The sequence below is a fragment of the Odocoileus virginianus genome, chromosome 1 (genome assembly GCF_023699985.2).
Source record: "Odocoileus virginianus isolate 20LAN1187 ecotype Illinois chromosome 1, Ovbor_1.2, whole genome shotgun sequence".
Lineage (NCBI taxonomy): Eukaryota > Metazoa > Chordata > Mammalia > Artiodactyla > Cervidae > Odocoileus > Odocoileus virginianus.
In genome coordinates, this window is record NC_069674.1 from 35,865,239 (window position 1) to 35,980,264 (window position 115,026).

At 40.4% G+C, this 115,026-nt stretch overlaps 1 protein-coding gene and 2 pseudogenes across 1 annotated transcript; all 3 read left to right on the top strand.

Moving 5' to 3' along the window:
* The first annotated feature begins 11,834 nt into the window (after positions 1 to 11,834).
* On the top strand, positions 11,835 to 82,211 carry RALA (RAS like proto-oncogene A). Its single transcript, XM_020885357.2, has 5 exons — positions 11,835 to 12,027; positions 68,899 to 69,051; positions 71,215 to 71,423; positions 76,577 to 76,751; positions 80,244 to 82,211. Exons 2-5 carry the CDS (start codon positions 68,938 to 68,940, stop codon positions 80,364 to 80,366), a joined length of 621 nt encoding a protein of 206 aa, XP_020741016.1. The 5' UTR covers positions 11,835 to 12,027; positions 68,899 to 68,937; the 3' UTR covers positions 80,367 to 82,211.
* LOC139034801 (probable N-acetyltransferase 14 pseudogene) lies at positions 72,922 to 76,601 on the top strand (annotated as a pseudogene).
* Positions 82,212 to 94,470: 12,259 nt separating the features above from the next.
* LOC110132189 (proteasome subunit alpha type-7 pseudogene) lies at positions 94,471 to 95,272 on the top strand (annotated as a pseudogene).
* Positions 95,273 to 115,026: the final 19,754 nt, after the last annotated feature.

Genomic DNA, 115,026 nt, shown 5'->3' on the forward strand with positions numbered 1-115,026 from the left:
TCTTGTCATTGGTTTATTTAGATTTTCTCCTGAACTCCATGAAGAGACAGAGATCTAGTGTCTAATAAGAGACAAACGTGGAGTTAATTGTCTGCTTATTGTTTGGATGGTTTTGAGAAAAAGAATCAGTGCAGATATATTTGTTGGTGTGTAGCTAACACTATCCTGGGGAGGGCGGGGAAGCTTCCTTTAGCTGAACACTCAATTAGGCTCAGAAACAGCTGTACAATTCATGGATTTTAACTTCCACTGCCTTTCAATTTTTGCCTAGGCTGTAAGAATACCCTCTTACTTCCCATTGCTCCCCTGTCCTCCATAGCATTGCCAGAAAGGTCTTTCTAAAACACAAGTTTGATCTTATTGTTCTCTTGCATGTCTCCTCATGACTGAAACAACTGGTCCTAGCCTTCATTTCCAATGTCATCATCTGTCAGATGACCTCACACATCAGTGATAATAACAAATGCTGTTTCCTAAAGCTCCATGTGCTTGTAAATTTGTTGCTGTGGCTGGAATGAATGTTTTCCACTGTCTCCTCCTTTAAATTCAACTAAAGTATCATCACTAGGAAAACCATTACTCATTCTCCCAAGGCTGAGATAATAACTTTGTGTTTCCCTGGTACCCACCACAAAGCATGTTACAGGTACTCCTCAGTGTTGCCTCATTAGCTTGTGAGCTCTTTGAATGGTTGAATAGATATTACTAAAATCTGACTCCTCAGCATTTAGTAAAGTGCTGGACATATATTGAGTAAATGCTCAATCAGTTCAGTTCAGTCGCTCAGTCATGTCGGACTCTTTGCAACTGCATGAACTGCAGTACGCCAGGCCTCCCTGTCCATTACCGACTCCTGGAGTTTATTCAAACTCATGTCCATTGAGTCTGTGATGCCCTCCAATCTCAACAGACATGTATTAAATGAACAGCATTCCACAGGATAATTCTTTTTGTTTTCCCACAGTCTTAAGGAGACTTCCTTAAATTCGTTGAAGTGCCTTTTTTTCTGGGAAGGTTGTCTTGAATGTCTAGGAGGATTCTGTCCTCTGTAAAGGTATTAACAAATAAAGTGACACAATCAGTCTGGCTTGTTTATGTCTCTTGAATTTAGTTTATATGACTCAATTTGCCAGAGCATGATTCCTCTGAATGAAGAAACAGAATTCCTGAACACACAGTAGGGGTATAACAGGTATCCAAGGGAACCCACCAGACATGTGAGAATATTCAGTAACAGTTACATTTTTCTCTTAACTTTTATTTGGTTCTATTCCTGGAATCTTATCTTATTGGAACAGATAATAGATTGGGATTGCTTGTTGGCATGTGGTTTAAAAGTTTTTAAATAGACACCATTCTTTGACTGTTCTGTTCAATTATTGCCTTAGTGGTTTTCTTAGTATTTGTAATGTGTGGTTGTTTCTCTTTTTATTTTTTTGGTTTTTGGTAAATTATTTTCCAAGTTGAAAATAATTAAGCTATCACTGACCATCATCGAGGGTTTAATTGATTGTTTCTTTGACATTTGCAGACATAAGGCATTGTTTCTTGGTCATTACTCTTTCATAATTTTTTCTGAATGTGTTATTGACATTTCTTTCAAATGTAAGGGTGGTAATTTTTTCTTTCTTTTTTAGTGTATTTTAGTTGTGATTATAATACTTAGAGTAGTGCTTGGTAGTATTTACTGTTTAATAAATATCTGTTCAATGAATGAATGAACATAAAATCAAATTCTTTTTTTTTTTGGCTGTGCCATGGCATGTGATCTTAGTTCCCCATTGAACCTGTGTCTCCTACAGTGGAAGCTCAGAGTCTTAACCACTGGACTGCCAATCCTTCCTTTGGAGGAAGTCCCTCCAATCCTTCCTTTTTTAATTTTCCAATTCCTACTACCAGTTATAAACATAAATTGATTTTATCTTTTGTTGAAATCATTAAACTCATCTTTAATAAAAATAAAACTATTTAAAAATGTGCTCTCAACAGGCCCTTAATAAAATTTTGAAGTAAATTGGGTTTTTCAGTCTTAGTTATATGATCTGAATATTTTTAATGTGAAGATAAAATTTCTGTATTTAAAATTTTATCCCTCTTTACTGCTAATAAAAAATTAATCTATTTTGATCACTAATTCTGAGTCTTTGTGTTTTTCATAATTAAAGGTAATTTGCTTGAGTACCTGACATCTCTGTTATAAAATATTTTCCTGTTTGCCAGGAGGTCTATCAAGGGTAATTCCAGGAATGTGACAGCGTCTACAGCAATAACAAAACCACTGCAACCAGTCACCATTTAGGGAACTGTAGCCTTATTTCAGGAAGCCATGCTTGGAGGCAGTAGGCAGACAATAAGGTCACCTGTCACCACAAGACACCAAGATGATGACTCACCAAAAGTCCCCTTCCAAACCTTGGCACTTAGAGGAAGAAACACCTGACAAGCATCACTGATACAATATGTATCTATTATACTTTACAGAATATGATTGTAGCAGCAGGATACTCAGAACACAGAGAAATATAATTTCAGTATGGCTCAGCTCCACTGACATGATAATCATGCATATATAAATGAATTATTATTGAATATAATAAAGTATTTAATATGCTGAATATTTACTAAGACACTGTACCAAACACTATAAGTCAATCATAATACTGTTCAGATTCCCAACATAACTTAAATTTTAATGATTTTTAATTACTGTAAATACTTTAAAGAAATTATCCAAAATAAAAAAATTATCCCATATACTAATCTCACAGTGTTGTCATGGAATCAAATAATAAAATAATGATACTAATTGAGCACATAAAATATATCAAATACTAGCTAAAGGTTTTAAGTGGACTGTGTTATTTTATTCTCATTAAGTGGTGATATCCTTATTTTACAGATGAATAAAGAAGTGAGATTGAATCTATATCTGCCGGACTCCAAAAGCTTGTCCCCTTAATTACTTTGATCTTTAGCACCATTCCCTCAGACCTTTACGAAGGAGTGCCCACAGAGCTTAATAATATACCTTTTACTGGATGCCTTTCTCTTCCATCTCTACTTCTCTACCATGTTTCCTAGTATTCCCTAATGTATTAGTTTGCTAAGGTTGCCATAATAAAATATAATACAACCATCTGGATGGCTTAAACCACATGAATTTATTTTTCATGGTTCTGGAGAATAAAAACCTGAGGTCAACGTGTCAGCGGGTTTAGTTCCTTCTAAGGCCTCTCTCCTTGGCTTGTAGATGGCCTCCTCCTTTATGTGTCCTTATGTGGTCACTCCTGTGCACACACATTCCTGCTGTCTTTCCACATGCCTAAATGTCCTCATCTTATAAGGACATCCATCATTTTGGATTAGGGCCTACCCTGAAGACCTAATTTTTACTTAATCAACACTGTAAAGCCCTTACCTCCAAATAGGTTACATTCTGAGGTGCTGGGGATTAGGACTTCAACATATAAATCTGGCAGGGGCAGGGGATATGGCACATAATTCAGCATATAATATTACCCAATAAACTACTTCAATTGAAACTTTGTTCCAGGTTTGACTCTTGGCAAACACAAACTACTACTTAAAATATGAAGGTTTCTGTTTGGTATGTAGTATTAAATATTTCTTTAGCATTTTTGGTAGTGCTAGCTTACTGGCCATTAATTCTCTTAGTTTTCATTCATATTAAAATGCCTTTATTTCACTTTCATTCTTAAAGAGTATTTTTTGCTAGGTATAAAATTCTAGATACTTCTACTAGGTATAAAATAGGTATAGAGTTCTAATGTCTTCTTTCTTTTGGAACTTTATACCATTCAGTTACCTTCTGACTTCTGATTAAAAGTCAGCTGTCATTACATATCATTGTTGCCTTGTTCACAATGTACTGACTTTCTCTGGTTGCTTTAAATATGTTGTCTTTCATTTTTAATTTCAGTAGTTTCAGTATGATGTGCCTTCATTATCCTGGTTGGTGTTTGCCAAGTATCTTAGATATTTCACCAAATTTGTAAATATTATGGCCATTGATTCTTCAAATTTTTGATCATTTATTCTCTTTCTCTCTCTCTCTCTCACCTTAGGACACTCCAGTTATACAGAGTCTGCTTGATGTTGTTCAAAAACTCACTGGGGCTCTGCTCATTTTTTTCCCAAGCTTTCTACTGTTTTTTTCAGATTGGATAATTTCTATTGACCTGTATTTAAGGGTACTAATTCTTTCTTCTGCTATCGCCATCTGCAGTTAAACCCATCCTGTCAGTTTTTTATATCAGGTATTTTAACACCTTATTCTAGAATTTTCATTTGGTTGTTTCTTTTTACTTTCTATTTCTGCTGAGATTTCCTATATATTCGCCCATTAAAATTAAATTTTCTTTTACATCCTTAAGTGCAGTCATAATAATTGCCTTAAAATCCTTGTTAGCTAACTACAGCATGTGAGGCATCCTGGGATTGATCTCGATTGTCTTTTCCTTTGAGCACTGGTCATATTTTCCTGTTTCTTCTTTTGTGTGGTAATTTTGGATTGCATCCCAGACATGGTGAATAATACATTGCAGAGCCTGTAAACTCTGTTATGTTCTTCTCAAGAATATTGATTTTTGTTTTAGTTGACAGCTTCGCAGAACTCAAACTCTAAACTACCTGTCCATGTTGGGCAGCAGCTGAAAACTCTTGTCAGTTCTTTTAGCCTTGTACAAGCTGCTTGGATTCTGCCCTGCACATACATAGAACAGAGTTGAGCCAGATTTCAGCCAGAGTTTGTAGTCCTAAGTGGGGCCTTTCTGTGGCTCTCTCCTTACTGGAATATTCTCCGTAACATTTCAGCTGTGGTTGCTCCAAGCATTAACTTTGAATACCCCAGATTACAAGTTTCTGAGCCTTAGCTCTCTGTATGATGCTGCCTGGAGCCTGCCCTGAGGTAAAGAGTTATAAAGAGGGAAGAATTCATCCAATGGCCTTCCTTTCTTCCAACTGTTGACTCCCATCCAATTTCTGCCTGCTTTGATCACTTTTCAGTGCCTACATATAGTTGCTTTCTTCTATTTTGTCCAGACTTTATTAAATGTTACCTATGGAATGGTTGATGTGATACAAGCTACTCACCATTAATGGAAGTAGAACCTCATTTTTTCTTTACTCAAGAAAAAATCTGCTCCATATCTAGACATCTGTATTGTATTTATTTATACCAACCCTATTACTCCCCATCAAAACATGCTTTTAAATTTTTTTACCTTTTAGAGATAAACCTTTTTAGAAAAAGGACTGCCTCCCTTCTCCTCTTCTGGTGCTCCTGTCTCAATTCTCTGTTGAAAAGAAGCTGCCACACTACTTTTTCTCCAGACCTCCCTACCAGTAGGACTTTTATACTTGTCTTGACTAACCAGAGGTATATTTTCACAGACTTTTGTCAAAATGTAATCAAGAGCTCTTTAAAATATCAAAATGGATTCTTCATTTACTGGTGAGAAAAATGCACAATTTTATTTATAGTTAAAAAGTATAAAAACTTATTCAAGGTTGAAAGATTATGAAAGAAACCTGAAGAGAAGTAAGGACATTAAATAGAACCAAGCATATCTATTCCCTAATTCAAGGGAAATATTTCATTTCCAAGATCAATCCAAGCAGACAATGGCTTCTAAAAAATGAATACTTGATTTCACAATAGTAAAAATCAATTTTAGAGCTAATTCAGTGATAGGAGGACAGTATAACATGCATCATGCTGTGCTGTGCTGTGCTTAGTCACTTAGTTGTGTCCGAGTCTTTGTAACCCCATGGACTGTATCCCGCCAGGCTCCTCTGTCCCTGGGGATTCTCCAGGCAAGAATACTAAAGTGGGTTGCCATGCCCTGCTCCGGGGGATCTTTCCAACCCAGGTCTCCCACATTGCAGGTAGAATCTTTACTATCTGAGCCACCAGGGAAGCCCAAAATACATCATCCAATGCACTTTAACTGTAATTACATCTTAAATAAAAGAATATAAAAATACTACATAGCTGCAAATCCAAAACTTCATTTAATAAGTATTATTCCTAACATTTCTCTTAATGTGTCAAAAAAGATGAAAAGAAGCAGTATAGAGATATTTTCAACTATAACAATTCAGGGCTTCCAAAATACACATACAGAAAAGCCGAGGATGCCACTGTTATTTGTACACCTTTTTTTTCCAAATAGAAAAGGTTTATATCTAATTCAATTTTACCTCATTAACCCTCAGCAAAGTAAATGCTCTAATTAGACAACAGCATTCATTTAACATTTAACCTACTCATTTAACATTTCACCTACATGTACTAGACATGTGCCAGATACTGTTCTAAGTACTCTACAGATACTAACTCATTTAATCCAAAAACTATGCAACAGAATATGGTAGAAAAAAAATTTTCAACTGAATTGCTATTTTTCCTTCACTTTCCCATCCTACCCCATCATACATAGTCAGTGAAAGGACAGCAAAAGTCCAGTGAAAAGTGCTTAACTCAGATTCATAAAATTTGAGTCCATTTCTGGCTCTATTTAGGGTTCTGGGTGATATTGGGTAAGTTAGTAAACCAGAAATTCCCAAACCTAACTGATTAGAATTTGAAGAAAGATGCTATAGCTGAACTATTTCTATTTGTTATATATTTAAATTTATATAAATATACATATAAGGTTTTACCCAAGACTTACTTTGTTTAGAATGGGACTCAAGAATCTGAATTTCCTTTAAAGCTATACATATCTTCCTCAACTTATGATGGAGTTATAAATTATGGGGTTATAAAAAAATGGGGTCAATAAATCTATCATAAATTGAAAATAACATAAGTCAAAAATCTAACCTAGTGAACATCATAACTGAGCTTAGTCTACTATAAATGTGCTCAGAACACTTACATTAGCCTACAGTTGGGAAAAATCAGCTAACATGAATACTTATTTTATAATAAATCTATTTTATAAATTTCATGTAATTTATTGACTACAGTAGTCAAGATGAAAAACTAAATTGTTGTCTGGGCACAGGATGGTTGGAGATAGAGCAGTTATTTACCCTTGTGTTCACGCGGCTGACTGGAAGCTGCCTCATGAGAGAAAGTATCGTACCCATATGGCTAGCTCAGGAAAAGTTCAAACTTCGAAACTCCAAGTATGGTTTCCACTGAACATGTGTTGCTTTCACACCATCATAAAATCAAGGACTGTCTGTACAGGTGGTTCTGAAGGTGAGCAGTCACACTTGGGAACCATTGATCTAGTGGTCTTAGCCTTTAATCCCAACAGAACAAGTGTAGAAATACGTGGTCCACAAAAGTGGAAATGAAGGGCAGGATTATAAAGTCTAAATGTCAGACCTCCATTCTTTATGCATTCTCACTACAGTGGCCACAACATTAGGGCAGAAACATCAGAAATATTATTATACAAGTGACTGTCATAGCACCTATGTAAACCTACCCCTTTAGGCCTAATGTCAGTACGAGTGATGCAGGAAACAGAGTCTCATAAACTAAAAAACAAATCAAAACAAAATTTTACCTAAATGTGCTGAAAATGGACACACACACCTAAAAGTTTCTAAGGTGATCATATATTTTTCCTTATTCAACCAATCATCAAAATATACTTTTTATTTTTATCCCTAAAATATTTTGATGTCTTACGCTTGACACCATGAAGACGAATAAAACAAAATGTCTGTCTTCAAGGTGGTAAAGACATCGCCATAAACATAAGAATACCAGGTTAAGTTTTAAAAATTTAAGTTTGGCTGGATTTCTGAGATTCTAACAGGCAATCAATCATAAGCCAGAAATGCACATAATTGCCATATCAAGCTGGTAGCAATCTATGAAGTCCTAGAAAGAAGGCTAATTTGAGAGTCTCAGGATAAGAGATTGAGTTTGACTTGGCTACTTGACAATTTGTTGCAAGTCTTACAGCCCTTAGGCAAATTTTCAAACCCTCTGAGCCTGTTTTTTTTTTAACAATGCATGTCTTACAAAGTTGTTATGAAAACAAAATCAAATACAAATATTAATATGCCATGGGTATTACAGACAATATTTACAACTCTACTAATAATAAAACATGTATTTTGAGTTCTTTTTCCACCAATAGGGATAAACTGCTAGTAACCAACTACTTTCTCACCTTACTCCCAATACATCTAGGAGGGTTTTATTATTACTATATATATCTATTGTTCATTAATATATTTTTTAGAAATTGATATATAAGCAGGTATCTAAAAATAAATATGCACATTATATAGCCATGAATATATTTACATTTATGTTTATATACACATACACCTTTCAAAAGAGAAATACTGAAGGCAGCAATCTAAGAGGCAAAATTTCATCTATTTTGGAGATAGATGCTGGACAAGACCTCAGAGGACTATGTATTATATAATTTTGATTAAACAATGATGAAAATGACAGATTTACAGGAATGCACTTACTGTCATACCTCAAACATGTAACTACATGTAAATTACTATTCTATGGGGATGTGAGTAATGCTTTAATAGAAAATTCCAGTTAAATGACTGCAGTAGACTGATCGTTAATTCTAAAACATGATTCTGACAAAAGCATATATACCTTATACTTCTCCCAAAAGCATAATTAGCTACAAGCAAATGTAAGAATTATAGTTACTAAAACTTCTTACCTTTTCTCCTCATACATAAGGTAGGTTTATAAACAAGAAAAATTAAATCAACAAGTCAAGAAGAAATCCAAGTATATTTTAAAACAGAATCCTTCATGTTCTTTGAGTTGTCCAGGAAGCAAATTTCGAAATGCTCATGCATTCTACTGGATATTAGTGCTGATTATTAATAACATATACTTACCATTATGCCCTTTCATCCAAGCACCTCAAAGAGCTTTTAAAACAATATATAATATGTCCTTTCTTGTAATATCTCTGAGAGGCAGACTGGTAGAAAGTTATTATTAACTCTATTTTATAGTCAAAGAAACTAGGGCACTGAGAGGTTAAATGACTTTGCTGGGGTCATATGGTGAAAAGAACTTTGGACCTCAAGATCATTGTTCTCATTTCGAGTTCAGTATATTATCCATTACATGGTTGTTTACTACACCTAAATGTAATTCTATTCCAGGAAAATTGAGAATAATGTATTTGAATAATCTAAGAACTAAAGGTGAGAGTTTATTTTTTTGTGTATTTAAAAAATGCTGTTAATTAGTCTTTGGTTTGTTGCTGTAGCTACTATTTATAGGGCTTTTGCTACATGTGACTTTCTGAAGCCTCTGCTCAAAAATGATCCATTCTATTTCTGACTGTTTTAAGGTAGGTTAGCATAGCTGTAAACAACCAAGAAGCAGCTGAGACAGGCTAACTAATTAACTTGAAGTTATCTTTCATTGTGTTTCCATTGTTCACTCTTCTGAAAGTCATCATCCTTCTAGTTCTCCATTCAACAGATATCTGTGCAGTCTACCATCCTCAATCCTCCATCTATGGCCAGTTTAACTAATGCCTTGTCAATTATTAAATTTTTTCAATTTAATTAAAGTAACAAAGATAGGGATTTCCCTGGCAGTTCAGTGGTTAAGACTCTGTACTACTAAAGCAGAGGACATAGGTTTGATCCCTGGTCAGGGAACTATGATCCCCAATGGTGTACCACGGGGCCAAGTAAATAAATACTCATCTGCTTTTAATAAATATCAAAAAAAGACTCTTAAAAAATATTATGCTATACTAGTTCTAATTGTCATATTCAGCTTTTGCAAGCCTAACTTTTATAGGCTTCCCAGATGGCTCAGTGCTAAAGAATCTGCCTGCAATGCAAGAGACACAGGAGATGTGGGTTCGATCCTGGGTCAGAAAGATCCCCTGGAGAATGTCAACCCACTCCAATAGTCTTGCCTGGAGACTCCCACCGACAGAGGAGCCTGGTGGGCTACAGTTCGTGGGATCACAAAGAGTAATGACTGAATCGACTTAGCACTTGGCCCAAGCCTAACTTTTATTGTCCTCGGAAGATCATTAAGTATGTATCACCACATGGGGATTTTTTTTTAATATAATATTTCACCATTTTTCCCAAGAAAAAGTAGGAAGAAAGGAGAAGTGGTTTTAAATCTGTGCTTAATGAAGTGAGACTGCACAGTTGGCTTGAATGTGGTAATACAAGCCTGTGGTGTTTGTTACTTCATACCACATCCTACCCAGAGCTCTAGATATATATATAGCAACTGCCATTAGACAGCACCATCCACAGTTAAAATCCACCAGGTCCAAAATGGCACTTATTTTCTACACCCCACCCCATCCCAATCCTTCCCTATTTGTAAAATACACCTTTATCCTCCCCCCAAAAGCAGGACAAGGCAGAATTACAGTCATTTCCATTCTTTTACCCAGCAGACACCTGCCCCCCACGAATCAATTGTCATAACCAGTTCATTTGGCATTCTGTACTTTAGGAATTCATCTTTGTTCACTGCCACTCACATTATGATTCTTTTCTCTAGATTTCTATAATGCCCCCTGGTCTACAAGCTCTCTGCCTGCCCTGATCCTCCCCTCAGCTAATCTATCCCCCACCAATTTAAATTGTATTATCAATCTGTCCAAGGTCATTCCTCTAATCATTGCCTCAGCACAGCATAAGACGGTTCATGTTTGGCTCCTGTCTGCTACTTCAGATTCATCTTTTTCAGCAGCCCAGGCTTGAACTTTTAAGTCCTGTAATTACTACTCAGACTTTTCAATACTATTTGTTCCTTTGCTGCACGTCCTTTTTTGTCAGGATCTGGATTTGCCAACCCACCCCTTTTTGGTGCTGTAAAATCCCCTTTAAAAGCTTAAGGCAGTTTCAGTAAACTCATCCATTCTTTTCTCTCTATACCTTGATATACTACACTTCCAACCATAGTTACTTGTTTTCATTAGAGTGGGCATCCTTTGAATGGACTGTGTCAAGAGCTGAGTTGATACTCAGTTGGAGGGTGGGGAGGCTGGAGGAGAAGGGAGTTAGATATCAAGAGACAAGACTAACGGATATTAGTCTAACGCTCTTATTTCGAACCTGTGGATGGATTAAATAAAGCAAACGATTTAGTGGAACTACTTCCAATTTAGCTTCCCAAATTACACGATGGGGCTGCGGGTTGATCTCAATGCCACACCAGACATCAGAGCCGCAGTGTCGTAGGAGGCTCGGGAATCCTCAGCAAAGGATCCGACTATCCGCCGATGCCAGTTCTCTAGGGATCAGCAGGAGGATAGGAGGCCCAGGGCGGCCACCAGACCTTCCAGCCAGGGCAGGCGACTGACTCATCTCCCGGGATTCGGCCCGCGACGAGCCACGTCGCCGGCTCCACTCGGGAAACCCCGGTCACAGAAGAGTTGCCTCCACCCTAGGACGCCTCGGGAGAAGGGGCTGCCCTCTAGAAGCAAGATGGCGGCCTCCGCTCTCCCCCCTCCTTCCAAAAACCCCCTCCTGGTCCCCAGAAGAGAGACAAGGACGTCGTGGCGCCGAGATCCGGGAAACTCTGCTAGGCCCGCGGCCACTCCCGGGCCCCCGGGAGGTGACTTCACCTCGCTGGCGCAGAGAGCCGGGGGTGGAGCCGCCCTAAAGGCCGTGAAGCCCGCCTTCAACACTCAGACTGGACACGGGAGAGCCCGCGACCTCCGGCCATTGTTCTCCAGACCCGGTCCCCCACCCTCCTCTCCGCTCGCAGACAGGAAGTTGCTTCCCAGCCGGCCCCGCCCCACTCCCCAGCGCCCCGGAAGTGATCGGCGGCAGCTGCTGCAGAGCGGCCAGGAGGAGGGTGGATCTCCCGAGAGCCGAGCGCCCGGAGTCCTCCTCCACCTCCTCCTGCCGCCCAGGCTCCACCGCCGCCTGTCGGACTCCTCTTTTTGCCGCTCCCGGCGCGGAGCCTCCTAGACTACAAGAGCGGAGCACTATCCGGCTGGAGCCAGCTCAGCCGCGGCTTCCGGAGCCCACGGGGCGGCTGACCGGCTTGCGGTGCAGGTGAGCGGTGCCCACCAGGGCCGACCCGGGAGGGATTGGGGCCGTCCGGGCGGCGGCGGGGGTGTGTCTGGGCGGCGGCGATCCGAGGCCCAGGCGCAGGGCCCGGACGCCGAGATTGCACCTCCCGCGTTCTGCCCAGGAACCAGCTGCGGGACGAGCCCGAGCTGGAATCCGAGGCGCCGTGTTCGCTGCTGTGCGGGCTAGTGCACTTCCCGAGAGCGGGCGGTTGCGGCGGGGTCCCCCGAGCCCGGCACCCCGTTGAGTTGGCCTCGTCGGAAGGTCACCCTGTATCTCTTGCTCGCCGCGCCGAGGTCCCCGCCTGGGCGGTGCCCACGACCTGGGGGACCCGTCGCCGCAGTCCCCGCGCCTCACTCCGCCCCTCTCCCCTCCTTCCCTTTCTTTCACTCCTTGTCTGTTTGCGGGCAGTTGCTTTTTAAGCATCTCTGGTGGGGTTTTGTGCCAGTTAAAGGAATGGGTTTTACAGGTTGAAGTCATTAGATGGTCCGCACTGAACTAAATAACTGGTCCTGGGCTCTTGTACAGGTTTAGCCACTGGTCAAGAATCAAGCCTCTGAAACGAGGACGCGATAAGGGTGTTTTGAGCAAGGGGGTGTTTCCTCGGTGGTTCGTTCTAAAGGTTTTCCAAAAGTGAAAGATGTGATATGTGTGCTCCAGGCTGGGTATCTGTGTGTAAGTGGGCGGAGGTGACGGCGCAGAGAGGTGGCAGTGTTGTTTCAAGGTTTAGGGAGAATCAGGGAGTTGACTGGCCTTTTCTCGGGAGCCTGCATGTCCAGACTTGTGAGAGCTCATCCAAGTGTCGTTGACGTTGTTTGAGAACTCCGGGACCACGCCCTACCTGTCCAGCTCAAAAGCACCTAATTTACCAGTTGTGTCGGGAGCGGGGGGGCGGGGAGAGGATCGTTGTAAAATATGTGTCATGAGTTAATTCTTGCCCTGGAAATAAATTCCGATTTTAATCATGCTCCACATATTGAATAACACATTTCATTAGTAAATTCATTTCCACTGAAGGAAAGGTATTCCTCTCAGCTTATGTTTATTAGTATATTTCAATGTGTCTTATTAGCTTACGTTTTTGTCTATATTAATGCGATATTATAAAATGACTTGTGATTCTTAAAACACTATTTTTAGTTTTTTAATTTCTTAAGGGTCAGAGTCATGTCTTTCTCATCCCTGTGCTTACATGGCATGTGCCCAGAATATAGAAGTTATTCACACAGTTCTTCACCGAGTGAATGAATGTATAAGTGACCTCACAGTTGCCTTCTAGTAGTCATTTATTTTGTTGGGCTAAGGTTTTTTGTTTGTGTTTTTGTTTCAGTTTTTGGGCACATGCAAATTTTGCTTTGTCTTTCCGTTCTTCAGTATGGTCAAAGGACAAATCAAGAAGAATCGTTTGCCCATCCTTCCAAACTCTCCTCCTCTGAAAGATTAAAATTATATTTGGGATGTTGTGATTGGTCATTATAATAACTTGTATTCAGTGGGAAATGTTTACCACTTGAGCTTTTTTGCCCAGGATTATCAGGATTTCCTGGTGATAGTAAATTGTGTTTGGAGTTTGTAACCATACCCTATCTAATCAAACTGAGAAAATCAGGAGTTACCACTGTTGGGATAGTGTGGTACATCGCAAAATTGCTTATAAGGCTCATTTTTTCCCCATGGGTACATGAAGTCTGACATAATAAGTCCTCTTGTTACGACCTTGACATGACTTACCAATAGCCACTTTCACACGATTTTTCAGCGATCCAGATGCTGTTCACCCGTGTGTCTGCTGAGTGTGCAGTCATCTGTGTCGATTATTTTGAAGTAATTCTTCATACAACACTTTCTTTGCAGGGCTTTCAGGGACAAGGGGCTAATTGTAGGAAAGAATATTGTCTACCATTTGAGCAGGGAGATAATTTTTGCCTGTGGATCGTTGGGTTATTTTCACTGTAGTGAGGCTGAGATAAAAAAGCGCTGATGCCTTCTTTTCTCTCCAAAGGTCTGGTCCTGCACTGGTTTTCCAAGCTTTGCTTCTGCAGAACAGAAATAAATGTAGCAGTATCACTTCTTGTATCTGTGTACCACTGTAATATGCACATGTACATGGATTGCAAAGACAGTTACTTTTAAAATATTGGATTAAGAGGCTGTGAGTATTCATGGGGAAAAGATTGTGACTTTGAAGAAGTAGGGAAATGGTTCATGGTTTTCATTGTTTTATGAAATTTTTCATTTTAGACACTGAGACCGAAGCCTGCAGTTTCTTATCTCAGTGACGTAACCACTATACAGAGGTCAGATTTCCCTTATTTTAACAACCCTCTTGGTAATAGCATTGATTGCCTGCCAAGCACTGTGATAAGAACTTGTATTATTTTTAATCTCCACACTACAGGAGGTAACTTTTCCATAGTTTACCAAGGCTAAGTGAAGTTAATTGCTGGAAGCTGGGCACTAGTGAGTAACGTTGTCAGGATTTTGAAGTAATAATTGCTTAGAGCATGGGCTATTGCAATTAATCCTTAAAAGACTGAGAAAAAAATTCAATTTTTGATTTAGCTGAGCTTTAAGATAGCAAAGATATTGATCTCCTCAGTATTTTTGGCCATCAAATGGGGCCTGGGGTAACCACTGACCCTGGCCAGGTGGCTTCAGACAGCAGCCAGTCTTCTGTTTATGACCTTTCATATGTTATCCTCTTCTGCGCGTGCCGTGAGGAAAAAATGGTGGGGCACTGTTCGTGTAAGTGTCCTGGGAGAGTAGGCCATCAGGAACTCAGCTTTGGTGTTTGATGATTACTTTTTACCTTTCAAGTAGCTGAATAGTCCCTATTTAAGAAGGCTGTTGGAGGAGGCTTGTTTGTAGTGACCTTTCCTGAAATCTTGTTTTTTAGCTCTTTCTTGGACCGAAGGAGATACAGGAAATTATCCTCCAGCCCCCATTAGTAACAGTTTTTTTTTTTTTTTTTTTAGCTCTAAAACATCTTTCTTACTACTTTATTGCACTCATAGGGATTTGGTTACAATATAGGAAAAGCAAAATTAAAGCTCTTGAGTTCTTAAAGATGTTTGAATAAATTATAGAAAAGAATTTGCATCTTTGACTTAGTACATCTGCAGGTGAAAACTTAATTTCTCAACATCAGAGGGTATACTCTCTGACCCAAAAAGCAGGCTTCCACAAAATACATTAGTATTCTTAAATATGCCACAGCTAGAGTCCTGTATCAGATTCAGTAGACAGACATACTGCTTGACACACATAATCTCTTTGAAGCCTGGGATCCAGTTTCATTGCAGAATTCACTTATTGAAACTAAATACCAGCGTTTGTCAATGTCATCTTGGAGAATAAAACACAGCAAGGTTATGAAGTGACTTCTACCCCCAAATACATTGTGAAGGTGGCGCAAAGATCCCCAGTTTCTAAATAGATCATGATTGTATTTTTTTAAACCTCAGGATCTCTGCTTTCTTGCGCAGTTGAGAAGCTAGCATAGTAATCCATTGAAAATGAGGCTGCCCCGCTACTGAGTGATTGCAGATGCTTTAGTTCTGCTGCCCTGTCTGGATCTATTCTGGATTGTTGTAGCAGCCTTTCAGCCTCTGATTGGGGTCTCCCTGCCCAGTCTTTTCTCCACACTTTGGGGGTTAGAGCATTCTTGATACTCCCATGCTTAAAACCCTTTCACACCTCCTTCTTGATAATTAATAAAATCCAAATTCCCTTTATCCTTAATTTCATATATAAGTTTAGCTTATACCTCTCCAAAAATTGTATCTTGTTTCTATTTTTTTTTCTCTCAACCCCATCTCTCAAAACAACAACACACAAAAAAACAGCTTTCAAGACTGGGCTAGTTGCTCCCCTTGTGATCTGCCATAAAATCTACCTTATACTACTATGGACAGTGCCTTCATTAGCCTATTATAAATTTTGTTGACCACAGTCTATAGTAACCTCGTAACTACAGGTACCCATGCATTCTTAAAAGCCTACACAGGACTTTGTCAGAAGTTCCCAAACTTCCTCAGTTCTTAATGACATCCTTATTCCTGGTGGCTCAGATGGTAAAGAATCTACCTGCAATGCAGGAGACCAGGGCTTGATCCCAGGGTTGGGGAGATCGCCCGGAGAAGGGAATGGCAACCCACTCCAGTATCCTTACCTGGAGAATTCCATGGACAGAGGAGCCTGGGGAGCTACAGTCCATTGGGTCGCAGAGATTTGGACAGGACTGAGCGACTAACATACTACACTACAAGTGATATCCAGTATCTTTCAATTACAGATGATATTATAATGCTAACCTATGTTTCTTTGTATTGTTGAAAGCATATCTTCAGGGTAAATGTATATGTAAGATTTGTTAGATTTGCCAAATTTCTCTCCTGTAGGATTGTAGTGTTTTGAATTCCCACCTGTGGTATGCGAGTACCGCAGCTTCTGCTAATCTGAAGGATGAGAAGTGGTGTCTCAGTGTAGTTTTAATTTGTATTTCTCATATTAGAAGTGAACTGTAATTTTTCCATATGTTTAAGGGCCATTTTTTTGTATATTTAAAATTGTTTGTGTTATTTGCTCACTTTCTAAATAAATTTTGGTCTTTTCTCCTCAGAGTTTAAAACTCCTTTATATTTAAGAATATTAATATATTAATATATACTTTGCCATATATTGCAGATACTTTGCCCAGTTATCTTTTGGCATTGCTAGTGGTACATGTGTTTTTTTTTTCTTTTGACTTGCAATAATTTGTTTCTGTGTAATAAAATATATTAAATTTATTGCATCTAGATTTTTAGTCATAGAGAGCCTTTTTGCTACCCACAGGTTAGAGAGAAATTTAGCCATGCTTTCTTCAGTACTAATATAATTTTATTTATAATACAGAGAGCATTCAGTTCTGTGATCCATTTGGAGTTTATTTCTGTTTGATGTAAGGAATGGATCTAATTTTATCTTTTCCACATGACTTTCCAGTTGTTCTAATGCCACTTTTAAGAAAAAACTTTGCCCCCTTTATCATGTACTAGATTTTCATATGCAATTGGGTGTGTTTCATTCTTTTGTATGTCTGACTATTCATGTACCAGTAAGTACTACACTGTTTTAATCATAAAGGCTTTGTATATGATTCAATATCTGGTAGGGCTAGTTCCCCACTATTGCTCCTTCTTCAGTGTTCCTTACTAGTCTTGCATGTCTTATTTTTTTATTTGAACTCTAGTATCAGTTTGTCCAAGTCCATTGAAAAGCTCACTATTTTATTGAGATCACATTAAACTTACTATATAACTTAGAACACCTTAATCTTAAATAAGCGAAATCTTTTCATTTTCTTAAATCCACTTTTTTGTCTCTGCAGAATCATTTATACTTACTTTGTATAAGTTTTGAACATTTCTGGTTCATTCCTAGGTATTTTGTATTTTGTCTTTTGTTGTTACTATTATAAACAGAATTTTCTTATCCATTGTATTTTATCATTGCTTCTCTTTGGCCCAGCTATACAGTTACTTGTTGTTCAATAACTCAGTCGTGTCTGACTCTTTGCGATATATAGTTATATCACCTGTAAATAAAGATTTTATCCTTTTCTTTTCCAGTGTTTATATGTCTGTCTGTCATATCTAATTGCATTGATTACTATCTCCAGAACAATGTTAAATAGTGGTGTTAAGTGTCTTTGACAGAGATGCTGATTGTTTTATTGTATTATCTCTTCTGTGCATGTACAAAGATAAAGATTACACTAGATATTAATTTAACTATGGAAATTGCTTGCCACGACTGCAGTCCTTCACTATTTCTGTGATACTTAATAGATAAAAGAGGCAGGAAGCTTGTCTTACCTAGTGGGCAACAGCAAAGTGTAATGATAATCAAGGTGAGGTACTGATCCTTAGCTTCCCAGTTCATACCTAAGTTCATTCATACCCAGTTCATCCCTAAGTTCTGTCCCTGCCTCTCCATATAATTCTTCCGAACCTCATTGTAATCTTCACTCAGCAAGTCATGGGTGCCACAGGTTAAAAGCAGCCATAGGTCTATGAAAATCTAAGCGTTTCCTTCTAGGCTTTCATGGTCTTTAAGTGGTTTCTGTGCCTAGCAGATTAGGCTCACCTTGTATTGATGTGATTATGGCTTAAGTCCTTAGTCAATAAGGCAAGTCAGACTTGTAATTAGATGAGTTTATCCATGGGGTGGCCCATGGTACACAGATGTGGGGTAATTGTAGGCAAGTTTGTAGGGCTTGGGTCCATTTGGCCTCCAGAATTCATTTATAAATGATCTAGGCCTCTGGCTGGAGGTGTATGTTGGTGTGGAATCAGATGCTGATGTCCTGGGCACATTCCATTCGCATGGCAGTTATGGACACACACCAGTGCTCAGTCTCCCATGTTCTGGAGAATGTTTTCATTTCACTGCCATCTGCTTCACCCAGAAAGCTCAAGTAGCATATTTTCTGTAGATTCTTATAATTTCAAGATTATCTAGGTCCATTTTGTGAACTTGCAGTCCACATCTCATTTTCTGTCTCAGTCATTCTATTTCCTTTCCCAGGAGTGCAGGGTGATGGGATATTTATTAATTTCTTGTCCCTTGTGCCAAGAACTCCTCCCTAGAAGTCCCTTCAAATCCCAGTGTGTGACCTATAAGTCCATCTTCGTTGTCCCAGAAATGCTGGCAGGTCTCTAGGTTGAGGAGCTCTCACCCCACAGGTGAGTGCTCTTGGTCTGTGGCCAGTTGTCTGTCTCCAGTTTTTGCTGGGATCTGTCTTGCCTTTTTCTCTGTGGGTCTTGCTGCCTCCTTAGTCCACAGTCCAGCCTTGGGCAGGTGGTGGCTGGGGGCTCTCCTGCCTTGAAGAGCCTCAGGTCTCATCCTCTGCTACATGCTGCTACCTTGATATCTGGGCTTGCAGTTGGCTGATCTTTTCTGTTCCCTGTTTTTTGCCTTATTTCCCCTGCCCCCATCTTTTTAGTTTGAGGACATTTCGTCTTCATCTTTCTGCCTAAAACAGTTTGCTGTGACAGAAAATCCCCGTCCTCTGAGATCTTAACTTTCTGGGACACCAGCCTTAGTCTCTTAGTGCTTGGACTATCGGTAACTTTATAACTACCCTGTCAGTCTTTGAGACCTCAGTATTTGAGATGTCTACGTTACAACTAAAATAATTCTCTATGTCTATTACTTCATGTATTCTTATTTGCTGAGCTTTCTTGATCCCTCAGAATAAAATAAAACTTGGTTATTTGCTCTATCTTTTCTTTTCTTTTTTTGCTCTATCTTTTCTTGTCCTTTGCTTTGGCCCAAATCATTAAACCCACCCTTGATTTTGTTTTGTTAAAGTTTGTGTGTATATATTTGGTTTTGTTTTGTTAAAGTTTGTGTATATATATTTGGTTACAACTGTTTGAACTTTTTGCACATTCGTTAGTCATTGATTTTTTTTATCCTGTCAACTGTCTTTTTATGTCGTTTGCTTATTGGGGTGGGGATGGGGAGGTTGGTTTTTTTTAATGATGAATTTGTCAATTTATAATTCACATAAATTTACTTTTTAAACGTTTAATTCAGTGCTTTTTGTTTGAACTTCCAGGTAAACGGTCCTTTTGATTCATAATAGGATTCCTGTCTTAAATTACTGTGTCTGAATTTAAGCCATTAAAACTCTAAATTGTTAAAAAGTACACTGTTAACAGATTGTGGTGTAGTAAGTAGAAAGACAAAATACCCAAATTAGAGTGGTGAAAGGGAATTATTCATATTGAACACTGACAGTGCTTTGAAGAATTGTTCGTACATTGTTGACTACAAAATTGAGGAACTCCAGTTTTAGACAGGAGTAATCAGATATGATGCTAGATTTAATTCTGTGTTTCTGTTCTAGGAAGGTACAAAGTGTAAGTGACTAAATTCTTTTAAATTGACACCTAGCACTTTTGTGTATATGATTTCATTTGATCTTTGTATCAGCCAAAGAGATGATAGTATACCTCATCTCTGTGCCTCTTTCTAAAAATGCACAGAGAACTACATCAGTGAGTCCTATTACATTTGCATTTTAAAATGAGAGTGCTCCATGAAAAGATGTTCAGTGTCACCCGTTAGGGACATGCAAATCAAAACCACAGTGAGATATCACCTCACACCTGTTAGAATGACTTTTATCAAAAAGGCAATAAACCACAGCGTTGGCAAGGATGCGGAAAAAAGGGCATCCTTAGATATTGTTGGTTGTTGTTTAGTCAGTAAATCAAGTCTGACTCTTTGCGACCCGTGGACTGCAGCACTCCAGGCTTCCCTGTTCTTCACCATCTCCTGGAGTTTGCTCAAATTCATGTGCATCGAGTCAGTGATGCCATACAACCATCTCATCACCTGTCGTCCCCTTCTCCTCCTTCCTTCAATCTTTACCAGTGTCAGGATCTTTTCCAATGAGTTGACCCTTTGCATGGGGTGTCCAAAGTATTGGAGCTTCAGCATCAGTCCTTCCAATGAGTATTCAAGGTTGATTTCCTTTAGGATCGACTGGTTTGATCTCCTTGCTGTCCAAGGGACCCTCAAGAGTCTTTTCCAGCACCACAGCTCGAAAGCATCAATTCTTTGGCTCTCAGCCTTCTTTATGGTCCAAGTCTCACATCTAAACATGACTACTGGAAAAACCATATCTTTGACTATATGGACCTTTGTTAACAAAGGTTTGTTGGCAACAGGTTTCTGTTTTTTAATACACTGTCTAGGTTTGTCAAAGCTTTTCTTCTAAGGAACAAGTGTCTTTGGTGCAGCCACTATCGAAAATAGTGTGGAGACTCCTCAAAAAGTCTAGAATAGAGCTACCATATAATCTAGGTGTTCCACTTCTGGGTCTTTATCCAAAGAATGTGAAAACATGAATTCAAAAACATGTATGCACTGCTAGGTTCACATAGCCTTATTTATGATTGTCAAGATTTAGAAACAACTTTCGTGCCCGTCAGCAGATGAATGGGTAAAGAAGATGTGGTGTACACAGACACACACATACCACAGGATACTACTCAGCCATGAAAAAGATGAAAGCTTGCCATTTGTGACAACATGTACCTTGAGGGTATTATGCTAAGTGAAATAGGTCAGAGAAAGATAAATACCTTTTGATTTTACTCATTTAGAATAGAAAAAGAAAACAAAAAGTGGAAAAATCAAGCTAAAGCAAATACAGAGAACAGAGTACTAGTTATCAGAAGGGAAGGGGCAGGGGTGAGGGCAAAACAAGAGAAAGGGGATCAGCTGTATGGTGACAGATGAAAAGTAAATTCTTGGTGAGCACTTTGTAGGATATGGGAGTAGAAACATATGTTGTACAGATGAAATTTATATAATGTCGTAAGCCAGTATCACCTCAATAAAAACAATGTTTAAAGAGAGAATATAAAATGAGTATTCTTTTCCCCCAACTTTGTGCTTTGAAAGATTTTTTTTAATTAAAGTATAGTTGATTTACAATGTTGTATTAATTTCTGCTGTACAGAAAAATACTTCAGATGTATATATGGACACACACATTCTTTTTTTTATTATGGTTTATCCCAGGACAATGACTGTAGCTCCCTGTGCTATACAATAGGTCTTTGCTGCCTTGAAAAGTTTACAGAAAAGTTAATAAGAGTACTCTGTTGAAAGCCAGTAGTTACTAATCACTTTATATTCACCAATTATTGTTTTGCTACATTTGCTTTACCTTTCTAAGTGTAGATGCTTTTATTTTTCTGAGTTATTTGAAAGAAGGTTGGAGACATGAAATTTCACCTCTACGTACTTGAGTTTACATCTTCTGAGGGTGAAGATTCTCCTGTATTACCATACTACTACTGGAATATCTAAGAAAATTGGCAGAAATTTCATTACATCACCTAATATCTAGTCCAAGTTCAGATTTTGTTAATTGCCTCCTATCGTCCTTAACAGCTGTTTTTTTCCTCCTGATCCAGGACCAGTCAAGGTTCATAATTTCTGCTTGCTTGTTTTGACTTCTGTAGCCTCTTCTCACTTTTTCTAAGTAACTTTTTGAGATGTAATTTATATACCATAAATTCACTCATTTTAGATTTATAGTGATTTTTAGTAACTTTACTGAGTTGTGTAAATCATTACCATAATCCAGTTTTAAAACATATTCATCACTTCAGTGTAAAATCTCTTATACTCCTTTGCAGTTAATTCCCATTCTATGAATATACTACATTTTGCTTATCCTTTTACTGGTTGATGGACATTTGGATTGTTTCCCCTTTTTGGTTATATGAATAATCCTGCTATCAACATTCATGTAGAAGTCTTTAGTGGACATGTGTTTTCATTTCTCATTGGTAATGTAAAGTGAAATCTCTAGGTTGTGTGATAGGTTGATGTTTAATACATTATTTTGCATTCCCACTGGTGGCTCAGACGGTAAAGCGTCTGCCTGCAATGCGGGAGGCCTGTGTTCGATCCCTGGGTCAGGAAGATCCACTGGAGAAGGAAATGGCAACCCACTCCAGTACTCTTGCCTGGAAAATTCCATGGATGGAGGAGGCTGATGGGCTACAGTCCATGGGGTCACAAAGAGCCGGACACGACTGATCGACTTCACTTCACTTTTGCATTCCCACCAGCAATATTTGAGGATTCTTGTGTCTCTGCATCTTTATGAACAATTATTAATCATATTTAAAAAAATTTCATTGCCGTTCTGTTGGGTATAAATAAGTATCTTGAGAATTTAATTTGCGTTTCTCTAATGACTGATAGCGTATCTTTGCATGTGCTTATTGTTAGTCTTCCACCTGTTTTCTTTAGTGAAGTGTCTACTGAAATCTTTTGCCCAGTTTTTAAAAATTGAATTATTTTCCTTACTGTGTCTTAAGAGTTCTTTGAGTTCTGGATACAGGTCCTTAAGATCTGTAATTTTTAAAGATTTTCTCCTAGAGTGTAATGAAGTTAGCCACAAGCCTTGCTTAATTTTTCTAATTTGCCATGGGGCTTTTTGGAGAGTTGGAATAAGAGCTAAGTCTTCTGTTTGTAATTCTTCCACATGTCTAGTACTGAAGTACTAGATTAATTAAAGACTAACTAATCAAAGACAGTGTAGACCCCTTTATGTTCTTTCTGCCATTAAGCAGTGAGAAACTCTTCCTTTCTAAGCTGTAAGAAACGAATAGAGACCCTGTAGACCGTTAGCATTCTTTGAGTTGTAAGAGTCAGAAATCCAGTTTAGGCTACCTTAAGCACAACAGAAATGTGCTGGCTTTCTCTCCTTCCCCAGCTCTGCTGCTGCTTTTTTTGTCCTGGCAGACTGTGTGGTAGCCACATTCATCTCCAGATTCATCAAAGAGCCTGTCTCTCTCTCTCCTTTAAGGAGTAGAGTACTCTGGCCAGCCTGTGTCTCTCGTCCTGCCTTGTCGTCCTGCCCCCGTATATGGTCCCATTGTAACTGCGGTAGGAGAGAGTAGTTCCCACTAGAAGAGGGCGAGCTGGCAGACAAACCATGTTTATGCCTCTTTAGGGGCAGCGGGTCATTTTCTGCTCACTTTTATGAAATTAAACCAAAAGTAATGAATAGGATATTAATATCTGAAGTTTAAGGGGGAAATCACATTTGTTAGCTGATTAAAGTAGCATTTACTAGTAGCACTTTTTCTTACCTAACCAAATACAGGTGATATTTGGCTTAAGCTAAAACATTCCAGGTATCTCTGCCATGGAAGTGAGGGGAGGACCTACATTAACAATGATAACAACTTGATAACTGTGGCTGATTTTTCTGTACTTCTCTTGCGTGTTTTTTGTGTAGTTTTCTTTAGCTCTCTGAGTGGGGGTTATAGCCAACTCTCTTGGAGTTCCTGCATTCCTACAGATTGCTGAAACGCATTTTTATAATTAGTTTCCTTCCTCTCTTCTTTCATTTACTTGGATTCTCAAGCTCTGTCTGTGTCCATATGTTACATGATTCATCTTCAAAGCGGTTTGTTTTTCCCCTAAAGTAAGGCTTATTCCCAGTTCCTTTTCATGACATTGAGTGTATGGTGATGGTGACGATGCTATTGATGCAGTTGTGATTTTCCTGCTCAAAAAAGAAAATATTTTCCATCACTCGGAGCATTTACAATCTAAACTCTTGAGTAGTCATATAACTGATACGTAAGTACTATCATGAAGTCAAACAAATAATTTTGGATACTGTGGCTCTTGTGTTGCATCTATACTTTTCCAGTATTCTTTAGGATTTATTTTTAGTGTGAAAATAAATGCAGAAACAAGAGCTTCTGATTTTGGACTGTGTATAAAATATATCATCTTTTACAGAGTTTTAACAGGTCTTCAAAGGGCAGCTAATACATTCTTCCACTGTTTACAAAAATCTCCTCAAAAACTCCTCGGCCACTAGCCCTTGCTTAAACACTTGTAGTGGTATTGTGGAAATTATGTGTTATTTCTGGATGTCTTAATTTTAAAATCCATCCTTGTTTTAAACTGTTGTCTGTTATCTTTTTTTTTGTTGTTGTTGTTGTCTGTTATCTTGTGGCTTCTCTTTATTCCTGTTTTCTCTAGAGAAGCACTTAGCACACAAATATGTTTTTGAGCCCTTGTTAAACAGTGCATCTGTTGACAGAATCAAGAATAGTCATTCTCACATGTACCTTTCTTCAAATAATTGAATATGGCAGCCATACAACTCCCTTGCCAGCTTCCCAAGCGTCTGCCTATTCAGACACATCCTTCATGTAGTTAGTTCCCTAACCATCTTGGTCATAAGCTTCTAAAAATAATACAGCAACAGTCACTTATTTGGAGGTCAGACTTTACAACTTGAAATATGAAATGTGCTTAGGGAGAAGGAAATGACTAGAATTTGGAGCTTTCCTTCCATGGCCAGACCCCGACCCAAACATTTCAGATTCATTATTTCCATTAAATCATCCAGACACAACCCTATGAGGTAGAAGATGTTCCCCATTGAGAATTAGAAAGTAAAGTTTCAAAACAAACGGGGGGAGGGGGGGAAGATACCTTTGAACATCCAAAGTAGGAAGGTAAGATCCTAACACTAAAGGCTATTATGTGTCCAGTGCTCAAGAGAATAGTAATAAGTCTTTCAGAACCTACTTACTGTTGTTTTACATCTAGCTGCAATAAGGCTGGTAATTTGCTTCCAGGCAGTTTTTCGGGATGGAGGGGTGCTCTGAAGGCTCATAGGCAGTTAGTGATCAGTGAGGGACAGCTGTGAAAGGAAGGGATGAGGCAGAAAGACTATAGCATGACAGTGGAATTGAGAGTTTCATCTTCTAGAGCTATTGAATCTAGGGAAAGCTGCCCTAAATTCATAGTCGCCTCTGAGAACAGGGTGATAGTTGACCATTATGATTCTGGGTTATCAAGAAAAAAATTGTAAACTGCTCAGTTAAGGTGAAGAATCTGTGAGACATGAAATTCTGAACTCAATTTTTGTCAAATACAACTCAGAAATTAAAATATCATCCTATCCAAATACTGCTTCTGATGGCTAAGTTGCCTATTTTGATTATTGGCTTGTTGAAAAATTCTCATGATTATTATTTTTTGATGTGTGTATGTGTATGTGTGTGCATGCTTATTCATATCCGACTCTTTGCAACCCTGTGGACTGGCTCCTTTCTCCATGGGATTTTCCAGGCAAGAATACTGGAGTGGGTTGCCATTTTCCTATTCCAGGGGATCTTGCCAACCCAGGGCCTGAGCCCATGTCTCTTGCATCTCCTGCATTGGCAGATAGGTTCTTTACCACTGCACCAGATGTGTGTATATTGAGGGTTAAGTATACCTGGTAAACAGGCGGTGCCACTCTTTGATGATTTGGGGAGCTAAACTTTACCTTTTATAGCTTTGATTGAATTCCCAGGGTTTTCCCATCTTGGACGTGTTAAAGTTTATCACAACTTGACTGGTCCATGTCCCTTGCTGTCAATTACGAAGTATTTAGAGAATGCTGTTATTAAACTAAGTGAAACATAATTTAAATTTTTAGGTAAAAATATATGTGAATACTTTTAAGATTATCTAGTTAACAGTTGCTTGCTTTTTTCTTAAATCAGGAAGTAAAGGGAGAAGATTATATTACTCCAGAAATACTTTAGTTTCAGCCTTCATCTCATTTTCCTCCAAATCCCAGCTGTTGATTTGGTTGTTCTTTCAATGTAAGTAGTGAAATAACTACTGTTCGTTATTCTTATGAGTTTAAACTGTATCTAATTTTATTACATCTTTAAAGCTTTCATACAAATATTGACAATTTGTTCTTCAATCAAAAGAGACTAGTTAAAATGTACAGTCCAGAATACTTACAGGGTCTTTTTTTGGTTGTTTAAAACTCAGGAGTAATTCTTTTCAGAGCATTACTGCTGTAGAGAACTGTAAGATAGTAAGCTTATCTGTGTTCTTAGTGAAATTTTAGTAACTTCTTAAGAACAGTGTTGTCATGCAGTGTAGAATGCATATCATCATCTGACAGATTTATGCAAAATGTAGGAAACTGTTTCTGCTTATGGATTGCCTTTTGCTGTTTCTTTACTGATAAATCAAGAAGTATGATATGACCAGGTTTCCTTAACTCTTAAATCTTAAAAACATGAAGTGCTCTTTTGATTATAATTGTTAACACCATTTGGGTCAAAATTTGTTTTCAACTTAATGTCAGTATAAAGTATTATCAGTTACAATAAAGCTCTTGGGCCAAGGATTAACGGCAGCAAATTTCCTTTTTGTAGGTTATTTTTGTTATATTAGTCAATAAACCTCTGTTTGAAATCTGTGTCACAGTGTCACAATCGGGCAGATGGGTTCAAAAAGAAACAATCCCTTTTAAGGCAGTCATATGAAAGTAATTTTGAGATGAAAGTTGTTACTAATGTGTGTTTTCTTCATTCCAAAACTGGGACATGATGACAAAAATGGTCTCATAAATGAAGTGAAAATGGGAAGAAAGACAGTAACTGAGAGGTTTTTTTTCTTTAGCAATTATAGTGTTTTGTTTTGTTTTTCTTTTAGTATTTGAAGCTGATAAACATACATTTATTCTTGGTACAGTGTAAAGTTTTGAATAGAAGTACAGAACATTTTGGGAGAGACAGTAGGCACGGTGAATATTGAACAGAAGTTATGTTTAATGTTTATTGAGTGAATAAGCACTGTTGTGTGCCAGGCGCTGTGCTAGACACACATGAGGGAAGGTACTTAACCCCCACTTAGGCAACAGGGAGCACTCCCTAGAAGTGACCACAGGAGGATGAATAGGAGTTTGATAAAGGAGATGAATCACGTTGAGTTGGACTTCAAGTGTTCAGAACTAGGGAATAGAATTCATGCCATGCCCTTTAGAGGGAGTGTGGCGTATGCCTGAGGGGTGAGGTAGGGAAGCAGAAAGGGCGCAGGGGAGAGGACTGGGAGAGTTGCGGGCAGATATTAAAGCCCCTCATCCCAGGCCTCTTGGAGCCACTGGAAAAGTTCAGGAAGCATCACGATCAAGTTTGCCTCTGAGTGTTCTCTGCAGCAGTGCTTCTGAAATAATCTCTGATAAAGGTCTGTTTTTTAAGTTTTCTGTACATAGCAGACTGATACTTTTGTAAAATATAGAAAAAAATACTAGAAAAATGAAAATTTAAGAAGACAGGAAACAAGCCCATTTTAAAAATTAAGTTGGACAAACATAAAATTACTGTCAAGTTCCTCTTTGAGTTTCTAAATGTATACTCTAAAATTGGTTCTTTCCTATTCTTGAACTAGTTATGCTTTGAGTACCTCTCCTGCAGAGGAGTAATCTCCTTTTGATCATGTACCCCATCAGTACAGAATTCTGGAAACTCTCATGTGTATATTTACTTTCAAATCATGTCCATGGGCTACTGTGCAATTATACGATATGTGCCATAAACTGTAAATACAAATTGAAAAATAACAAGAGATTGTATTAGCTATTTTAAATGAAAATGTTTTATTCTTAGTAGTTAAAAAAAATACTTTGCACTAAAATATTGTTTAGTGAGAGCAGTGTAATTGAATGCTTCATTACAGCTTTTGAAAGACTTGGTTCATTCATAAAATAATCAGTGTATTAAATCATCATATTGTGTACTTTGTATATAATTCTACTGTCAATTATATTTCAATAAAGCTGGAAAAATTAAGTAAGAAATAAATTGTCTCGGCTCTCTTCCAGATGATGCCAGACCATAATATATACAAGAACCCCTGCACAGGTGGGGTCTTCTTTATAGTGGATGTTATTAACACTGCGTGACTCGAAGGCCTGGTTTTAGAGTTGAGTTTGTTTTGTATTTGTTGTAATGACTGTCATAGTTTAAATAAATGCTTTATAAAGTATATAGATCAAAATGGGAGAACTGTGTTGTTGGTTGTGTTTCCTTAGTAATGGGCCTCAGTTTTCAGTTTGATCCAGCGGTTAATGGCAAATTTTTAATGAAGTTTGTCTTGTTTATTTTCTTTTCCCCTGATGTCAGTCAGTTCTTACAAACTCATCAGAATGTCTTCCATTTGCGTGTGTGTGTGTGTATTTTTAATCAGTGTTTTCAAAATGCAGTGAAATTATAGATTTAAACAGGTTAGGAATTTTCAAATTGGTATTCAGGTGAGATGTAAAGTGGGCATATTACATTTATAAGGGTACAAGCTTGTCAACTCTTTATTGAGTTGAGTTCTCTGTATCCATTCACTAATACCACAACTGTCTTTATAGCTTTCTAATAAGTCTTCTTAGTCAGTATAGTAAGAGTCAGCAAATATTTTCTTAAGGGGCCAAATGTTAAATGTTGTAGGCTTTACAGGCCAAATGGTCTGTTATAGTACACACCTCAGCCACTGTAAATAGAAGGCAGCCATAGATAATGAATACATAAATAATTTGGAATTACTATGTCCCAGTAAAAGTTTATGTACAAAGAAGCATTTTGCTGTGAACCTGAACTGCTCTTAAAAAATGAAACCTATTAAAAAGATGAGGGCAGAAAAAAAAACAGCGTCACTTTTTTGTTCTTCCTGCCAGAGATACATAACCTGAATCTGATCATCATACAATTCACTTAAGGGACATTCTATGAAATAATTGGTCAGTAATCTTTAAAATTCCCAACTTCATGAAAGTCAAAGAAAATATTAGGAATTCTTCTAAACTGAAGATGACCAAAGAGATCTGACTACTAAGTGCAGTGCACGATTCTAATCCAGTGCAGAATCTTGGATAAGGTCTGAGGATTCTCTGGTAGAAATGTGTTCATGCTGATTTCCCAGTGATGGTGGCTGCATTATGGTTTGTAGATGCTTGTCCTCTTTTGTTGGAAATAAATGCAGAGGTGTTCAAGTGAGATAGAGTGAGCAACTTACTATCAAATAGCACAGGGAAAAAATCTTTTTGGGTTATACTTGCAACTTTTCTATAAATTTGAGATTATTTTAACATCTTAAATGTATATATCATTAAAAGTAAAATAGATTTGTTGGCAGGACAGTCTAGTTTGACAACCTCCTACATACTTTGATGCTGTTTTGGGTATTCTTGATGTTACTGTTTCCATACAAATTTTAAAATCAGTTTATCAGTTTCCACCAAAAAAAACCCTGCCAGGATTTTTATTGAGATTGAGTTGAGCCTGTAGATGAATTTGGGGAGGGTTGATAGTTTTGCAGTAATGTGAGTTTCAGTCCATAAACATGACTTAAAGCAGTATTTAGATGGTCTTTACATTTTCTTAGCAGTGTTTTATAGTTTTCCATGTAAAGTTTTTTGTGGTTGCCATCCTCTAAAATACCACCAGAGATTTTTGCCTCTTGGTATTCATACATACTGTTTTGCAAGTGATTCTCTTTCACATTGAATAAGGGAGTAAGATTGACCGAATGACATTGTATGACTTCCAAGGCTAGATCATAAAAGACATTTCAGCTCAGCCTTGCTGTCTTGGATCAGTTACCTGAAGTTATGAGGACATTCAAGCAGCCCAGTGAAGAGGCCCAGATGGTGAGCAACTCTGAGGTCTCCCGCCAACAGTCATGTGAGTGAGCCATCTTGGAAGCAGCGTGTCCAGTTCTGTTTAAGCCTTCGGATGACTGCAGTCTGCCAGCATCCTGACTGCAACCTCATGAGAGTCCCTGGACTACTAGCACCACCTAGCTAAGCATCTCAAACTCTAAGATAGTAAGTGTTTGTTATTCTAAGCCACTAAGTTTTAGATTAATTTATGATGGAGCAGTAGATAACTAGTAGTGTATTTGTTTTTTAATTTTTAAATTCTGTGTAATTATTTTTTGTTTCCACCTTTTTGTAGTAAAATACAGTAGCATAACATTTACCATCTTAACTATTTTTAAGTGTACAGTTTCATGGTATTAATACAGTCATATTGTTCTACAACCATCACCACCATTCATCCCCATAACTCTTCATTGTAAAACTGAAATTCTGTATTCATTAAACAGTAACTCTCCAGTCTTCCCTCCCTGTAGCCCATGGTAGCCACCATTCTACCTTTTGCCTATGATTTTGACTATGCTAAGTACCGTAGCTAAATGGCGTCATACACTATTTTTCTTTTTTGTGATTGTCTCATTTCACTTAGCCCAGTGTCCCAGGACTCATCCATGTTGTAGCAGACTGCAGAATTTCCTTGCTTTTCATGTTGAGTATTATTCCATTGTATGTTTATACCACATTTTGCTTATCTCTTTATCCATTGAACTTGAGTTCCTTACATTAGCTATTATGACGAATGCTCCATGAATGAGTGTACAGATATCTCTTTGAGACCCTACTTTCTTTCTTCTCTTTTTTTTATGGAGGTTTCGATTCTTTGGGGTATATATACTCCAGAAGTAGAATTGCTGTATCATATGGTAATTGTTTTTAACTTTTTGAGGAACCACCATATGGTTTTCCACAGTAGCTGTACCATTTTGTGTTCCCAGTAAGAGTGCAGAAGGGTTCCAGTCTTTCCACATCTTCACCAGCACTTGTTATTTTCTGTTTTGTGTTTGTTCTGTTTGGTTTGTAGTAGCAGCCATCCTAATAGCCATTAAGGTAGTTATTCTTGAGCCCAAGTGAGTGATGATTTCATTCATTGAAATGAGGAACATAGGAGAAAGAACAGGCTATTTTAATCATTTTCAGTTTGAGTTCTCTGTGAATATCCATGTCGTTATAAGCAGTAGCAGTTGGAAGCATCAGATGGACTCTGTTCAGTTCTCCGTTAATTAATATTGAAGATGCATAATCCCTTGTACAGTCTTGTCTTGTTTTTTATTCATCTGTTTGATGCCTACCTTATAGAATCATTTTGACAAATATCATAAAATGTTAGAATATTGTAAGCATTCATCCACAAATTTTGGCATCTTTTCCTTTAAAAATAAGCAGGAATAACTATTAGTTTATGTTGAAATATAACTGAGTATATTCCTATTAGCTTATAAGCAGGTTGTTTTGGGTACTAAATCTGCATAGCCTCTGCTCTTATGGGACTTAGCCATGAATTTTGGAAATACCTTCATAATGACCTGTAACCCAGCTATAAAGATGATTTTTGTAAATATACTAGAGGTAGAATCCAACTAATTGTCTGTCTGATCAGAATTCCATCAGTGTGTGCAGCTGTCTTAGACATAGTATATCCTTGAACTTAATCTTATGGTATATAGTACATTGGAAATAGTGTAGATTTGGGGTTTCATAGGTCTATATTTGATTCTTGCACAGCCATTTATTAGCTGTGTGACCTCGCACATCTTATGTAACTTTAGGGACTTATTTACATGATCTTCTACTGAAATTTTAAAAAAGGATGAAAATTTCTACCAACTTGCCATTGTTATTGTTGGAGACCAGAAGACAGTTTTTTCCATATCTAACCTATAACACCTTGGACATTTTAAGCCCTTAAGTAAGTGTTAAGTAAATTCTTATTGTTGTACAACCATCACCACCATACATCCCCACTGCTCTTTTCATCTTGTAAAAGTGAAACTTGTTTCACTTCTGTGTCACCAGGTTGTATCAGCTGGTATGATACTTCTCCTACATAGCATGTCACTTTTTCCAGGAAGTCAGAATTGTACTTCCCTATCAACACACCTTTACAGAAGCTGTGGTCTGCTCCCTGTGGGTTTGGAAGCATCTGCCATCACACAATCCTGAAGTTGTATGTCAACTTTTGGAAGTTTGTGGATTTTAAAGGGGTCCAGGGCTCCTAGGTTAGTCATCATTTTACAGATCTAAAAACCATGGTCATCAGAAGTTAGGTAAGTGTCAGAAAAACTAGTCTTTAGAGGCTAGTGTGTGGCAAAATCTCAGTGTGTTGACTCATATTCCATCCTTTTTGCTATAAGTTATCAGGAGCTCTGGTTATGTTTTACAAACACTATGAGAATGTAAATTGAGGACAAAGTTAATATATACAGTTTATTTTGCTAGTAGGTTTTCCATCAACTTTGTAAGCGATCTGGGTTTTGGTTTGGGGGATTTTTTTGTGGTGAGTCTCTTTTCACAGTTAACTTATTCAACAAATATTTCTTAAGGACTTAGTATGTGTCAGGTACTACAGAGGTAATGGAGATGCAACAATAAACAAAAACTCTCTGCACTCATGGATCTTACATTCTACAGACCGGAATCCTGAAGGCTATGAGTAAGTGGGCCATATGTTTATCTTCTAGTAGAAGGAATGGCAAGAAAAGTTAGAACCATAGTAAGGATTTTATTCTGAGTATCATGGGAGGTCTTCTGAGGAGTGGATATAGTCTCAGGATGGAGCCTTTAAATTTGCCAACAGATCAGGTGTGGCCTATGAAAGAGGAGTCAAAAATGATTCCAGTAGTTTTGGTCTGAGAAACTCAAAGAATGAATTGCCATTTACTGATAAAGAGAAAACTAAGAGAGGCAGTTTGGGGTAGGTAAATTAGATAGGAGTAGAGTCTGGACAGTTTGGAGTTTGGGCAGTTGAGTTTGGACTGCCTGTTAAGACAACCAGTTGAAGATGTTGAATTGGTAGTTGAATATGAGCCAGGTGTTCAGGGGAGAAATGAAATCTGAAGGTATAAATTTGTGTGTCTTTCCATGTAAAAAAGTATTGAGAGCATGAAAGGAAAGACTATAGCTAGTCAAAAGGGGTCCAAGATGAACCCTAAGATAACATCAGAATTTAAAATGATGGTGATGGAAGAGTAATAGCTGAAGAGATTCGGGGGGGTGGGGAATAATGTGATTAAAGTATCTTGGAAGTCAAAGAAAAAAATGTATTTTAAGAAAGAGAGTGGTTATCTCAGTTGCTGCTGCTAGGCAACGTGTGTTGAAGACTGAGAATTTCTGGTTGGGTTTGGGCTTCCCTGGTGGCTGAGACACTGAAGAATCTGCCTGCAATGGGGGATACCTGGGTTCAATCCCTGGGTTGGGAAAAAACCCTGGAGAAGGGAATGGTATCCACTCCAGTATTCTTGCTGGGAGAATTCGTGGACAGGAGAAACCTGGCGGGCGACAGTCCATGTTGTCACAGAGTCGAAACATGACTGAGTGACTAATACTTTCACCTTTTCACTTAGTGATTTGGGTGAGAGCAGGCTTAGGGAGAGGAAAGAAGCAGAATTCGATACAGTGAGTTTAAGAAATGGAAGTAGGGTTGAGAATTTTTTTTTTAAGATAGGAAAATAACATGTTTGCATACAGTACAGAGGAACAAATTAAGAGGGTGGGGGATTTCTGGAACAGTATCTGTTGAATCAACAGAGGAAATGGGATGTGCTGCATGAGCGGAAGCATTAGTCTTATAGGATCTTGATCAGTTTCATTTATAGCAAGGGTTGGCAAGCCACAATTTTGCAGCCAAATCCCATCTACTGCCTGCTTTTGAAATAAAGTTTTATTGGAACAAGGCCAGACCCAATTATTTAGATATTGTCCATGGTTACTTTCCAACTACGGCAGCAGGCTTGAGTAGTTGCTCCAGAGAAGCCTAAAATATATACTATCTGGCTCTTTACAGGAGTCTGGTGACCCTAGATTTATAGTAACTAAAAGAGAAGATGTGATGAAATAGGAGTGGGGGACGGAAGGAAGTAGAAGTCAAATCTAAGGAACTGAACCTTTTGCAAAGGTATTCAAATATCTTTTCTGATTTGGGTCAGACCAAGAGAAGAATCAGAACCATGAATTTGAGCAAAATGAGCTATAGCCTAGGTGCTTTTTCCTGAGATGAATTTTTAGGGCTCTATAGTCTCCAAAACCGTAAGCTAACTGTATATAGTCAGCTCTTCCTGTGTTACAAATGACTGCAATCTTATCAGCTTAAAACAACAAACTCCTACATCTCTCTCAGTTTCTGTGGGGGAAGAGTCGGAAGTAGCTTTAGCTGTATAGTTCTGACTCAGTCTCTCAGGAGGCTGTAATCAAAGTGGCAGCCAGGACTGCGAGCACCTAGGCTTGTCTAAGTCCAGAGGGTCGGCTTCCTATCCTGCTCACATGGTTGTTGGCAGGAGACCTCCATTCCTTGCCACTTGGGCTTCTCACATATGACTGCTCACAGCAAACATGGTTTCCCATGAAGAGAATTACAAGAGAGTCCAGGATGGAGGCCTCAGTCTTCTATTACCAGTTCTAGGAAGTGACGTGCCTTCATTTCTGCTGATCACACAGATCAAGGCTGGTATCGTATAGAAAGAGACTACATGAGGGTGTGAATGCCAGGAAGCGGGAGTTGTTGGGACTCCTCCTGGAGGCTGACTACCACAGACCCACTTGACTGTCTGCAGAGTTCAATGCATTGTGTACTTGCAGCTTTGCCGTGTGTGTCCACTGTCTTCACAGTTGCCCAAGGCAGCTTGTGACAGTTTGATTCTCTTAAAGCCCAATCACAGACACTGTTTTAAATATTTTTTCTTTTTTTTAAATAAGCTTTTTTTTTTCCTGGTTGTAAAAGCAGTATTCATGGTATTAAAAAAAAATGGTGTAGAAATAAATGAAAAGCTCTGGAAATTAAACATTTTTCATGTTCCCCCTGTTAGATTATTCTTGCATGCTTGTTCAGTCGCTCAGTCATGTCTGACTCTTTGCGACCCCATGGACTGGAATCTGCCAGGCTCCTCTGTCCATGAAATTTTCCAGACAAGAAAACTGGAGCGAGTTGCCATTTCCTCCTGCAGAGGATCTTCCAACCCAGGGATCGAACCCTCATCTTGATTGCATTGCAGGCGGATTCTTAGCTGCTGACCCACTGGGGAAGCTCTTAGATTACTCGTACCAGATATTTGTTTTGCTATCTAATATTTTTCCTGTCTGTACTAGTACATATCTGTTTTAAAAGTTTATACATAGATCCTGTTTGTAAGCTACTTTCACATGTTCTGTGAATATTTTTCAGTGTCACTTTTTAGTAATTGTTTTATAATTCTATTTTACAGCTAGTCTTCATTTTTTATTACACATAATATTACAGTAAATATCCTCATTATCAGTTCTCTATGCTAGCCATATATTTTTTTAAAGCAGTTATTGCTGATAATCCACTAAAAATTAAGCAAAAGCAGTAACTAGGTATAAGCTTTATAGCATTTAGATTAATTTTTAACGAAAACCATGGTGGGTCTTCTGTGTTGAGGTTCCATGAACTTTATTGGATTCTCAAAGGGGAATGGGATATTTACATGTTAAGCTAATTTGTGAAAATAATTCAGTTACTGTAAACATAGCTTTCATAAGTAAAACTATTGGATTGGATATAGGAGCAGAATATGGGTCTAATCCATATATAACCTTGTAATACATGTATAAGGTAAGAAGCAAAAAAGTTTTGTAGAGATTTGCAATTTGCTATAGTGATTTTAGTAAATGACTGTCATTAGAAGACTGAATTTCTTTGTAATCAAATGTTATATAACATTGACATGGTTGTATTTATTAAGAAAATTGCATGACAGATCAGCTCAGCTCAGCAGAATTATCTATGACAGTTCCATTTTCTTTTTTTCAGGGTTTCTTTTTCAACATTAGTCTCATAAAAGCTAACTTAGCCTCTGAGACCAGTGTTCACTTTGTCCATCCTGCATAATGCATTGTAATTCCAGGTAGTACAACAAGGCGTTATCAGATATGGGAGCAGTCTGCCTTTCTCTGTGGCTGGTTTCTCCATCACCTCAGTCAGTTCTTTACTAGTGCCAGCCTTCTAAGGGAAATGAATGTCTCAGAATTTTACCAGTACTGATTACCTGTTCTCCAAGGTCATTTTCAAGAATTTAATTTCTTTTTCAACTGTATATATACTAGTTATTTGCTAGATACTGTGCTAAATTTGAGATTACAAAATTGGAGGTGGGGAGCTCTTTGCTGTCGAAAAACTCCCAATAATTAATGTGGTGGGAAGCAGTGGAAGAAGTTTTGTCCAAAATGCTTTGGACTACTGAGGAGTGAGGAGTTAGCCACCTAGGCCTGGAGAGAAGGCCAGGAATGCTTCACTAAGAGGTCCTGTTTAGATAGAACCTCTGAGGGATCCCCTGGTGGCTCAGGTGGTAAAGAATCTTTATCTTTACTTACACATTTATTTACATCACCCTATTAGGCAAAAAAATGTTTTAACTGAAAACATTTTTATCATGTTTTATGGATCAAGAACTTCTTTCGCCATTGATTTAATATGATATCAAATATGCATTAAGTTGGTCATCTTATAAATAGCTAAAATGTGTATTTCTAGAGTAAGAAGGAATTTAAATTTAATCAGCTCAGTCTCCTCTATTTCCCTTTCTTTCTCTGCTTGAATCCTTTGATGGTAGCTTACATACAGTTCATTTCATTTTTGAGTTCCTGCCGATAAGCCAAAATCTGCCTGTGTCTTTACCCAGTAATTTTAGTTTTAAATTCTAAGAATTTTCTCCTGGTCTGTGGCTTACCTTCCCTTTTTTGTTGTTGTTGGACAGGGAATTTTTTTTTTTTAATTAGCTTAATCCATTTGATATATTTCAGAAGGTGCAGTACTGTCCTTTGTTTATCAATGAAAGAAGTTAGAAATTTTAAAAAGATCGTCCAATGGCAAACAGATATCCTTGAAAGTCAGATATATAGCGCATCCTAGAAAAGAGGCACGTCAAGTTTCACTAACTTTAATGAGATTCATCAAATACTGGACATACTCGGGGGTGGGGGAAAGAGGCAGCTTTCACAAAGGACAGAGTTACATACAGTGTTTCCTGCACTCCTTCCTAGCAGCACCAGGTGGGGAACCTATTTTCTAAACTAGATCCAGGAATTGGAATACAGTATCAATCTGCCTTCCTGTTAAAGATTGTTCAGTATTTTGTTTTGTTTTGTTTTCAATAAAATGACTGATAACAAAAATCCTCCCTCCTCAAAAAAAAAAAAAAGAAAAGGAGAAGAAACACCACTGTTCTCAAGAGTGGAATCAGCTTCAGGAATCCAGATTAGTCTGTATAGTCATTACAAACGTGCCTGCTTCTAAACACAAGAAAAAGAATTTAAAATAATAGAACAGGGAGGGGGGACCGGGATGGGGAATACATGTAAATCCATGGCTAATTCATTTCAATGTATGACAAAAACCACTGCAATGTTGTAAAGTAATTAGCCTCCAACTAATAAAAATAAGTGGGAAAAATAAATAAAATAATAGAACAAAAGCTAGTAGTGATACAGGATGACCCAGTCAGAGAAGAAACCAAAACCTCATACTTGATGTAGTTCATTTTAGTACTAGTTCTGTGAGTTTTACTTTTGGTATTATATGTAAGAAATTTGCCCAACTCAAGACCACATGCCTATTTAACCCTGTGCTTTCTTCTTGAAGTGTTGTAGTTTTAGGTTTTATATATGGGAATGGGTACATTTTGACTTAATTTTTGTGTGTGGTGGAAGATATGGATCTAAGTCCTTGTTTTGGTATATGGATATCTAATTTGTTCTGTGGTTACCATTGTTGACACTTTTTTTTTTTTAACCACACTGCCTTTTTCAAAACCTCTGTCAGCGGGTGTCGAAAGCTAAATTCACATGTAAATCAACAGGTGAGTGGGTAAATAAATGGTGGTGTACCCATTATAGTGGCATGCTGTGCAGAAATGAGTTATTGATACAGCAACAACAGGGATGCGTCTCAAAATTATGCTGAGCAAAAGAAGCCAGATACAGTACATATTACATAATTCTAGAAATTCTAGAAAATGCTAGCTTATTTATAGTTCCAGAAAGCAGATTGATGTATTGGTGGGGGAGTGGAAAGGAGGGAATTATAATAAGGCAAATTTTTGAATATGTGCAGTTTATTATGTTATACCTCAAAGCTGTTAAAAATAAACTTCTTAAAATGATACAGGCCAACACAGTAGTTGGATAAACTTTTGACAGCCACAGTTTTTCTAACCCCATTCCTCAATTGTTTCTTCATACTGGAACTCCAGTTTATTACTGCTCTTAAAAAAAAAAAATATGTGAATCTGAATATAACGTCCAGAAAATGTTGTGATGATTATAAACTTACTTCAACTATGCTTTTTATTTCTTTATTCAAGACATTAATATGTCATGCCAGTCCTTGTAGGGTCTGTTAACTTTACTTGGTACCATGTTCAAATACCTACAAATCCACTTTACTCGTTATCTCTTAATTCAAACTTCCCCAAATTGTCCACACATATTTCATTAGTAGAAATTGAAAAATGCATCAGGATTGAGGTATGTGAGGTTTAGTGGAGAAGAGTAGAAAAGGGACAGATAATATAGGTAAAAGAGTGTTAAGAAACTTAAATTTTAGCCCAGAAGCACCATGGAGTCTGGAGAATTTTAAGTAAGCCATGTCAAACTAATTTTACTTTTTATTGTGGTAGGTGGTGCTTATATAAAAGGTAGACAGTATTAATAATAAGAGTATTTGTGTCAGTCCCTTTGGTATTTTAGTATGTATATAGCTTTTGGGGGTGACAGGATCACCCTATTCTTATATCTTAAAATAATTGTCCCCTTGCTTTGTACATTATAGTTGTAGCCCGTCACCTGAAATATAACTAGCAATTCAAAGTTCAGAACTATTTGAATTTTCTCGCTTCTGACTACTTCTTGGTTTTATGAGAATGACAACTATATTTAGGCCTAAGAATTTAGTCTGCTAGAACTGGAACAAATGCAGGTCTCATCTGTTCATGCTGGCTGGTTCCCAATATGAAGTCTTATAAAATAACATGTAAGAGCTTTAAAATTTGTTTCCTTTCAAACCTTCAGAGTTAGGTTCAGTAATTTGGTTAGTTATGGCTCTCTGTGAGGTCACTATTAAGTCTTGACTACAGCAAGAACCCAAAAAGGAAGAAAGGTATTATGAGCAGCTGCCAATTTGGCAACCAGAATGCTTTGTTGTTACAGAGAGTCTATTGTAGTAAGTCTCTTTGTCTTCATTCAACACCTGTCACTGTGTAACCAAGACCATGTTTTTGAACACCTGGCATAGCATAAAACCACTATATCACTTTGAAGCCAGTCCCTCAAGTGAGTTAAATTGCTCCATTACCCTCCAGTATGGTGGATTGGTAAACGTGGAGCCATGAAAGTGGGTACCAGTTGCTAAGTGGAACAAACATGCTCAGGCCACACCTTGAACTGAACCCCAGATTTGGGGATAGAGTAAAAGAATGAGAGTGGATAAGGGATATTTGTTTCAAATGCCATTTGAGAGAACACAGTGATTTCACATCTGGTCTAACTACACTGGCACAGATACAAAGAAGCTGCTGGATCCTGCCATCCTGGGTGAGTGCCATTTTTAACTCTATCGCAAGTTTCTGCTGAGTTTCTTGCAAGTGACTTAACTCTTCTCAAGCCCTTGTTTCCTCATATGTAAAAATGAAGGGATTAGATTATTTTAAGAATTCATCTGTGGTTCAGTTACATTTTATTTACCTGACTTTAAAAAATATCTTGCAGTAAAACTTTAGGTAAAAATGAAAGTAACTTGTTAAAATCATATCACATGTAAAATTGGAAAAAAGTAGATTAGTATACCAAAGGATATTGTATTGAATGAGATCTCCAGGAAGAATCTCACTTTCTCTGGAGCGTGGACCTTCCAAATGTTATCTCTTGGATCTTTGTCCTATTAGTTGAAGCCTTTTCTTGCCTAGAGAATCCCACAGACAGAGAAGCCGTCACAGGTTATAGTCCATAGTGTTGCAAAGAGCTGGACACGACTGAAGTGACTGAGCATGCATGCATGGCTTAAATGATGACGAGATAGTACAAATTTACTTCTGACCACTGGTTTGAATTCAAGTGTGCATGTTAATTGTTTTAATTTTAAATGTATGATTGGGTGTTTAGTGATACAGTTTGAGAAGAATGGAGGTTTACTTGCACATGGGGCTGCTGACCAGCCTAATGAACCATGACTATACCCAGTAAACCCCTTATAAGGAGAGAATTCACTCTCACTCTCTCTCCCCACTAATGGAGTCCCCCCATGACTCCTCCCCTTGATGTTTCCCTTAGAGTAATAGGACTTGCATTCTAGTCCATATTCCTGCTGTTACCGACTTGGAACAATGAGAAAGGTGGTCCCTTCGTTGACCACATAGACCATTGCTAAATGTAGGACTTGTTTTAAATTCATAATCTATGCTCTCTTCTCCTGCCACTGATACCGATCAGGGTTCTTCAGTTCAGTTCAGTTCAGTTGCTCACTCGTGTCTGACTCTGCAACCTCATGGACTGCAGCACACCAGGCCTCCCTGTCTATTGCTAACTCCCGGAGATTACTCAAACTCATGTCCATTGAGTCGGTGATGTCATCCAGCTATCTCATACTCTGTTGTCCCCTTCTCCTGCCTTCAGTCTTTCCCAGCATCAGGGTCTTTTCCAGTGAGTCAGCTCTTCACATCAGGTGGCCACAGTATTGAAGTTTCAGCTTCAACATCAGTCCTTCCAATGAATATTCAGGACTAATTTCCTTTAGGATGGACTGGTTGGATCTCCTTGCAGTCCAAGGGACTCTCAAGAGTCTTCTCCAACACCACAGTTCAAAAGCATCAATTCTTCAGCATTCAACTTTCTTTATAGTCCATCTCTCACATCCATACATGACTATTGGAAAAACCATAGCTTTGACTAGATGGACTTTTGTTGGCGAAGTAATGTCTATGCTTTTTAATATGCTGTCTCAGTTGGTCATAACTTTTCTTCCAAGGAGCAAGCATCTTTTAATTTCATGGCTGCAGTCAGCATCTGCAGTGACTTTGGAGCCCCCAAAAATAAAGTCTGTGTCTGTGCTATTTCCCCATCTATTTGCCATGAAGTGATGGATCAGATGCCATGATCTTAGTTTTCTGAATGTTGAGTTTTAAGCCTACTTTTTCACTCTCCTATTTTACTTTCATCAAGAGGCTCTTTAGTTCTTCACTTTCTGCCATAAGCGTGGTGTCATCTGCATATCTGAGGTTATTGATGTTTTTCCTGGCAATCTTGATTCCAGTTTGTGCTTCATCCAGCCCAGCGTTTCTCATTCTCTTGGCCTTCCTTAATCAGTAGAAATTGAGAAGAGGCCAAACAAGAAATTTAGCCAAGGCTGTAGCAGGAGGGAATGAAACCAAGTAACAGGTTTCCTTGCTTTTTTAGCAAGGTGGGCTAGTGTGGTTTATTTTATAGGTGAGGGTAGGGGTGTGTCCAGGGTTCAGACCAGAGGAGTGGCTTAAGTGCTCTGCCCACCCCCTTGGTGGGGTCAAGTGCAGGGGGCATGCCCAGTTCCCTGTTTTTCCTCCTGACACCTTGTTTTCCGGTTCCCTGTTTTTCCTCCTGACACCTTGTTTTATGTTCCCATCTCTTCAGAAGTGTCAGGGGTGTATCTTTTTGTATCCTGTTGTCCATAATTTGCCCCAACTGCTCATGCATGCAGTTATTGATAGTCCCTTACAATTTCTTTGTATTTTATTGCTTGAGGAGACATTTGTCCAGGTGCAGGTACTGCAGCAAAGGGTCCCAGGTCCTAGGAAGTGCGGAACCCTAACCACTGGACCACCAGGGAACTCCCACCCCAGTGTTCTTTTTTTTTTCTTTTTTAACTGTTTGGTTTCTTTTTTCCATTTATTTTTATTAGTTGGAAGGTAATTACTTTACAGTATTGTAGTGGTTTTTGTCATACATTGACATGAATCAGCCATGGATTTACATGTATTCCCCATCCCAATCCCCCCTCCCACCTCCCTCTCTACCCGATCCCTCTGGGTCTTCCCAGTGCACCAGGCCCAAGCACTTGTCTCATGCATCCAACCTGGGCTGGTGATCTGTTTCACTCTTGATAATATACATGTTTCGATACTGTTCTCTCGAAACATCCCACCCTCGCCGTCTCCCACAGAGTCCAGAAGTCTGTTCTGTACATCTGTGTCTCTTTTCTGTTTTGCATACAGGGTTATCATTACCATCTTTCTAAATTCCATATATATGTGTTAATATACTGTTGGTCTTTATCTTTCTGGCTTACTTCACTCTGTATAATGGGCTCCAGTTTCATCCATCTCATTAGAACTGATTCAAATGAATTCTTTTTAATGACTGAGTAATATTCCATGGTGTATATGTTCCACAGCTTCCTTATCCATTCGTCTGCTGATGGGCATCTAGGTTGCTTCCATGTCCTGGCTATTATAAACAGTGCTGCGATGAACATTGGGGTGCACGTGTCTCTTTCAATTCTGGTTTCCTCGGTGTATATGCCCAGAAGTGGGATTGCTGGGTCATATGGCAGTTCTATTTCCAGTTTTTTAAGAAATCTCCACACTGTTCTCCATAGCAGCTGTACTGGTTTGCATTCCCACCAACAGTGTAAGAGGGTTCCCTTTTCTCCACACCCTCTCCAGCATTTATTGCTTGTAGACTTTTGGATAGCAGCCATCCTGACTGGCGTGTAATGGTACCTCATTGTGGTTTTGATTTGCATTTCTCTGGTAATGAGTGATGTTGAGCATCTTTTCATGTGTTTGTTAGCCATCTGTATGTCTTCTTTGGAGAAATGTCTGTTTAGTTCTTTGGCCCATTTTTTGATTGGGTCATTTATTTTTCTGGAATTGAGCTGCAGGAGTTGCTTGTATATTTTTGAGATTAATCCTTTGTCTGTTGCTTCGTTTGCTATTATTTTCTCCCAATCTGAGGGCTGTCTTTTCACTTTGCTTATAGTTTCCTTTGTTGCGCAAAAGCTTTTAAGTTTCATTAGGTCCCATTTGTTTATTTTTGCTTTTATTTCCAATATTCTGGGAGGTGGGTCATAGAGGATCCTGCTGTGATTTATGTCGGAGAGTGTTTTGCCTATGTTCTCCTCTAGGAGTCCTCTAGTTTCTGGTCTTACATTTATAGATCTTTAATCCATTTTGAGTTTACTTTTTGTGTATGGTGTTAGAAAGTGTTCTAGTTTCATTCTTTTACAGGTGGTTGACCAGTTTTCCCAGCACCACTTGTTAAAGAGGTTGTCTTTTTTCCATTGTATATCCTTGCCTCCTTTGTCGAAGATAAGGTGTCCATAGGTTCGTGGATTTATCTCTGGGCTTTCAATTCTGTTCCATTGATCAATATTTCTGTTTTTGTGCCAGTACCATACTGTCTTGATGACTGTGGCTTTGTAGTATAGTCTGAAGTCAGGCAGGTTGGTTCCTCCAGTTCCATTCTTCTTTCTCAAGATTACTTCGGCTATTCGAGGTTTTTTGTATTTCCATACAAATTGTGAAATTATTTGTTCTAGTTCTGTGAAAAATACCATTGGTAGCTTGATAGGGATTGCATTGAATCTATAGATTGCTTTGGGTAGTATAGCCATTTTGACAATATTGATTCTTCCAATCCATGAACACGGTATATTTCTCCATCTGTTTGTGTCCTCTTTGATTTCTTTCATCAGTGTTTTATAGTTTTCTATGTATAGGTCTTTTGTTTCTTTAGGTAGATATACTCCTAAGTGTTTTATTCTTTCTGTTGCAATGGTGAATGGTATTGTTTCCTGTTGGTCCTTTAATGGACTGGAACCTGGTGGTCTGGAGAGTAAGAGAGAGAAAGAGGCTGATATCCCCTGGTTTACGCGGAAAGCCAATAGAGTCCTGTTCTTAGGGCTCGCGTTGCTGCATGTAGGCACCAGGCGCCCTCTCGAGTGGGTGAAGGCACAGTGCGCCTTCTCGAGAGGGCCTTAGAAGCCTGGGCAAGAAAGTGAGCTCAGCGGGCCTCTGCGCTCCAAGGAATTAGCCAGAAATAGAGAGAGAGAGAGAGAGAGAGAGAGAGAGAAAGACACGGGGGCCAAAGTTCTGATGGAGCAAAGGTGTTTTAATCAACATGGTGTGGGCATATACACTGTCTTACAAGGTGGTTATTCTCAGCAAAGACAAAGATTAAAATTCCAGACTTACAAAACATAAGATGATCCCTATCAAAGAGGGAGAGTTGCAAACAATCACCTTTTACCATTTGGCTCATAAAAAGGAAGAGGTACTTATCACTGTAATGAGAAGTGCCTGGATTCCTCAGCCCCAGGAAAGGCGTGCCTCTCCTCTTAATTCCTGAATATTCAGGAATCAGTAAGGGCGAGAGGGTTCCTGACAGATCCAAAACAGCACACAGGAAGCCTCTTGTTAATGCTTCCTGACAGTTTCCTTAATTTCTCTTTCTGTTTTCTCATTGTTAGTGTATAGGAATGAAAGGGATTTCTGTGTGTTAATTTTATATCCTGCAACTTTACTATATTCGTTGATTAGCTCTAGTAATTTTCTGGTAGAGTCTTTAGGGTTTTCTATGTAGAGGATCATGTCTTCTGCAAACAGCAAGAGTTTCACTTCTTTTTCTATCTGGATTCCTTTTACTTCTTTTTCTGCTCTGATTGCTGTGGCCAAAACTTCCAAAACTATGTTGAATAGTAGTGGTGAGAGTGGGCACCCTTGTCTTGTTCCTGATTTTAGGGGAAATGCTTTCAATTTTCACCATTGAGGGTGATGCTTGCTGTGGGTTTGTCATATATAGCTTTTATTATGTTGAGGTATGTTCCTTCTATTCCTGCTTTTTGGAGTTTTAATCATAAATGGATGTTGAATTTTGTCAAAGGCTTTTTCTGCATCTATTGAGATAATCGTATGGTTTTTATCTTTCAATTTGTTAATGTGGTGTATTACATTGATTGATTTGCTGATATTAAAGAATCCTTGCATTCCTGGGATAAAGCCCACTTGGTCATGATGTATAATTTTTTTAATATGCTGTTGGATTCTGTTTGCTAGAATTTTGTTAAGGATTTTTACATCTATGTTCATCAGTGATATTGGCCTGTAGTTTTCTTTTTTTGTGGCATCTTTGTCTGGTTTTGGAATTAGGGTGATGGTGGCCTCATAGAATTGAGTTTGGAAGTTTACCTTCTGCAATTTTCTGGAAGAGTTTGGGTAAGATAGGTGTTAGCTCTTCTCTAAATTTTTGGTAGAATTCAGCTATGAAGCCATCTGGTCCTGGGCTTTTGTTTGCTGGAAGATTTCTGATTACAGTTTCGATTTCCTTGCTTGTGATGGGTCTGTTAAGATCTTCTATTTCTTTCTGGCTCAGTTTTGGAAAGTTATACTTTTCTAAGAATTTGTCCATTTTTTCCAAGTTGTCCATTTTATTGGCATAGAGCTGCTGGTAGTAGTCTCTTATGATCCTTTGTATTTCAGTGTTGTCTGTTGTGAGCTCTCCATTTTCATTTCTAATTTTGTTAATTTGGTTCTTCTCCCTTTGTTTCTTAATGAGTCTTGCTAACGGTTTGTCAATTTTGTTTATTTTTTCAAAAAACCAGCTTTTAGCTTTGTTGATTGTTGCTATGGTCTCTTTAGTTTCTTTTGCATTTATTTCTGCCCTAATTTTTAAGATTTCTTTCTTTCTACTAACCCTGGAGTTCTTTATTTTTTCCTTCTCTAGTTGCTTTAGGTGTAGAGTTAGGTTATTTATTTGACCTTTTTCTTGTTTCTTGAAGTAAGCCTGTAATGCTATGAACCTTCCCCTTAGCACTGCTTTTACAATGTCCCATAGGTTTGGGGTTGTTGTGTTTTCATTTTCATTCATTTCTATGCATGTTTTGATTTCTTTTTTTAATTCTTCTATGATTTGTTGGTTATTCAGAAGCGTGTTATTTAGCCTCCGTATGTTTGAATTTTTAATAATTTTTTCCTGTAATTGAGATCTAATCTTATTGCACTGTGGTCAGAAAAGATGACTGGAATGATTTCAGTTTTTTTTTAATTTACCAAGATGAGATTTATGGCCCAGGATGTGATCTATTCTGGAGGAGGTTCCGTGTGCACTTGAGGAAAAAGGTGAAGTTGATTGTTTTGGGGTGAAATGTCCTATAGATATCAGTTAGGTCTAGCTGGTCCATTGTGTCATTTAAAGTTTGTGTTTCCTTGTTAATTTTCTGTTTAGTTGATCTATCCATAGTTGTGAGTGGGGTATTAAAGTCTCTCACTATTATTGTTACTATTAATTTCCTCTTTCATACTCGTTAGCGTTTGCCTTATGTATTGCGGTGCTCCTATGTTGGGTGCATATATAATTGTTATATCTTCTTCTTGGATTGATCCTTTGATCATTATGTAGTGTCCTTCTTTGTCTCTTTTCACAGCCTTTATTTGAAAGTCTATTTTATCTGATATGAGTATTGCGATTCCTGCTTTCTTTTGATCTCTGTTTGCGTGAAATATTTTTTCCCAGCCCTTCACTTTTAGTCTGTATGTGCCCCTTATTTTGAGGTGGGTCTCTTGTAGACAGCATATATAGGGGTCTTGTTTTTGTATCCATTCAGCCAGTCTTTGTCTTTTGGTTGGGGCATTCAACCCAATTACCTTTAAGGTAATTATTGATAGGTATGGTCCTGTTGCCATTTACTTTGTTGTTTTGGGTTCACATTTATACAACCTTTCTGTGTTTCCTGTCTAGAGAAGATCCTTTAGTATCTTTAAGTATGTCCTGCCATTCCCTTCTGGCCTGAAGGGTTTCTATTGATAGATCAGCTGTTATCCTTGTGGGAATCCTTTTGTGTGTTATTTGTTGTTTCTCCCTTGCTGCTTTTAATATTTGTTCCTTGTGTTTGATCTTTGTTAATTTGATTAATATGTGTCTTGGGGTGTTTTGCCTTGGGTTTATCCTGTTTGGAACTCTCTGGGTTTCTTGGACCTGTGTAACTATTTCCTTCCCCATTTTAGGGAAGTTTTCAGCTATTATCTCCTCGAGTATTTTCTCATGGCATTTCTTTTTGTCTTCTTCTTCTGGGACTCCTATGATTCGAATGTTGGGGCGTTTCACATTGTCCCAGAGGTCCCTGAGGTTGTCCTCATTTCTTTTGATTCTTTTTTTTCCTCTCTGCTTCATTTATTTCCACCATTTTATCTTCTACCTCACTTATCCTATCTTCTGTCTCCGTTATTCTACTGTTGGTTCCCTCCAGAGTGTTTTGATCTCATTTATTGCATTATTCATTTTTAATTGACTTTTTTATTTCTTCTAGGTCCTTATTAAACATTTCTTGCATCTTCTCAATCTTTGTCTCCAGGCTATTTATCTGTAACTCCATTTTGTTTTCAAGATTTTGGATCATTTTTATTATCATTCTAAATTCTTTTTCAGGTAGATTTCCTATCTCCTCTTTTGTTTGACTTGATGGGCATTTTTCATGTTCCTTTACCAGTTGGGTATTTCTCTGCCTTTTCATCTTGTTTAGATTGCTGTGTCTGGAGTGGGCTTTCTGTATTCTGGTGGTCTGTGGTTCCTTTTTATTGTGGAGGTTTCACCCAGTGGGTGGGGTTGGGACAATTGGCTTGTCAAGGTTTCCTGGTTAGGGAAGCTTGCGTTGGTGTTCTGGTGCGTGGAACTGGATTTCTTCTCTCTGGAGTGCAATGGAGTGTCCAGTAATGAGTTTTGAGATGGGTCTATGTGTTAGGTGTGACTTTGGGCAGCCTGTATGTTGACACTCAGGGCTATGTTCCTGCATTGCTGGAGAATTTTCATGGTATGTCTTGCTCTGAAACTTATTGGCTCTTGGGTGGTGGTTGGTTTCAGTGTAGGTATGCAGGGCTTTTGGATGGTCTCTTATTAGTTAATGTTCTGTGTAGTCAGGAGTTTTCTGGTGTTCTCAGGTTTTGGGCTTAAGTCTCCTGCCTCTGGATTTCAGTTTTATTCTTCCAGTAGTCTCAAGACTTCTCCACCTATACAGCACTGATAATAAAACTTCTAGATTAATGGTGAAAAGATTCTCCACTGTGAGGGACACCCAGAGAGGTTCACAGAGTTAAATGAAGAAGAGGAGAGGGAGGAGGGAGATAAGAGATGAGCAGGAGGAAAAAAAGGGGGACTCAAGAGGAGAGAGACAGATCTACACAGTTCTCTGTTCCCTAAGTGTTCTCCAAAGCCCAGACACCCACAGAGATTCACAGAATTGTATTGGGAAGAGAAGGGGGAGGGAGGAAATAGAGGTGATCTGAGGAAGAAAACGGAGAGTCAAAAGTGGGAGAGAGTAATTAACACACTCCTGAATAAAAATGGGAGCTGAATGTTGGATTCTTAAATGTCCAAAATTGATACCACATACTGAAAAACAAAGATTAAAAATCTAGAGTAGAGGTTAGACTCTTAAAAATACAATATTAAACACAAAAACATAAAAAATTTTAGAAATATATATGAAGTTTGGTTTAAAAATAGGGCTTCTCTTTTTTTTTTTTTTTTTTGCAAGGTTATAGTGAAATGAAAATTAAGGAGTAATAGAGGACTTTAAAAGAAAATAAGAGAAAAAAATTAAAAAAATTTTTTTCCTAATTAAAATAGTAAAAAATATATGAACATGAAAGTTAAGGAGTAATGGGGGAGTAATAGGGAATTTTAAAAGAAAATAAAAGAGAAAAAAGGAAAAAAAATTTTTTTTTAATTAAAAAAAAAAGTAAAAATTCACCTAGGAATTTCTCTGGAGCTGTTGTGGTCAGTGTGGGTTCGGTTCAGTTTCAGATAGCTCCTCGTTCCAGTTTACACTTCTCGGTATCTGTAGGCCCCTTCCAGTGTAGTCGGTGTTATCTACAGGGATTTTAATCTGTTGCTCCGGTCCCTTCTGAAGCAGTTCCCTTTGTTTATTTGGCTTCTGTTTGCCGGTCTCTTCAGTGTCTTAATTTCCACCCTGACACAGGCGGGTGGAGGGGTCTCTTGTTTAGGTTCACTTGTTCAGTTGCGCTGCGGGTAGGGAGGGGCGCTGCAGACAGATATCACTGGCGTCTGTGGGGCGCACTCACAGTGTTCCGACCACACTGGGTTTGCCCCGCTCACGGGTGTGTGCTCTCCCTCATCTACACTGCTCAGGCTCCCGGCTCCATATGGAGCGGGCCCTGGGTTGCGTGCGGTTCCAGTTTTCGGGTTCTCCACAAAAGCGCGGACTCAGTTGGGCCTGCGTTTTGTGCCTTCCCCGGCCGGAGCAGCTCAGGCAGCCAGGAGCTTGACGGGCGCACTCTCCCCGGGTTTCGGTGCACCTTCTCCCCTCCGCGGTCCCAGCCTCAGTTTCCGCCCGCGCCAGTCGGGTGCGTGCGCCTTGTGTCTGTTCTCTAGAGGGAGCTGGCCTCTAGCCGAGACCCTCCCGGCGGATGTCGACCATCCAGAATCTCAGGAAGTCTTTGGTTAGAAACTGGAGGCCTGTTTGCAGTTTGGTAGGGGGTGCCGTCTCTGGGGCCATGTTTGCCCCTTTCCCTTACCCCCTGCTTCCTGCCTCTGGTGGGGATGGGCTGGTCCGTCGCCGGCTAGCTCTTCTCTGGAATTGCTCAGTCCCTTTGTTCTGCGAATGGCCAGCAGTGTGTTCAGGCCGGTTAATTTTCTCTCTCTCTTGCTATCCCACAGTTTAAGTTGCTATCTCACGTCAGCTCCCTCTGATTGCCCCCAGGGCATTCGGGCCTGGTCCTTACCCTAAGCGATGCAGCCCGCTCCTCTCCAGTCCTTCCCCACTGGCTGGTGTGATGGTGGCGGATGCGGGTGTCTGGGGTACTTTTCTACTGGGAGTTGCTTTTAGGCATGTAGTCTGTGGGTTTTATTTATTTTTCCTCCCAGTTAGGTTGCCCTCCGAGATTCAAAAACTTCCTCCAGACCCACCAGTGAGAGGGTTTCCTGGTGTTTGGAAACTTCCTCTATTACAACTCCCTTCCTGGGACGCGTCTCTGTCCCTAGTTCGTTTGTCTCTCTTTTTATCTTTTATATTTTGTCCTACCTCCTTTTGAAGACGATGGGCTGCTTTTCTGGGTGCCTGATGTCTTCTGCTAGCAGTCAGAAGTTGTTTTGTGAAGTTTGCTCAGCGTTCAAATGTTCTTTCGATGAATTTGTAGGGGAGAAAGTGGTCTCCCCATCCTATTCCTCTGCCATCTTGGCTCCTCCCCCACCCCAGTGTTCTTTACCCCAGTAATTTGCCTTGAGGCCTCATCTCTAACTCAGTTCGTCTTCTGTCTCAGCTGCCTCTCTGTTCCCCTCACCTCGTCATGCGAAGTTTGGGTTTATTTTTGCTCATCTGTTGCCTGGTGTTACCAGACTTTCAGCAACAAGTATAAAGAACTTAGTACTTGGTACAAAGTCATACAGTGCTGGCTGTTTTTAATCCTTGGCCACTTTCTATCAGATGAATCATATGAAATTGCTGTTTTTGTATGTCAAAAAGGAAGCCTCATGTTCACAGTGTCATGCAGTTCAACTTTATTGATAGACATACAGAGCAATGATTCTTAGCCATCACTAGGATGCAACTGGAATTAATCTAGACAGCTTTTTACAAAATATGTATACACTGTCCCTGTCTTAGACCAGTGAATCAGAAGCTTCATGGGTCCTGGGTAAACACATTTTTATGAAGCTCCCCAGATGATTCTAAGTCATATTCCATCTTAAAACCACCTATGAGAGAATCTTTCCTTCAGGTGATTTTTCTTTTAATGTAGAAGTTTCTTTTTAATACAGACCTATATGTTTTTTATATAGTCAGTTGTCTGATCATTAACTGAAACTTTAATTTTAATGACTCTACAAATTATGGTCATTTGTTACTTTGAGATATGATCAAACCTCAGATTAAGATTTATCAATACTCAATCTTGGGAAGAAAAATCTAGGTGCTACAAGACATTTTCATGATTTTCAGGGAATTCCAAAACATTTTTTCCCTCTTAGTTTGTAGCACCCCATTATCTTTCATATAACTTAGAATTTTGTACTTTTCAAATGCACTTTTGCCTGTTCATGGAAAAGAGAAGCAACAACAGTAAGCAGGCTACAGTTGAGTAGTAACTCAGTCTGACTCACGTGACTCACAGTGTAGCATACCTACATGATTCATAATTTTAATGTAGCCAAGAAAAAATGGAAAGAACTTCATTTGAAAGTATCTGTCTTTGTTCTCGGATGGTAATTTGTGTATTGTACTCTTATTATTAACCAGTGTTTTGAAATCTCTGGGTAAGTGGGCTCTAGGTAAGTCCAAAATTATGAACAGAATTTTCTACTTTGTTCATTGGTGGCTGTGGACAAGAATATTAAAACCCAGAAAAGAGAATTGCGGGTTATTTTTCTACCTCCCACTATCATGTTCTCTGCACATGAAATGAGCTTGCTCTAGTGGCAAATACACTTTATATATTTAAAAAAAAAAAAAAAGGACAGAGAAGTATAGTGTATAAAAATGAATTCTATATAAAAATGGCTCTTAAAGCTGTGTATGAAGCATTTCGTAAGAAATACGTATGTGCACCAACAGTGGGCAATCTCTGGTGTTGAACTCATACATGTTTTATCAACAAGGCCTGCTGAATTTTTTCTCATGCCTTTTTCTGTTCTTTTTGTTGTTGTTGTTAATTATATGGCTTTTCTCATTGGGCCTAATCATGTGACTGTTATTTTATAGCCTTCTTAGTATCAAGCTATTATTGTATTCCTAGGATAAAACACATTTGACTTAACTGAATTATTCTTTTATTAAGAGGTAAAATTCAGATGTTTGTGTTTTATAAAATTTCTGTGTTCATAAATGCAATTGTGATATGGCTTTTTGGGTACAGTCACTGCTCTTCTGTTACCACTATTATTACGCAAATAAAATGATTTGGCTTCCTTTTCTGTGCTATCCATGAAAATTATCTTTTTATGTTTAAAAGAAATTGCATCTTAACCTGTCTGTGCCCCAAACCCTGTACACAGATCATTCTTACATTTTCTTCCATAGTGGTAATAAACTTTAGATGGTAAACACTTAGGATCTGGATTTTTGTAAAAATCCTGGCTCCATATCAGCAATGAGATTTGGGGTTTGTTAGTCTGAAACTCTGTGTGTGGTTAGTTTGAAACTGAATTTTCTCACAGAAATAATGATTATAAAGCCTTCTGAGAGTTCCATGAGATAATCAGGTAATTGAAAAAATGTCTCACCAAGTGAAACTGTTCATTCTCCTCCAGTGTTTATTGTACCATTTCCAGGTATTATGAGTTTTTTAATCTTTTTTTATTTTGTATTTTTTCTTCTTTTCTGTTCTTAGAATTTTCCTCCCAGTTTCTTGAACCATGTGACTGGTTGAGTGCTTTTTGTAAGGTAGACCTGGAAGAAGATAAAAATTGAGAAATATTAACCCTGGATGACAGGAGCACACAAGTGACCTTTCCCCTCTTCTCTTTTCTCTCCACATTATATATAATGACCACATGTTATTTTTATGATCGTGAAAACTTGATGAGGGAGCTTAAGTCTATGCACCCATTCTTGTGTACTGCGGGCATGCATGGCAAGCTGATCAACACTAAGGGTATGATGAGTATTCAGCAGCATTCAGGATAGGTAGCCCTGGAAGTGAACCTGCGGTGAACAAGTTTAATATGCATGTTGTCATTAAATGAGTTCAGATAATATATTCATTGTCAGAGGAGGTTTTTATTTGAAAAGGTGGTATTTCCTGTATATTTGTTAGGCCATACTTAACAGTAAGCATCTTACAGTACATACGAAGATGTTAACCTGTCTGGAGAGGTGGGCAGTACCTTGCATAGCAGGTCAGAATTTCAAAGGTTAGCAGTTTATATTTTCTTTCTTTCTGTTTCTTCAGCAGCTCCTTGTTATTCCTTTGAAAGAATTGGCTGATTGCCCACAATTCCACAAAAATAGAAGCTCAGCAGGTGGTCTCTGAAAGAGCAGTTGTTGTTGTTCAGTAGCTAAGTCATGTCCAACTCGTTGCAACCCCTGAACCGCAGCACGCCAGACTTCCCTGTCCTTCACTGTCACCTGGAGTTTGTTCAGACTCCTGTCCATTGATGCCATCCAACCATCTCATCCTCTGTCACCCCGTTTTTCTCCTACCCTCAATCTTTCCAAGCACCAGGGTCGTTTCCAGTGAGTCAGTTCTTCGCATTAAGTGGCCAAAGTATTGGAGCTTCAGCTTCAGCATCAGTTCTTCTAGTGAACATTTTAGTGACTGGTTTAATCTCCTTGCTGTCCAGGGGACTCTCAGGAATCTTTTCCAGCACCACAGCTCAAAAGCATCTGTTCTTTGGCACTCAACCTCTTTATGGTCCAACTCTCACAGTCATACATGACTAGTGGAAAAACCAGTTTTGACTATGTGGACCTTTGTTGGCAAAGTGATGTCTCTGCTTTTTTATATGCTGCCTAGGTTTGTCATAGCTTTTCTTCTGAGGAGCAAGAATCTTTTAACTTCCTGGCTGCAGTTACCATCCACAGTAATTTCGGAGCTCAAGGAAATGAAGTCTGTCCCTTTCCACTTTTCCCCCTTCTGTTTGCCATGAAGTGATGGGACCAGATGCCATCATCTTAGTTTTTCTTTCTGCCATTAGAGTGGTATCATCTGCATATCTGAGGTTGTTGTTGCTCCTGGAAATCTTGATTCCAGCTTGTGAGACATCCAGCCTGGTATTTTGCATGATGTACTCTGCATATAAGTTAAATAATCAGGGTGACAATGTAGTGGAGCTTTGATATTCTCCTTTCCCAATTTTGAACCAGTCTGTTGTTCCATGTCTGGTTTAACAGTTACTTCTTGTCCTGCATACAGGTTTCTCAGGAGACAGGTAAGATGGTATGGGATTCCCATCTCTTTAAGAATTTTTCACAGTTTTTGTGATCTACACAGTCAAGAATCTGCTTGCAGTGCAGGAGACATGGGTTTGATTCCTGGGTCAGGAAGACTCCCCTGGAGAAGGAAATGGCAACCCACTCTAGTAATCTTGCCTGTAGAATCCCATGCACAGAGGAGCCTGGCAGGCTACAGTCCATGCGGTCAAAGAGTCAGACACAACTTAGTGACTAAACCACCACCACCGATCTGCAGCCTGTATTTTTGGGGCTTCCCTGGTGGCTCAATAAAGAATCCACCTACAGTGCAGGAGACCTGGGTTCGATCCCTGGGTTGGGAAATCCCCTGGAGGAGGGCATGGCAACCCACTCCATTATTCTTGCCAGGAGAATCCCCAGGGACAGAGGAGCCTAGTGGGCTGCAGTCCATGGTGTCGCAAAGAGTTGGACATGACTGAGGGTCTTAAGTGCTACACACAGTCAAAGGCTGTAGCATAGTCAATGAAGCAGAAGTAGATATTTTTCTGGAATTCCCTTTTTCTGTGATCCAACATATGTTGATGATTTTATCTGTTTCCTCTGCCTTTCCTAAACCCAGCTAGTACATCTAGAAATTATTGGTTCATGTACTTTTGAAACCTAGCTTGAAGTATCTTGAGCATTACCTTACTAGTATGTGAAATGAGTGCAATTGTAGGGTAGTATGAGCATTCTTATAATTCTTATAATTAGATGTCTTTAATACAGCTTTTCATAGTTTTAAAATTTGGAATATTTGAGGAGTCCAAATCAAGTCAGCTCTGAGTTTTAACTCGTTTACAGGGAAGGCCAGCAGACTAAACTAATGTGTCCTACTCCTCTGTAGCCCCAGCTCACTGTGAAATGACAGAGGGGAGAAATTTACAGGCAGAAATTTGTAAATCCATAACAGAGTGGGAACAGATGGAGTGACCATCAGCAAAGCAGACACTTTGCAGGTTCCAGAAGACAGAAGACAGATGGTGCTGATGGATGAACCAGAGTAGAGAAAGCCCCAGAGAAGCAGAGCCGTGAGGGAAGCTGCCAGTGCAGTCTCTCTTTCCCCACAGACTCCTGAAGGGACTTCCAGCTTGAGTCTGTAGCAGCGGAGAATGGAAGAGATGCTAGGACATGGTAGTAAGTAAAAGAGGATATATTAAGAGCTAATTGGATATGCTGCCCACTCACCCAACCCATGCAAAGATTGCACAACATTGGTTACCACACTGATTTTGGAAATCTACTTTCAAAAAACCTTGTTTTTAAACTCTCAGCCTGAGGAGAACTAGGAGTTCTGATGCATGAGCTAGTGCCCCAGATAATACCCTCCTTATTTTGATATTTGGAAAAAGATCCTACCTGTCAACCTGTTCCTTGCCCATGAACTCTGAAGTAAGGCGTTTCCACTAAAATGCCAGTGAACATAGAGTCTGTTACCTCTGCTGATCTGTCATGGTAGCAGATCTACCCAGCAACAGAAGAAACCTGCTACAGTGAACTGGGAAACAAGAGGAAAGAAAGCCTAGCCAGGGGTGATGTGAAAGAATAAAAAGTGTAATATGAGATACTATTGCCTGATGAGTAAAGGATATGATTCACAAAATTCATAAGAACATGGGAAAAATGATAACCCTCTTCATGTAATCAAAGGTGTAATTAGAAACTGTGAGACCATTCCCCCATTATATAATTAGCAGATTTTTTAAAAGAATGTTCATTCCTAATAAGAATGTTGTGAATGATTGTGTAACACTTTTGAAAAGCATTGGACAGTATATCTAATAAACCTTAAACAATCCATTAACTCATTACAGCTCCTTAAAATGTGCCTCATGGAAAGTGTTTTAAATGTAGAAATAAATAGATGGTTATCCATTTAGAAGAACTCTAAACAACCATAATGTCTTATATAAGAGTTTTTAAGTAGACTTTCTACATCTATACGATGATGGGATTAAATTGAATTCAGAAATAAAAATGGCAGCTATAAGGTTAACCAAAAGAACATAGAAAAAGCAAGTGACTTAAGTGGAAAGAGATGCAGAGGACAAACTTGTGTGTTGCAACTTAGTAACATCCTCCCCCCACATCTGTGACTTATTGTAACATCTTGAAGTCAGGGATTCTGAATGGCTCATCTGTGTACCCACCTACCAGCCCCTCCCAATGCCTAGCACAGTATCTGGTTCTTAATAAATACATGTTGACTCAGAAAGGGGGCATAAGAAGAAGAAACAGAAAGGAAATCCAAAAGCAAACCAAAAGATCAGGGAAGCCACTATACAAAGAGAAAGCTAATAACTTAATGAAACATGCCTCCCAAAGTGGGCACTGACAGATGTCTTCATGTAAACCAGAGGCCATACTTAGATTCTTCTAAAGTATTTCATTTGCTAACAACTGTTTACTGTTAAAACTTTTTGTCAGTATTTCTTCTAGTATGTAGTTTGATATGGGGCTCAGACGGTAAAGAATCTGCCTGCAGTGTAGGAGACCTTGGTTTGATCCCTGGGTTGGGAAGATCCCCTGGAGAAGGGAATGGCTGCCCACTCCAGCCTTCTTGTATGAAGAATTCAATGGCCAGAAGAGCCTGGCAGACAATGTCCATGGGGTTGAAAAGAGTCAGACATGACTGAGCAACTTACACTTTAATGTCATTCAGTTAATCAAATGTCCTATTTATTTCTAAGTTGGATCCTTAAGACGTGGGTAATTCAATTATTTTTTCCTGGTTCCACTTTTTTAATCAGAAGAGTTTTCATAGCCAGTATCAGGTTTATAAATATATCTGAGATATTCAAAGTAGCAGTAGTTACACACCTAATTTACAGTTCAGATGCAGTAGAATCTAAAGCAGGTATAAATTGCATAAATCATACTTTTTTTATTCTATTAAATTTAGACTTTGACTATTCATCTGGTTTTGTAGTTCTTAAGTTCAGTAAATAACATGTATTGAATTTTCAAATAGGTAAAATACCTGGTTCAGAACTCAGGATTATTGTTATGTATCTTGCCATAGTTAGCATATGAATGCAGAAGCAAAACATATATTCTTTATAATAATTATTAAATATTTCTAGATAATCTTATTTTTAAAACACATTTAGGGGTTCAAAGACAAATGTTAAAATAGCTGCAAATAATAGTTTGTCAGTCTTTCTCTTCCACCTCTCAGGTTCCACCCTGTTACTTATTTCTCAGCATTGCTGAAATCAAGTCGTACCATGGTAGCGAAACCTCTGGGACTGGAGTAAGAAAACTGCTTATACTTAGGCTATACTTAGATTCTTTTTTTTAAATATTTTGATCTGTTAAAAGGTCAGTATCGATTTCCATCATTTTCTAGCACCAGCTCTTCTCACACACCCCCACTCCCCTAAAAAGGCTGCTTGTTTCTCTTCCTTTCCTTACCCCAATCAACTCCAGCCTTAAAAGGGAAGTTGGGTACTTTGGATTGAATTGTCCCTTCTTCACCCCTCGCATTTGATCTGTCCCCAGACTTGATTGATGTTTCTTATCTTAACGTCTCATATCCATCCCCGTCTTCTCCCTGGTCCAGACCTCACATCACCGTTGCCCTGTATTCTTGCCGCTGTCCTGCCTTCCGCGTCCTGCTCGCGGACTGAAGAGCTCCTGGTGGTTCTCTCTGAGTGCACGCGTGCTCAGTCGCTTCAGCCGTGTCTGACTCTTTGTGACCGTGTGGACTGTCGCCCACCAGGCTCCTCTGTCTGTGGGATTCTCCAGGCAGGAATACCGAGTGGGTTGCCATTTCCTTCTCCAGGGGATCTTCCCGATCCAGGAGTCAAACCCTGGATTGCAGGCAGCTTCTTTATCACTGAGGAAAAAAAACCTAAATTACTGGCATGTAAACTTCTGTATTTAGTCAGTTTTACTTACAGCTTCATCTCTCACCACCACCCCAAAGTTCACCTCATCTGCTGCTGCTTTGTCTTTCAAGTGTCAGCTTAGTCGTGACTTTCTCCTGAGCTCTAGACATTTTTTGTTAGTCTTAACTGTGGTGAGAGCTTTGCCTTTGTGCTGCTGGAAATAATACTGACGGGGGGCTGAATATACCTGGCATATAAAGGTAGGGCCTTCTAAAAAGATGCCTGAATGTTTACATTACCCATACTTAAATGATGTGTATTTAGACATCTTACAGGTGCTATTCATCTTAACCTTAGTTTTACAAACAAACTGAGATCGAAGGAAATAAAGTGATTTCAAGCCTTCCCATGAATTTGAGTCTGTGCTTTGATGTCTGACAACATGTCTGGCAAGTCAGATAAATAAGTTTTATTATGCAGACAAGGCAAATTGTTAAGTCATCTTAACCCTTAACAGAATGTAATTTTTTTTAGTTCAGTCTTTGTTATAATTTTGTGTTCTTATTCAGTGCAGTTTGGATTGTTGGAAAATATTAAGTTATTACATTTCGGAAGTAAAACATTGCCTCAGGGACTTTCTGACTTTGTTGCTTCTTTTGAGCTGATCAAATACCTTAAAATAAAGAAGGACCTTCTAAGAATTCAGGGTATCAGTTACTACTTATATTATGTTTCACTTGGATGTGCTTCCATTTTCTCTTTTAATAATAACTAAGTAATAAGATTTTGTTTATAAATATTCAAAATATAGTAGCTTCTTTGCCATTTAAAAATTGTCAAAGATTGGGACCCCCAAAACATGAAACACAGAAAATTGATAAATTGTACTTCATCAAAATTAAAAGCTTCTTACTCTCCAGAAAACATATTAAGAAAATGTAAAGGTAAGCCACAGGCTGGGAGAAATACTTTCGAGATAATGTTTCTGGTAAAAGATTTGATTCCAGAATATCCAAAGAATTCTTATGAATCACTTAAAAAAAAACCCAATTTTTAAACATGGGCAAAAGATTTTAACTCCAAGGACATAAAATGGCAAGTAACCACATTGAAAGATGCCCAACGTGATTAGTCATTAGGAAAATGCAAATTAAAACCACAATGTAATTACTGCTACACATCCAATAGACCACTTAACATGAAAAGCCTGTGGCTGTGACTGTACCAGGATGGGGAGCAACTGGAAATCTCATACATTTATGTACCATACAGTTTAGCAATCCCACTCCAAAGTATTCCGAGAGAAATGAAAGCTTATAGGTATACAAAGACCGGTACACCTCTGTTTATAGCTTCTTTATTCATAAAATTTTTAAAATAGAAACTCCCTGAATAAATGTGAATTGATAAATTATGCTACTTGCAGACAATGGAATACTGTCCAACAGTTTTTAAAAAAAAAAGCGACACATCCTACCAATACATGTAACAGTATGAATATATCTCAAAAGCCTTAGCTGGGTGAGAGAAGCAGGCACAAAAGACTATGTACAATATGATCCATTTATATATAACATTCTGGAAAATAGGAACTAAGATCAGTAGCTGCCACAGTGGCTGCTATGGGGTGGAGTGATCATAGGAAACTGACTGCAAAGAGGCAAGAGAAAACCTTCTAGGGTGATAGAAATGGTGTGTGTCTTAGATTGTGGTGGTTTTCCATGGCTGTATATGTTTATCAAAGCTCATAAAAAGGGGCAGTATTATTGTATGTAAACAGGTTGCCTTAAAAGAAAATGTTAAAGTCAACTTTTAACATCAGAAATTATCTTCACAAATTTAAGGGTGAAGAAAGCTAGGAGATAGTTCAGATGACTCCTAAGTCAGGTCCTTTGTCTCTTGACTCAGTGGTCAAAAATTTTTTCATTGTGAAGTAATTTTTTTTGTGTGTGTGTGAAGTAATTTTTATATATTATAAATTAATAGTCTTTCTTATTAGTCTAGTCCCTTTACCAATATACAATCTTCTTGTCCCAAGATGAGGATCTACTTTCATTTATCTTCATAAAGTCACCCTTTCTGTTACCTAAGTATTATTATTGTCTTCATGAATATCTTACAGTTTGTTCATTCTGTTCTTAGTTATGTGTTCTTAAGAGTCTTGTTGTAAATTGAGCCTTCCATTATATATTCTAACTGCTTATTTGAAAAGAAATTTATTTTTCACATAATGTATTGATTATATAACCATTTACCTTTGAAATTTCTCATTTGTAGTAATTTTTCAGTTGATTCTTTTGGCCTCACTTTGAAAGCATCATTGATATAAGCAGTGGACTTTGAGTTTTATCAGATATCATTCCAGATCATATAATCTATGACTTTTCTATTAGTATAAAGAATTAGATTGATTTTCTGAAATGTAAAGACATCTTTGTGTATCTGGTTGAATCCCACCTGGTTACCTTTATTCTTTTAATGTGCTGGATTCTAACATCTTTTATTTAGAATTTTTGCATCATATTTGCATTATAGATCACCAGTCTGCTTTTCCTTTAATCTCTCTTTGTTAGGAACTTTACATCAATGTTTAAGTAGCTCTCAAAAAAGAATTTGGAGGCTTTCTGTATGCTGTAAAATATTAAATTGTATTAATAAGACATGTTCTTTAAATGGTTGGAAAAATACACCAGTGATACTATCTGTATCTGATCCTGTAATAAACCTGAATAGACTCAAATCCCTTTCAAATTAGAATTGTGTATCTTGCTTTCTTGGTCAAGTATATTCTAACTCAATTGTTTATTTTCTACTAAATTTCTTTATTGAGCAGCTATTCTTAATGCAGATAGGGATTGTCATTTGTAAGTTGTCTGTATGAACCATTTTTCACTTGGAGGATGAGTCACTAATTTGGCCTCTACCTACTTACGCTTAGTAATGGTTTGTAATGATTTGCTCGGAACTGAACTTCCATGATTATAGCCTTTCATGGGCTATTCAGATTGGAGGGGAAAGAGATGTTTCATTTAATGACTTTTTAACAAAGAATCTCTCAGTAATAACTTCTACCATCTAATGGTTTTATTAAACTAAAATCTAATGATAAGTGTCTTTATTTTGAAAGTCTAAAAAAGGTGGTAATGAACTCTGGAAATAAAAAGATCATTGGGTTTATTGTTTTTAGTGGATAAGGAGTATTGTTTAAGACCTTACTTGGTAGAGTATTCCTTATTGGAGAACTAGGTTGATCACTTCTTAGAAATTTGCATAAAGTGAGACCTTAGAGTTTCTGTTGGAGATCTGTGGTCTGAAGCACTGTGACCGACTTCCTACTGGTGTGGCAGGGTGAATCATGACCCAACCACAAGATATCCATGGTCCCCATAACCGTTGACTATTAACTTCTGTGGCAAAGGGTAGAGGTGTGATGAAGTTAAGGATTTGGGGATGATTTTCTGGATTATCCTTGGGGGCCTTAAATGTAATCACAAGTCTCCTCATCACGAGTCTGCCGGTAAGAGGGAGCAGAGGAAGGTTTGACTGCAGTGAAGGGGAAGGCTGCATGACCACAGAAGCAGAGGTGGTGGTGATGCAGCCGGGAGCCAAGGAAAGCCAGTCCTTAGAAGTAGAAGCCGTGGAGAGCAGATTGCCCTCTGGAGGCTCCAGAAGGAACCTGCCCTACTGACACGTTGAATTTAGCCTCTGAAAATTCATTTTGGACCTCTGACAACAGGAGCTCTTAAGATGATAAATTTTTTGTTGTTTTCAGTTCAGTTGCTCAGTTGTGTCCGACTCTTTGCAACCCCGTGGACCACAGCACGCCAGGCTTCCCCGCCCATCACCAACTCCTGAAGCTTACTCAAACTCACGTCCATTGAGTCGGTGATGCCATCCAACCATCTCATCCTCTGTAATCCCCTTCTCCTCCTGCCTTCAATCTTTCCCAACATCAGGGTCTTGTAGTGAGTCAGTTCTTCATAGCAGGTGGCCAAAGTATTGGAGTTTCAGCTTCAACATCAGTCATACCAATGAACACCCAGGACTGATCTCCTTTACGATGGACTGGTTGGATCTCCTTGCAGTCCAAGGGACTCAAGAGTCTTCTCCAACACCACAGTTCAAAAGCATCAATTCTTCAGTGCTCAGCTTTCTTTATAGTCCAACTCTCACATCCATACATGACTACTGGAAAAACCATAGCCCTGACTAAACAGACCTTTGTTGGCAAAATAATGTCTTTGCTTTTTAATAGGCTGTCTCAGTTGGTCATAATCATAATTTTTCTTCCAAGGAGCAAGCATCTTAATTTCACGGCTGCAGTCACTATCTGCAGTAATTTTGGAGTCCAAAAGAACCCCCTATAAATTTGTGGTATTTGTTACAGTGACAGGAAACTTAATTTGGTATATGTGTATGTGCTCAATTGCTCAGTCCTGTCCAACTCTTTGCGACCCCATGACTGTAGCCCACCAGGCTCCTCTGTCCATGGAACTTCCCAGGCAAGAATACTAGAGTTGGTAGCCATCTCCTACTCCAGCGGATCTTCCCGACCCAGGGATCAAACCCACATCTCTTGTGTCTTCTTCAGTGGCAAGTGGATTCTTCACCACCATGCTACCTGGAAGCCCCTTAGGACAATATGGGTACCTGTTAACTAAACATAGGAGAGCAGGGACCTAGGCCTGTGGAATTCAGCTTCACGTTCTCAGTCCCTAGAACTGTGCCTTATTTATTTTAATAAGGCAAGCACTGAGTGTATTTGTTAATGGAGGATGGGAAGGAGAGAGGGAGGGAAAAGATCATATAATTTATCATTTAAATCAACATTGTGAGCATGGTGTAGGTATCTAGCTTCTGGGTGAAGCAGAGAAATGCAGTAAGGTTGAAAACTTGAAGGCCACCCGTAACCATAGATTCTACAGTATTGTTCTGGGACATCACTTTTTAAAAATAGAACTGCTGTCCATTCAATTGTTCAGTCGTGTCTGACTCTTTGTTACCCCCATGGACCACAAGCATTCCAGGCTTCCCTGTCCATCACCAACTCCCAGAGCTTGCTCAGACTCATGTCATTCAAGCTGGTGATGCCATCTGACCAACTCGAACTGCCATATGATCCAGCAAGTCCACTTCTGGGTATTTCTCCAAACGAAATGAAAACACTTACTCAAAAGATATATGCACCCCCTCATTCATTGCAGCATTACTGACAGTAGCCAAAACATGGAAGCAACCTTAGCGTCTATCAGCATATTAATGGTTGAAGAAAGTGTGGCATATAGGTACAATGTAATATATTACTCAGCCATTAAAAAAAATGAAATCTTGCCATTTGTGACATGGATGGACCTTGAGGGCATTATGCTAATGAAATAAGTCAGAGAAAGATAAATACTATAGGATTTCACTTATATGTGGGATCTAAAAAAAACAAAACCAAGCTTATAGATACAGAGAACAGATTGGTGGTTGCCAGGATTGGGGTGAGGGAGCAAACAGTGAAGGGGATTAAAAGATACACACTTGCAGTAAAAAAATAAGTCACGAGGATGAAACGTTACCCCAGAGGTGACAGGGAGGAGGCAGTTGTGTAATTTAAAAAAAAATTTTAACAGTAAGAGGTAGAAAATAATTGAGAAACCAAATCAAACAATTTGCAGTTCAGGGATCCCTAACTCTTTACTTGCGGAGGGAAAGTACAGATGCATACACATACATGGAGAAGTCGTATTTCTCCATGAGAAGTCTGACTTCCCAAAGAAGTTAGAATTCAGGTTCAGTTCTCTAATTCCTAGTTTGTTTAATGTGCCAGGAAAGTAGTTAATAATATTTTTACCAAGTGGATGTGGGAAATAAGCAGATTTACATTATTAGTTTATTGTATGACTAATTTTAATTTTAAAAACAAGCTGTATGTTCACATTATACAAAAATCAAAATGGTGGTTAGCCAAACACCATTATCCCAAGTCTGTTCACCAGTGACTAGTTTCCATTCTCACAGGCAACCCTGTGTTACCATTTTTTATATTCTTTCGGGTAGATAAACAAGTGAACTTCTAAATTCCCCTTTTCTCATCTTTTTATGCAGTTCATTGCTTACAAGGTGTATTGTTCTGTATCTTATTTTTTTCACTTTACCAATATGTTTTGGCTCCCTCCATATCAGTGGGTAAAGAGCATCTGTTTTTCTGTGACTCAGTGGTAAACGGCTTGCCTGCCAATGCAGGAGACACAGGTTCAATCCGTGGGTCAGAAAGTTCCCCTGGAGGAGGAAATGGCAACCCACTCCAGTATTCTTGCCTGGGAAATCCCATGGACAGAGGAGCTGGCAAGCTGCAGTCCATGGGGTCGAAGAAGAGTTGGCCACGACTTAGCAACTAAACAACAGCAACACAGACTTTTTCTGTGGCCACTAATTAGTTTGTGTTTCCAGTTTATGCTTCCACTGCAGAGAAGGAATGTGCCTGTTTGTCTGCCAGGAAGGAACAAGCTTTTTCTGTAGATGAGGGGAAAGAAAAGATTATTTAGACTTGCTGTCCACATATGTTCTCTGTTGCATGTTCTTCTTAGTTTTCTTTTGTTTACAGCCCTTTAAAATCATAAAGCCATTCTTAGCCACAGACCATACAAAAAGTCGACCAAGGAGGCAGTAGTTTACTGGCCCTTGCAAACATATTGATAGCAATCTGATGGGTAAAACAATTGAGTCCCCATCTGATCTTATTTGTATTTCTTTTATAAGCAAGGTTGAACCTACTGGAGCCATTTGTATCTTATTGTTGATTTTATTTGTAGTAACTTTTTATATCGAGAAATTACCTCTTATCTTTGAAATGGATCACAAAATATTTGCCTCAGTTTATCTTTTCATTCTGCTTATAGAAGTTTTTGCCACAAAGAAATTGTTCTAAGTAGTAAAATTTATCAAAGTTATGCTCAGTCGTGTCCGACTCTTTGTGACCCCATGAACTGTAGCCTACCAGGCTCCTCCATCTGTGGGATGCTCCAGGCGAGAATACTGGAGTGGGTTGCCACTTCCTCCTCCAGGAGATCTTCCCAACCCAGGGATCGAACCCGGGTCTCCCGCATTGCAGGCAGACGCTTTACCACCTGAGTCACCAGGGAAGCTCCAAGTTATGTTATGACTTGGGTTTCAGGTAGTACCTTATTCCTTTCCCATCCTAAGATTATAAAGCAAATGTTGTGAGATTTGTTTTTTCTGGTGCTTTTGTGATTTCACTGTGTCATTTAAACCTGGGATACACTGAACAGTTTTGGATTTTTTCCCCAGAGAGCTCACCAGTTGTCCCATTACCATGTGAATTATCCTCTGTGCTTCCCTCCCCCACTGTCCACCTGAAATGCCACTTTTATTACACGCTAAACTATAGTCTGTACTTGGATCTATTTCTGTATATTCTGATCAATGTTCCGTTGATCTTACCTAGACAGGCTTACTTTTGAATTCCAACTGCCTCACTAAATTGCTCTGTGAATCATATTCCATTGAGGAAATACAGATGCAGTTAAATAAACAGCCAGACCTACCTGCAGCCTGTACGTCTTGCTTCACCACCACACCTGTTACAGAGGACGCAGTGTCCCTGCTCTTGTGTGCCCGGGGTCCCTACTCCTCTGGTCTACGACTAATAGAGTCACTTTGCTCCTAGAGGCACTGTCTCTTCTTCATCATTAGTTTCTGCCTCTTTTAGATGATTGTCTTATAAACATCCCTTAAGAATATTTAAGAAGCAACCCACACTAAAGTCTATGTTCATCTCTGGCCCCGTTTCTCCATTGGTCTTCAAAGCTCGTCTCTGCACCTTCTGTTTTCCCCTCAGCTCACCCCATTCAGGCTATGGTTTCCGTCTCAGTGATGAAATGACTCTTCCCAAGATGACTGGCAGCCTCCATCTGCCAGACTTAGTCATGGCCTGTGGGAGAGATTCCTGTGCTTTCAGCCCTTGCACAACTTCCATTCATTCTCCACACACCAGCCATGGTAATCTTTTTAAAAAGGGATGAAATTACGTCACAGTCTTGCTTACACCCTCTCCAGAGACTTCCCATTACAGTTACAATGAAACTCAAACACCTTTCCATGGCCTTCAAGGCTTCTTATGATTTAGTCTCTGCTCCCTCTCTGTCTCACCTCCCGTTTACGCTCCCTGATACTCATGGACGCCGTCCACTCTGGCCTTCATCCAGCCCCTAGAATGGGGCAAACCCTCTGCTGTCTTGGGCCTCTGCACTTGTCTTTCCCTGTGTCTAGAGTGCTTTTCCCTCAGAGCTGGCTGGTTTCTTTATAAAATTCAGATCTCAGCTCAAATGCTGCCTCATCACAGGAGTCACCCTTGGCCATCCTGGTTAAAGTAGCCTGTCCCCACTGTCTTTATCCCAGTGCCTCTGTGTTCTCCATTGCACTTAGCACCAGTGGAAGAGTCTTATTTCTATGTGTGTTGTCTTAGGTTCTAACATCTAGACCAGGGATTGGGACCTGAGTTGTGGAAAGCCAGGTTTTTTAATTGGGGCTGAGGAGTGTCTCCTTGGTGGGATCTTTTCCTGGATAGCCTCTTAAAAGTAAGGGATCTGCACCTCATAGTTACTGAGGAATGTTTGCACTTTGGGAAACTGTCTTTGGGAATCTCTGCATTTTTTAAGTCACAGACTGAATTGTTAATTTTTCTGAAAGGGAAAGTGTTTTAACCCAGTTGGTGTTACTGCTAACTAATTTTTTGCTTTAAAAGCATACATACTCAACTCTTAGAATATTAATTGATACGGTAACACCCTCAGCTCTTGTGGTATAACTGTTTTAAAAATAAAATGGTAGTTACGTAGCCATGAAGTGATTACAGCTGCCAGCAAGTAAAGATCATAAGAGTGAGAAGTAAGTCATTTCCTGCCTTCATTAGGAATGCCAGCAACAGCATGCTCCATAAACTTTCTTAGATGAGGTGTCTTTTAGACTTCTGCTTATCTGAAGTACACTGTTAATTTTCACTGTTTCTGAGCAGTGGTAATCATTTAGAATCCAATGATTTTGTCCTTCGTGTCCAGGAAAAAGAGGGACTCAATCCTTGTTTATTGAGTTAAATTGAACTACTAGCCTTCAAATGTGGATTCCTTATCATACGCTTCACAGTTCAAGTTGCCTCTACTAAAAAATGTTTATGACATAAGAGTAATAGTATCAAAAATTGCGTATATAGTGTGATCTCAGTTATGCTCACAAGTTGCAGCTTGTGAAAGGTATACTGTGACTCTCTCAAATATGTCTCAACTTACTCCTGTTGTTATATGGATAGCAAGATTTGGGTTTTTTTTTCCTTAAGACTTTTCTGTATTGGGCAGACAGGCAAATGGGCATGATTTCTGGGGCGTCCTGAGCAACATCCAGCTCTTGGGTGCCCTGCATAACCAACGTGTGGAGCACAAACCCAAAGCTGACTGTCCTCACCTGAACTTGTGATGGAATCTCTAGTAGCAGTAACTGCTTTATACCAGTACCATCCAAAGCACTCCCCAGGTTAAGTCAGACTCCAACATTTATTTGTTCCTTTGACATACATGTACTGATGTTGCCAAGTCAAGTAAATAAGCAGACACAGCACCCATATTCAAGTTGCTTCCAGTATTTTAGGAAGAAGACCTATATTAGGAAGAACACACTTAAGCAGTTCCAGCTCATGTTAATGGTTATGAAGGAAAGGTATCATGTACCATGTGAGCACAGAGCAGGGGAGAGCCTAGTTTAGGTGGGGAGTTTCAGGTAAGCTGAAACCTCAAAACTGAGAGGAGTTAGCCAAGAATATGCCAAATGGGGGAAACGGCATGATAAAGGCCAGGAGGCAGAGAAGAGCATGTGAAGAATCAAGAGAGACCAGTGTGGGTCTGATGCAGCCAAACTGGGAGAGATGAATGAGCATGAGATGGAGAAGTGGGCAGCGTAAGGGGCGTTCCTGTGAGTTGCAGCTTGTGAAAGGTATGCTGTGACCGAAACAAGTCAGAGATGCTGAGAAGGTACCTCTAACCTCTAAAGAAGGAACCGCCCCCTCCAACCTCTAAAAACAAAAAGTCTTCTTGCATGGGCCTCCACACAGACTCCATGTTTGCTCTGACCTTACCACCTCTTTTTCTAAGGACTGGCACCATGACCAAAGGTAACTGGGTACCATTAGCGTGCATCACCACTACAGCTAGCTCCTGGGGGAAACTGGTCTTTCCGCACTGAGCACATAAATGTAGTAAACAAATGCGTGTTCTAAGGAAAGTGAGGGCATGCTAGATTCATGTATTTAAGTTAGGTTACCCATCCCATCACAGTATATACAGATGTTCCAGTAACGTGATCCTTGGGAGCTGGGGTGCACAGTGTTAGATTCTACTTATACTTCAACTTCCAAGTTGTCGGGATAAAGTTTCTTTTCTCTCTTTTTTTTTTTTTGGTCAGTTGTTTCTTACTGAAGTTAGAAGAAACGTCTCTTTAATTATTGCCAACAGAGATTAATGTGGAAACAAAGTGATCGTTCAGCCTGCTTTGTAATCTGTGTGACCATATTCTCTTACAGCCAATACTGCATTACTGTCAGAGTGTGGTTGCCCTGGGAAGCTTTCGCTTTCGGTCAGCAAACTCATTACTGAAAACTATTATAAGATAAATGCCCTTGAGTCATATACTTGTCTTATTGCCATGGTGTTTTCTGATAAGTGGTTCTTCCCACAAATGAGCATACTTCATTTGCCATCTGTTTAAAATCATAGCAGAATGGGAACTAGTAACTTGAAGCCTAAGGAACTAGTAACTTGAAGCCTATCTCTTTCATACACTGGAATTCTGACAAAGAATGTATTGAGCATTACTTGTTCTTTCATTCTTTATAGAGTCTTCTTAATCCTTTGGTGAAAACTCTGTGACACGAGATGGCTGCGAATAAGCCCAAGGGTCAGAATTCTTTGGCCTTACACAAAGTCATCATGGTGGGCAGCGGTGGTGTGGGCAAGTCTGCGCTGACTCTGCAGTTCATGTATGATGAGGTAAGCGCCGATGGCATCATGGATGTCAAAGTTGGGGCTTGCACAGAGTATTTCTCTAGCTTAGTTTTGGTTGTGTTTTGGATGGATTCCTTGAGTCTTTGAAAGCTACTGATCATTTTTTTCCTGGTTTTAAATTCAGAGTCAACATTTGTGTACAGCTTGATTTACAAAGTTGAGAGTTCAAGGTCCTTAAAAACGTTATGCTTTTAAAAAACAGAACAAAAGTGAAAACAGTACCTGTCTCTGAGCAATATGTGACTTTTTTTTAGTGTCTTAATAGTGAGACCCACCTTGAATTAATAGAACTGGTAGATATAGTACCTGATTGAGACTTGAGGTTAACATATATAAGGTATCCTTTAATAACTCAATGAAAAAAATCAGTTATTTATTATATATTTGGCCTGGTACTACACTCACCACTAAGCAGGTGAAGGCTGTGTCCCTGAAATAAAATAACTTAACAGGTTACAGATTTGTGTGCATGTATTTGTATTAGACTTTATGGCCCCAAAGTTAAGGTCTCAGCCTATATACAGCAATGTATTTTTTCCATAGAGCATTGTTATTAAGACTAAATGATTTGAGTTGCTAATCAAATTTAAGCATTTTTCCTCAATTCTTCTTCCTCCCAAATAGAAGTAAGGATTTATGGTTACTCTTTCTTACCTGGTTCTCACAACAGTCTTGTGTGGTAGGTAGTGGTATGCTCGTTTTACAGATGAGAAAACAGAAGTCACCCAGCCTGCCCACGTAGAGTGACCTCTGATGAGTAACTCAGTGTTAAACCTGGTCTTCTGAGAAAACTATCCTGCAGATTTTTATCACCCAGTGTCTCTTCATTGCCTGCTCATCAGCATTTCTTCCATACACAGAGAACTTTAAAAAAAAATTTTATTAAGTGTAGTTGGTTTACAATATTGTATTAATTTCTTCTCACACAGAACTCTTAAATCCTGAAGTTGTCCTGCTTATGATAAACAATTTGGAGTGGGAAAATTGAAATGGTATTTTAAATGGAATTGCTAATTTATCTGTTCAGTTCTGTTCTTCATACTAGTCACCTGAATAGCTGCTTTTCTTTAAATTAATCCTTAAATCAGTCCCCTTCTTGACAGTAAGGCAGTCAAAAGTAAGAATGTTCGTATGTCTGATGTTTGATGAATGATTAAGCTTTCATTTAATATTCATAATATTATCAGATACAATAACTGAATATATTCATCAAATATTCATAAATGTTTATAAATATTTGATATTTGTTAAATAATAGCCTGTAATTATGGTAGAATGTTCTATATCTTTTACAGTTACAAATATACTATGTTTGGTTTCTCAGTAAATACTTGTTGAGTGTCTCCATGTACCAGACACTCTTCGAGGCTTTGAGGAGACATCGATGAATAGACTGGTCAAGGTCCCCGCCCCCAGGGGTTAAATTCTAGTATGGGGATTTAGACATTGAGCAAATAAATAAGAAAATATCAGGTAACTATTTATAGGAACTAATTAAAAGCCCACAAAAGTATGTGTGTATATCTATGTATACACACACCAACAATGATACTGTGATCAAAACTATCAAAGTGAGATTTAGAGAGTAAAAGAAGTACAATTGTAAAGTTGTTTAATTATGCTATTTTTAAAAGTGGGAAGACAGGGGAGAAATCTCAAAGTTCAAGATTTGACATTCTACAGAGTGGTATAAGTCACTTTTTTGCCTCGGTTCATTTTGGAGAAAGAAAAGATTTAACCATGCTTTCAATTCTTACCTAAATATTGACTTTGAAGTCATTTTCTACAATTCTGACATGAAAATTTGTATTTGGAGTCACAAAAAAGGATTTAAGAACATTTGATAAAATACCTATGTAATAGTTTTTGCAGATATAGTGTTTTAAGGAAGAAAAGAGTCACGGTTTTCAAGCTGTCAATCGCCTAGAGCTGTTCAACCTCCACTTTTTGTAAAAGAAAAGACCTCTGAATTGTCTACGATGGAAATTTAAATGAAATGTAGCTTTTACCACTAGGGAAAATTTAATGAAGGCTACGTGTGGCCTCTCAGTACTATTTTGGCACCTTCGTGTGAATCAGTATTTCAAAATAAGGAACTTTGAAAAGTAAAGGTGATTTAGAAATGGAAGTGATTTCCCTCATTCCCAGTTTGTGGAGGACTACGAGCCGACCAAGGCCGACAGCTATCGGAAGAAGGTGGTGCTGGACGGGGAGGAGGTGCAGATTGACATCCTGGACACAGCGGGGCAGGAGGACTACGCGGCCATTAGGGACAACTACTTCCGCAGCGGCGAGGGCTTCCTCTGTGTCTTCTCCATTACAGAAATGGAGTCCTTTGCAGCCACAGCCGACTTCAGGTACGTCAGGCGGTCGTGTCACGACACTGCGAACAGCTGCCTCCTCAGCAGCGAGTGGGCGGCGGGAGGCTCCTAACCTGACTGTCCTTCCCTCCCGCTGTGCTGGGTCCCTCTCTGACCTCAGCGTGGCTGTCCTCCGTGCGCGTGCGCTCACACGTGCAGGGCGCAGCCCCTCACCTCCAGGCCCCTCACCTCCCGGCCCTCACCTCCAGGCCCCTCACCTCCCGGCCCCTCACCTCCCGGCCGGCTCTGCCCGCGCCAGCTGCAGTGCAGCCGGAGTGTGACAGCCCGCACACGCAGAGTCTCCTCGTGTGTTCCTGAAGTATTTCCCCTTGGAGTACAGTACCGCTGCTGCCGTGAAAGCAGACGCCTGGATCGCATCACGGCTCTCTGACCCAGATTTTGAGTCTTTCTGTGTTAGTCACGCGTGTCTCAGCGCCTGTGTCGTGCCCAGCAGGCACATCGCCATCCTCCTCAAACACACACTGAACTTTTACTGAAAATAATACCACCATAGATTGACACGTAGATTGTTATACAATCTTTTTAGTATCTTATTTACTGTTTGTTTAATCGAAATCCGTCCTCCACTTGATTTGGGAGAGGGGATTGGGGAAGTGATAAAGGGGAGAGGTATTCTCTCTATACATAAGAAAAATACAGCATAAATAAGTTCTTGAGTAGTGTCATAATATAGCATGCATAAAAACAAATATTCTTTATGTATTTTTATTTACGTACACATGATCTGCTTTGGTATTGTGGGGCAGGTGCAAAGGAAGCATATAATATAACCTCTCTTTTCAACATTCACACAGCTGAGTTGAATAAGGCGTGAAACCCAGTGTCAGTTAGTGATAAAGAAGATATGGACAGTGGCTGTTACATGGGATCCAGGAGAGGAGAGGAGTTGGAGGCCTTCAAGAGATAGATAATCTTGAAGGATAACAAAGATTTCTAAAGATGAGGAAAGACATCATCCCTAATGTTTGGGCAGGAAACTGAACCAGGGCTTACACAAAGCATTCCTCTTCATGTATAGATGAAAGTCTCAAGAACTCAAAAGATTCTAAGAGAAGCTTCTTTGCAGAAAAGCATGTCACTGAGAAACTTAGGAAATGTAAATTTATTTGTAAAATTAAGTTTGCTGGTTTCTGTAAGGAAAAAGTTTTTGTACATGATAAAGTGAAAAGAGTGGCAGATTCTGGTAACTTCTATCCCTGAGAGACATATTGAAAGTTACCAATGGGGTAGAGGGGCGGGGCCTCGGCGAACGTGGCGTCATGACGCACCGGCGGCGACGTCGGGGTTTGTGTGCGCAAGAGGCCGCAGATAAAGGTTGGGTGCCTCGCGCCGGGGGCCGTTGGGAGGGAGCGCGCCCCCGCCCCCTCCCCGGCCCCCGCTCCCGCCCCGCCGCCGCCAGGGCCCTGCCTTCCCGTCGACCCCTGCCGGAGGGCTCTGGGCCACCTCCGCTCGTTCCCCGGTCGGGGCCGCAGGTACACGCCTGCTCCTTTGGGGGCGCGCGACCTGGGGGCTGCCATGGCCCCCAGCCACCTGTCGGTGCGGAAGATGAGGGAAGATGAGAAACCTTTAGTGCTGGAGATGCTGAAGGCTGGCGTGAAGGACACGGAGAACCGCGTGGCCCTTCATGCGCTGACCCGGCCGCCGGCCCTGCTCCTCCTGGCTGCGGCCAGCAGCGGCCTTCGCTTCGTCCTGGCCTCCTTTGCCCTGGCCCTCCTTCTGCCCATGTTCCTGGCTGTGGCGGCCATGAAGCTGGGCCTGCGGGCCCGTTGGGGCTCGCTGCCCCCGCCGGGCGGCCTCGGGGGGCCCTGGGTGGCAGTGCGGGGCTCGGGGGACGTGTGCGGGGTCCTGGCCCTAGCCCCGGGCTCCGGGGACGGGGCCCGGGTCACCCGCCTCTCAGTGTCCCGCTGGCACCGCCGCCGAGGCGTCGGCAGGCGCCTGCTGGCCTTTGCCGAGGCCCGGGTGCGAGCCTGGGCCGGCGGCATGGGGGAGCCCCGGGCGCGCCTCGTGGTCCCGGTGGCCGTGGCGGCGTGAGGTGTGGCCGGGCTGCTGGAGGGCTGTGGCTACCAGGCCGAGGGGAGCTGGGGCTGCATGGGCTACACGCTGGTGCGGGAGTTCAGCAAGGAACTGTGACTCCACCCCTGGGAAGGAGGACAGGCAGCACTCAGCACCCACTGTGTGCAGGCACTTCCACACCTTCCCTCCCTGAACACCCACCCACCCAGGGCCCAGCAGAGGGCAAGAGACCCTGCCACAGCCTGACACCCGTCCCTAGTGTTTGAACTTCTTAGAGAGGTCAACCCGTCCAAGCCCTGCCTCAGATTCTGTCTGCACTGAGAAATCTCTTTTGTCTGCCAAGCCTGTGTCGCTTGCGCTATGACATGTGGCAGGAGAGGAAGCCAAGCAAGTATGCCCCACACCCGGGCTAGGACTGGGGCAGGGACAAGGACCACCCCCACCCCGGGGCAGTGGGTGGGGGGCGATACCCTTGTTTGCAGGGGGTGCGGCTGTGGAGGCAGAAGGGGCTGAGTGAAGCCTCTGCAGGGGAGGGTTGTCTGCCTGGAGAGAGCCCCAGGGAGGGGGTGGTGGGCACAGGGCAGCCCGGCCAGCCCCCCTCCCCAGGAAGGTGGGAGCCCAGAGGGGCGGCCAGACCCATCTGGTTTTTTACACCCGTTTGTTAATAAAGCCTGTAACCGCTGGAAAAAAAAAAAGTAAGTTACCAGTCAGTGCTTATTCTTTCTTTCAAAAAATATTTGCGTGCTTATTCTATAGCAGATTCTGTTCTAAGTAATGGAATACATTTTGTCACCATAGTCACCAAAGCCAGAGTGGTATCTCAAGGGAATGAGGTATTTTTACGCCAAGAGAAAAAGTCTTGGGCTGTTGCTATTACAGAAAATAAGTGAATCATTCATTACCCTCTTGTCCTACCTCCAATGTATTGCCCTTCCCATAAATAAAAAATGTTCCTGGTAACTGACCAGGAGTAGGAAAGCCACTTTTGAGGTGGTCTGAATGGTGATAGAGAGTAGGCACTCACATGATCTGACCTGCAAAGTATAGCACAATGTCAGCTCCTCCTCTTAACTTTTTTTATTGTAGTTGATTTTTAAAAATCTTTTATTGAAGTATAGTTGATTTACAATGACATGTTAATTTCAGCTATACAGCAGAGTGATTCAGTTTTACATACCTAATTATTTTTTTATATTCTTTTCCATTATGCTTTATCATAGGATATTGAGTGTAGTTCTCTGTGCTATACAGTGGGACCTTGTTGTGTATCCATTTTATATGTAATAGTTTGCATCTGCTAATCCCAAACTCCCCCAACCCATTCCTCCTTGGCAACCCCAAGCCTCTCTTCTGTGTCTAAGTCTTTTTCCGTAGATAGGTTCATTTATATCATATTTTAGATTCCATACATAAGTGATATCATATGGTATTTCTCTTTCTGACTTGCTTCACGTGGTATGATCATCTCTAGTTGCATCCACATTGCTGCAAATGGCATTATTTCATTCTTTCTTATGGCTGAGTAGTATTCCATTTTATAGGCACCATATCTTCTTTATGCATTCACTCATCTGTTGATGGACATTTAGGCCATTTCGGTGTCTTTGCTGTTGCGACTAGTGCTGCTGAGAACACAGGGGCACATGTATCTTTTTTGAATTAGAGTTTTTTCTGGATATATGTCTAGGAGTGGGGTTGCTGGATCATGTGGTAATTCTTAGTTTTCTGAGGACCTTCCATACTATTTTCCACAATGACTGCACAAATTTACACTCCCACCAACAGTGTAGGAGGACTCCTGTTTCTCCATGCCCTCTCCAGCATTTGCTATTTGTAGACTTTTTAATAATGGTGTGAGGTGGTACATCAATGTAGTTTTGATTTGCATTTCTCTAATAATTGTCAGCTCCTAAATGTAGCCTTCCTGGGCCTCCTATCACGAAGGCAGAATCCACTGTTTCCTCATTGGTGATTGTGATATACTTTGCACAGCCCCAGTAGCACACTCACCACACTCTGACACTGAGATTGATTTCTGTATGCTGTGTGTTTTTCCTGACAAGGTAAAAACACTTGGAAACAGAACCCATTTCTTACCCATTTCAGTATCCCTGATACCCACATTTGGCACATTTGCCCACATATAACTTAGAGCGCTTATAAGTGTTCAATAGAAATGTTAGAAAACCCTGTTGCCTTTTGTGGTTCTCACTTTCCTCAAAATAAAAATGAAGCTTGACCAGTTTGTAAAGGTGCTTTTCTATTCTAAAATTTTATAATTGTCTCTCAAACTCCAAAGGGAGCATCACTTTAAGCAAAAATGCCGGTAATGATTACAGTCATCAGAAAGGTCACTGATCACCCTAACAAATTTAATGATAATGGAAAAGTTTAAAATATTGTGAGAATTACCAGAATGTGACACAGAGACACAGAGTGAGCAAATGCTGTTGGAAAAGTGGCCCTGATGGACTAGCTTGACACAGGGGGATGCAAACCTTCAGTCTGTTAAAAAAGAGAAAGCAGTATCTGCAAAGCACAGTAAAGCTAATTGCAGTATAACAAGGTATACTTGTATCAGTGGTACTTCATAAATTGTGTTGACAACAGGGGAAACCGGGTGTGGGGACATACAGGAACTCTGTCCTATCTTCACACCTTCTCTGTAAATCTGAAATCATTCTAATGTAAAGAGTTTGTTTTGAAAAAGCCTTTAGAGGGACTTTCCTGACAGTCCAGTAGTTAAGACTCTGCACTTCCACTGCAGGGGGTGCAGGTTCAATCCCTGGTTGGGGAACCAAGATCCCACATGCCACGCAGCCTGGCCAAAATGTAAAAAAGGTTTTAAAAACAAGGCATTTAGAATGAAGTTGCATTTGATACTTTCACTTCATGCCTCTACTGCCATATTTGTACTCTTCTTTGGTGTATTTTTCCTCCATCAATGAAGTGAATGTGAAGCTCAAATGATTGAGGGTAGATAAAGGAAGGCGTGCTGCTGGTTTCCGCCTGTGTAATAAATGAGCTCATTGTTCAGAAGCATAAATAAATGCCTGCATGTGTTATTTGTTATTCTAACACATAGAGATATTTCTTGCTCATTTCCTCTTATCCAGGGAGCAGATTTTAAGAGTAAAAGAAGATGAGAACGTTCCATTTCTGCTTGTTGGAAACAAATCAGATTTGGAAGATAAAAGGCAGGTTTCCGTAGAAGAGGCGAAAACCAGAGCCGACCAGTGGAACGTTAACTATGTGGAAACATCTGCCAAGACGCGGGCCAATGTTGACAAGGTAAAAGGGGACCCTCCTCACCACGACATCATGTTGAAATAGGTTGATTTGCTTAACTCGGCTCCATCTGTGTCTAGAGAGTCTGTTGAGACTTTCAGAGATTTAATACACGTTGATGTTTATCAGCCCTGAATGCTCAAGTACACTGTGTTAGGACTTTCTTGACTTCACCTTCTCCTTAGGTTCCCAAGGGGCATAAAAACATGAGACAACCACAGCAAGATGTACTTTTTTTTAAAGCACTGGCCAGATTCCTGACCTGAATCCCCCCTCTTTTTTTTTCCCCCTTTTCTTTTCCTGATTGGCTGGAGAATCTCTGAGCTGCCACCTGCCCATCCCCACTTAAGTTCTCCCAAGTGAAGGTGGCTCCCAAGATGAAGGAGCCCCGAGGGAGAGGGTTTTGAAATCTCTGTTACCACAGCTGCACTCCCCACTCTCCTCCTCTGATCTCCACCCGCTCGCCCCCCTCTCCACCCAGGGGAAGGAGAACTCCTCTGCCGTCTTCCCTCATCTTTGCACTTTGTGCAGATTGGCCCTTCCCGGAGACCGGATAAGGAACACCTTGGAGCCTTCCCGGGTGCCGTTCATCCAGCCCCCGACACCACTGTCCGCGTTCAGGAAGCCTGCTGGTGGGGCTGGAGCAGCTCTGGGTGGGAGCCCTTCCAGGGAGGCCTTTTCAGTCCCCAAGTATCCCGGCCCTACAAGTGCCTCAGGAAAACTAACATGCAGAAGGATTGCCTACAAAGCCTGATAAACTTAGGTTCCTGGGTCTTCTCCAGAGACTTGGATTAGTTTGCTCTGGGGTGAGTCCTAAGCATTTGCAGATCCAGCTAGCTCCTGGGTGTGCAGGTGGGGTGGCGGACCGCACTTGAAGTAACGCTGCCCTAGGTGTCCGCAGGTGTTGGTGAGCTGCTCTGCTGTGTCTGTAGATCCATAACCCTGGTCCGGAAATCCTGATGTTAAAAGCTTAGAGGTTCTTTCTGCCTGTTTACTGTAGGTGTGAAGACATTGTCATTTTAAGCTCACTTTTTTTTTCCAGTCACACGGTCAGATTCCTCTAAGTCCAGGATACCATTACAACATGCTACAAGAGTTTTACTCAGTAAACCAGTTTCTGCTAGTTACAGCAAATATTTTTTAATATACTAATGAAATATAGTTTAAGATTCACTGTGTATATGGTTTTGAAAGGCACCACAGAACAGTATCTTAGCATATATATACTTTGTTTCATCCTGTTTAATATCTCAAGCAGATGGTAGAACACACACTAAAACCTGTTTGAACTAAGGGGAATGGGGAGGAGAGGTGAACAGTAGCTGTCCAGCTCTGAGGCTTGCAGCAGTCCTGTGGTGTCACCTGCTGGCATCAGAGGCCCCGGGAAAGTACAGTCATGTACGTTGTCACAGTTATCACAGGAGGGGGAGAAAAAGACCAGCAACCCAATGGGAAAACAGTCAAAAAATATAGACACCCTTGTTGTAGAAAGAAGTACAAATTGCTTTTAAAGTTTAAAAGCGGCTTAGTCTAACTTAAAATAGGAAGCACAATTTAAAAACAGGACTTTTTTTTACCTGTTACATTGGGGAATAAAGCAACAAGACTGATGATAATACTGTTGACAGGAGTATGGGGAGGAGGGGAAAGGAATGCTCATATGTTCGTGGAAGGGCAATTTGGTAATTATCTATCAAAATTATGGCCCCACTAATTCAAGTTCTAAAATTTGTATAAAGTCATACATCCATGCATAAGTATGTTCAGCAGTAATCACTGAAGCATTATCTGTAGAAACAAAAGACTGGAAATATCCAAGTGCCCAATAACAGACTATTTTAAAGGCTGGTGCATCCATATATGGAGAAGGCAATGGCACCCCACTCCGGTACTCTTGCCTGGAAAATCCCGTGGACAGAGGAGCCTGGTAGGCTGTGGTCCATGGGGTTGCTAAGAGTCAGACATGACTGAGCAATTTCACTTTCTTTTTTCACTTTCATGCACTGGAGAAGGAAATGGCAACCCACTCCAGTGTTCTTGCCTGGAGAATCCCAGGGACACGGGAGCCTGGTGGGCTGCCATCTCTGGGGTCGCACAGAGTCAGACACAATGAAGCAACTTAGCAGCAGCAGCAGCAACATCCATATAATGGAATATTGTACAGCCATTAAAAAGAAATGAAGATAACTTCCCTGGTAGTACAGTTGATAAGAATCTGCCTCCCAGTGTAGGGGACCCAGGTTCATCCCTAGACCATGAAGATCTCACTATGCCGCGGAGCAAGTAAGCCTGTGCGCTGCAACTACTGAGCCTGTGTGCTGCAAGTACTGAAGCCCACACACCTGGAGCCTGTGCTCTGCGACAGGAGAAGCCACTGCAATGAGAAAAGCCTGTGCACCGCAACTAAGAGTAGCCCCCGCTCACCACAACTAGAGAAAACTTCCAGCAGCAGTGAAGACCTAGCAGGCCAAAAATAAGTATTTTTTTAAAATGAAGGTAGAGCTTAATGTGCTGATCTTCAGCATTAGGAAATGAAATACAGAACAGTAGCAGTAACTGTAGTTTGCTGCCATCTGTGTTTGAAACACATCATGCACACAGGCACATGTGTGTGTGTCTCAGGGGGATATGCAAGAATCTAGTACCTATGGCTGCCACCAGGTAGATGCATTTTTCACAAGCACCTCAGTGGCTGCAGAAAAGTAATGTGCAGCAACTCTTCAGCCACAGTGTGAGTCCACATCCTTCAGGCCCAACTCATTGTGCCCTCAGACACTTGCCTGGAGAATCCCATGGACAGAGGAGCCTGGTGGGCTAGAGTCCAAAGAGTTGCACAGAGTCGGACACAACTGAAGCAACTTAGCATGCATGCATGCACAGACACTTGTTAGTGATATTGAACTTTTAAATTATTATACTAATAGCTTTTAAATTATTATGCTAATATCTCCCATTATTTGCCAATTTCTAGACAGACAAAAATTGATAAATCCTAAAATACTGTGCAACAAGCAATTATTTTCTAGTGCCTGGTATCAGAATACTAAAGGAAGCAGTCATTTTCCACAGCTGTTTTTAAAAACGGGGCTGAAGAAAGGTTAATAAATGAAACTTTTATTAGATTACTTTAAAATAGTAATTGATAAAATATATTTGCTAATTATTAATTACTCAAATGTAATCCACTGGGTTACATCTTCGGAGCTATCACTTGCAGTGCTTTTTTATTTTTATCTTGAAAATTCAGATGGAAGATTACGTTATATTATGTAAGCAGATTTTACCCGAAAGTGTAGTTTAGAAAATCTTCCTGTTTTCCCATTTTTTTAATGTACTTGGAAGAAGCAGATTTTAGTTATTTACTTTCCTATCTTTGTATTCCCCAAATAAGATCTCTTTAATATTCATATATTACTCCCAGTGTTTACTGCTGTAATTCAGAGATGTACCAAGCACATATTATCTACTTGCTTTATTCTGTTTTCTTCTTTGTAGGTATTTTTTGATTTAATGAGGGAAATTCGGGCCAGAAAGATGGAAGACAGCAAAGAAAAGAATGGAAAAAAGAAGAGGAAAAGTTTAGCCAAGAGAATCAGAGAAAGATGCTGCATTTTATAATCAGAGCCCAAACTCCTTTCTTATCTTGACCATACTAATAAATATAATTTATAAGCTTTGCCATTGAAGGCTCAATTGACTGAAATTACTTTAACATTTTGGAAATTGTTATGTATCTCTAAAAGCATGAATTGGAACTGCACTGAAAGTCAAATTCACTTAAAAAGAAATTAATGTGGCTTCACCAAGAAGCAAAGTTCAACTTATTTCATAATTGCCTACATTTATCACGGTCCTGAATGTAGCGTGGGCGCTTGTGTTTTGCCGGCAGTCTTTCTTGAACTGTTCGAGAGGTGAGAATGGGGGTGGACAATGGGAGGAAAGGCTACTTCCTCTGGTTTATTATAAAGCTTAAATTTTATAACCATTTTAAAATGTCTTGGTCTTCTACTGCCTTGAAAAAAAAATGACAATTGTGAACATGATAGTTAAACTGTACCACTTTTTTTTAACCATTGTTATGCAAAATATAGAAGAAAAAGTGACTGGCATGATTGTTGCATATAGTTCAATTGAGAGTAATTCATCTGTGAACCTGCATTAATTACCTGGTGATTAACTTAGAAAAGTGGTGTAAACTTGTACATGGAAATTTTTTAATATGCCTTAATTTAGAAACTGAAAGATACCTGGTTACATCATTCTGGGTTGTATCCTCATAGTGCTGTGGACCCACTGCCCACGTGTCCTTGTGAGAGAATACGTGTCGGGATGGAGAACAACTTTTGTATAGAAGATGCTCAAGAAATAACTGCTAGAGTCTGTCCAAATGTAAAATGTGTGCCATACTCTGGTTCTTGAAAATGAAGTTCCAGAGCCCCTTGATTGCTTTTAATTAACTGTAAGGTAGTTTAAAAATGAAGGACCAGCATATACTTGTAAGATAATTTTAGACTATGAGGATTCAGTATGTCTCAGTGAACCCTTATTCTTGAAGATGCTGATCCCTGGAAATCCTTTTATGCAAGTGGTGAGCATGTGTTAAGATTTTGATCTCTTTGGAGCAGGGCATAAGAAAAGTGTCCACGGTGCTAATGCGTTTTGCACTAGACCACTTCGGGAAAGTAGTTGTGCTTGCCATCTGTTAACTTCTAAATTTGTATTCCTGAGGTTGCAGTTTGGCTGTGCGGGAGTTACTAGGAGTGTTTGTAGTCTGTGTTCATAATGAAGAACACTGTAGTTACATTTTCCTAAAGTTAACATCGAACAGCCAAACCTGAGGATAGTGCAGAAAACATGTTTGCCACCAAACAGTAGGCTGTGTCCCCATTGTACGGCATGCCCACTGAAGGGACATAATTTCAATGGGAAATATATCACCATCAGATTTTTCTTTTCTTCGGAATGGGACTAGGGCAGTTGTTTCAATAAAGTTTTGCTTTCTTTATGCTCAGTCTTAATTTCAGCAAGTCAAAGATGTGTTCAGGCATTCCAGGTAACAGATGTGTACGTAAAGCTAACACAAATAGGCTACTTAGGAACTGAACTCTTTAGATACTACATCCAGCTTGTCATGTTAAATATGTGTCCTTAAAGGGTTTGAGATGTACATCTTTCATTTCGTATTTTCCATAGGCTATGCCGTGTGCAGAATTAAAGCTCCCCATGTAAGCGCAGCCCTGCGGGCCCAGCAATCTCCACGTGTACTTGTTGCTGTCTCATTTAACCAGGGGTCCTAACCACTAATGTTGTGACTGTGCTTTGAGACCTTTCCTCTCCTGGGTACTGAGGTGCTATGAAGCCAAATGACAAAGACGCATCACATGTCTTAGGCTGATGCCACTACCCGACTGGTTTATTTGCAATTTGAGCCATTTAAAGACCAATAAACTTTCTTTTTTTAAATGTTTGTGGTGTTACTTGATGTTTACAATAGAACATGTAAAATTCAACCTGGGCATCCTTACCAGAGACTTGAAAACACCTCAGTCTTTTGAGCTATCAGTTTAGGGACTTCTGTGTGAGAAGAATCCTGTGCCAGATGTCCTCGGTCACAGGACCATCATTACTCAGGTTTAAGCAAGGCTCAGAAATGGCAGGGCCCCACATGCACAGTTGCATGGAAGGCACTCTTCTGCTGTCACCAGAGCCCTCCATTGTACTTGACTTTTCAAATACTACTCGACTCCTGAGTGGGTAGGTGGCCGCTTTATATTCATTTTGTAAATCAGACTGATCCCCAGAGACAATTCCATTTCCAGATTGTGGTAGGAGGAATCCCCTCTCCCCCTACCATCTCATCATACTTCAGGCTTTCACTCACATTTGATGTCTGTCTGGAAAACAGTCGTCACACAGCCCCTGGGCTAGAAATGATCTGGCCCAACATTGAACACAACCCTTCAAAATCCAATTCACTTTAATTTCTTAATTCATAAGCAGTGAGCACATTTATAATTGGCATAATTTTAATCTCACTGTATGGACCCATTCTTAACACCAATCAGGGGCATGATGTTGAACATTATATACTAAAAGGTTAGATTGAGTTGTCTCAAAGTGAATCAGAATGTCATTTTCAAAATTTTGTAACAAAACATAAAATTTAAAACTATCAAAGCATTTACCAGAACTTAATAGTTTTCAAACTAATCCTTTTTTTAAAAAAAATCCATCATTAAAAGTCCCCTTTAGCAAATTGCTTTGAAAGTGAAGAGTGGACAGACCAATGGAGTCCTTCATTCATGCCCTTAGTTTGTGATAGGTTTTTATGAACCACCTACTGTGGGCACTGCTGCGAATATAATAGGTGAAAGGACAGGCATGATGAGTTCAGGACAAGTACAGATTCACACAGAGGAAAGGACCTACAAGGAAAGCAAGTTTTAAAAAGATGAGAGATTAGGTCTCTTTATCCTGGGCCAGACACCCTATTTTTTACAACTGTAAACTCATATAATAGCAAACAGTGCATTCTACATGCAAGATACTGTGTATTTTTTAATTTAATATTAACTTTTTGAGGTACTTGCTATCCTAGCCCTTATCTTCCAGATGGAAAAACTAAGTTGAATAACTTGCCCAGAGCCAAAAAATGGCAAAATTATTAACAGATTGGAAACAAAGTAGTCTGGTCCCAAGTCCATGCTCTGAATCCCTGCACAGTGAAGGAGTAGAGGACAGAGTTAATGATTCAGGGGCCTGTACTATGGGGGGAACATCCAGGATTTTCCCCAAGCTGATTTCCTTCAGAGAGCTTGCGGAGGTTGCTGTGAACCAAGAGGCCTCTTGGGCATGCAGCCTGGTTGCTAAGAGAAAAATCAAGTGTGGAGGGAAAACCTTGTGCAGAGCTCAGCTGTGCAGTCAGCCTTACAGTGCTTTTTCCATAACATCAGTCAGGAGGCAGCATTCTTTGGCAGGCAAGAAGCCTGTATCCTACGTTTCTTTAACTGCAAAAAATTTCCTAGTCATTTGCCCCAACAGCACTGCCTGCAGCTGTTGTGGACAGCTGCCTGGAGACGCATGAAGGTAGATAGGGAGGGACGTTCAGCCATCTGTATTCTCAGTCCTCACAGAAGCACCATTTCTGGGGAGAGTGAGGGGCCCAGAGAGCATTTAACATCTGTTTAAGAAAGGCCATGATGGTCCAGTGGTTAGGACTCGGCGCTTTCACTGCCAGGGCCAAGTTCAATCCTCAGGGAAATAAGATCCTCCAAGCCATGCAGTACAGCCAAGGGGAAAAAAAAAAAAAAAAAGGCCGTGAGAACTGTGATAACTTACACAGCTAATCAGATAGAAGAACAAGATCACTTTTATCAAAAGCCCTAAGGAAAGAAAACAGCCAAAGTGTTCAGGTGCTTGCAAGCTCCTAGCAGCTAGAAAGTGCTCCTAAGGACAAAGTCAAACAACCAAAAAGTAAAAGTCAAGCCTTGTTGAATTAGAAGGGAAAGAAGCAGGTATGAGAGCTAACTTCTGGGCCTTGGCCCAAGGAATCGCATGCTGTTGCCCTGAGCATTGCACCATTACATGCAAACTCTTGTTTATGACCAACCTAGACAGCATATTAAAAAGCAGAGGCATTACTTTGCCAAAAAAGGTCCATCTAGTCAAAGCTATTGGCAGTTTGATCTCTGGTTCCTCTGCCCTTTCTAAAACCAGCTTGAACATCTGGAAGTTCACAGTTCACGTATTACTGAAGCCTAGCTTGGAGAATTTTGAGCATCACTTTTCTAGTGTGTGAGAGGAGTGCAGCTGTGTGATAGTTTGAGCATTCTTTGGCATTGCCTTTCTTTGGGATTGGAATGAAAACTGACCTTTTCCAGTCCTGTGGCCACTTCTGAGTTTTCCAAATTTGCTGGCATATTGACTGCAGCACTTTCACAGCATCATCTTTCAGGATTTGAAATAGCTCAACTGGAATTCCATCACCTCCACTAGCTTTGTTCATAGTGATGCTTTCTAAGACCCACTTGACTTCACATTCCAGGATGTCTGGCTCTAGGTGAGTGATCACACCATCATGATTATCTGGGTTGTGAAGATCTTTTTTGTACAGTTCTGTGTATTCTTGCCACCTCTTCTTAATATCTTCTGCTTCTGTTAGGTCCATACCATTTCTGTCCTTTATTGAGCCCATCTTTGCATGAAATGTTCCCTTAGTATCTCTAATTTTCTTGAAGAGATTTCTAGTCTTTCCCATTCTGTTGTTTTACTCTATTTCTTTGCATTGATCACTGAGGAAGGCTTCTTTATCTCTCCTTGCTATTCTTTGGAACTCTACATTCAGATGGGAATATCTTTCCTTTGCTTTTTGCCTCTCTTCTTTTCATGGCTATTTGTAAGCCCTCCTCAGACAGCCATTTTGCTTTTTTACGTTTCTTTTCCATGGGGATGGTCTTAATCCCTGTCTCCTATACAGTGTCACGAACCTCCATCCATAGTTCATCAGGCACTCTATCAGATGTAGTCCCTTAAATCTATTTCTCACTTCCACTGTATAATCATAAGGGATTTGATTTCAGTCATACCTGAATGATCTAGTGATTTCTCCCTACTTTCTTCAATTTAAGTCTGAATTTGGCAATAAGGAGTTCATGATCTGATCTACAGTCCGCTCCCAGTCTTGTTTTTGCTGACTGTATAGAGCTTCTCCATCTTTAGCTGCAAAGAATGTAATCAATCTGATTTCGGTGTTGACCATCTGGTGATGTCCATGTGTAGAGTCCTCTTGTGTTGTTGGAAGAGGGTGTTTGCTATGACCATTGCATTCTCTTGGCAAAACTCTATTAGCCTTTGCCCTGCTTCATTCTGTACTCTAAGGACAAATCTGCCTGTTATTGAAGGTGTTTCTTGACTTCCTACTTTTGCATTCCAGTCCCCTATAATGAAAAGGAATCTTTTTTTGGTGTTAGTTCTAAAAGGTCTTGTAGGTCTTCATAGAACCGTTCAACGTCAGCTTCTTCAACATTACTGGTAGAGTTCCAGAAAAACATCTATTTCTGCTTTATTGACTATGCCAAAGCCTTTGGCTATATGAATCACAATAAACTGTAGAAAATTCTGAAAAAGATGGAATATCAGACCACCTGACCTGCCTCTTGAGAACCCTGTATGCAGGTCAGGAAGCAACAGTTAGAACTGGACATGGAACAACAGACTGGTTCCAAATAGGAAAAGGAGTACATCAAGGCTGTGTATTGTCATCCTGCTTATTCAACTTATATGCAGAGTACATCATGAGAAATGCTGGGCTGGAAGAAGCACAAGCTGGAATCAAGATTGCCGGGAGAAATATCAATAACCTCAGATATGCAGATGATACCACCGTTATGGCAGAAAGTGAAGAAGAACTAAAGAGCCTCTTGATGAAAGTGAAAGAGGAGAGTGAAAAAGTTGGCTTAAAGCTCAATATTCAAAAAACTAAGATCATGGCATCCGGTCCCATCACTTCATGGCAAATAGATGAGGAAACCGTGGAAACAGTGTCAGACTTTATTTTTCTGGGCTCCAAAATCCCTGCAGATGGTGATTGCAGCCATGAAATTAAAAGACACTTATTCCTTGGAAGGAAAGTTATGACCAACCTAGATAGCATATTAAAAAGCAGAGACATTACTTTGCCAACAAAGGTCCGTCTAGTCAAGACTATGTTTTTTCCAGTAGTCATGTATGGATGTGAGAGTTGGACGGTGAAGAAAGCTTAGCACCGAAGAATTGATGCTGTGAATTGTGGTGTTGGAGAAGACTCTTGAGAGTCCCTTGGACTGCAAGGAGATCCAACTAGTCCATCCTAAAGGAAATCAGTCCTGGGTGTTCATTGGAAGGACTGATGTTGAAGCTGAAACTCCAGTACTTTGGCCACCTCATGCTAAGAGTTGACTCATTTGAAAAGACCCTAATGCTGGAAGGATTGGGGGCAGGAGGAGAAGGGGATGACAGAGGATGAGATGGCTGGATGGCATCACCAACTCGATGGACATGGGTCTGGATAGACTCCAGGAGTTGGTGATGGACAGGGAGACCTGGCGTGTTTCGATTGATGGGGTCACAAAGAGTCGGACACGACTGAGCAACTGAACTGAACTGAGTCAAAGCTATAGTTTTTCCATTAGTCATGTATGGATGTGAGACTTGGACTATAAAGAAAGCTGAGTGCCAAAGAATTGATGCTTTTGAACTGTGATGTTGGAGAAGACTCCTAAGAGTCCCTTGGACAGCAAGGAGATCCAACCAGTCCATCCTAAAGGAAATTAGTCCTGAATATTCATTGGAAGGACTGATGCTGAAGCTGAAACTCCCATCCTTTGGCCACCTGATGCAAAGAACTGACTCATTGGAAAAGACCCTGGTGCTGGCAACGATTGAATGCTGGAGGAGAATGGGATAACAGAGGATGAGATGGTAGGATGGTGTCACCAACTCAATGGACATGAGTTTGAGTAAGCTCTGGGAGTTTGTGATGGCCAGGGAAGCCTGGCATGCTTCAACCCATGGGGTCACAGAGTCGGACACAACTGAGAGATTGAACTGAACTATTGCCAACTCTGTTGTTTACAGACTGATCTTTGTAATGGGTGCCAATTTGGTGAAAAGGTATTTGAATGATGTTTCTGGATACCTCGAAGTTGGCTTAGAAGGAACTTGGAATTCAGTTTGAACTTAGTCTTCGGGTCTCCTTAGTCTCCTCTAGTCAATGACAATTCATAATAGAACTAAGATCCCACATGCCCTGTGGCCAAAAGATTAAAAAAAAAGAGGAACTGAGAGCATGTGACATAGAAAGCACCCATTAAGTGTGACTCTCACTAGGAACACGTCTAAATCCCACACAGGACTTTCCTAGTGGTCCAATGGCTCAAGACTTCACATTTCCAATGCAAGTGGTGTGGGTTTGATCCCTGGTTGGGGAACTAAGAACCTGAAAGTCGTATGGCATGGCCAAAAAGAAAAAAAATCCCACTCCAGTTCAAGACCCACCTCTTTGCAGTTGGTAGATAGTTGGGATATAAAATAGTGGGTGGACCTTGTAGTCAAAAGATAAGTGATGTCCAAGATGTGGGGAAACACAAATCCAGGTGGGGGAGGGGGCAGTATGGCAGAGTCTTCAAATATGAAAACCATATATCTTAACATTCATAAAATTCCCTTTTTCTCTATCTCTCTAAAGAAATAACTGCACATGTGCCCAGAGTCATGCCCAAGGTGGCTCACTGTAGCACTGCTTACCAGAAGAACACTGAGAACTACCTAAATGTCTGGAAAGTGAGGAATTGGCTGAAGAAACATAGACAATCCATACTATACAACAGTTTGAAGGGACAGTCTAGAGATATTTATCAGTATAGAAAAGTCTTTAAAATATTCTTGGGTCAAACATGCGTCTTTGGGACTTCCCTGGCAGTCCAATGGTTAAGACGCTGTGCTTGCAATGCAGGGGACATGAGTTCAATCCCTAGTCGGGAAACTAAGATCCCACATGTCACACAATGCTGCCAAAAGCTTTTTTTTTTTATTTAAAAATATATCTTTGACCATGGTACAAACATTATAACTTTTTTGTAAAACCCGTATACAAACAACACCATATACATCTATGAGTTTGTTTATCTTGAGAAAGCTAATTTTTTTAATCTAGACGAATATACTGAAATACATAATAATGGTTACTCATGAGAGAATGCTGAAAAGGGAAAGGATTTGAGGGTTTAAACTTTATCCTTTTTTTAAAAAAAAAGCATTTTAGGTCAACCTGGGGGATTGTCAGGTTGACAGCTTTTTAAAAAGAAAAAAATTATTTTTGGCTGTGCCGGGTCTTTGTTGCTACACAGACTTTTCTGTAACTGCAGTGAGCAGGGGCTACTCTCTAGCTGTGATACACAGGCTTCTCTTGTTGCGGAGCACAGGCTCTAGAGTGCACGGGCTTCAGTAGTTGCAATTCCTGGGCTCTAGGGCACAGGCTCAATAGCTGTGGTGCATGGGCTTAGATGCTCCTCAGCATGTGGGCTCTTCTCAGATCAGGGATCACACCTGTGTTTCCTGCATTGGCAGGTAGATTCTTTACCACTGAGCCACCAGGGAAGTCCTATCCTGTCATTTTTAAATGAAGGATGCATTCATGTATTACCCACATAATTGAAATTAATTTTCTTAATTATATGATTACATGTAGCCAAAGTCCTCAAACCTAGAATATATAGAGAACGCTCAAAACTCAACATTAAAGAAAAAGCAATCAGAAAATGGACGAAAGAAACATAAGTGGCGAATAAACACATGAAAAGATGTTCGTCATCTTTAGCCATTAGGGAAATGCAAATTTAAGACACTGTCAGAAGAGTTAGATGACAAGTCACAGACTGAGAGAAAATATTTGCAAAACACACATCTGTTAAAGGACTGTTGTACAAAATATGCAATGAATTCTTCAATCTTAACGTTAAGAAAATAACCCAATTTTTTTAAATGGGCCTAAGAGACACCTCATCAAAGAAGATATTCAGATAACAAACAAGCACATGAAAAAACATTCCACATCATGGGTCATCAAGGAGATGCAAACTAAAGCAACAAGGTGATAGTACTACACACCTATTAGAATGACAACACCAAGTGCTGGTGAGACTGTGGAACAGTAAGTATTCTCATTTATTGCTGGTGGGAATGCAAAATGGTATAGGCCCTTTGGAAGACAGTTTGGTGGTTTCTTCAAAAACTACAAATAAATTTTTGGGACTTCCCTTGTGGTCCAGTGGTTAAGAATCCTTCTTGCAAGGCAGGGGACATGGGTTCCATCCCTGGTGGGAGAACTAAGATCTCACATGGTTTGAAGCAAGTAAGCCCACGGACTGCAACTAAGACCTGCTGCAGGTCTTCAGTTCAGTTCAGTCGCTCAGTTGTGTCCAACTCTTTGCGACCCCATGAACCACAGCAAGCCAGGCCTCCCTGTCCATCACCAACTCCTGGAGTCCACCCAAACCCATGTCCATCGAGTCAGTGATGCCATCCAACCATCTCATCCTCTGTCGTCCCCTTCTCCTCCTACCCTCAATCTTTCCCAGCATCAGGGTCTTTTCAAATGAGTCAGTTCTTCACATTGGTGGCCAAAGTATTGGAGTTTCAGCTTCAACATCAGTCCTTCCAATGAACACCCAGGACTGATCTCCTTTAGGATGGACTGGTTTGATCTTGCAGTCCAAGGGACTCTCAAGAGTCTTCTCCAACACCACAGTTCAAAAGCATCAATTCTTTGGCACTCAGCTTTCTTTATAGTCCAACTCTCACATCCATACATGACCACTGGAAAAACCATAGCCTTGACTAGATGGACCTTTTTTGGCAAAGTAATTAATGTCTCTGCTTTTAAATATGCTGTCTAGGTTGGTCATAACTTTCCTTCCAAGGAATAAGTGTCTTTTAATTTCATGGCTGCAATCACCATCTGCAGGGATTTTGGAGCCCCCAAAAACCAAAGTCAGCCACTGTTTCCCCATCTATTTGCCATGAAGTGATGGGACCAGATGCCATGATCTTAGTTTTCTGAATGTTGAGCTTTAAGCCAAATTTTTCACTCTCCTCTTTCACTTTCATCAAGAGGCTCTTTAGTTCCTCTTCACTTTCTGCCATAAGGGCGGTGTCGTCTGCATATCTGAGGTTATTGATATTTCTCCAGGCAATCTTGATTCCAGCTTGTGCTTCTTCCAGCCCAGCGTTTCTCATGATGTACTCTGCATATAAGTTGAATAAGTAGGGTAACAATATACAGCCTTGATGTACTCCTTTTCCTATTTGGAGCCAGTCTTTTGTTTCATGTCCAGATCTAACTGTTGCTTCCTGACCTGCATACAGATTTCTCAGGAGGCAGGTCAGGTGGTCTGGTATTCCCATCTCTTTCAGAATTTTCTACAGTTTATTGTGATCCACACAGTCTAAGGCTTTGGCATAGTCAATAAAGCAGAAATACATGTTTTTCTGGAACTCTCTTGCTTTTTCGATGATCCAGCGTATGTTGGCAATTTGATCTCTGGTTCCTCTGCCTTTTCTAGAACCAGCTTGAACATCTGAAATTTCACGATTCACATATTGCTGAAGCCTGACCTTAGTAACTTAAAAAATATATGTATAACTGTTAAAAAAAATGTGGTTTTGGCATAAGAATAGACAAATAGATCAATGGAATAGAATTTAGAGTCCCAAAACAAATCTTCACATTTATAGTCAATCTGTATTGGACCAAGGTGCCAAGACAATTGAGTGGAAAAGAGTAGTTTTTCAACAAAATTGTGCTGGGACTGGATATCCACAAACAAAAGAATGAAATTGTATTCTTTCTTCATACCATATACAAAATTAACCCAAAATGGATCCCTGACCTAAAACATGAGAACAAAACTACAAAACTCTTAGAAGAAAAGAGAAGTAAATCTTTATAACCTTAGATTCGGCAAAGCCTACTAAGCTATAACACACACAGAACAAAAAAATTAATTGAACTTCATCAAAATTTAAAACTTTTGTGCTTCACAGAATACCATCAAGAAAGCATAAAGACAACCCCCCAAATAAAATACTTGCAAATCTTGTATCTGTTAAAGAATTTGCATCTAGACTATTAAGAAACCTACAACTCAACAATTAAAGTACAACCCAATTTAAAATGCACAAAAGTTCCAAGTAAACATTTTTCCCCCCAAGGAAATATGGAAATAGCCAATAAGCCAATGAAAAGATGCTCAGAGGCAGAATCAAGATGGTGCAATAGGATGTGAAAGTCACTTCCTCCCACAAATGCATCAAAATACATCTAATACCTACTCAACGCTGGCCTAACTCAAACTCCCAAAACTCCGAGAAAGATCTCCACATAACCACAGAACCAGGTAGGATGAAAGGAGGAGGGGGAAGGAATCAGGACAGAACCTATGCCCCTGGGAGGGGCCTGTGAAAGATGAAAGGTTCCCGCAGCCTGGGAAGGCCCTTCACCAGTGGGGTGATCAGTCAGGACAGAAAAGGAGTTTGAGAGGCTCAGTGAGACAGGCAGTTTGCAGCACACCCAGCAGCACGACCTGCACAGGTGGTCTGCGCCACCTCCCCACGCCCTCCAGACTGAGACTCACATCGACTGTGCATGTGGGCGCTGGATGCTGGATGCTGAAACTCTGGCTTCAGCAGACAGACACGGGGAGAAGACTGGGACGGGCTGCATGGAGACAGCCTGAAGGGGCTGGAGCCTTGCTCTTGGCTCACAGTGGGCTTGACACTGCCACTGAAATCTCATTGTTGGGACTTGCCTGGTGGTCCAGAGGTTAAGACTTCACCTTTCAGTGCAGCGGGTACAGGTTTGTTTGATCCCTGGTCAGGGAACTAAGATCCCATGTACCTTGCAGTCAAAAAACTAAAACACATAACAGAAGTAATATTGTACAAATTCAATAAGGACTTTTAAAATAGTCCACACAGGAAGATCTCACATACTGCAGAACAGCTGAGCCCATGTGCCACAACTATTGAGTCTGTGCTCTAGTGCCTGGGATCCACAGCTATTGAAGCCTGCGCTCTCTAGAGCCCATGCTCCACAAGAGAAAGCACCACAATGAGAAGCTCTTGACCACAACTAGAGAGTAGCCACAGCTCTCTGCAACCATAGAAAGCCCATGTGCATCAACAAAGAGCCAGCACAGCCAAAAATAAATTTTTAAAAATCAAGAGAATTCCCTTGAAATAACAAAAGGTACCCCAATGTTCATTGCAGTACTATTTACAACAGTCAAGACATGGAAACAACATAAATGTCCCTTGACAGATAAATGGATAAAGAAGATGTAATGTATATGTGTGTGTGTGTTTGTGTGTGTGTATGTAGGCATGAATATATAAATGGAATACTACTCAGCCATAAAAAAGAATGAAATAATGTCATTTGCAGCAACATGTTTGGATCTAGAGATTATCATACTAAGTAAAATCAGAAAAAGACAAATACCATATGATATCACTTATATGTGGAATCTAAAATATGACACAAATGAATTTATCTATGAAACAGAAACAGACTCACAGACCTAGAGAACAGACTTGTGATTGCCAAGGGCAGGGGAAAGGGTAGGATTGGGCATTCAGGATTATGTAGTATGAATGAACAACAAAGTGCTATTGTATAGCACAGGGTACTATATTCAATATCCTGTAATAAACCATAATAAAGGTGAATATGAAAAAGAATATATATATAACTGGATCACTTTGCTGTACAGCAAAAAATAACACATTGTAAATCAACTATACTGCATATAATATATATACCAAATAGGAAAAGGAGTACGTCAAGGCTGTATATTGTCACCCTACTTATTTAACTTATATGCAGAGTACATCATGAGAAACGCTGGGCTGGAGGAAACACAAGCTGGAATCAAGATTGCCTGGAGAAATATCAATAACCTCAGATATGCAGATGACACCACCCTTATGGTAGAAAGTGAAGAGGAACTAAAGAGCCTCTTGATGAAAGTGAAAGAGGAGAGTGAAAAAGTTGGCTTAAAGCTCAACATTCAGAAAACTAAGATCATGGCATCTGGTCCCATCACTTCATGGCAAATAGATGGGGAAACAGTGGAAAGAGTGGCTGACTTTATTTTTCTGGGCTCCAAAATCCCTGCAGATGGTGATTGCAGCCATGAAATTAAAAGACACTTATTCCTTGGAAGGAAAGTTATGACCAACCTAGATAGCATATTAAAAAGCAGAGACATTACTTTGCCAACAAAGGTCCGTCTAGTCAAGGCTATGGTTTTTCCAGTGGTCATTTATGGGTGTGAGAGCTGGACTGTGAAGAAATCTGAGCACTGAAAAATTGATGCTTTTGAACTGTGGTGTTGGAGAAGACTCTTGAGAGTCCCTTGGACTGCAAGGAGGTCCAACCTGTCCATCCTAAAGGAGATCAGTCCTGGGTGTTCATTAATAGGACTGATGTTGAAGCTGAAACTCCAATAATTTGGCCACCTGATGCAAAGAGCTGACTCATTTGAAAAGACCCCGATGCTGGGAAAGATTGAGGGCAGGAGGAGAAGGGGACGACAGAGGATGAGATGGTTGGATGGCATCACCAACTCAATGGACATGGGTTTCGGTGGACTCCAGGAGTTGGTGATGGACAGGGAGGCCTGGCTGCTACAGTTCATAGGGTCGCAAAGAGTTGGACACAACTGAGCCACTGAACTGAACTGAACTGATACTATGCAGGCTTGGCAAAGTTATATAGAAACTAGAAGTCTGATCGGAGAAGGCAATGGCACCCCACTCCAGAGCTCTTGCCTGGAAAATCCCATGGACGGAGGAGCCTGGTAGGCTGCAGTCCATGGGGTCGCGAAGAGTCGGACATGACTGAGCGATTTCACTTTTACTTTTCACTTTTATGCGTTGGAGAAGGAAATGGCAACCCACTCCAGTGTTCTTACCTGGAGAATCCCAGGGATGGGGTCGCACAGAGTCAGACACGACTGAAGTGACTTGGCAGTAGCAGAAGTCTGATACACTACTGATGGAAATAAGTCTTGATAAAAGCAAAACAAAGTGGGGCGCGCGGTGCTGGTGCAGCAACGTTGTGAATCTCCTGCTGCGTGGCAGTGAGTGTGTGCTTTTCCCAGCCCAACCGGGACCTTCCGCAGGCATGAGCTCTAACCGCGCCATCACCATCTTCTATCCCCCCACGTGGGGTGCTTGCAGGAGGCCATGAAGCGGGGCTGGACCGCGGTCAGTGTTCGAGGGAAAGACACTGATGTTCTTGGTGTGGAGAAGATGTCAGTGGCCAAACTGTAGGATGAAAGGACAGTGCGGAAGGTCTGTGCTCTGGATGATAAGGTCTGCATGGCATTCGCCAGCCTCACTGCTGACGCAAGGATAGTCACCAACAGGGCCCGGATGGAATGCCAGAGCCACCGGCTAACTGTGGAGGAACTGGTCACCACGGAGTACATCACCCGCTCTATCGCCAGTCTGAAGCAGCACTACACACACAGCAAGGGGCGCGGGCGGTTTGGCATCTCTGCCCTCGTTGTGGGTTTTGACTTTGATGGCACCTCCGGACTCCATCAGACTGACCTCTCGGGCACATACCATGCCTGGAAGGCCAACGCTATAGGCCGGGTTGCCAAGTCAGTGCATGAATTCCTAGAGAAGAATTATAGTGAGGAAGCCATTGAAACGATCTGACTATTAAGCTGGCTATCAGGGTCCTTCTGGAAATGGTTCACTCGGGTGGCAAAAACACAGACCTTGCTTTTGTGAGGCGAGATCAACCCCTCAAGATTTTAAATCCTGAAGAAATTGAGAAGTACATTGCTGAGATTGAAAAAAGAAGAAGAAAATGAAAAGAAGAAACAAAAGAAAGCATCATGATGAAATGAAATTTTGCTTGTAACAATTTTTAAATTCAAATCATGGCTGATTTCCAAAATGATGCATAGGCATTTCCATTCCATTTATCTGTACTGTCCAAGTGTCCTACAATAAATTTGCCTATTTTTTTTTTAAGTAAAACAAAGATGTTCAATGTTTTTACTCATTATGGAAATTCACATCAAAACCACAATGAGATCATACTTCATCTTCACTAGAAAAGAATGGCTGTGATCAAAAAGACAGTAAGTATTGGTGATGTTGTGGAGGCATCAGAAGCTTCATACACTGCTGGTGAGAATGTAAAATAGTATAACTGCCTTGGAAAACAGTTTGGCTATTCTTGAGAAGATTAAACATAGAGTGATCATATGATTCAATAATTTCACTCAGGTATACCTAAGAGTACTGGAAACATATGTCCATGCAAAAACTTGTACATAAATGTTCACAGCAGCATTATTCATCACAGCCAAAAAGTGGAAACAACTCAATGTACATCAACTGATGGCCAGATAAACAAAGGGGTTTATCCATACAGGGAATATTACTGGCAATAAAAAGGAATGAAGTACATGCTACACTGTTACTGAGCAAAAGGCTTGTTGCCACATGTGCATAGAAGCCAATACTATGGCACTGGCTTTTGAGGAAAGAACAAGCTTTATTGCAACATGAACCTGCAAGGATATAGGAGGCCTGGCTCAAATCTGTTTCCCAAATCTGGGATTCAGTCAAACTTTTATGAGTTGGGGGAGAATGGATTAGTATGCAGAAATGCTGGTGGGACAGGCTTCAAATGGAGGGCTTTGGAACTTGGCACATATGGGAGGAGGCTTCGGCAGTGGTTCTTCTGGGCAATGGAACTCTTGTTTCTGAAAGGGTTCCAGCATTCAAATTCCAGTCATGTCTCCATAGTTTAGTTCTGGGGTTGGGGGGGTGGGCATCACACTCTCCATAATTCCCCATGCCTAGGACCTCACCCAGCACAAGGGGGTTATGGGGAACTTTAGTTCCGAGTGTTATTTAAGGTAAAAATTCTCTGTTCTGTGCTAACTTTGCAAGAGTTAAGGTTTTGCTCTGTTGTCTTTGAAAAACAGCTCAGTATCTTATTATGACAGAGTAGGACTTGTTTCAGCTCTTCCTACAGTTGCAACAACGTGGATGAACCTTGAAAACATTGTGCTAAGTAAAGGAAGTCAGTCACAAAAAACCACATGTTATATGATTCTATTTATATGAAAGGTCCAAAATAAGTGAATCTATAACAGTAGAAAGTAGATTAGCACATGCCTAGGACTGGGGGTTTGGGAAAAATAAGGAGTGACTGATAAGGATATAAAGTTTCTTTGGGGGGTAATGAAAAGGTTCTAAATTGACTGTGGTGATGGCTGTGCAACTGTTAATATATGAAGAAAATGATCGAACTGAACACTTTAAATGGATGAGATGCATGGTATGGGAATTATATGTCAATAAAGCTGTTACCTTTCAAATAAAGATTGCATACTGTATGATTCCATTTATATAACATTCTCCATCTAGAGATGGAGAACAGATTAGTAGTTTCCAGGAAGGGGAGGGGGAGGGGTGGGCGTAAATATAAAAAGGCAGCAGGAGGGAGTTCTTTTTCAGCGATGGAGCAGTTCTGTATCTTGATTGTGGTGGTGATAACAGAAATTTCCAGGGGTGATCAAGCTGAATGGATATACATACATACAAATGAATACAGTGTTTCTTTCTTTTTTTTTTTCCAAGTGGTAAAACTGAATAAGGCCTGTAGTCTAGAACAGTAATGTACCAATTTCCTGGCTTTGATACTGTACTACACCCATAAAAGATGTGACTACCTGGGGGAAATAAGTGAGAGGTATAGGAAGCTTGTTGGATTAGTTTTACAGTTTTCTACAAGCCTATAAGAATAAAACCTTAAGATAGAATTACAGTTGTCCAAAATTGGAATATTTTCTCCCATGGAATGATTTCTCTGTTGCCAGAGTTTTTTGTTGTTGTTGTTGTTGTTATTTATTTATTTTTTCCATTTATTTTTATTAGTTGGAGGCTAATTACTTTACATCATTACAGTAGTTTTTGTCATACATTGAAATGAATTAGCCATGGATTTACATGTATTCCCCATCCCGGTCCCCCCTCCCACCTCCCTCTCCACCCGATCCAAAAAGCCTTAGTATCATTACAATTCTACAAATAATAAACGCTAGAATAGCATAGGGAACTCTACACAATACTCTGTAATGGCCTAAATGGGAAACGAATCTCAAAGTGGATATATGTATATGTGGGCTTTCCAGATGGCACTAGTGGTAAAGAACCTGCCTGCCAATGCAGGAGACATAAGAGACACGGATTTGATCCCTGGGTCAGGAAGACCCCTTGGAGGAGGGCCCAGCTAACATGTTCCAGGGCTCTTGCCTGAAGAATCTCATGGACAGAGGAGCATGGTGGGCTACAGTTCATGGGGTTGTGACTTAGCATGCATGTACATAGGTATATGTACACATGTATATGTACACTTGAAACTAACAGCATGGTAAATCAACTATACTCCAATAAAAATATCTTAAATAATAATAATAAATACTGGAGAGGCTATGGGTATCAGGGAAACTTTCTACAGTGTTGATGAGAATGTAAACTGGTACAGCCACTGTGGAAAACAGTATGGAGGTTCCTTAAGAAACTAAAAATAGAGTTGCCATATGATCCATCAATCCCACTCCTAGGCCTGTATCCAGATAAAACTCTAAATTCAAAAAGATACATGCACCCCAACGTTCACAGAAACACTATTCACAGTAGCAAAGACATGGAGATTATCATACTATGTGAAGTCAGACAAAAACAAATACCATATGATATCACTTATATGTGGAATCTAAAATATTATACAAATGAACTTACTTATCGGGCTTTCCAGGTGGCTCAGTGAGTTAAGAACCTGCCTGCAATGCAGGAGACGTGGGTTCGATCCCTGGGTTAGGAAGATCCCCTGGAGGAGTGCATGGCAACCCACTCCAGTATTCTTGCCTGGAGAATCCCATGGACAAAGGAGCCTGGCAGCCTGCAGTCCATGGCATCACAAGGAGTCGGACACAACTGAAGCCACTGAGCATACATACATGCACAAGCTTATTTATAAAACAAAAACAGACTCACAGACATAGAAAACAAACTTAAAGTTACAAAAGTGTTTCCCCTCTTTGGAGGGTGGGGGAGGGATAAATTAGGATTCACAGATACAGACTTACCCTACATATAAAATACATAACCTGTAGATCACAGGAAACTATATTCAATATCCTATGGCAAACCATAATGGAAACAAATATATCCTTTGCTGAACATTAGCAACTAACACAGCATTGTAAATCAACTATGCTTCAGTAAAAAATAAGATAAAAATAAATAAATTTTTTAAAGGTTGGGTGAATCTGTATCTGGGATACTAAAAATTGTAGAGGGCTGGCAAGTGAAAAGACTTTTTTCTACAGCAAATTCCAGATCCAGCTGTTACACAAGCCAGCCCTGTCCCTACTTATAGTTTTAGGCCTGAGAATGAGGTCTGGAACGTGGAGGCTCTCAGAAATGCCTGGATGGGCCAGGCTACCCTCTGGTTCCAGGTGACTCAAAGCTCCTTATCTCCCAAGGCTGACTTGACAAACTCAGTTCTCTCTGGGCAAACCCAGCTCCAGTGTAAACAATGAAGCTGAGGCTCTGTCTGGAAAATCTTTTACTAGGACAAAAAGCAACTTCCTACTCCAGGAGCCATTTGAAGATAGAGACTGAATCTCACTCCCTCTAGAATTCCCAGGGCCTAGGGCCTCACCCAACTCAAGGGAATAGCTAGCAGAGGAACGTGTCTTACCTATCACTCCTAGTCCCCGTGGGTCTCAACTCTGGCAGCACATCAGAGCTTTTAGAAATGTGGCAGATCCAGTTCTATACTAAAAGCAGTTAAATCAGATTGGAGTGTTCTTTTTCACTTCTGCTTTTCTATTTTATAGTATCCTCAATGTCATTCTTACATCAGGCTGGATGATGAGTTTCTGAGGGATATTTCTTACGCTGGTTCTCGGGGAGGGTGACAGCTGTCATTCCTAAGGAGAATTCAGTTAAAAATGATATCAACCAGACATCCAGCTTGGAGGCTCATCTAAGCTTCCACAAACTTATTGTGTCTGTTTTATCGTAAGTGTTAGTTGCTCAATTATGTTCAACTCTTTGTGACCCCATGAAGCCTGTCAGGTTCCTCTGCCCATGGAATTCTCCAGGCAAGAATACTTGAGTGGTTGCCATTTCATTCTCCAGGGGATTTTCCCCATCCAGGGATTGAACCTGGGTCTTCTGCATTGCAGGTGGATTCTTTACCATCTGAGCCACATAGTGAACATAAGCCAAAAGCATTGAAAGCAAAAAAAAAAAAAAAAAAAAAGCACTGAAAGCTGTTCAGTGTAAAGAAAACCTAATTCCCACTCAGCTCCCCAAAGGCCACCATTTGGTTTTTGTATTTTGGGTTTTTTTTTTTGGCCATGCTGCATCGCATATGGGGTCTTCATTCCAACCAGGGATTGAACCCATGCCCCTGGCAGTAAAAGCATGGAGTCTTAACCACTGGACTGCCAGGAAAGTCCTGAGGCCACCATTTGTATCAGCTTATTTTTCCTCCCAAACACTCTCTGCAACAACACACACACATATACGCATGTAGCGATGCATTTAAAAGACACAGACCCTTGTGGGCTTTAATGTGCTTGTAAAAGCTTCTGGGGAGAAAGAAACATTTGGATATGCTGCACCCTATCTAGTGAACACATGCCTGCATCTGCTGCATAGTGCATATTAAAATTTCTGAGTGCTCACAGCAATATTTTTTTTGATCCATCTCCTAGAGTAATGAGAATGAAAACCAAAATAAACAAATTGGACTTAATCAAACAAAAGCTTTTGCAGTGCAAAGGAAACCATAAACAAAACGAAATGAAAATATCTCCCACAGAATGGCAAAAGTATCCGCAGATGATATGATCAAGAAGGGATTAATGGCCCAAAGGCACATGAAAAGATGCTCAGTATCACTAATTATTAGAGGAATACAAATCAAAACTATAATGAAGTACCACCTCACACCAGTCAGAATGGCCATCAATAAGTGGTACTGGACGGCTACATGTAAAAGAATAAAATTTGAACACTGCCTAATACCATACACAAAAATAAACTCAAAATAGATTAAAGAGCTAAATGTAAGATTGGACATTATAAATGGACATTATAAAACTCTTAGAGGAAAACACAGGCAGAACACTCTTCAGCATAAATCACAGCAAGATCTTTTTGATCCACCTCCTAGAGTGATGAAAATAAAAACAAAACCTAACAAATGAGACCTAATTAAACTTAAAAGCTTTTGCACAGTGAAGGAATCCAGTAACAAAATGAAAAGACAACCCTCAGAATGGGAGAAAATATTTGCAAATGAAGCAACCCACAAGGGATTAATCTCCAAAATATACAAACAACTCATGCAGCTCAATATAAAAAAAAAAACCAACCACCCAATTAAAAAAAAAATGGGCAGAAGATATAGACATTTTTCCAAAGAAGGCATACATATGGCCAAAAAGCACATGAAAAGATGCTCAACATTACTAATCATTAATGAAATCAAAACTGCAATGAGGTATCACCTCACACTGGTCAGAATGGCCATCATCAAAAAAATCTACAAACAGATGCTGGAAAGCCTGAGGAGAAAAGGAAATCCTTCGACCCTGTTGGTGGGAATGTAAATTGGTGCAGCCACTATGAAAAACAGTATGAGGTTGCCTAAAAAACTAAAAATAGAGTTGACATATGTATCCAGCAAACCTACTCCTAGACATATATCCAGAAAATATGAAAACTCTAATTTGAAAAGATACCTGCACCCCAATGTTCATAGCAGCACTATTTATTCAGTATAATCGGCAAGACAGGAAAGCAACCTAAATGTCCAACAATGAATGGATAAAGAAGATGTGGTATATACACACACAATGGAATACTGCTCAGCTACGAAAAAGAAATAGTACCATTTGCAGCAACAAGGGTGGCCCTAGAGATTATTATACTAAGTGAAGTAAATCAAACAGAGAAAGGCAAATACCACATGATAGCACTAATACATGGAATCTAAAAAAATGTTACAAATGAGCTTATTTACAGGACAGAAACAGACTCACAGATACAGAAAACAAACTTTTGCTTACCAAAAAGGAAAGAGGAGGGGGAAATAAATTAAGGGATTAACACAGACTACTATATATAAAATAAACAACAAGGACCTACTGTATAGCACAGGGAACTATACTCATCATCTTGTAATGACCTATGAGAAAATTTTAAAAAAGAATACTGGAATGGGTTGCCATTTCCTACTCCACTTAAAAAGAATATATATGTATATTTAGGTGGATCATTTTACTATACAGTTGAAACTAATACATTGAAAATTAACTGTACTCAATTTAAAAAAATAGTTCTGTTTCTCACACTTTTTGAACTTAGAACTTTTCTTTTGGGGGAAATTCTTTCAGATTTCTAGTGCTGGCATTTTCAGGCACACCATCTAGGTGAATATTCACATAGATGGGTCATAGCTGATAAATTAGTGAACATGTCTTCATTCCTGGACATCCCCGGTCCCTTGTGATCCTTTCCCTCTTCGGGTCCCAGCTACAACATTCTGGGCTCATAGTCCCAGAGAATGGGGGTGGGGCCGAGTTGTACAGTGACAGAAAAGTACAAAAGACACAAAAGTGACACAAAAAAATCTGATCTAGATTTCTGACTTTTAAGCAACATCTCTGAAAGGACAGAATGAGATAAAGGTTTTGAATCTCAAAAGTCAAAGCTCCAAGGGAGTCAGGAGCAGACAGTTTATGACAGAAATCACAGATTTGGATGAATGAAAGAGAATAATGTTTTTCCTGCCCTGGGAAACATTAAGACCCTCTGCTTGAGGAAGGGAGAAAAAAAATCAGAGGAGAAGAGAAAGCTCAGGTGCTATGTCTCTGAGAAAGAGAGTACAGGACAGAATCCAAGTTAGTTTGAAGACTTAAAAGCAAAAGGACCCATGCTCACTTCCCCCCTGGAAACTCTAAGGAGAAACCAAACCTCACGGAGAAGCCACAGGTCCAGGACAGCAAGAAGTGTGTTGGTCAGAAATGGGTTATGCCCCAAGAGATAGGAATACTCAATCTATTGATACATTGAGTTCTCTTTTCTTTTTTCTCCCTCTGTGCCACACACAGGCTGTGGGATCAGAGTTCCCCAACCAGGGATCGAACCTTGGCCCCCAGCAGTGGAAGCACGAGGTCCTAACTACTGGACCACCAGGGAAGTTCCTGATGTCTCTTTAAAGTCCAAGTTGACTTATCCAGGACTGATCATGTGCTGCACACTGTGAAGAACCCAATCCACTCTGCATTGTCGCTTCATCTTGTGTGGCTCAACATCAGTGTCTGAGTTCTGGGCAGCAGGATGGAGGAAAGGACAGAGAAAGAGCAAAGGCAATCAACAGGTTATTTCCTAAGAAAGGTCTATGAGAAGCTCCTGTATATTTCCACCACATACATGTAACTAGAAGTTAGCCACTTGGTGTTATGGGTTGAGTTGTGTTTCTCAAAATGTTAGGTTGAAGTCCTAACACCTGTACCTGTGAATGTGACCTCATTTGGAAACATGATCTTTTGTTTAAGGTATTTTTTTATGTGGACCATTTCTAAAGTCTTTATTGAATTTGCTACAATATTGCTTATGTTATATGTTTTGGTTTTTTGGCTGCAAAACATAAGGATCTTATATCCTCAACCAGGGTTCGAACCCACACCCTCTGCACTCGAAGGCAAAGTCTTAACCACTAGGCTCCCATGGAAGATCCTGGAATTAAAATCTTTTGCAGATGTAATCAGTTAAGATGAGGTCATTAAGAGTGGGTCCCAATCCAACAGGAAAGATGCCCTTGTAAGAAGAGAAGAGACGCACGGGGAGAGGCTGGTATGCCATGTGGTGAGGGGTATGGGGCAGGGGACAGAGATTGAAGTGGTGCCTCCACAAGCCAGAGAACTCAAGGATTGTCAACAAACATCAGAAGCCAGGAAAGGAAAGAAGGCATTCCTCCCCAAGTTTCTTCAGGGAGAACAGCCTTGTGACACCTTGATTTTGAACTTATAGCCTCCAGAACTGCAAGACAATACATTTCTGTTGTTTGAAGTGACTCGGTTTGTAGAACAAAGTGGACAGTCAGTTCAGTTCAGTCGCTCAGTCGTATCCGACTCTTTGCAACCCCATGGACTGCAGCACGCCAGGCTTCCCTGTCCATCACCCACACTCCCAGAGCTTGCTCAAACTCATATCCATTGAATCAGTGATGCCATCCAACCATCTCATCCTCTGTCATCCCCTTCTCCTTCTGAAAAGTGGACAATAGGGAGCATTAAAGTTTTCAAGTGGGATAATAACAGGAGGAAATTTGTATTCTAAGGAGGCTGCCTACCTGGTGAGCCATTAAACACTTAACAGCCAGTGTAAGGCCAGACCATAAGGAACCTTGATCAGCGGGCTCAGTGGTCCTCTGAGGGTGCAAGTTACCTGAAACGGGATGCCCTCCTGTACTGTCTGAGAGGCACTTGAGCCAAGGTCATGCCTAGAGGGAAGGCCATTGAGAAACATCCTCTTTCAGTTCATTTGTTATGTAAGTGAGCCAAACACAGCCTCCGTGTATCAGCCCCTGGGTTGTTTATTTCTTCACTGCAGACTGAGACCCATCCAAAGCCTGCCTGTGAGAAACTCAAAACTTTACCCATCTAGTTATTGTAAATCAAGCCCGAACAAGCAGATTTCCAGCCATTTAGATCCTGCTGATTTGCATACTCTATAAGACACGGCTCATTTCACATCTGCCACTGGTAGATAAGATAGAGTCTGGTAGTTAGAAGACCCCAAGTGCCCCTAGCAGTTCCCTAAGCTGGACCTTCCTCACCATGCTCTGAGCGATACCACATAGACAGGTGAGCTCCATCTCTCAGCCCTGAATCCCTGGGACTTCCCTTGCTTTCCTCCCCTCTGGAGGACGGCCCGCTCACCAAAGCCTCTCACGGTCTCAAACTGAGGGCTTTCCCCTCATGTGCACCCTGCTCTAGCACAACCGCTTCTCTCTGGTCATGTTTTTTCCCCAGTCAACCCCCAAGCCCCTTGAACTTCATCCTCATGTCCCAGGGCCACACCCCACTGGCTGCTTCTGGGGACCACAGCTTGGGAGAGCTGAAGGGCTTCCTTGAACCCAGCCCCGGTCTTTCTGGGTGAATCCTTTGATCCTAGACCAGAGGAGAGAGGACTGAGGTGGGGGGGCGGGTGGGATGGATACCAGCCAGGAGCCTGGATAGGCATCGCTGAGGCCTCAGCTCTTAGCACAGAGTGTTTTCAGGATGCAATCAGGATGCATCAAGAAAGAATACCTTCTTTGTGAAATAAGCCAGACAGAGAAAGACAAATACCACATGGAATTGCTGAATCACTTATATGTGGAATCTTTTATTTTTAAAAAAATCATAGAAACAGTAGAAAGGTGGTTGCTAGGGGCTGAGGTGTGGGGGAAATAGGGAGGGATTGGTAAAAGGGAACAAACTTCTGGCTACAAGGTGAATAAAGTCTGATCACCAGGTCCAAGCTCCAACTGCTCACCACATGACAGGCTAATAAATCGAGAGAGGACTTGTTGGGGCAAGGAAAAGTGACTTTATTTGGAAAGCAGGGAGACTAAGGAGATGAACTTAGGTCCCAAGTCAGAATTCAGGCTTCTTTTATACTAAAAGTGCGTGTGTGTGTTAGTTGCTCAGTTGTGTCTGACTCTGCGACCCCATGGACTGTAACCCGTCAGGCTCCTCTGTCCATGAGATTTTTTCCAGGCAAGAATACTGGAGTAGGTTGCCATTTCCTCTGCCAGTGGATCTTCCCAACATAGAGATTGAACCCTGGTCTCCTGCACTACAGGCAGATTTTTGGAGGCCAGGTGGCCTCCAAGCCACCAGGGAGACCCAATTAGGCTTATTGGGTATGTTCAATTACATGGGTAGCATTCTCAAATAACCATGCCCACTGCAAGAAAGAAGAAATTAACAATCCCTTCTGGAGGCTGACCTGAGCCAAGAAATGTTTGACTTTACTCCCTCCCGTTTGGGAGGCAGATTCTTTACCATCTGAACCACCAGGAAAGAAGTTTGGTCTTGGGGTTTTACATATACCAATGACATTATTAACACAATAAAGGTAGCAGTACCTGGTGACAAGGTCCTGAGATAACTCTGCCTGAAGCCTTTGTGGAGATCCTAACAGGTACTGTGACCCCATAGTGTTACAATAAAATATCTTCTTCTTCTCATCCATGGGGTCATAGCTGTAATCAGGTCACTTATCCAGAATGTACCTCAGAGGACTTTCTGTAGAGATAGTTGAAGCATTCCCTGTTTTTAAAGACAGAAATTCAAGACAAAAAAAAATACAAATTTCACACACAAATGCTGTAACAGCATCCAAAGAAACAAATGAACCAGTTCACAAATCAGGTCCAAGTCCAAAAACTATTTCCTTTCTCCAGCAGTGTACTCCAAACTAATTGATTTATTCCAGAGACAAGGCCCCAAACAGAGAGGAAATAAAGGTTCCTGGCTGTACACACCAGAGCAACTTACCCTACTGTATGGAGCCTGTCAGTTTCCAAATGTTCCTCACTCCAACTGCCAAGTGCTGGGGTAGCCAGTGCTAATTTGAAGAATTTTGAGAGGAAGATCTTCAGAACAAGTGGTCCTGGCATCTGTGAGGGCCTTACCTGAAAATCTCCCAACTGGACCAGCTAGCCAGGAACATCAAGGCTCTTGACTGGAACACCAAAATTTGTTACTGAGTCCAAGCTTATACTGCTTGCCCCACAACAGACCAAGAAATTGAGAAACGAGTTGCTTGGGCAAGGAATAGGAATCTTTTTTCAGAAAGCCAGCTGACTAAGAAGATGGTGGACTCATATCCCTAGAATTTGGGCTTCTTTTATACTGAAAGGGGAGGGAGTAAAGTCAAACATTTCCTGGTTCAGGTCAGCCTCCAGAGAGGATGTGTTCATTTCTTCCTGCCTGCAGCCATTCACAGGTGGGCCTGTGAGCTAAATGAAGGTATTTTAGCTTAATGCTCATTACCTGGGCGCCAGGGTTCCCAGAGATGGGCCATCATGTATAATTTAAACTTAAAGGCAACATTCCTTCAGTGATTAACCTGTAGCTGGCTACAAAGTTTCTTCCCTATCACAGTCTGAGGTTTTAACTTAAAACTTAGATGCTATAGTTGAAAACACTATATTGCATAATTGAAATTTTCTAAGAGAATAGAACTGAAATGTTCTCACCAGTAAAGACAAATGGGTAAAGTGATGGGTGTTTTAATTAACTCAAAGGGGGGAAATCCTTTCACAATAAAAATATGTAATTTCATGTGTAGCCAATCACCACGATGTACACTTTAAAAAGCTTACAATTTTATGTCAGTTATGCCAAATATGAGGTATAGGGCTACATCAGGACGTGATCTAGTCACTGAGTTCAGCACAAACGTTCACCTTCAAAGCAGCAGCTGAAGGATAAAGTCTGGAATTGCGGTTCTAATGCCTCTGGAAACCCAAACTCCTTGAGGAGTGGAACCTTGAGTTATTCATTACTGTACCCCCAGTCCTTGGAACAGAGCCCGGCGCAAAGATGGCCCTTTATACACACTTAACAAAGGAAGGGAGGAGGACTGACCTCCTGTCAGGAACCCTCCCCGGATTAGGCTAAACCAGGTTCCATAGTCATTTGAGGAATAGTACCTTGGCCTTTTGGGTCCAAAAGAATCCACTCCCCCAATTTCACCCCACAGACACACACGCAAACAGTAAGCAGATGCATGCCATGTAGGAATGTCCAGCCTGGCCTCTGTGCCCACATAGCCACATTTTTCACCGTGTGCTGGCCATGTCTAGCAGGACAAAGTGGACACGGCAGGCATTTCAACTCCCTGCAACTTGGCCCTACCTAGCCCTCCCTTACCCTCAGGTACACCTTAGTTTGTTGTTTCCCAGGATGGTACTTCCCTCCTCTGACATCCCCATTCATGAAAAGGTACACCCTCCCATCGCTACCTGAACCCCACTCAGTTTTCCAGGCAGAATCAAAAGTCAGCGGTGGATTCCGCCCTCCGGTACCCTATGGCCACTACTAGAGTAAACGCGCAGCATTGAGAACTGAATTCAGGAGCAGCATCTGAGGGGAGGGGAGAAGTGAATTTGGGGACCGCATGAGAGGAGGTGCCTGTGGAACATCTAGGAGGAGAGGAAGCTGCGTATCTCAGACTGACTCCTTGCCAGTTACCATTTTTCCAAACTCCTGACTAGTGGCTCCGGCGTCTGACTCTGCTCGCGGCCAACTCTTTCACACCTGCCTAGATACCCTCGACGTCACGGGATTTCCGCTATCTCATTGGTCGATAATTCCTCTCGCCCGTGCGTGGGAAGAAGGGAGAGCCTTGGTCCCTTGAGATCTCGAAGGCTGTTTCCCTGGTGACTGTAAGCTGGCTGCACACCAGGCGCCCACGTGGCCTCCCTTAGCTGGCTCTAGGAGATGGGATCTCCTTGGGCATAGACTGCTACATCTGTCGTGCCTGAAAACCGGAAACCGGATCCACCCTGCTCCCTAGTGCATCCGCAGCACCAGCGCGGAAAGGAGGCACTGAGCCTCCATCAACACTAGAGTGTGTGGCCACTAGCTTTGCTTTTTTTTTTTTTTTTTTTCACTAGCTTTGTTTCTAGCATCATGGCCTTGGATTAGTCTCTCCTCAAATCAGAGAGAAGATATTATCGGAGATGATCCACAAGCAGTTTCGGCTTCAGAATCAGAGGAATGAGAGGCTCATCCAGGAGCCTGGATTCCTGACCTGGCCTTGTATCCTACCTCAGTTTCCTCATTTGTAAAATATGAATGTTGAGACTTGGAACATGGGAGAAGGGGTGGAAGATCATTAGAGCCCCTTCCAGCCTGTCTTCTAAGCCTGAGATCTCTTTCAATGGCCAGGTGTCTTTAAGGGTTTCACATGAAGGGACCTGCCCCAGGTCACATGCTTAGGAAGTAACTGAATCAGAACCTAGGTCATTTCCAGTGCTTCTGACCTAAGGAGCAAGACACTGAGTGACCTTTCAGTCTACCAATGAGGAAACTGAGGCTCTGCAAGGTCACTCAGACTCACACTGGGGACTGTGAATCCCTCTTCCATGGCATGTCCCTATAATTAGGAAGAAACACGTAGAGTAAGTGCCAAGTAGACGGCACTTAATAAAAAATAAAAGATCACTATAATGTATTTAATTTTTAATAAAGAAAATATATTCTTATTAAGTGTATTCAGTGTTGTGTCCCTAAGCTTATTCTGTTAACTCTTTTTTCCCTTTGTCTAGTCTGGCTTCTCCAGTTCTTCTCCCCCATCCCTCCCCCATTTCTGTAATTCCCAGGGACTCTGCTTATTTCTCTCTCATCTGGGTCACTTCACAGTCCCCTCCTTGAGATCTGTACTCCAGCCTGCTGTAGGGCTGAATAAAACCCTGTATCTTATTTTAATTTTAATTTTTTTTTAATCATTTGGCCACTCAGCAAGGCATATGGGATGTTAGTTCCCTTCCAGAGATGAAAACTGCACCTCCTGCACTGGCAGTATGGAATCTTAAACACTGGACAACCAGGGAAGTCCCTAAACCCTATCTCTCTCCTTGTCTTCACTATACTGAAGGCAAGGCCACACAACTTTATTATAGTAGGGATTTTGTAGTATTTACTATACGGGCTTCCCCGCTGGCTCAGGGCTAAAGAATCTGCCTGCAATGCAGGAGACCTGGGTTCCATCCCTGGGTTGGGAAGATCCCCCTGGGGAAGGAAATGGCAACTCCCATATTCTTACTTGGGAAATCCCATGGACAGAGGAACACGGTGGGCTACAGTCCATATGGTCGTAAAAGAGACACGATTTAGCAACTAAACAACAAATATTTACTATAGGAATACAGTGGGGGACAAGAAAAAAAGGAATAGGGGCAATTATAAAGCTCAGGAAAACAACACCAAGATGAAACATGACTCCTCTGCCAGGCATCCCACTGGGTATTGGCCTAGACTCATTTCTCAGCTCAAATGCCATCTCTGCAGATCGTTCCTGAAGCTCTGTAGCCAGCTCAGATCTCTCCTGACCTGTGGCCTCACTGTGTACTGTGCAATGTCTTCATTCTTTCACTCAAGAACACGGGTCTCTCTCCACTTCTCTGGGTAGGTCTTGGGAGGAATAAGCCAGTGAAAATCCAGCCCCCACTTTCGATCTAGCAGCCTGGAGAGGGATGAACTAGGCAGGAACCAATCTACCTCTGCTATGTAAGAGAACCAAGTCCCCTGAAATACACATTTTGCCGATTCTGATGATGCTTTGAGAACCACTGGACTCTGTTTCCCACCTCAGTTGTTTTTATTCAGTTGCTAAGTCGTGTCCAACTCTTAGCCACCCCATGGACTGAAGCACACCAGGCTCCCCTGTCCTTCACTCTCTCCCAGAGTTTGCTCAGATTCATGTCCATTGAGTCGCTGGTGCTAGCTAACCATCTCATCCTCTGCTGCCTCCTTCCCATTTTGCTTTCAGTCTTTCCAAGCATCAGAGTCTTTTCCAATGTGTCAGCTCTTCATATCAGGTGGCCAAAATATTGGAGCTTCAGCATCAACTGAAAGTAGACCCCAGAGCAGTGAAGCCTTAGTCCAAGAAGGGTCCATGTGGAACAGAGAAATCTTTCCTTGTTCTATGTTCACCTTCCTTACTCTTCTAGTTTATTTATGACTTCTGGAACCCAAAGCTCACAAAACCTTTCATGAAAGGGCCACAGTTTACATCATCACATCTCTCATGGATCTCTTTCTCCTCAAAATGTACCTCGAAGTTTTTGCATAAGCTCTTCCCTCTGCCTAGACCCTACCCTGCTCCTTGTTCCAGCTCTGCCATCTACATTTTCACCAGGTTATTTGCTATTCCCCATCCTTCTGATCTCAGCTTAGACATCACTTCCTCTAGGAAGGCTTCCTGAACTAACTGCTTCTCTGTCTTCCCCAGTATCAAGCATAATACCTGGCATAGAATAGAAGCTCTATAAATACTTGTTAAATTTAAAAAATGGTGGGGGGGACTTCCCTGGTGATCAAGTAGCTGAGACTCCTCACTCCCAGTGCAGGGGGTCTGGGTTCAGTCCTGGTCAGGAAACTAGATCCCGCATGGTTCAACTAAGAGTTAACATGCCACAAAGAAGACCAAAGATCCTGAGAGCTGCAACTAAGACCTGGTGCAACCAAGTAAATAATTTTTTTTTTTTTTGTAAGTGAGGAATTCCCTAGTACTTCAGTGGTTAGGACTCAGCGCTTTCACTGCCATGAACCTGGATTTGATCCCTGGTTGGGGAACTAAAATCCTACAAAAAAAATTTTTTTAATTAAAGCAATTAAATGGTCAATCTGTGACTGTTCTTTCTGGTAATGACAATCCAGTAGACACTGTTATCTTTTATTTTGTCCCTCCTAGTTTGAAGGGATAATGTTTATTACCATATGTTTATTACAGAATGTTTATCTTCATGTTCTCTGTAACAAGAAAATGGAATCCAGCCCATTTCAAAGTTTTTTGCTTTTTATAAACAAATTAGAAAATAAGGGGGGGCCAGATCACAGCCCTGTGTTGGGTTTACCAACAGTTCAGTTTGAAGACTCTTTCCACAGAGATCTGGCCTCCCCTATTCCAGTGACAACCAACAGTCACTCTCAACTGTAGCTTACCCGGGAGTCTTAAAAAACACTCATCTCCAGAAATTCTATGCAACTGGTCTAGGGCGTGGCCTGGGCAACAGACTCTTGGAAGTCCCTCAGGTGATTCCAAAGTGCAGCTGAAGTTGAGAATCCCTGTGAGACTGAAGCAGTCCTGGCAGACTTGTGAGAACAGCCCTGGTGGGACCGTGGAGTGGGTCTCCACTTGGGAGGCACATTACTGGTACTGGCAATCTGACTGGCAGTGAGCAGTGCCAGCAATCTCAGCAAGAGCAGTTCTAGACAACTGCAGGTAACCTAGGATCACCAACCTCGATTGGTGGCAGAAAACCAGCTCTGATCTCATACCAAGAGACCTAGAAAGGGAGACCAATCTTTAGTCAGACCACAAAGCAGCTGAAAGAGCTGAATAAGGACGAAGAGGAATAAGGAGGCTTGTGCTGCCCAGGTTTGTGCAAATGTCAATCTCAGTTTCTTCATCTGTAAAATGTTGATAAAAATACTACCCATGACTTCTCTGATGGTACAGTGGATAAGAACCTGCCTATTAATGCAGGGGACACGGATTCAATCTCTGGTCTGGGAAGATTCCGCAAGCCAAGGAGCAACTAGGCCCATGTGCCACAGCCACTGAGCCTGAGCTCTAGAGCCTGCAAGTCACAACTACTGAGCCTGTGCGTCACAACTACTAAAGCCTGCACACTCTAGGGCCTGCAAACTACAACTACCTAAGCCTGTGCTCCTAGAGCCTGTGTTCCACAACAAAAGAAGCCACCACAATGAGAAGCTCGTACACCACAAAGAAAGAGTAGCCCCTACTTACTACAACTTGAGAAAGCCCTTGTGTATCAGTGAAGACCCAATGAAAGAAACAAACAAAAATGCTACCTCTCTTATAACCCTTTCAGACTTCAGACAATACTACAAAGCTACAGTAATCAAAACAGCATGGTATTAGAACTAGAACAGACATATGGCCCAATGGAATAAGATAGAGAGCCAAGAAATAAAATCCACACATCTATGTTGATTAGTCTTTGACAAAGGAAGCAAGAATATATTAATACAATGGAAAAAAGACAGTCTCTTCAGCAAGTGGTGCTGGGAAACTTAGACAGTCACAAGCAAATCAGTGAAGTTACAACACAGCCTCATACATACACAAAACCAATCTCAAAATGGCTTAAAGACTTAAATGTAAGACCTGACACCATAAAACTCCTAGAAGAGAATTTAGGCAAAACATTCTCTGATATAAATTGTACCAATGTCTACTTTTGTTAGCCTACCAAGGCAATAGAAATAAAAGCAAAAACAAACAAATGGGACCTAACTAAACTTATAAGATTTTGCATAACAAAGGAAACCATAAACAAAGTGAAAAGACAACCTATGGACAGGGAGAAAATATTTACAAATGACACAGCCAACAAGGACTTAATTTCTAAAATATGCAAGCAGCTCATACAACTCAATAACAGAAAAACAAGCAACCCAATCAAAAAGTGGGCAGAAGATAAGAATAGATATTGTTCTTCTCCAAAGAAGAAGAACAATAGGCACGTGAAAAGATGTTCAACATTACTAATTATTAGAGAAATGTAAATCAAAACTACAATGACCTCACAATGATCAGAATGGCCATCATCAAAAAGTCTACAAATAATAAATATTGGAGAAGGTGTGGAGAAAAGATAACCCTCCTCCACTGTTGGGTGGGAATGTAAATTGGTGCAGCCACCATGGAAAACAGTATGGAGGTTCCTCAAAAAACTAAAAATTGAATTGCCATATGTTCCAGCAATCCCATTCCTAGGCATACATACAACTCTAACCATAACTGTAATTCAAAAAGATAAATGTACCCCAATGTTCAGAACAGCAATATTTATGATAACCAAGATATGGAAATAACCTGAATGTCCACCAACAGATGAAAGGAGGAAGAAGTGGTATAAACATATACAGTGGAATACTCCTCAGCCATAAAATAGAATGAAATAATGCTCTTTGCAGCAACGTGGATGGGCCCAAAGATTATGACATCAATACTAAGCAAAGTAAGTCAGAGACAAATATATGATATCACTTATACATGGAATCTAAGATATGACACAAATGAACTTACAAAACAGAAATAGAATCAAGATATAGAGAACAGATCTGTGGTTGCCAAAGATGGGTGGGAGAGGGATGGATTGAGAGTTTAGGATTAGCAGATGCAAACGATTATATATAGACGAAGTGTAAACAATAAGTCCTACTGTATAGCACAGGAAACTATATTCAATATCCTGTACTAAATCATAATGGAAAATAAATACTACCTGCCTTGTTAGTGGTTACATAGAATAAACAATTTAATGTATATGAAATGTTGCTAAGTGGTATGTAAGTCTTCACTGCTACTGTGGTTTGGAACAGTGAGGAAACAGGATATTTTATCAGTGGATAAAATAAGATTTTTTTACATATATTTCTTCCCTGACCAATCTTCTCATATGAAGAGGTTCACAGTTTACATTGCTTTTAGTTCCTATCATAATAAAAAAAATCATAATGTTTGTACTGTCTTAGTGCAAATGAACTTCAGCTTCATAAATCATGTAATTTTCATGTCCTAACATGCTTCATGTTCTGGCAAGATTCTGATCACTGCATTTTCCTCTTTGGAACATCAGCAAGGCATTGGGGTTTGTACAAGGTCTTGCTGTGCTGAGGAGTGCAACTCAACTTGCTGGATCCATGGAGTGGGTTTGGAAGGAACCCAGGTTTCTCTCTACCAACCAAATGTTGTGCTTCTATCTGTAGCCTGGCCTTCTTGTTTAGCTTATTAGAAAAAAGACACTAAGGAGGCTGAAACTTTGGCACCAGGTCAGTGGGGAATGGCAGGTCCTGTCTGTGTGAGGTCACTAGATGACCTGTCCTGTAGAGAGATACAATGGTAAAGGCACCCACCTGCTGCTCTCCAGGGATGCTGACCTACACAAATCAGGTCTGTGGTTTCACCAGAGCTCCTCCTCCACCCCTTGCGGTGTTGACTCTTCAGGTATCAAATGCGGAACACGAGTGTGGCCACTCCACTTGCTGACAGAATTAAACTAGAATACTCTGCCCTCAAAGGGCAATCCCATTTCTCTCATGAAGAAAAATGGCCCGAGAACCATCAACAATTCTGATTAAAAGCTACTGACACAAGGGGAAAACAAACCTTATCAGAGCAAGAGAGACTGTAGACTATTTTCTAATCCCCTGGAAAAGTAGGCATTTTTAAAAATTATTTGTTGTACCTGAAATCCAAATTCTGAAATAAAGTTCCTGGAAGCTAGCAAAAGCAGGGCAGTGACATTTATTGGTGTCTTTTTGTGTGTGTTGCTCAAGGATAAATGCTTTACATATGTGAATCATTTAAAATCCTCTTAATTTTCAATCCTTAGAAAGTATCTCATTTTTTATTTGTCTGTAAAAGGAAGCTCTTATATTGAGGTAACATCTCCAAAGTAGCATGGCTAACACAAAGTTGGGGCCGGAACATCATTCCAGATCTGTCCATAGACTCTGAGTTCTCAGGGGAGGCAAGTCATCTGTTTACCCAGGACAAAGAGGCTGTCTAAGGTCGAATAAAATGCACGCGTGCTACGTTGCTTCAGTAATGTCTGACTTTTGCAAGCCTATGGACTGTAGCCTGCTAGGCTCCTCAGTCCATGGGATTCTCCAGACAAGGATACTGGAGTGGGTTGCCATGCCCTCCTTGAATAAAATGACTAAATGTCTTCTTCAATATAAAGGTTTTATAGAAAAGTCAGAAAATACATAGGAGCAACTGGAAAAATAATCATTTGTCATGCCCATCCAAGTTACCACAGAAAACATTTTGGGGTTGTATTAATATTTGAAAATATTAATATGCT

Coding starts and splice junctions, on each gene's coding strand:
- RALA (XM_020885357.2), top strand. CDS start 68,938: ATGGCTGCGAATAAGCCCAAGGGTCAGAATTCTTTGGCCTTACACAAA. Junction 69,052..71,214: donor TGCAGTTCATGTATGATGAG/GTAAGCGCCGAT, acceptor CCTCATTCCCAG/TTTGTGGAGGACTACGAGCC. Junction 71,424..76,576: donor GCAGCCACAGCCGACTTCAG/GTACGTCAGGCG, acceptor CCTCTTATCCAG/GGAGCAGATTTTAAGAGTAA.